The 108444-nt window shown below is 37.1% G+C and overlaps 3 protein-coding genes, 1 long non-coding RNA gene and 1 other non-coding gene across 11 annotated transcripts; 3 read left to right on the top strand and 2 right to left on the bottom strand.

Moving 5' to 3' along the window:
* Nucleotides 1-3550: 3550 nt before the first annotated feature.
* FASTKD1 (FAST kinase domains 1) lies at nucleotides 3551-39950 on the top strand. Of its 6 annotated transcripts, XM_070241176.1 has the most exons (16): nucleotides 3596-4133; nucleotides 4817-4886; nucleotides 5896-6412; nucleotides 8978-9046; nucleotides 12642-12767; nucleotides 15465-15863; nucleotides 17616-17726; nucleotides 18689-18820; nucleotides 22440-22926; nucleotides 24020-24134; nucleotides 28715-28843; nucleotides 29658-29789; nucleotides 30161-30274; nucleotides 35062-35200; nucleotides 35773-35887; nucleotides 36709-39950. In XM_070241176.1, the coding sequence occupies exons 3-16, from the start codon at nucleotides 6078-6080 to the stop codon at nucleotides 36802-36804; spliced, it is 2499 nt and encodes an 832-aa protein (XP_070097277.1). In that variant the 5' UTR covers nucleotides 3596-4133; nucleotides 4817-4886; nucleotides 5896-6077; the 3' UTR covers nucleotides 36805-39950. The 6 variants fall into 6 exon arrangements, with proteins under 6 accessions (XP_001494398.4, XP_070097280.1, XP_070097277.1 ...); XM_001494348.6 differs by lacking the exon at nucleotides 4817-4886 and having other exon boundaries at nucleotides 3551-3678; XM_070241179.1 differs by lacking the exon at nucleotides 4817-4886 and having other exon boundaries at nucleotides 3562-3678; nucleotides 22440-22833.
* LOC111768962 (small nucleolar RNA U13) lies at nucleotides 21113-21215 on the top strand. Its single transcript, XR_002801641.1, has one exon. It is a non-coding gene; the product is annotated as a small nucleolar RNA U13 (small nucleolar RNA).
* A 799-nt stretch (nucleotides 39951-40749) lies between the features above and the next one.
* Nucleotides 40750-58857, bottom strand: KLHL41 (kelch like family member 41). The gene is made up of 6 exons (XM_001497740.6): nucleotides 54807-58857; nucleotides 51264-51421; nucleotides 51033-51140; nucleotides 47177-47362; nucleotides 45146-45292; nucleotides 40750-41389 (listed from the first exon to the last, which is right to left on the bottom strand). The coding sequence occupies exons 1-6, from the start codon at nucleotides 55914-55916 to the stop codon at nucleotides 41278-41280; spliced, it is 1821 nt and encodes a 606-aa protein (XP_001497790.1). The 5' UTR covers nucleotides 55917-58857; the 3' UTR covers nucleotides 40750-41277.
* On the bottom strand, nucleotides 58477-85571 carry BBS5 (Bardet-Biedl syndrome 5). 2 transcript variants are annotated; one of them, XM_001497722.6, is made up of 12 exons: nucleotides 85357-85571; nucleotides 83133-83215; nucleotides 80685-80750; nucleotides 79941-79990; nucleotides 72065-72192; nucleotides 69686-69821; nucleotides 66600-66695; nucleotides 63732-63794; nucleotides 61853-61987; nucleotides 60002-60085; nucleotides 59039-59062; nucleotides 58477-58888 (listed from the first exon to the last, which is right to left on the bottom strand). In XM_001497722.6, the coding sequence occupies exons 1-12, from the start codon at nucleotides 85569-85571 to the stop codon at nucleotides 58787-58789; spliced, it is 1182 nt and encodes a 393-aa protein (XP_001497772.2). In that variant the 3' UTR covers nucleotides 58477-58786. The 2 variants fall into 2 exon arrangements, with proteins under 2 accessions (XP_001497772.2, XP_070097283.1); XM_070241182.1 differs by lacking the exon at nucleotides 63732-63794 and having other exon boundaries at nucleotides 85357-85513.
* On the top strand, nucleotides 85536-89499 carry LOC111768839 (uncharacterized). Its single transcript, XR_002801426.2, has 3 exons — nucleotides 85536-86029; nucleotides 86164-86364; nucleotides 86869-89499. It is a non-coding gene; the product is annotated as an uncharacterized lncRNA (long non-coding RNA).
* The last annotated feature ends 18945 nt before the right edge of the window (nucleotides 89500-108444 follow it).

Here is a 108444-nt window from a genome sequence, read left to right as displayed (position 1 = left end):
CTGGGTACCTCATATAAGTGGAATCATGCAGTATTTATTCTTTTGCGTCTGCCTTATTTCACTAAGTGTAGTATCTTCAAGGTTCATCCATGTTGTAGCATGTGTCAGAATTTCTTTCCTTTTTAAGGCTGAATAAAATTCCATTGTATCTATAGATGACATTTTCCTTATCCATTCATCTATTGATGGACACTTGGGTTGCTTCCACCTTTTGGCTATTGAAAATAATGCTGCTATAAGCATTGCTGTACAACTATCTATTCAAGTTACTCCTTTCAATTCTTTTGTGTATATACCCAGAAGTAGAATTGCTAGATTACATGATAATTCTCTAATTTTGGGGGGAATGACCACTGTTTTCCACAGTGGCTGCACCATTTTGCATTCCATCAGCAATACAGAAAGCTTCCAATTTCTCCACATCCTTGCCAACACATATTATTTTCTGATATTTTGATAATAGCCATTCTATTGGGTTTGAAGTGGCATCTCATTGTAGTTTTGATTTGCATTTCCCTAATGATTAGTGATGTTGAGCATTTTTTCATGTTCCCAGCACCATGGAGAAATGTCTATTCAAGTCCTTTGCCCATTAAAAATTTTTTTTCGTCATTGAGTTGTAGGAGTTCTTTATACAGTCTGGGTATTAATCCATTATCAGATATATCATTTGGAAATATTTTCTCCCATTCTGTGGGGTGCCTTTTCACTCTGTTGGTAGTGTCCTTTGATGCACAAAAGTTTTTAATTTTGATGAAGTCTAATTTACCTACTTTTTCTTTTGTTGCCTGTGCTTTTGGTATAATATTCAACAAACACATTTTTTTACTGGTAGAATTACTCCAGGAGAAAAAGCATTCAAGTTAATTTGTGAGGGGAAAAAAAAAAGCAGTCCTTCATGTTGGGAAAACTGATCTGATGCTCATAGCTAAGCCTCAATTATTTCAAACTAATCTGACACAACATGAAGCATACTTTCCTCCTGTTGGACATAAGCTATCTCCCAGAACATCAGGATCAGATAAGGTCACTGTGAAACACAAAATAGTAAAGATTCCCCTTTCACTAATTGAGTGAATGCTACTAATTTACCAATTTCAGCTTTATCCCACTGTAGGCTGCCTTCCCTATAGTTAAGATTTATTAAGATTGCTGTGCTTCCTGACAGCACCCAAGGTAGAGCAAACCTCTTCCTTAGACCCTCCCCCAAAATTACCCAATCAAAGCCCAAATCCTGTACTGTTGGCCTTCAGTGTCCACAGGTTCCCCATCTACGGATTCAACTAACCTTGGATTGAAAGGCCTACAATGGCTGCGCATGTACTGAACATGTGCAGACTTTCTTTCTTGTAATTATTCCCTAAACAATGCAATATAGCAACTATTTACATAGTGTTTACATTGTATTATTATAAGTAATCTAGAGGTGATTTAAAGTATAGGGGAGGATGTGTGTAGGTTATATGCAAATCCTATGCCATTTTATATAAGGGACTTGAGCATCCTGGGATTTTGGTATCTTTGGGGGTCCTGGAACCAATCCCCTGTGGATACTGAGGGATGACAGTAATAGGTTCTTTCTAGTACTCTTTCACTGAGCTGCCCAGTGGTTCCCTACGGTGTTCAGTTTCTGAGCTGCAACAAATAGTAAACCTCAACTGCAGGTTTCTTGTGGTTTTGGGCTGAAATTGCATTGACATTTGCTAAAAGGAAATTAAGAGCCACCCTTTGTTAACCACTTGTTAGCCCTTCTAAAAGATGCTTCCTTATGATTGACATCATTAGCTAAAATACAATTTTATGGCTGTGGATGTAAATTATTACCTTAATTTTGTTCTCAGGTGTGATTTGTATATAAATATATATCTTATGAATGCTCTAGACCGCAAGTAAAGAAAAAAGTCTCTAATAGTGACTAAACAAAAAGGGTTTCCTTTTCTTACACAAACGACGATCCCAGAGGAAGGCAAGCTGCTGGCATTTGTTACTCAGGCCAGCCTCCTTATAATTCCACAAAAGGGTGAGAAGGAAACAAACAGCCCCCAGCAGTGAAGAAACTGTCCTGGCAGTATCATTTAGGACTTATTGTTGCCAGGAGCTGGTCTGGCACACGTAGCTCAGCCTTAGTATTCTGTTGAACATAACAATTGCTCAGAACACTGACATGAGAAAAGGCCAGTCTCTGACTGTGATAGATCAAGACAAAAACAAGACCATTCCATAATCATATCTGAACTCAGACAAAAACAGAACATTGTCCAAATCACAAAAAATGACCAAATGTCCACCTATCCTGGTAATCGGAGTGACTTCTGCTTCTTTACCAATTACAGCTTTAACCTCACTTCATTCCTTCTGCATCCTAGATAAGGTTTAAGATACCCAATGATGGAATTACCTCTGCTTCCTGACAGCATCCAATCTAGAGAAAAGTCCCTCTTCAACCTCCCCCAAATCACTTAACTCAAGGCTGAATGCTATAAATTCTTTCTAACACCTTCTTAATTTGACACTCCTCAGGGTGTGTTCTGCTTCATTCCTACCAGTTAGTAATCCCAATTTTGTTTAACTATAGATGTATTCCTGGTGGTCTTTGACTGAAGGGCATTGACACAAGTCATGCTCAGTTTTATCCCTACGCTTTTTCTCACATTTGTTCTGAAACTCCTTCTATTGTGTGCATTCAGATGAACCTCAATGTTCAAATTTATTATGAGTTGATCTAGTTCCAAACAACCTAAATCAGTGCTCCTCAAAGTTGCTTTCCGATAATTGGTTGCCTAAGGTGTTGAGGGTGGAAGATGGGGAGTGACTGCTGATGGTTACAGGATTTCTTTTTGGAGTTATAAAAAATATTCTAAAGTTGATTGTGGTGATGTTCCACAACTCTGAATTAAGAAAAGCCATTGAATTATACACTGTAAATGGGTGAATTGTATGGTGTGTAAATTATTTCTTAATAAAGCTGTTAAAAAAAAAAAGTGTTGTCGAGGGCCGGCCGGTGGCCGGGTGGTTAAGTTCCTGAGCTCTGCTCCTGCGGCCCAGGGTTTCGCCAGTTCGAATCTGGGCGCAGACAGGGCACCGCTCATCAAGCCATGCTGAGGCGGCATCCCGCATGCCACAACTAGGACCCACAACTAAGTACACAACTATGTACTGGGGGGCTTTGGGAGAAAAAAAGGAAAAATAAAATCTTAAAAAAAAAAAAAGTGTGGTCTAAGTGCTGTTACCTGCCCGCCATGGCGCAAGTGCAGAAATTGAAGGTAAGAGTTTAGATACTTTTATAGCCATTTGACAGGTATTTCCTATATGTTGAATATCGTAAGTAACAGAAACCTGCCTTTTTCGTGTTTACATTTTCAAATTTAATTTTTCTAAATATTCATTATTATTGTATTTTATAAAAGTATCTGTCTTCCATGGACTGGGAGAAAACCTCAGGTAGTTGAGAAACACTGACCTAAAGGACCTGTAACTTAGTTTAATACGTGCTGCTCCAGAGTATGCCTCACTGAAGAACTACAATGCCCAGAATTCCCTTCAAATGCGTATGCGACGTCTATTCCGCAGAGCTGGCCGCGACGTCTTCTGGACCATGTAGTGCGTGTCTTCCGCCGTGCATGCTGCGCTTGTCCCTCCTTTTTTCCTGCTTTGGGGCCGGACAGCACCAGAGGAAAGGTGATGTCTCTCGAGGAAAGGCTAAAAACTCTGGGATATGAGGGAGGGGTGAGCGATAATACCGAGCCAGGTGCGTCCCTTCTTGGGGACCAGGAATACCCTTGACTTCTGAGCCCTGGTAACCGGCCTTCCTAGGATCTTCCTGAAAAGTTGCCGGGCGTTGAGGGAAGAACCTGCCCGCAAGGCAGGGCCTCGTGCCGGCGGCAGGTTTTCTTTTTCCACCCAGCACATCTTCGGGCCCGGGATACAGGGTTCGGCTGACGAACAGAGGCTCCTTCCGGGCGTTGGATTGTCTGGAGAGCGGAAGACGAGGGAAGGGCTGAGCTCACTCCTAGCCGGGACCGGGAGACCACGTTCATTCCTTCAGCGCGACTGTGTCCCCGGCGCGGAGGATGCCTGACATTTGCAAAGGATGTCTCTGTTTACTGTGCATTACCGTGCACTGTTCACGGCTGGTACACGTTTTTCATTTAAAGTCTCAAGGCCCCTCTTTTGGTTGGACTTCCCCCAAGGTCACTTAGCTGGGGCAGAGTTGGGGACTTGACACTTTAGTATTCTAACCAGTGAACTGCTTCCACTTTCAACTGTGGATAGACAGAAGGATCTTGAAGATGCCTTTGCTTTGTGCGGGGTTTTTTGAGTATGCGTGTGATCCAGGTCTGCTTGGGTCAGAATGCTGTTTTCTTTGCCACATAGTAGCCAATACTGTCTCATCGCTTTTTCTTGTAAACAGACACCTTGGCATAGCCGTAGAGAGGAGTCTGAGATGTGCTTTCGGTGTTAATTTGTTGATGTCATGAGGCTGTGCAAGTTGAAAGAGTGGAAAGAACTGGATGGTTGTCCCAGCTTCACTAATACTAGAGTAGTGTTTTAACCTTTTTGAAATTAGTTTTTCTTATCTGTAAAGTGCAAATGATAATGTCTACCTGGCAGGTTAGTTGAGAGAATGTAACGAGATAATATATTTTAAAAGTGCTTTGTAGAATGTTGCAAAAGTGTTAGAGGATATGATTTTAGCCCCAGCTTTTCTAACCATTGTTTCTCAACTATAAATATAAAATAATATATTTTTAAAACAAATTATTCTTTTTTGTAATTATCTTTGGTTCTTATATTGCCTCATTATGTCTTAATACAGTATTTGATTTCTTCCTCTTTCCTGCTTGGAGCTTTAAATCATCTCGCTTATTGGTTAAAACCTATCTAAGGTCAGTAGTGGCTAAGTTATTTGAGTTCTTTTAGAGTACAAGGAGAAAGGAGCAAGAAATTATCTTGAAAACAAATATACCAGAGACTATCCTTCTGAAAAAGAAATGTTATTTTTATTACGGCTCTGAATTAATGGCTACTCTTTGTAGAAATTTTATTTTATTTTATTATTTTTTTTCTGAGGAAGATTAGCCCTGAGCTAATCTGCCAATCCTCCTCTTTTTGCTGAGGAGAACTGGCCCTGAGCTAACATCGCGTGTCCATCTTCCTCTACTTTATATGTGAGACACCTACCACAGCATGGCTTGCAACGTGGTGCTGTGTCCACACCTGGGATCCAAACCTGTGAACCCTGGGCTGATGAAGCGGAACATGCACACTTAACTGCTGTGCCACTGGGCTAGCCCCTGTAGAAATTTTAAACGCAATATATTTATTTATTGCAAACAGTTATACTCTTTTGTTTGAAAAGACGCTTCTGAGTTTGGGATATTTTTCCTTTCTGCTTTTGTGGTCAAATTTGAAAACTTTATGTAAATGTCAGATTTAACAAACTTTTTTTTTTAGTGAGGAAGATTGGCCCTGAGCTGACGTCTGTTGCCAATCTTCCTCTTTTTTTCTTTTCTTTTTTTTTTCCTCCCCGAAGCTCCAGTACATAGTTGTATATCTTAGTTGTAAGTCCTTCTAGTTCTTCTGTGTGGTATGCCTCCACAGCATGGCTTGAGGAGTGGTACGTAGGTTTGTGCCCAGGATCTGAACCAGCAATCCCTGGGCCGCTGAAGCGGAGCGGGCAAACTTAACCATTCGGCCACAGGGCTGGCCCCAACAAACATTTTTTAAGTGGAGTCAGAAAGAAACATTTAGTTTTAGATCAAATCCTGCTATCTGGTTCAAAACTAAGAACAAAGTCTTTAGTTAATGCAGAAAAAACTTACTTTAATTTGAATTTTTGAATTAATTTGATATTAATAATATAAGCATAACCATGTTAAACCAATTGTTTTACAGAAGCTGAATATTGGAATGGGATTTGGAGTCATCAGAATGGAAGCAAAGTACATGAAGGAAAAACAGTTTTTTTTATACCAGCATATTGCCCCTGACTGCTAGTTGCAAATGGTTTTCTTTACCTAAGAACATTTGTGATGTAAATGAAAAGATAGCTTTTTTCTAGACTCATTGTTACAAATATGCTTCGCCTAAGGGCTGTTTGTCCATTCTCCTGGAGAATGTTTCAATTTCGACCCTACAGTTGCGAACCATTAATTAGCCAAATGAATAAGTGTACAGATGAAGAGCAATTATTTGATCTTATTGAAAAAAATAAAGCCATCCTTTCAGAAAAGCAATTGGGATGTGGATTTAATATACTTTGGCAGTTTCAAAAGCAGAAGACCAGCTCATTGAAAAATGTTGAATGTATCAGAAACCATCCCCAATTTCTTACTCTTCTTAATTTAACTACAAGTAAAATGGAATTCTTGAAAGATTCTACCCTGGTAAATGTGTTGTACATCACACAAAAGTAAGTAATGTATGTTTAGGTTTTATAGAAATGATTGTAGTTTATTTTTATATTTTAATTTTCTAAAAATCTCTTTAAAATGAAAAACTGTGGGTTTTTTCCCTGTAAATAATAATTTTCTTGATCGTCTCATATCTTTAAGATGTTTAGAGGATATTCTTTGATTATGGTAATCATTTCACATTGTATATGAATATCAAGACATCATGGTGTACAACTTAAATATATACAGTTTTTATTTGTTAATCATAATAAAGCTGGGAAAAAATTTAAAAGGAAAGAAATTTTGCATTGTTTGCAAGGGAATCCAGCCTTCAGAAGAACTCGATTCCCTAAATAGAAGATTTGACAGGTATATAAAGGAAAAAAGCACATAAAAGTTACAATTAGTCTGTTTACTAGTCTAATTGTGGGAAAAACAGCAGTTTTCTCACGCAATTATCCAACCTGAGAGGGCTGTTTAAGTAGCTGTAGATGTCAGCATTGCACAAAGGTGGGAGACAGTTGTTTTTATTAGGGAGTCAGCATATTCAGGAATGGGGCTTAAGGCTTATTTTGGGGATGATGTTAGACCAAAAAAGAGTGGCTCCATTTGCAACAACATGGATGGACCTTGAGGGTATTATGCTAAGTGAAACAAGTCAAAGACAAATACTGGATGATTTCACTCATATGTGGAAGATAAACAAATACACACATGGATAAGGAAAACAGATTAGGGTTAATAGAGGGAAAGGGGATGGGGGAAGGTGAAAGGGGTGAAGGGGCACATATGTATGGTGATGGATAGACTGTTGGTGGTGAACACGATGCAGTCTACAGAAACTGATATATAATATACACCTGAAATTACACAATGTTATAAGCCAGTATGACCTCAGTAAAATAATTTTAAAAAATAATTATATAAAAGAGAGTGGCTCCCCCTTTTTGGTGGTCTTTCTCAGATTGCAGTTTTTTCTCTGGGGTGCATGAAGAGAATACGTAATGATGACAGGCAAGATAGGAGGTTTGCTTTCTCAGTGGTCGTGTTTGGAAAATGCTGAATTAGACAAAATTAAACAGATCCATATTGCAGAACTCTTCAGAGCCTTTTAATATGCCAATATATATTGTGAATCTCTAAGTGGGGGCATTTTCCAAACTTATTTGACAACAAGATATTGTGTTATCTGATATGTGTCAGGCACAGATGGAGAAAGGCTGCTTGGTAATGATTTGCTTAAAAACTGCATTTCTGTGTTGCCCTTCTAAATCGTATTTTAATAAGGAAAGGATTTCAAGAGTAGAATGTAATTTTGTTTTCAAGTTTTTTTTTTTTTTAAGATTTTATTTTTTCCTCTTTCTCCCCAAAGCCCCCCGGTACATAGTTGTATATTCTTCTTTGTGGGTCCTTCTGGTTGTGGTATGTGGGATGCTGCCTCAGCGTGGTTTGATCCCCAGTGCCATGTCCGCACCCAGGATTCAAACCAACGAAACAGTGGGCCGCCTGCAGCGGAGCGCGCAAACTTAACCACTCGGCCACGGGGCCAGCTCCTGTTTTCAAGTTTTTTAAACAGAATGTAGTTTGATGTTGCTTCATGATTCAACCTGAAAGTCTTTGACTTTTAGGAGATGAAACAGTATAGCCTGAATCTTATAAAGATGATGAAATCGGTTAAAAAGAGAGATTTTTATACATACAGTATGCAATATATGTGGCTTAATTATATATATAAATATCCATTGTTAGTGAAGGTATACCAGAACAGGAACTCTTCTTATATGCTGATGGTGGTACAGTATGTATTAAGAAATTTAAAAATATCCTTGGACCCAATAATTTTGCCAAGATTTATCCCAAGAGAGTAATCTGAGATACATGTAAAGATTCTTGTACATGGATACATGGATATTCATCCCAGCAATGTTTATAATATTGAAAAACTAAAATTTGAATAGTAGGTGAATGTTTAACTAAATGATACCATGTTCACTTAATAGAATAATATACAATCATTAAAAATCATGTTTTGAAGAATATATAATGACTTGGGCAAATGCCCACAATGTAATGTTAACTTACTGAAAAAGGCAGGATATAGAAATGTAAAAGAAATATGCATATTTCATATGTGTGTAGAAAAAATAACTGGAAAGAAATGCTCTAAATTAATGATGGTGGCTGTTTATGAGTAGCAGAGCTATAAATGATTTTTATTACCATATTAAAATTTTTTATTTTACAAACTTTCTCTTACGAAAATATTTTTATAATCAGAGCAAAGTAATACATGTTATGTGTATGTTTAACATGAAATATATCTTTAAACATTTTAATTGTTCAGTGGAGGGCATTGAATGAACAGATAAAAGGATGAGAGGGGTGTGAGATAGCATATGGGTGTTTATTAGATTGTACTGAGAAATCAATACTGAAATGGAAGTGGACCAGAAATGAGGACTGACTGTGTAATAGTATGTTAACTGAAGGTTCACTTTTGCATTATAATTCTTACTACAAATGTTTTCCACACACATACATTTTTTAATTATTAAAAATTATTTTCTCTTGTTTTTATTGAGGTTTGCAGTTGAGGCCCATGACCCGCTAGTTGAAGCACTAGTTACAGAAGCATGGAGAAGGATGGAAAGGCAAGTACTCTGGATCTTCATCTGAGATTGGGGTTGTCTTTTTCACGGTTAGCACAGTGAAATCTTATAGGGAAAGAATGGGGAGTGTGCTTTTTCCTTAAGAGAGAAAGAACAACATTTCAAATGTTCCTTCTTTAAGAGCAGGGAACGTAGTATGTTTTTCCACATATATAATTAATCAAAATATAAATAAGGTAGAGTCACAGCTATTCATGGACCAGAGTTTTTGAGTCTTCTTTTCTGGAAGACTTCTGCTTCAGAAAGAAAAGATTCTTGGAGGAAAAGGCTGTCAGTTAAAACCTAGAAGTTCAGGAGCCATAAAGAGAGGAAAAAGACGATACCAGTTTAGTAGAAAGGAAAGCTGTGTAACACTGTTTAGCAGCATCTGTAGGTACTTACCTTTCACTCCATCTATATGGAGAGGCAATGAACAGAGCTCATAGGTGACTTAGAAACTTTCAGGTCCACTGCTGTGAATAGTATCAATGCATATCTATTTCCTACACTATACACACCTATATTTTCAGCATGTTGTGATAATCCATAATCATCTAGGAAAATGTGAAATTTGTTGAGGGGATGGATTCTTCTTATGAGTATTGAGAAGTCTAGTCTGTGCTACAATATACTATTTATACTTATAACAATATGTGAGAAGCTCTTCTTTTAGAAAAGAGCTGAGATAATAACAGAGCTCATTTTGGCGAATCTCCAGCTATTTCTGAAAATGTTAAATTTTTTTTTTTTTTAAAGATTTTATTTTTTCCTTTTTCTCCCCAAAGCCCCCCGGTACATAGTTGTGTATTCTTTGTTGTGGGTCCTTCTAGTTGTGGCATGTGGGACGCTGCCTCAGCGTGGTTTGATGAGCGGTGTCATGAGGATTCGAACCAACGAAACACTGGGCCGCCTGCAACGGAGCGCACGAACTTAAACGCTCGGCCACGGGGCCAGCCCCTGGAAATGTTAAATTTTTAAACCTAGGGATTCTGGATAGCCAGGGTCCATTCTTAGTGGAATAAAGCAAATGGTAGTGAGGAAAGGGAAAATCAAGGTGGGAAAGAAACAGGGGTATTTAAAAAACCGTAGAACAACTCTCCCTCTAAACCAAATAGCTTTTTTTAAAAGATTGGCACCTGAGCTAACATCTGTTGCCAATCTTTTTTTGTCCTTCTTCTTCTTTCCCCCAAGCCCCCCAGTACATAGTTGTATATTCTAGTTCTAGGTCCTTCTGGCTGTGTAATGTGGGACGCCGCTTCAGCATGGCTTGACAAGCGATGCCATGTCTTCTCTCAGGATCCAAACTGGCAAAACCCTGGGCCACTGAAGCGGAGTGCACGAACTTAACCACTCGGCCACGGTGCGGGTCCCCTCTAAATCACATAGTGACCTAGCGCAGAAAGGAAAGGATTGACTAACATAAAGAAGAAACAACAGGCTATTTATTTGTAGATAGAGAGAAGCAGGCATTCCCATGTTAAGCTTTCTTAGCATATTGCTTCTTAAACATAAACCATAATAAATTCCTAGAATTGTAGTCATATATGGGTGAGCTCTGTAGACCTTTGTTATGTGTGCTGGATTAAATTAAACTGGGAACCCAACAGTTCTCTGGGCTTGGAAATTCTACATTCATTTACTAAATTGTAATTTTAGTTCATCTCATTATCTAAACCCATTTGTCTTTTCATCCTTTCTGTTTTTGCACTCTCTCTACCTTTTGGATCTCTACCTGATCCAAACTACTGGATCTTTGGGGTTAAATTTGGTCATTGTTGATAATAGCTGAAAACTTTTTATTTTTCTTCAAAGCAGCATTAAGTATTATGTGCATTGAATGGCTTGAACAAATTAGTTGTAAAATACATGCTTTTTTAAAATTTTGGCTTTACTGTATACTAGTTAAGCTACTAAATTACAAATGTACAGTTGTACTTCCCAGTGAATCAGACATTTCATTTTAATTTTTCTTCATTTCAAAATAGCTCAGAAGATAATGACTTTGTTCTGTGTGATGGTTTTTATTTGTAGCAGTACTTTTATTTTTTTATAATACCAAATTATAAAAAATTTTAAAAACCTAATTTGTATTCCATATGTAGTATTTCTAATAAAGTCATGGAATAAGCATTAATTTCTGATTTTTTTTATAGTTGTGGCCTCTGATGTTAATTTTTTGTTCAATAGCTGTTAATCAATGATTTTGCTAAAATATCTATGAATTTATGTCATATAATATGTAATGATTCAAATAGGATAGATTATTATGGATTAGCACTATACCATGGATCTTGGCAAGGATAATTAACATATATTTGAAATTCAAATAGAGTATTTTAGAAAAGTAGAGAGATTAGTATAATGAATTCTCGTGTACCCATCATCCAGCTTCAACAATTACCATTATATAGCAGTCTTGTTTTATCTAAATCACCTCCATTCCCTTCTTCTACCGCTCAATATGTTTTAATTTGTTATATAATCTCATCTGTAAATATCTCAGTATGTATTTCTGAGAGATATCCACTCTTTTAAAAATATATAATCACAATGCCATTATTATACCTATGAAAGTGAAAAGTAATTCTTTAATATCACCTAATACCCAGTCTGTGTTCAAATTTCCTTGATTACTCTCTAAATGTCTTTTTATAGGCAGTTTGTCAGTATCCAAACAATGTTTATGTTACATTGGTAGCTATGTCTCAAGGTTCTCTCTCTCTTTTTGTAAGTAAACATTTGATTGAAGAAAAGGATACAAAATTACACTAATCATAGGTGTACAGCTTGATGGATTTTCACATGCTGATCACCTCTGCGTATTAGCGCCAAGATCAAGAAGCAGAGCATCATTGATTCCCAGAAGTTCCCTTCATGCTCTCTTCCAGTCACAGCCCCTCACCCTGAGAGTAACCACTATCTTGACTTCTCATCTATTAGTTTTGTTTTCATAGAAATGGAATCCTGTAGTATATACTCTTATGTCTAGTTTAGTTTGTTGAATATGTTTTGAAGTTTGATCTACGATGATTACTGGGTGGTAATCTGTGAATATGTGCGAGTTACCCATTGTAGTCTTGATGGACATGTAGATTGTTTGCAGTTTTTTGCTTTTATATATTTTGCTGCTGTGAACTTCCTTATGCTTGTCTTTTAATGAATTCAAAGCCTTTTAAAATCTATGACAATTCTCCTTCCCTCTCTTTTTTCTTGCCGTTTACTTATTGAAGAAATTGGTCATTTTTCCTATAGAATTCTAAAGTTTTTTCACGGCTTGATTGTAGTAGTGGTTATTTTATTTGTATATTTTATTAATGTATAACCTTGAATTGAAATTGTTCTGTCACCTCAAAAAATAAGTAAATGATTCAGATAATTTTGAGTGGTTTTTCATTTTTAAAAATCTTCCAATAGTATCTGACTTTTTCACTGTTAGCATGAGTTACTTTTATGATAATAAATATCAATATTTTAGAAAAATTCCTTTTATGTTAGTGATATTTTAGTATTTTTGATTGCTTTTTATTTTATAACTGTGTATTACCCATTTCAAGTGAAATAAATACTAATGATCTCCTTTGTATATTTCCTTTAACAGGTTTGATATCGATGTACTGTCAAAATTTTCGTCTTGCCTAGCAGATCAACACTTATATTTTAGTCCATTAATGGGAAAAATAGCTGATATTGTAAATAGGAACTTGGAAGCCATACAGGACTTAAGGTAAATTTATCTAGGGGCCTTGCGTTGTGGTGGGAAGATTCTGGGCTTTGGATGCACATCACTTCCCAGCTATGTGACTTTAAACTTTTGGAAGTTCACTATCCTCATCTATAAAATAGGGATAGTAGTAGCTATTTTGCAATGTTACTGTGGAAATTAGAGGTAAAGTATATGGTGTCTAACACAGAATTGTTGAGACCCGTGAAAGGTTTGAGATTTTACCTTACTTGCAAGCTAACAAGTTTGCCTGCCACCCTTATGACCTCATTTAACCTTAATTACTTCCCTGAAGGCCCTGTCTCCACATGTAGTCACGCTGGGGACTAGGGCTTTAACATATGAGTTTTGAGGGGCCAGCCCCATGGCTGAGTGGTTAAGTTTGTGCATTCTGCTTTGGTGGCCTGGGGTTCATGGGTTCAGATCCTGGGCGTGGACCTACACACTGCTCATCAAGCCATGCTGTGGCAGCATCCCACGTAGAAGAACTAGAATGACTTAAAACTAGGATATACAACTATGTACTGGAGCTTTGGGGAGGAGGAAAAAAAAAAGAGGAAGATTGGTAACGGATGTTAGCTCAGGACCAATCTTCAAAAAAAAAAAGTATGAATTTTGAGGGAACACAATTCACTTTATAACATATACCGGTGTTCATAGCAGCAGTAGTCACAATAGCCCAAAGGTGGAAACAACCTAAATGTCCATCGACAGATGAATGGATGGTCAAAATGTGGTGTGTACCTACAATGGAATATTATTCAACCTTAAAAAGGAAAGCTTTTGACACATGCTGCAGCATAGATGAACCTTGAAGACAGTATACTAAGTGGGAAGCCAGACACAAAAGGACAAATACTGTATGATTACACTTATATGAGGTACCTAGAGCAGTCAAATTCATAGAAACCGAAAGTAGAATGGTCGTTGCTAGGGGCTGGGAGGAGGGGAGAATGGGGAGTTATTGTTTAATGGGTAAGGAGTTTTAGTTTGAGAAGATGAAAAAGTTCTGCAGATGGTTGCACAACAATGTGAATGTACTTAATACCACTGAACTGTACACTTAAAAATGTTTAGAATAGCAAATTTTACATTGTGTATATTTTTTCACACATACATGAAAGTAGCTTGTAAAAGGAGAGACAATAAAAATCACTCAAGTAAATTTTTTTAACTTTTAAAAGTTCTTATAGACCCCTTTGAGAATCTAATGAAATCTTTGAACATTTCCCCACTCTGCACTGCAGTTACAAATATATACATATGTGTGTGTATATTAATATAATTTTTTTTTTTTGCTGAGGAAGATTCGACCTGAGCTAACATCTGTTGCCCATCTTCTTCTTTTGCCTGAGAAAGATTCCCCCTGAGCTAACACCCATGCCAGTCTTCCTCCATTCTGTATGTGGGTCACTGCCACAGCACAGCCACTGATGAATGGTGCACATCCATGCCCAGGAACCAAACCTGGGTCCCCAAAGCAGAGCACCCTGAGGTTAACCGCTTGGCAACAGGGCCGGCCCATGTACAATTTTTAAAAATCATTTCGGGGGTTTATGGTTAAACTAAGTAGCAATGTTAGATTACTAATTAATGTTAATTAATATTAACACTAAACATTTTGATTAGAGAAGCCAAAGTCTTGTATAGCTGGGTTTTTTAAAAAATATTTTTTAAGGGGCCAGCCCTGCGGCTGAGTGTTTTAAGTTAGTGCGCTCTGCTTTGGTGGCCTAGGGTTTTTGCCAGTTCGGATCCTGGGCGCAGACCTAGCATCGCTCATCAGGCCATGCTGAGGTGGCGTCCCATGGAGCACAACTAGAAGGACCCACAACCAAAATATGCAACTATGTACTAGGGGACTTTGGGGAGAAGAAGGAAAAATAAAAAATAAAATCTTTAAAACATATATATATGTTTTTTGAAAAGACTAAAGAAATTTGGGAACAAAAGAATGCAAACAGTCCCACTATCCTAATGGTTGAGATAGTTTTATATTTTTATTTTTATTTTGTAGATTGTTTGCATTCTTTATTCATTATAGATGCATTCTTGTGTTTGTGGTTTTCTAAATTTTATATAAGAACTGTCTTTTGAAAGCAAGACCCTCACCTTTGTAATGTTAATGTCCTCCACAGTGCCTATAAAAGTGATTTTTCTTCCTTAAAAGTGTTTATTGAGTGAAGAAATATTAAATGCTACCTCATGTTTATTATCATCTTACTGTCATATATTAATATCAATCTAGCACAAAGCATTAAAATATATGAAATTATTCACTAGTGGGAAATATTTTGCTAAGATTTTTATTCGTAAATTATAGATATACAGAGAAAGGAGTAACAAAGTGAAGTCTACTTCCAAAAATATAAAATGAGGCTTCTAATGTTGCATTAATGGGCTGTTGGTCCAAATTGATTTCTGAGTAAACATCACTAAAATATTTTCCTCCAAAGCAGTTATCTATAAAATGAGATATTATAAACACTCAATAAAAGGTATTATTTCAAAGCTTTTTTTGTCTAAAGGAGATCAATTACTAGGAGATCTGAGTTCAAGTCCCGCTAGTGTTAACAAGAAAAATTTAGTGCTATAAAACCTATAATATTTTTACCAGTTCCTTTCCATATCTAACCCTTTAGTGTTAGAATTGTTCATTATTCTTAAATAATGTAAAAATGTTTGCATCTTTTCTCTTTTCAGGTCCTTGTCTGTTTTGATGGTCAGCATATCTTCTTTAATATCACAGCGTTTTCAAGAACAATTAGTGAACAAAACAGAACTTCTTTTTGACAGCATAGATTCTTCCCAGGTCATCATTGCAAGAAGAATAGTGCAATTTCTTCGAAATATTAAATATAGTTATTACCCACTATTAGAAAGGTGCAATAAAGTGTTTTTAAGCAATGCGAACCACCTTGATTTGGAGTCCATCAGTAAAATACTTACGCTATACCACTCTCTACAGTTTCATAGTTTTGAATTTATTATAATGGCTAAAAAGAGGCTAACTGAAATGATTCCTCTGTTTAGCCAGCCTGCTAGCTTTGTAAAATTGTTTGTAGCTTTGGGACCCTTGGCAGGACCTGAAGAAAAGAAACAGTAAGTTTAGCTAAAAACGCTTTACTTTTCTTGTTGAGCATATATGGTACGTTCAAGCTTAGATCTCCTTGCAGTTCTGGAAGGCACAAAAATCACCCCATTCACCCATGGAAGAGGAAGTAATCTCCTGGTCTGCTCCTTGACTTTTTCTATGACTATTCTAATTTACATCTCAAACTCTTACTCTACTGCTGTGTTCCTAAAGGGGCCAGTAATCCCCTGGTGGTGACCAGCACAGCAGTGGATGAAGGAGAACACCACTGGAGTGCTGTTATTCTCCCTTCCTAGGCCATGTGACTGGTTTTACACAGGGTGAAGATCCCCGACCCGGGAATGGGGTGTGGAATATTCAGAATTATAGTAGTCCTAACAGTGGACCATTTTATGCCCTGTTGTCTTCATATTCATCATCAAAAGCGTTTATTATGCACATTGGTATGTGTTCTCAGTATATATATTCCCAATGGTATATATCAGGTTTGAGTGAATTTGATTTGTCTCCTATCTTTTAAGAATTTCTAGTTTTGCCAGTATTGAGGTGGACAGAAATATCTGGGACATTGAAGATGAGCAAATATTAAATTAATACATGATTCCTAAGTATGAGGAAACAGATAAGTAGGATTAGTAGGTTCAGTTAAGCAAGCGTTCCTGGAGTTGCATAGTAGAGGTATCTCTGACATTACTCTATTGATAAAAACTTCATGGAGAGTTTTATTTTTGAGTCCTTTGAATTATATGAAGAAATTTAAGGGTACATTTTAAGAGACTGTATCAAGGTGGGAACCAGATGATTATTAAGAAAACTTTTATTGGAATCTTTCTCTTTTTTTTGTCACTAAGTACTGTTAAAATCTCGTATGCTAAAGCAGTACAAAAGTTGGATTTAACTGGATATCTGCCTTCAGGAAATTTATATTCCAATTGGGAAGATAGAAATATATAAATGAAATATGTAGATACCGTGACATTGCAGTATAGTTTAGGAATAAGTAGTCAAATTACTGATGTAGGTAGTGAATTCTGTGCGCAGACCAGAAAGTGAGAGAAAAATTTGGAAGTAAGAGGTTGGGAAAAAGAGAAGCTGGGTTTGAAATGTTTGATAAGGCTGGTGAAAAAGATGGTGTGGAACTGTCTAGTATGAATAGAAAATTAGTTTATGCTGCTATCTCCAGATTTCATGTTATGGTCTTGCCTTCTAAATTATTCTAAAAGACACACGTATTTAGATACTTTTATTGCTGCACTACTTTGGATGGTTTCAAAATGTAGATTTTCAGTTTATAGTGTTAGAGCAAGTACTTGGTATATAAAATTTCTGTTAATATGAAGGTATATTGACTTCCTGATCAGATCTTACTCAATTTTTAAAAATTGGGATATTGTTAGAATGTCAGTTATTAGTTCTTTAGCTCTCTAGTACTGAATAATTTTACTGAGTCATTGTATTTTATAACCATTGTAACCTTATCTTATTTGGAAATGAATTAAAAAACCTTTTGTCTATATTTTTTGAGACAGTTTAAGATTAGATTATACTAATATCTTAATTGCTTTGAAGAAGACAATGTATTTTTCTTAATTCAGTATTTTATACCTAATTATGTGGGGAGGAAATTGGAATTATATATTGAATTCAGTTTTTGTTTATATTATTTATTTTCTATTTGCTACCTAAGAACTATTCTTAAAAATATTTTTATAAGCTAATCATCAGTTTTTTGACGTAAGATTATTTTTCTTTGCTTTTAGACTTAAGTCAACTATATTATTGATGTCAGAGGAGCTGACCAGCCAGCAAGCCCTGGCAGTGATGGGAGCAATGGAGGAGATGGAAAGCCGAAATTCACATCTGATTAAAAGGTAGTTTTCCTGAAACTTATGGTTGTCTAGTTGTCATTCATAAGTAGTTATGTTTTTGAGGAAAAATTGTTTTTTTCTATAATCTAGCTGTTGGTTTTGAAGAAATAAAGAATTAACACTTAAGGTATTATTTTCTAAATAGTTTGCTTTTCAAATAGAAATTTAAAAATTGTTTACAGCAGTTTTCATTTGCTGCTGCTCTTGTTCTCGAGCAGAGCATCATAGTCTAGGAAAGTGGAGAGTGTAGAGCAGGACCCTGTTTTTCAAAAAGCAGATTTTCTGCAGAACAGTTAACATCTATGTGAATTTGAATTGTTTCACACCACAGTTGTTACCTTGAAGTCATACTACCATGGATTGGCTTTTTTGTTAACTGGAGATTTAAGAAGCAAAAAATACATGGTTCAGATTATTACATACTTTATTTTTCATTATCTGTTATATATATCTATTATATATATTTTTAGTATTCCTTCTGCCCTAATTCTTCCAACTTCTGCCTCTTAGTATTTCCCATTGCTTTTAAGCATCTCCAGTGGAAGGCCAGTGGATTTAAGGAAGGAAATTAAATCAACAATTTAATCAAAAAACTAACAATTAGTTTTGCTAATTGTTAGTAATTCTTGGGAAAGATTTTTTGAGGGGGAGGATATGGAATTTGATGGCTGTTCTGTGAGATTTTTCTATTTAGAAAGTAAAACTATATGCTTCTCTCTCCTCTTACTATTGATAATTAAATATTATTTCATTCACACTTCATTGATAGCTCTTGCCTCATTCTATTTTAATTGTTTACATTTCTATCACCATCTTGAGACAGTTCTTCAAGAAAAGAAAACCTTTTCTCATTCATCGCTGTTTCTGCAGCACAGAGCGTGTCTGGCATGAAAGAGCTCCTGAGTAAATGTTTAATAAATAATTGAATGAACTGGTTATAATATATGTTTTGTCATTCTTTTTAGAATTGCTTCAATTCTCCATAAAAATTTGGATAACTATAAACCAGTAGAGTTACTGAAGATAACTCAAGCATTGATTTTTCTACATTTTCGAAGTAAAGAGCTTTTTGTGAAACTCCAAGAATTACTGCTTAGGTAAGATTAAAATAGAAGTTCGGTTTAGTCTTTCATTTTATAATCTAGCCTCAATATTTGTTTTGTTTAATTATGTATAGAGTTGTTGAAACTTTTGGAGGCAGAATTGGGTAGCTTCTTATTGAAAATATCAAGAGGGTTATCCCTCCCCATACCCATTCTGCCAATGCTTATACTTGGTATATTTTGAAATGGAAATGAGGCAGTGGGGTGGTGAGTTCCCTAGGGCATGAGTAACAGTAAAAGCCAAGCCATTCTCCTTTTCTACAGGAATAGAATAACCAGGAAGTGATTGGAGCTGCTGAAGCAGGCAAAACTCCATTTGGGAGTGCTCATATTAAGGGATCTTCAGTCTACTTACTTGCCTGTTTTAAGGCATATTAAATTTTTTAATTTGTAATTTTTAAAATAAAATATATGACGATAAGAGTGAAAAAGTCTTTTCATATAAAATTTCCCCTTTATATGTTAAAATTCTCTGCTTTTCTGTGGATATACCATTCATATTTCAGCTAAGAAGTTATTCAGTTTCCCATTGATTTTCATTACCCTAACATGGAGTTTTCCATTAGAAATTTTTATTTTAAAGGTCAGAATAATGACTTGATGAAATTAAAGCCAGATTAATTTTTTTACCCTCCATTTTTTCATGCTAGTTTGATTTCTTATTTTGATTTCTGAAAGACCAGGCATGGGGCTCTATGCTGTAATCAAAAGATTGGCACATAGTTAAAAATGACTTTTATTATAATAAAGTGATATACTGTTATAATTAAGGAAGGATGTGAAGAGAAGAATAAGAGGTGGCACTTTATCAGATGACGATTTAGCATGTGAGGTATGGTATAAGAAAGTTCACCCTTTTCTTGACAAAAGAACTTCCTTCTTATCAAGGTGCTTATATGTAGGATTATTGTTTCTTTACCCTTTCCATATTTAGTGTAGACTTTCACATAGCCTCTGAATTAAAAATTTTATATTCTAAATTAGATATTATAAACCGACCCAGTGTAATGATTTATTTGGTCTGCACAGTGTTTTTTAAAAAATTAAGCTGTGCAATACTGTTTACCTATAGTTATGCTAATGGAAAAATAAAACCCAAGTGAGAGCATCAAAGGGGATTTCACTTCACCTGTAATGTTTTACTTCCTTTATAGAAAGACTTGAAGCAAACGTGACAATGTTGAAGTTTAGTAATTCTGAGTAGCAACAGCCCTTACATGTCTCTGTGGCTTAAAATTTTATCAAAATTAGTTGAGAAATGTTATATAAAATCATAGGTGCTTATGCTTCAGAGTACTCACTTTCCCCTGCTTTAGTGCAGATTGTGTGAAGGAACAGGATCTAGTTAAACTAGTTCACATAAGTGTTGATATAAATAGCTACTGAAACCATTTGGGAAACCCAGCAAGTTCATGTACTGGATTAATATGGTTTGGTTTTTTTTTAACATATTGAAATATAATCTGTGTAAAGTATATACATCCCCTCCTCATTACCCTGTTCCCCTCTCCGTCCCCCGCCTAGGTTAATTACTATTCCTATTTCTGACTGCGTGGATTAGTGTTGGCTGTTTTGTGTCTGGCTTCTTTTGTTCAATATTATGTTTATGAGATTTACCCATGTTTTTGCTGTATAGTATTCTTTTGTAAGAATACAACAAAGTTTTTTTTATCCATTCTACTATTGAGGGATATTTGATTTATTTCCAATTTTTGGCTATTATGAATATCCTTGTGCATATCTTTTAGGGAAAATATGTATGCATTCCTGTGGGTATTTACCAAGGAGTATGATTGTTGGTTCATAGGTTATACATATATTCATCTTCAGTAGATCCACAAAACAGTTTTCTAAAGTGGCTGTACCAGTTTATATTCCCACGAGCAGAATGTGAACAATCCTGTTGTCCACGTCCTTGCCAACACTTGGTATTTTTTTATTTTCTAATTTTAGCCATGATAGTGGTATTGTAAATAAACACACATGCATATGTAAGTTTTGGAATTTTAGGAAGCGTCAGATGGGAAAACATCAAGTGGAGACTGGAGAAATTGTGTGGTTGGGGGTTTATTTTTAGACAAGTATCACAAGATTGGCAAATTTTGAGAGTTCTATCCCTTGGGTCAGTTCTGCAAACAGATACAGCTTTGAGGGGCTTTCTTTTCTTTGTATAAAATAGTGTATTAATTTTTTGTTTTTATCAGAATAAAATATTCATTTAGTACTTATTGAGTACCTGCTTTGTGTCAGACAATGGGCCAAATGTTATATAAAAACAATTTTGAGATCCTTCTGTGGTGCATAAGCATGATGATTGGGTGTTCACACTATTGTGTGAGCTGTGCCTCCCTCAGACCTGTTATGACGTTGGCACATTACTGATCTGACATGGAAAAAAAAATCATTTTGAAAACAGAAAAAAGTATAAAGAAGAAAATAAACCCATTCATCTACTGTCAACAATTTGGTTTATTTCCTTTTGGTACATACTTACGTATGTATATATGTAGATATATATGTATATTTTTATTTCATAATTGAGAATCATGAACAAGCAGTTTTGGTTTTCTTTTTCCCCACTTACCTGTATCAGCATTTTCCCACATCATTTAGAACTATTTGTAAATGTTTTTAATGACTGGATATCACCCATCATATGACTGTACCGTAATTCACTTAATTATTTCCCATCATTGGGTATTTAGATTTTTTTTCAGATTTTAGCCACATTAAAATTCTAATGAATAACTAACACAAATCTTTGCAGGCACTTTAGATTATTTTCTTGGGCTAGTTTTCTAGACAGGGATTGATCATATCAAATGATATAATTACTTGTGAAGTTCTTGAGCCATACTGCTAAATTACTTTCCACAAAGGTTACACCAACTTTTTAGGTTTACTATTAATGAGTGAGAATGCCTGTATCAATGCACCCTTGCTAATGTCGAATATTATGATTATTTTAGTATGCTAATTTAATATTTTAGAAAGTAACTCAATTTTGTTTTAGTTTTCATTTGATTATCTCTTCCAGTGCTTGTAAACCTGAAGCTTCTTTCAAAGCTCCCAGTTTTTTATTTGTATTTTCACAATTGCTGCCCTGGTGGTGTGACTCTTACCACAGAGGTTTGGGAAAGGAGGAGTAGAGAATGGAGTCAATTGTATGTGCTGTGTTTTTTGGGTTTTTTTAAAGGTTAGACTTTTTAAATAGCAGAAGTAAGAAGGGAACCAATATTATTGAGTGATCACTGTCTGCCGGGGCCTGTACTGGGTCAAAGCAGCTCCTGACAGGTCGTATCAGAAATTTAGTTCAAATTCTGTCTCCAGCAACAGCACTGCAAACATTGTTCTGACACTGACCTTTTGTTTGCCAGGGACTATACTTTTATTTTTGCATAAAAAAATTTAGGATGTGCTTAAGGCTTCCCTTAGTAACTCTTTATGGACCTGTCATCTTTGAATTTATCTAACCCTTCTTAAATAACATATATTTTAAGCCTATCACACCTGTTAAGTGTAATAATAATTATATATTCATATTTTAATACATCTATTTTGGGTTTTGTTGCTGATTTATTAATTTTGTTCTTTTTTCCCTCTTTCTTTATAGTTATTTGAAAATTAGTGTCATACCTAGTGAGATTTGCATCCTGGTTTGTGCCATTTCGATGCTTCCTTCTCCTCACCTAGATGAAGCAGGGATATCTCGAATCGAAGCAGTTTTGCCGCAGTGTGACCTAAGTGACCTGAACAGTTTTGCCACATCTGTTTTAAGATGGATTGAGTATGATCACATGTATCTGGATAGTAATACTGGGAAACAGCTGAAATTGCTTCAAAAATTAGATCACTATGCTCATCAGAGACTGCAAAATTGCAGCGATTTGAATCTGTTATGGGAAGAGCTTAGATCTTTAAAAGGAGACTGGTTTGCGGATTCACTCCTTGAAGAAACAGTTGCTACTTTACAGCGTTTGATGGATGAAATTAATTACATAAATGTGGCAAGGATTGCATCTTTTATTTCTAGAACTAACTACCTCAGTACTTTGCTACTTGATAGGATAGCCTCAGTGGTCATTCAGCAGATTGAAAAGGTGAAATGAAAATGTCACCCATTAGTTTTATATAGTTGTCAACATCTAGAAGCATCAGTGTTTATCATAAGTCCTTTGAGAACTTGATTGGGATATGAAGTTTAAAAACGAAACTCTAGTTTCTGATTCAGCAATTTGTTCTTCCTCCCCTTAAAGCCTCTCCCTCCAGCGGTGCGGATTTGGGGAGATAAGCAGTCATCCTTTGGTTCATTACAATATTGTTAAGATCAGTAGTCAAAATTCATTGACTAGAAGGAAATACTTAATACTAAACAATACTAGTTGTATTAGGATAGTAGAGTGTGAATGATTTTTGTTTTTCTTTTTTCTTGTTTTCTATAATCCTGTGATAGTACTTTTACTATTTAAAAACAACTATATTCAAAAGTGTGAGGTAAGTGTGAAAACTGAGAAAATTATGAGTATTTTAGTATTTTTAAATTATTAGTGTGTATTTTTATGTATTTATTTCTGGAACTTGTAAAATGCTGCTTTTGCATTATGTGAGAAGATGCTCACTTACAAAATCTATTATATGTGTCAGGATAAGGCTTTTAGTTAGAAGACAATATTTCTCACAAATGAAAATAAACGTCTGTCTTCTTTGCTTAGCATAGTGCCCGACAGTTAAGTTTTAGGTGAATGAATGAATAATAAAATAAGAAAATGAATGAATGAAAGAAAAATGAATTCTAATCCTTGTAAACAAAGAAACTTCCTTGATTTTATTGTATCATGAATCTATAAAATGCACTGATATCTTGGAAATCAGTGATACTAATTCCTAGTGATTTTAGTGACTAATGAATTCTGGAACAGAATTTTATGCCTAAAAAAATAAATTTGGAGATTTTATGATTTATTTTTTCTGCATTAACACTTCGAGTTACTAGAAATTAGTGGTGGGATTAGATAGATTATAGCAGGGTGGAAAACTTAATAAACAGAGTGATAGATTTATCATTTAACTATGTGCATGTTTGTTTGTCTATAGGCGTATTAGATAAAGACTTCTACCTAAAATAATAATTAGGTTAAGTTGTGTTTTGTTTTACTGCTGTTTAAACAGTAACATTTTTGTTCTGGTATACAGATCCATCCTTTTGCAGTTCTTGCTGTTATTCTTCCATTCAGCATCTTGAACTATGATCCGCCTCAAAGAGATGAATTTTTCGGAACTTGCATTCAACACCTTAATTCTTACTTAGGTAGGTATATTGTTTGGTATTATGTCGAATGAGTTGGTTGGAGGATACCGTTGCTGCTACTCTGAGCGATATCCCTCATTTAAAGGGTAACCACGATAGCCATGAGTTCTATACCTTAAAAAACCGTTTTCGATACATTTTTGAAACTTTTTTCTGACAAAAAATGTCAAACTTGCAGAAAAAATTGAAAGAATCCAACAGGTAGCACCTATATACTCACTGGATAGATTCAGTAATTGTTGCCATTTTATCATATTTGCTTTACTCTTTGTCTCTTTTGCTCTCTTATTTTTCTCTAAGCCATTTCACAGTAAGTTGCAGGCATTGTGATCCTTGACCCGTAATTGCTTAGGCAGACGCCTCCTAAGAGTTACGACCTTCTCCTGTACCACCGCAATACTATTATCACACCTAAGAAAATTCATAGCCCCCGAATATCTAACACACCATCCATGTTTACATCTCCCTCGTTATTCCCACAGTGCCTTTCAGAGTGGTTATTTTGGACTCAGGATCCAATCAAGGTTCACTCACTGCATTAGGTTGTTACTTCTTACAAGTTAGTTTCTTGTAGTCTAGAATAGTCTCTGTTTTTTGTTTTTTTTGCTTGGCATTGACTTAGGGGAACGATTTTTGTTTTTTTCTAACTTTTTGTTATCTAAGTTATCAAATACACAGGAAAATTGAAAGAACAATATAACAAACATCTGTGTAGTGGATACTCAAAGTCTAGCTTTGGAGTCATGATTAATGTTTGTCAGTTTGCTGTGTGTGTATGTATGATGAACCGTTTGAAGTGTCAGCCCTAAATACTTCAGGTTATAAGGACATTCTCCTAGATTAGCACAATACCAGTATCACACTTAAGAAAATGAACAGTGCCATCTACTGCCTACTCAGTCCATAATCAGATTTGTCAATTGTCACCAAAGTGTCTTATAATTTTTTTTAGGCAACCAATGTTGATTTATTATGTCCCTTTCTCCCTATCTTCTTTTTCTTGATATCTATTTTTTATACAAGAAATTGGCCATTTATTGTTAATTGTGCAACATTCTAGATTTGTCTGAGTGCTTTCTTTTAACTTTCTTCTCCATCTCCTGTATTTCTAGTACGTTAGAAGTTAGGTATAGGGGCTGGCTCCGTGGCTGAGTGGTCAAGTTCGTGTGCTCCGCTTCAGTGACCCGAGGGTTTTCCCGGTTTGGATCCTGGGCGCGGACATGGCACCGCTCATTAGGCTATGTTGAGGCGGCGTCCCACATACCACAACTAGAAGGACCCACAACTAAAATACACAACTATGTACTGGGGGGATTTGGGGAGAAGAAGCAGGAAAAAAAAAGTTAGGTATAGACGCTTGATTAGATTCAGATAAAATATTTTCAGCAAAAATGCCTTGTATGCGGTGCAGTGTACTTCAAATTTGTGTCACATCTGGAGACATATAGCATCTGATTGCTTCTGTCAATTTTAATAGTTTGAGTTTTTCTAAAATAGAAAACAAATATTTCTTAAGGGCCTTAGTAGATATTTCTTGTCAGAAAGATTGCTGCTCTGGTGCTGATTATTATGTGTCTCCTAAAAAAGTCTTTAAATAGTGTTTCAGTCCTGGAAAAAAGTACGACAGAAATAATCCTTCTTACTGTTGGCCTTAGCAGAAGCAGTATGTGAGGGTAGCAGAGGTAGGAAAGTACTTTTTTTGCTTTTCATTGTTTATTTTGGGTCCTGAATTGTGTTTGGGACTGTTTGGCCTTCAAGGAGTAGGGATTTATGGGGTCTCTCTTCTCAGACTCACACCTCTTACTTGTCAATGTGATGTGGAAGTTTTAGAAGTGAAATATCTAGCCCAGTAGTTACTGCTTTTCAGTCAACATTCACCAAGTACTTATTGTCAGGCAGTCTTCTAGTCACTGGAGATGTGGAGACAATAAAAACGGACTCTACCATCACTGAGTTTACTTTCTGGTGGGAGGAGACAAACATAAACAGTAAATAAATATATAACATCAGGTGGTGAAAAGTGTTCAAGAACACTGGAGCAGAGTAAGTGTGTAGGATGGAGCATAGAGGGGTAGGGGAGATGAAGTGCCATTTTAGATAGGGGTGTGAGGGACTGCCTCTGAGGAGATGTCATTTGACCATGGATTGAATGAAGTGAGAGTGATCCATGGCAATGGATGGGGAAGAGGATCCCAGGACAAAGAAAAGCAAGTGCAAAGGCACTGAGGTGACAACATGCTTGATTTCTTCCAGGAACAGCAGATTCATTGTGGCAGGAGTGGCAGGAGACTGAGTAGGTCAGAGAAGAGGTTAGAGAGACAGCCAGAGACTAGTTTCCTCAGAGCTTTTTTCTGTGTCTGGAGAGTAAGAAATACCATCTGCTATCCACCAAGATACTTAACTGAGAGCTTCCACATCCGGCAGAAGGTGTTAGGCTCTATATTAGGGTATGTTTCTCTAGACCTATTGACCTCTAGTTAGGCTGGTGAGAGACCGGTATAAATACATTAATTATGTCACTATTATGTTCATGGACTTTGCTACATTTTTTGGGATCTATGGGCCAGATGGTATCTGACCATGTCTATTACTCTAATAGACATGTCTCTAATTGTCTCTAATAGACAAGTAAAATGGGACTGTGATATGTATATGTTTATTTATTTATGGGCGTATGCATGTGTGGCATTCCTATATAAATAAATATACACGTATTCATATAACATGTATGTTTATTTGTGTATGGGTGCATGCATGTGTGGCATTCCTATGTAAATAAACATACACATATTCATATAACATATGTATATTTATTTATGTATGAGTGTATGGCATTCATATATACTCCTTGTTAGTAACACAAGTATATGTAGAATGATGAGACTTAGAGTATGCTCTCCTGGTGGTTCAGTTGTGTCAGCCACCAGAAGGAAATGAAAGTACATTCTTTTTTTGGTAAGAAAAGAAAGGTTAAGAAGTACAGCTTTGATTTTCTTTTTTTTCCCCTCTCCCCAAAGCCCCAGTACATGGTTGTATATCCCATTGTAAGTCCTTCTAGTCCTTCTATATGAGCTGCTGCCACAGCATGGCTACTGACAGATAGGTGGTGTGGTTCCACGCCTGGGAACCAAACCTGGGCTGCCTAAGCAGTGAGGGTACCGAACTTTAACCACTAGGCCATCAGGGCTGGCTCACAGCTTTGATTTTGTAAGACTTACTGAGAGATTATTTGGAAAATTCTTGGAGACCTTTATAAGTAAAATTTTAAATAACTAATGGAATAATAATTTTATTTTGAATAAGTATTAGTTTTGATAGAACAGTTTTGCTGGGAGAGACCGTCACTATTAACCTTGTTTATGACTTAATCTTGCTTTACTAAATAAGCACAGCAAAAAATCCAAAAGAAAAGATTTATTGTCTTTTTTTGTCCTTTGTAAGAATATTGCTGCCAATCAGGCATTTCAGATGACCACTTCCCTCTCATAGAAATGTCTCTTGGATGAGGCAAATCAGGTAGATAACCTTAAGCCTTATACTCTGGGACGTGCGCCATGCTGCTGAGTGACAGGTGAGGGGGGAGGTGCCAGGGGAGACCTGAGCTTCATGCATATCTCCACTCAGCCTGCTAATCTGAGATCCTTAGAGGCAGCACGGTATAGTGGTCCAGGCTCCGGAGCTAGAATCTGTGGGTTAAGTCTCACCCTCCACTTGCTCACATGAGACTTTGGGCAAGTCATTTAACTTCTCTGTGCCTCAGTACACTGATTTATAAAGAAGAGATAATAATTGTTACTACTGTATATTGAAGTGAGGTTTAAATGAGTTAATATTTGTAAAGTGCATAGCATGATACCTAACAAATTTTGAGCACTATTATTATCATCAGTACATAGAGACTGGGATCACTTCTCCTTTTTACATACACAACTGACCTTTGTTTTAAATTCTTTTCTCTTTTGAAGGCAAGTTAAACAACTTCTAATGGAAGTGTAATAATAATAATATAGAAACATCCATATATTCTTAGTATATAGTATGAATTTATACAGATATAATCACCCAAAGAATCTGTACCATGATCAGGAAACAGAATGTTACCAAGGACTCTTCTCCCCTGTCCCTCTTTCCTCTTCACCCCCACCCAAAGGTAACCACTTTACTACTATCCTGACTTATAATGGTATAGATACATTTTGTCAAGGCTGTGTTTATACTTTTTTTTTTTTTTTTTGTGAGGAAGATTGGCTCTGAGCTAACATCTGTTGCCAATCTTCCTCTTTTTGCTTGAGGAAGACTGTCCCTGAGCTAATGTCTGTGTTAATCTTCCTCTGTTTTGTATGTGGGATGTTGCCACAGCATGGCTTGGTGAATGGTATGTAGGGTCATGCCCAGGATCTGAACCTGCAAACCCCAGCCCACTGAGGCAGAGCATGCAGACTTAACCACTATGCCACTGGGCAGGCCCCTGTACTGTTTTTTAAAAACCTGGGTTTACCTGAACTAAGTGTGAGCTATGTATATGTGAGATGGCTGTGCATTATAATTTTTTTTTAAAAAAAATCTTAATTTTGTTTTAGGTTTATTGGATCCTCTCAAATTAGTGTTTCTTGGTTTCTCTTTGGCCACTCTTCAGTATTTTCCAGAAGATCTGCTAAAAGCAATTTTTAACATCAAATTCTTAGCCAGATTAGATTCTCAACTTGAACGTATGTATCTACATTTTAATTTAAGAAATTATCACTTGTACTTTATGTTCAAGTTTTAGCTCTACCTATATTGAAGCATTTAAATGATAATAATGTGTTTTTTTCTGTTTATAAAACTATTTCCTGCTTATCGTAGAAAATTTGGACAACACAGAACAGTATAAAATAGAAAATAAAAGATTACTCATAATCTTACCACCAAGTAAAACTACCACTTTTAATGTTTTGGAGTATTTCTTTCTTTTCTGTCTCTCTCTTGCTCTTATGTTTATATTACTACATATATTTTAAAACAAATTTTGGATTATTTATATATTTGCTTTTATATGTTGCCTTTTGTCATTGAATTATATTTTTAACGATTTTCCATGCCGTTAAATATTTTTTGATGTCACGATTCTTTTAGTGTCTACATAACCTGTCATTATACGGATGTAATAAAATTTATCTTTTAGGTCATTTCCAATTCTTCTTTTGTAGAACTAATGATTATTATCCATGAATCATTGATCTCATCTTTGTTTCCTTAGGATAGATTCCTAAATGTGGACTACTAAGTGAATGAAAATTCTTTGGTAGTGTTTTTAAAAATGTAGTTGTAACATTCATAATTAGTGAAAACAACATTGGTGTTGGTCCTAATCATGCCACTGAATGTAATAATTTAAAAATACAAAGCATGTGTGTGCAAATGAAATGATTTTATGAGAATAAAAGTATCAACCAGCAGTGGGGATAAATGAATGTGAACAAAATGGATCATCTCTGCTAGGTCCAAGTTATCAAAATCCATTATTTTTCTTTTTAATTCCAGTTTTATGTTCATCTCTAAACATGAGGGTCCAGTTTCGTCTTATGGAATTAAATAGAGCAGTCTGCTTGGAATGCCCTGAGTATCAGATTCCATGGTTTCATGACCGCTTCTGTCAACAACAGTATAATAAAGGTGTGAGTTTTCTTTGGGTCAGTCAGATAGTGAAGTTTAATTCTAAAGTAAATTACTAGGTCGTACATTGTTATTATTGGTAAACCTAATCATGATGCCAGAGTTCACAAGAGCGCCATAACCTGTTTAATGGAACTACTTTTTAGATGACATTTGTGTTATAAGAATTTCTTAATATTTAAGACACCAAACTTCTTTTGGTAGAGAGCAAAGAACTTGTACCGAATTTAATGTCATTGCATATAGTATTACATTGGAGCTCTTGTTGGAAACATTAATCTTTATTTTTCAGTTTGTAGGCTTGGGATGATTTTCATTCAAAAACTGATTAACTTATTTTAAGTGAACTAATTATTTTTATTTTCCTAAAGATATCAGCAGCATGAATGGAGCACAACAGCAGATTTATAAAATGTTAGCAGAGGTACTAGGAGGAATCAATTTTGTAAAAGCCTCGGTTCTCACACCTTATTACCACACAATAGGTAAGTCTTTGCTAGGTTCTTAGCTACTTCCAGAAGGCTAGGCTAATTTAAATGGAATCATCTCATCACCTGGAATTTAAAAAAGAAATTTTTTTGAATTTTTTCAAGTTATCTTGAAAATTTTCAGACAAAAGTAGAAAGAACGGTACAATGAATCCTCAAGTTCCCAGGGCCAGCTTTGATAACTATCAGCAGTTTGCTGTTCTTCAAAAAATTTTTTTAAGTTTAGCCTTTCACTGATTCTGAGTAAAACCCAGATTCAAATTCATTGAACGTTTCTGGATCTTCAAAAGTTTCCACTCCACTCCGTGCACTAAAGTCAGGGAAATGACTTCTTATTTCAGTTTCATCGTTTTAAGTTAAGTTGGATTATCAACCTGGACAAAGATTTCCATAGGTGTATGCTCAACCCAAATCTAGTTAACCTTGTTTCTCAGTGGTCTAGTTGGAGAAGGCATTCTGATTTAGTTGTTGATGATATAAAGCTGGTGAGCTAGCTGATATGTTGGATGGCAGTATAAAATTTTTTAAAAATTGCTAAATTCAACTTAAATGAAGAGATGAAATATTAAGAGGATTAACATAAACTTTCTAAATTTAGATTTAGAAAACATCTGCATACATACAGGACGTTTTAAAGGATTATAAGCTTGATATAAATAATGTTAAGTGGGTGCCAAAAGTCAAATACTAACATAAACTATATTATTATTAATAACAAGAAAGTTGGTAGTCCCACAGCATTCTGTCCTTCAGACACATCTTAGTATTGTATTCTCTTTTTTCTTTCCTGAGGAAGATTAGCCATGAGCTAACATCTGTGCCAGTCTTCCTCTATTTTATATGTGGGTTTCCACCACAGCATGGCTGATGAGTGGTATAGGTCTGCACCCGGGATCTGAACCCGTGAACCCGTGCTGCTGAAGAAGAGCATCTTGAACTTAACCACTAGGCCACGGGGCCAGCCCTTGTATTCTTTTTTTGAGTGTTGCATTTTATGAGAGACCATGACAAATAGGGCCTAGAAAGAAAGGATCTAGAAATCATGTCTTAGAAAGAACTAGAGAGGACTGGGACTGCATGGATTTCAATCCTTGAGTAAATTCCTAAACCTCTGAACCTTATTAGTTTCTTTATCTGTAAAATAGGGATAATAATGCCTGCTCAATGGGATTAACTGACATGTTGCATGAAAAGCATTTAGCACTATCTTTGGACGTAGTAAGTGCTTGATAAATTTTATTAAAAAAAAAAAAGCTAGGAATGTTTATTCTGAAAACTAGAAGTCTTATGGGTAGCATAACTTTAAAAATGTTTGAAGGATTGTTACGTGAAAGAAGATTGGCTGTCTCTATCAGAGATAAAAAAATGGTAAAAATTTAAGCAGATTTTAACTCAGTATAAGGAGAATTTTATGAAAGACTTGTTGAAAAATGATATAATAGGCTGCCTTGTGAAGAAGAAACGTTCAGGCAGAGGCTGGATGATCAGATGATGTTGGTGTGTGTGTGTTTGTGCGTGTGCGCGAGTGAGTGATTTTGGCAGGAGGCTGAACCAGATAGTCATGAATACTCTCCTCTAGCACTACAGAACACATACTGTCAGTGGTTTGATTGTTTTAGTCAGGATTAGGTTTGGCTCTGAGTGACAAAAATCCACAAATAACAGGAACTTAACCAAGTTTGTTTCCTTCTCCCATACACACGAGGTATCCAGGGCTGGGATGCCAGTTCCACCAATATTAAAGATCCAGGATCTATCTTATTATGATCTGCCATCCTCTACATGTAGCTTCCACTTCATGGTCCAAGATGGCTGCTCCTGCTCTAGCCAGCACATCTACAAACCAAGCAGGAGGAGGAGGGAAGGAAAAGGAAGGGTGTCCCTTTAAGTGCAGTTCCCTGAAGTTGCACATAACTGTTTTTAATTATATGTCATGGCCACACTTGGCTGCAAGTGAGTTTAGACAATGTGGTTTTTATTCTGGGTGGCCATGTACCCAGCTAGAATTTAGGGACTCATATTATTAAAAATGAAGGGAAGTGTTAGGTATTGGGGGACAACTTGCAGTCTCTGCCAGAGGGTTGTTTTAAAAGATAGATACACTCCTGTTTACCTTTACTGTTTAAAAAATAGATATACTCCTGTAAAAGTAATGCTCACAGAAGGAAATGCGCTAAAATGTGAATGTGAAAATGATCTGTAATCTCATCTCATATAATTCAATATTATTGAGCACCAACTTTGTGACGGGCGCTATGGCTGGTTCTTTATTCCTGCTACCGAATTTTTTCTTTTTGTTTGTTTTATTAACATTTCTTTCAAAGTAGAAATAGTACTTATCCATAGTAAAACAGTTGGAAGACACAAAAAAATAAAAAGAAGAAAAAAAAATTACGCATAACACATAATTAGCATTGAAACTAGGATTATTATATCCCAAGCCCATTGTATTTCCAATTCATATTTGTACCTCCAATTGTTGAGACTTATTTATGTGTGAAAATGTATATAAATCATTAAAATAAGATTTAATTGGTAATATTTGTATATAAGGATATGGTATAATTAAGAGAATATAATAATATGATTAAGAACTGTGGATTGGAAGCATTGCTTAAGGCAATTAAAAAACACTTAAAAAGTCAGGATTCATGCTTATAGAAAAACCAGAAAAGATAGATAATAAAAAAGAAAAATCACCCATGATACAGCCACTGTTTACTTTTGGAGTCTGTTTTTCTATTTCTAACTGACTTTTTAAAAACCAAAAATGGCTTATTTTATAGTGTTTGTAACTTAGTTTATATATTATGAACATTTTTCTATGTCAACAAATATAATTATACATTATTTTTAGTGAGTGTAATATTTCATTGAATGAATGTGCTATGGTTTATTTAATCAGTCCTTAAGATTTTTTGCTGGTATGTGCATCTGTCAAACAATGCTGCAATTTCATATAACTATTAATTTATACACTTATATATTGCTATTATGTGTTAGACACTGTTTTAAGGGTTTTATATATAATACATTTATTTATTTTGCCCCTACAAGGTACGTAAATTATTGTATTTTACAGATAAGGAAACTGAGGCCCAGAGACATTGTTTGCCCAAGGTTTTGTAGTTGGCAAATGTAGAGCCAGGATTTGACCTAGGCATTCTCGCTCCAGAATTCATTCTCTTAATGAGAACTATATTTCACATTTGATAATTAACTTGAAAATGCTTCAGTGCCCCAGTTTCCCTCATATGTAAAAAGGAGATAATTAAATCTACTCTTTTTTTATTCATTGTTTCTTTTTTCATTTCTTTTCTTTTTTCTTGGTTTAAATACTGTTATGATTATTTTATTATGAAAGAATTTCAACCATACACAAAGATAGAATAGTATAATGAACCCCCCCATCCTGTATCGATAGTTATCAATACTCACTCACCAGAGTCCTACCTGATCCTTTTCAAGCAAATCACAGATAATATATCATTTCAGAATGTATATCTAAAAGGATACATAACCACATTACCATCATCACCCCTACAACCAGTCGTAATAATTTCTTAAGATCACATAGCTCGTCAATGTTCAGATCCCAATTGTCTTTTATATGTTTTATTTTACTGTTTGTTAAAATTGGGTTCCAAATATTACATTTGTTTGATTTGTCTTTTTAATTTTCACCTTTCTCTCTTTTTCCCCCTTACAATTTGTTTATTGAAAAAAAATTGTTTTTTCATTCTGGTCTTTTCCAATTGCAACCCTGTGGTGTCATTTAACAGTTCCTGCATCCCTTGTTTATCCTGTAAACCAGGAGTTAAATCTAGAGGCTTGATTAGATTCAGGTTAGTGTTTTTTTTGGCCAGACTATTTCATAGGTGGTGTCTACTTCTTATTGCATCGTATCAGAAGACACACAATGCTGGTTGTCTTCTTTTTATTATATTAAGATTCATCAGTAGGTTTGTGTATCATTAGCTCATGCATTAGAAAGTTCTCCCATCAGCTCTTCACCTACTGATTTTAGCCATTAAAATTATTGCCCGGGGGCCAGCCCTGTGGCTGAGTGGTTAAGTCCATGCGCTCTGCTTCAGCGGCCCAGGGTTTCCCTGGTTTGGATCCTGGGCGCGGACATGGCACCACTCGTCAGGCCACGTTGAGGCGGCATCCCACATGCCACAACTAGAAGGACCCACAACTAAAAATACACAACTATGTACTGGGGGGATTTGGGGAGAAAAAGCAGAAAAAAAAAATTTATTGCCCAAATCCATCATTCATTAGGAGTGGCAAAGTAGTGATCTACATTTATCATTCCTCTTGCATTCATTTGCTGGAATTTATCTAAAAAGAACTTTCCCAGATCAACTAGTTACCCTTATGTACACTTCATACAGGAAAGACAGAATATATGCTTCAATCTTTGTCTTTACTGGGTTTCAGATGAGTTGGTTTAGAGTCCTCCAAATGTGACCAAGAGATTTAAGGAAATTAAAGTAAAACTAATGTGATCTGGCCTACTGGCAGTGCTAAATATAGCTCCATGTTAAGTACTATAGTGATACTTGCTGGTTGGTTTCTATTGATCGATTTTCAAAGAGAGGTGCCATTGGGCCAGATCATATAAAATTAGTTGGATAATTAGGGAGGTACATCATTCTTTTCTGTAGGTGTGTGTATGTATATGTCTGCATATTTATGTATATATATTTAAAATATATCTTAAACTTTTGCCTGTAAGAATTTATCTAATTCATACTGTTGATTGATATACTTCCTTATAGGTTTTGAGTGTATCTTGGATAAAAGAAAAAAACCTCTTCCTTATGAAAGCCATAATATAACTTTGGGAAAACTGCCAGAAATGCACTGGGAATCAAATACCCAAATAGTTGGATCAAGGCTGCCACCAGGGGCTGAAAGGTAATGTATTTCTTAGTTTCAGATTTTGTTATGTAAACATTGTTTGGCATAATGAACTCAGTTATCAAGGATTGATTGTAGTAGAATCTGCTCCTCATGTATCTCATGCATTCTACCTTGGTACCTTTGCTTTTCTTGTTTCTTCTGCCTTAATGTTCATGCTAATCTTCCTCTATTTTATGTGGGCTGCCACTACAGTGTAGCTTGATGAGCAGTGCTAGGTCCATGCCTGGGATCCAAACCTGTGAACCCCGGGCTCCTGAAGCAGAGTACACAAACTTCACCACTATGACACCGGGCCAGCCCATATATATATATATATATATTGAAGAAAGAAACAAATGGATGAAAGCATGAAGATATTTACTATAATTTGGTATAAATTCTAATGAGTAGGCTTATTTGTCTACTCATTATAATTACTAGTTTAAGTAGAAAAATGACTTGTATACTCATTTATTCATTTGGCCTTTTTTAGTTTATAAAGATGCAACCTTGTTCTTGAAAGGCTTGTAATTATTTAGTTTCTCATTTTAATTTCAGAAGTAAATATCTATTTTTATCTTATGTAGGATTGCTTTGGAGTTTTTAGATCCAAGAGCTTTTTGTAGAAACATCCCTCACTTAAAAGGAAAATCTGCTATGAAAAAACGACATTTGGAAATTTTGGGCTATCGTGTAATTCAGGTATGAAATACTCATGTAATTCAGGCTCTAAAAAAACCCAGTGACACTGGCTGAACATGTTTCTTTTTAATTTGAAAGTTCTAGAATTATCTTTTTGTTTTTTTGTGTTTTTTTTTTGAGGAAGATGACCCTGAGCTAACTGCTGCCAGTCCTCCTCTCTTTGCTGAGGAAGACTGGCCCTGAGCTAACATCCGTCCCCATCTTCCTCCACTTTATATGTGGGACGCCTACCACAGCATGGTGTGCGAAGTGCTGCCATGTCCGCACCTGGGATCTGAACCAGTGAACCCCGGGCCGCTGAAGTGGAATGTGCACACCTGACCGCTGCGCCACTGGGCCAGCCCATCTTTTTGTTTTAACATTAAAAAAAGGTTGGATTAAAATATCTCTGAAACAGGACATCTTCCTTGTTTTTCTTTTTGAAGAATAGTAAATAAAAATCGTCATTTTTTTATTGTCTCTAGAAGATCTGTTGATTTTTCTATTTATCTTATGAGAGAGGCACTGTGGAGATGGATAGAGTTGTAAGAGAAAAAGGTGGGGCATGCATGTAGGGTGGGCACATAGGAAAAAGTGTCCATTGTTGGTACTGTGTGAACAGAAGAATGAAAGGAGCTGAGAGGAGCTCAGAGGCAAAGGTCTTTTAGGCCTTGTCATGAAGAAGGACCCACTTGGCTCCCAAAAAGGGTTCAAAGGCTGTGCTTATGTAAACTAATTTCATAGTGTTCTTACAGCTCTGCTCAGTATGCTCGGAAGTCTGCCCTGATGATTTTTGCTGTTGCTTTAAAACTTTCATTCAGACTGCATTACTTGTTTTCCAGATCCCTCTCTTTGAGTGGAACTCTATGGCACTGTCGACAAAGGATGCTCGGATGGACTACCTGAGAGAACACATATTTGGAGAAGGCAAATCATGATCGTAGTTTTTATTTAAAACTATTTATCATGGTGTGTCCTATTTGAACTTATTTCACTTGTGGCCCACCTCGATTAAAAAATAATAGTGTAGAATTGATTGATTTTAAGGTCTATTGAATACCTATTAAACTAAACAGACATTTTACAATTGAATACTTTCTCTACTATCTACTTGGGAAATTGTTTAAAATTCTTAAAAGACATGTAGCTTTTAAGAAAATTAAATAGTTTACAGTTCATTGTTTGAGTGCATACTATGTGTCAGCAGCTGTTTTAGATGCTGGGGATACATCCATGAGTGGAGTCAAACAAAATAAATGAATAAAATGTATTATACCTTAGATGATATTAAGTGCTATGGGGAAAAATTTGGAGGAAGGTGGAATAGGAATATTGTGGGAGGGTGTAATTTTACGTAGGGTGATCTGGGAGTGGCTGACTGAGGTGATAGTTGAGTAAAGACTTAAGGAGCTATCTGGGGGTAGAATACTCCAGGCAGAAGGACCAATAGGTGCAAAGGTCCTGAGGTGGGAATAGTCCTGGCATGTTGAAAATAACTAGGAATCCAGTGTGGCTGGAGCAGAACAAGTGGGACGTGGGGGTGGAAGTATAATAAAAAGTAAGACAGATAACAGAGTCAGATATATATGACCTCATGGCTATCCTGAGTGAAATGAGAGGCTGTTGGGGAGTTTCTAGCAAAGGCATAAGAACTCTTGGTTTAACAGGATCACTTTTGCTGCTCTATCAAGATGAGAAAAGACTGCAGGGGGCAGGTGTTTAAGCAGGGAAACCCATTAGAAGGTCATTGCAATAATCCAGACAAGAAATGGATGGTGGATTGGAGAGTAGTGGCAGTGGAGGTAATGAGAACTGGTCAGATTTTTTTATGTATTTCGAAGGCAGAGGCAATAGGATTTGTTCACTGATTGGATATGAAGTATGAGAGAAAGAAAGGAATCAAAGATACTCCTAAGTTTTGTCCTGAGCAACTAAAAGGATGTCACCGGCATTGACTGAAACGGGGAAGTCCATGGGAAGAGGGAGGTGGGGGTGGGGGAGAGGATCACGAGTTTGGTTTGAGACATGTTGAGATTGTGATGCCTTTTAAACATCTAAGTGGAGACATCAAACAGGCAATTCAATAAATGAGTTTGGATGTCAGGGGAGAGGTCCAGGCCGTAGATATAAATTTGGAAGTTATTAGCTGTATTTAATGTGATGAGAGTAGATGAAATCACTAAAATGTGATTAGAGGAGAGTGTGAATGGAGGAGAGGTCTGAAGACTGAGCTCCAGGTGCCCCAACATGAGGTCTAGAAAAAGAGAAGGAACCAAAAAGGAGACTGGGCAGGGCTGGCCAATGAGGTGGGAGGAATAGTCATAGGCAGTAACCCTTCCTAGAAGCCAAGTGGGGAAAGCATTTCGAGGAGGAGGAGGTAAGCAGTTGGAGCAGATGCTGCTGATGGGTCAGGTGGGACGAGGCCTGGGAAATGTCCATTAAATTTAGTAATGTGAAAATCATTTGTAACCTTGAAAAGAGTAGTTTTGTGCAGTGGTGGGTGTGAAAACCTGACTGGTTCAAGAGAAAGTGTGGGGAGATAGGAGTTTTCTTATAAATGGAAGCAAAGAAATGCTAACTAAGGGGGCAGTGGACCAATCTTGACCTGGTCTGATCCTACACATGCTGAGGGAATAATGATTTTCTCTCTGTCCTACAATATATTTATTCAATAAAATAGTTACTGAGGGCCTACTATGTGATATAATCCCCAGCCCTTCTTCCAAGAATGATATATTTGTGCTCAGCAGATAGCCATATTGTGACTACCGTCAGGCATCTGTTGGGTGCAGCTAATTGGCCATCTGAAACTTGCTGTCTTCTGACTTCATGACTCTCAGTTCACTCTGTTCCAAAATAAGCTGTTAGCCAGAGTGCCTTGAATCTTAAGAATAGCTTTAAAATGTGTGTCCTGCATGTATTTGGGTCCATTGATATCTGATTTAGGCTTAGTTGAAGTACTTGTTTAATATATCAAATTATTTTGCATGACTTGAGCTCCAAAATGTGAACTTCACAGAAGCTTTTGTGAAAAACAGAATCCTAACAGTAAGCAAATGAAAGATGTCTCCTTGTAACCAGTCTCCCTCATTCTGAATTTCCTCATGATATTCATTTGTATTGGCTGAAATGCCAAATTCCAAGTGTTTATCTATTTTCATGAATGTGTTCTACTTCCCAAGCAAATGATTCCAAGAATTAAACCCCTGAATAGGGTAAAATATTTTATTATGCAACTTTTAGAATAAAACGATTAGGCTGATGATTAGGGTTATAAAATTGTTTCCTTTGTATATAAATGAAAAAACCCAGTTATTGTATACTTTAGATACATGGAAATCTTGATTAAATGACCCTGATGTACCTTTCACTTATTGTTACACATAATCTGACTTCTCATGTACCACATCTCTTTCTCTCCTTTTTCTAGGCTGTCTGATTCAAATGGTTTTCTTTATATATATTCTTGTATTTTTGTTTGATGATTTTTCTAAATAACTCGGGTTGTTATAAACAAAAGTGTTTTTTTTCATTGAGATTTAACTTACATGCCATAAAATCCACCCTTTTAAAATATACAATTCAGTGGTTTTTAGTATATTCATGAGGCTGTGCAACCATCACCACTATCTAATACCAGAACCTTTTTATCATCCCAAAGAATTATTTTTACAACTTAATTTCATGTCTGCATAGTTCAGCACTCTATTCCCCAAAGCAACCACTCTCTTGCTCTTATAGTAAGCGCTTCCTTTTTTACAATTTTATTACCTTTTACAGTTTACAGATCATGCAGTGCATTTTCAGACAATATAATTTGTCCCCCCTCACCCTTTTAAGTCTGTGTTAGTCTAGAAGTGTCCCCCCATCCCTTTCTCTTTCTAACAATTTATGTGCTGAACAACCTGTAGAGTTTCCCACCTTCTTGATCTGTTGATTGTGTCCTCCTGGTATAGTTCAGAGCGGTATTTCTCGATATAGAAAAGTACTCAGGATTCTACTTCAAAGATCCAAGGTAAAACGGAATTTAGTTGAGTATGTTTCCATATTTATGGTAGAGAAAATAAAGTTGTATCAACATTCATCTGTTCTTTATGTAACTGCTTGACAAGTAATAATAGAATATTTCAAATTAGTTCCAAGTCAGGTTTCTCAGAAAATAACATGTGTAAGGATAGATGCCAAACATGTCTGTGAAAGCACATGACACTTCTAAGGAAGTGATGATTAGTTGATGTCTTGCAGTGAGCTGAATGTGATGGCTGTGGACAGACTGAAGCCTCAACTTACTGTGTACACTAAGAACAAAGAGCTTGAATGCAGGGTTTCACATCCCAGAAAATGGAATAGTATAGTCACCTATCAGGAATTTGCAAATAGGTACCTCTTTCATGGAAAGTATAGATTAAAAAAACAATGAATACACACCCTCACCATACCACCCACTGGCCCCAACTTCTGCCCCAGCAGTTTAAACAATTAGTCCGTTTCCTATGGACGTTCCCCCACTCTCCTACCACAGACACTGTAGTTAATGGCTTGAAGACTGTGATTTACTGGTTTTAAATTTTAAAAATTTTCAATTTGATTTAAATCACAACATACCAGTGTTGCAAAAAGAATGGAGAAAAAAGAAAGACCACTTGTGGGGCCAGCCCCGTGGCCGAGTGCTTAAGTTCATGTGCTCCGCTTCGGAGGCCTAGCATTTCGCCGGTTTGGATCCTGGGCGTGGACATGGCACCCCTCATCAGGCCATGCTGAGGTGGCATCCCACATAGCACAGCCAGAAGGACCTATAACTATACAACTATGTACTGGGGGGCTCTGGGGAGAAGAAGAAGAAGAAAAAAAGCAGGACCACTTGAATTTGACTACTTAGAGACTTTCCCCTTTAAATGAGACCCATTTATTCAACTTCTTAAATAGCATTTCCAAAATTTTCTCAAGGCATGAAATCTTTAACATAATGCACAGGATTATTGACATATCTTGAAGCACGAGGGAAGGTTTTTGATATTTTAAACATTTAAAAATAGACATACATATTTCATGCTCCAATTTCATTTGTAATAGAAAACAAGTCTAAAGTACCCTGACAATGCAAATAAAACGATAAGTAAACAACTCAAATTAGGAACCTCCCTTACAATCAATTGAGACATTAACAAAAGAAGTTATCTATTCAACTTAATATTTAATTTCTTATTAGAAAATGGTTTTCAGCTCTGATCATTACACTGAAGATTCCATGATTTTGAGATTTTGATACCCACTGCTAATCTCTTGGACAATAACTTAGTGAATAATTTCTACATGAATTTCTGTATATGCTTTTAAAAAACAGGATAAATTAAAGCCCTGTTGTCCAAACAAATTACCTCCCAATCTATTACATTTTTTCACCTTCTTGTTTATAATTTAGACAGTTTGAAGAGATTTAAACGTGTTGCTAGGCAACTAGCTCCTGAAGCATAACGTATTTCCTTCAACATCCCAGCCCATTCTTTTTTATCATCTTCATACCTGATGGAGAAAAAAAAGTAATCAATAAGCAGTTTTTAAATAGATTTCCCTGTGTTAAATATTCAAATGGGGAGCTTTAAGAAAACCCTACTAGCTCTTACACAGATGAGGATGCATCTGACTAGTAGAATAACGCTTGAATTCCTCCCAAAATATGCATTCTCTGAATGAGCAGATGTCCAAACTACTGCCATGGTATTTAATCTGGATGCTTAGGCAGTTAAGCCTTCTCTAGGAATCAAAGGCTGTCCAGAGATGAGGAATAATAGACAGTTGAGCAATTAATCATTCAGCTTTGGACTGATAAAGATGGCTGGTCTCTATGAGCCAAGGTCAGCAGACTCTTACCTTAAGAGTAAGAACTGGGAAGAGCAGGGACTAGTTGCCTTGAATATGCTTTCAGTTGTTCCCAGCATGGCGCCTGACACTAGTGGTCATTCCATAAGAATATATTTTCCTTCCCTTTATCGTCCTGTATGAGTACGACTCGTAGACTCTGCACTTGATGTTAGGTAAGAACTGGTCACCCTCTCTCAATATTCAAGGTTATAAAGATAAAGACAACCTGAATTCCTTTGAAACGTGCGCCTCTCCTCTGCTTGGTGCCTGGAATGCCCTCTCTGCATGAGAAACTCCTAAATGCTGCCTTCTCTCTGAAGCCTTTCTCGTCTTCCTCAAGCATAGTTCGTTACTTTTTCTTCATTTCTCACATTGTTCTTTATATAGTATCTATTGTAGCAATTATTCTGATTTTTTCCCTATATTTATGTCTTCAACAAACTCAAAGGTATTTGAGGGCAAATAATATATCTTATTCACCTTAGCATCTTCCCTCCTCTGGAAGCTATCAATACTTGGCACATAGGAAATATGCCAAACCATTCTACAATGAATGAATGAGATTTAAAATAATAATTTTTAAAATTAGCTGATACTTATATAATATCTGACTTAATTTCATTAATGGGTCTTAAGAGTTGTACTGTGCACTGAGTGATTTTTATGTAGAGAAAAAATATTTTACCACTCATAAAGGGAAAGACCTTAATTATCTATACAAAACTTGAGGCAACAAATTAAAAGATAAAGAAGGGTTTTAAATGAGCTAATGAAAAAGTGACCACATTTAAGCATTAGGAGGTTGAGGTTAAATGAGGCTTAAATTAAAAGCATTTGCTTCCTGGCAGTTGTATTTTTACTTTCAGCTTGGCCAATCCAAATAATGGAATGATTTCAAGAAAAAATACAAGAATGGAAATTTTTTTTACACATCATGGTAAGAGGGTCTATAGGTTTAGAATGTGGTACACTGATAATTTTCATCTTATTTTCATCTCTGCATGTGTGAATAGAGATTCACTAGGAAGTTGAAGGCAAGTAGGCAGCCACCTTTCTATGGACCAGTGGCTTTCAGCTCTGTGGCACACCTGAGTTACCTGGAGGGCTTATCAGAACACAGATTGGTGGGCCCCAACCGCAGAGTTTCAGTAGGTCTGAGGTGAGGCCTGAGAATTTGCATATCTAACAACTCCCCAGGTGCTGCTGATGCTGCCTTGGGAACCACTGTGGATCATTGGTTCTCAAATTTGACTTGCACATTGGAACCACCTGGAGACATTAAAAATATTGATGCCTGGGTCCCTCCCCCAGAGATTGACTTAATTGGTATGGAGTATGGCCTGAGCATGAGGATTTTTTAAAGTTCTCAAAGTGATTCTAATACGCAGCAAGGTTTGTGAATTACTGCTCCAGATTTTATTACCCAAATGGAAAACAGAACCTAAATTTAAAATCTTACAGCCAAGCAGATAGTGATGAATGCCCCCTCTGGCCTTTTCCCAGTCCAGTGGTTCCCAAACTTGTCTGCACATTAGAATCATCTGGAGCTCTTTTGAAAGTTCCAAAGCCCAAAGCATACCTCAGGCCAATTAAACACAATCAATAGAGGTGGGATAGAGGTGTCAGTACTTTCTGAAGTTCCCTAGTGATGCCAATGAGCAAGCAAGCCTGGGAGCCACTGCCCTAATTGCAAAAGAAACCATGATCAGAGAGGATCATATAAGGGCTATTTTTAGCAGGAGATGCTATACTTTTCCTCCTGCTGAAGCAACTTAGCTTTTGACCACCATTAGGAACAAGAGTGGCTCGTGTGGGCTTTAGCTGATTGACAGCACCATTCCTTAATATCAGTGTTTCTCAGCCCTGGCTGCAAAGTAGAATCACCTGGGAAGGTTTTAGGACCTAGTGATGCCTAGGCCCTGCCTCCAGAAATTCTGATTTAATTGGTCTGTATTAAGGCCCAGGCACTGGTATATTTTAAGCATCCCAGGCAATTTTAATGTGCAGCCAGGGATGAGAATCACTGCCTATTCACTCCTGGTACCTATCCCTGTTTTCCAAAAACTGTAACCTTCCCAGCCCTCCATTACTTCATCCTTTTTTTCCTACTGCTTCCAGCCTTTCCCCATCTCACCCTCTTGCTAAGCCTGTCCTCTTTCCTCCCTGGAAATCTCCAGTTTGTTTCCCTTCCTTCTTCTTTTTTGAGGGGGAGAGGGGTAATATTAACTACATTTTATAGCCACTTTTTTCTTGCCTTTTACACAGCTAATTACTATTACAACAACCTAAGGAAATGATGTCTGATGCACAAAATAATTGTTTGGTCAAGCTGCTAGCCTTTCAGCCTTCCAGTTCACCAGCTGGGAATAAGGCATGTGCTGGTTCAGGTATAGGACAAATACTATTCCCTTTTCACTGTGAGGCTTAGTGATATGCCTTCGCTGATCACTCTTCCAATGCTGTACCTGTAAACTTAAATGTACAAGCAAATCCCCTGGGAATCTTGTTAAAATGAAGATTCTAATTGAGTAGGTCTGGGGTGGGGCCTAGGATTTTGAATTTCTAAGGTGCTCCCGGGAGATGCCAGCACTGCTGGTCCACACACCGCACTTTGAGTACCAAGGTTCTGGATAATCTGGTGACAGGCCAGGTAAGGGCATCCAGCCTTGGGAGTGGAGGCTGCCTCGACCGTGTGACTCTCTATGACACAACTTACACTTCTGTTCTCAGACTTCCTGGATACACCTTGGTCTCCATATGGCATTCACTGCTTTAGGAACTATGGTAAAATCCACCCCCACTTCTTTTTAAATACATTCATTTTAAGCCTAACTAAAATAGTTCAATTGAGTAATAACTGCAAGTATCATACTTGGGAGACCTATTTGGCACCTATCTGGGAGGTAAAAGGAACTGCTACCTTTCAGTTTTTTCTTTTTTAAAAACCTTTTGTAACTGAATCCTCAAAATATTGGAAAACTATTTAAATTAGATTCAAAATAGAATTAACGAATTCATAGAAAACTCAAGAGGTTAAATGTTTCTTCAGAACTCTGTTTTCTTAGGAACTAAAGCACTCTTTGGTAGAAAGGTAAGTAAGTAGCCTTTCCCTCCTGGATGCCTACAGCATTACACTTTTAGAGCTGAAATGGAGCTTAAAGGATCAACAGTCCAACTCTCATTTTATTGATTAAGAAACAGGCCCAGATAAGTTCTTTCCCAAGCTCACAGCTAAATTAGAAGTAGTACTTGATCAAGTAAGTGGCATGCACAAAAGTTCAATTAGGTTCAAAGAGTGTTTACTACCAAGAAGTAGCATACGTGTTGGGAAAGTCTGGCTTACTGTTCACTTCAAACTTGTTTATCAGTTATTTGATTTAATATTTGGTTCAGAAAATTGGAGTGAAGAAAACTTACTTCCATATGTCATTGACTTCAGTTGGTGCAAATTCTTTAGACTCTAGTTGAATCATGGCAAAACCACCGATGGCATACAGGGATCCAGCCAGGCTGACCAAACTAATGGAACTTCTTTCTTGGGGAAATTCGGTCATGACTTCCCATCTAGGAATTATTGAAAATATAGTCAATGTAAAACTTAAAGAAATGCCAAATGTATTTACTGAAACAATTATAGGAAATTATAATTTAAAAAGTCAAGTAGCATAGGCATCCAAAATTAGAAGATTAAGTTTGCTTCTGAAAAATATCTAAATATTCCTTTATTTGAAAGATGTAACCAGATTAGAGATACAGCCTTCAATATGTCCATCCTGGAATCCTTCATCTTCATCAGCACCTTCAGCAGTGGTTATCAAAGTGCCATAAACAGTGGGGTTTTTGCAGTTCTAGGGCTCCTAGGCCCTACTGTGTTGGATTTCATTTGAATGCTAATACAAATTTTCAAAAACTCTGTTCTCCATCATTTCTCAAGAAGTCTCCAAATCCTCTGCGATGAAGGCATGTAATAAGGATGGTTTAGAAACTAGGGTTGGAAATTTTCTTTTTAATGATTTACATTTCATCTTTTTTAATAAAGGATTTAAGGGGACTTTATAATGTTAACAGCCATATGAAATAGAACAACTAAAGATAAAATCAATTAAATTCGTTGGAAACATCAAGAGTCTAGAATGAGTCATTTTGGTAGCTCTCTATTCCATTACTCTGGCATTAAAAGTGGACCTCATAATTTGTCTCTAAATATATTATCTGATTTTCTAATTATAAAAATAATATATGTACAGTGTAGAAAATCTGGAAAATAAAGAAAGGTATAGAAGAAAACATATCACCCATGATCATACCGTCCAGACATAATCATAAGCAATATTTTGGTGTAATTTTGTCATTTTTAAAAAAGCATATAAATTTAAATATAAACATTTACTCCATCTCTACATATGAACAAAACTAAAAACAGAGTATTTATAATTTTGTGTGCTGCTGCTTTAACTTCTTATAAGTGTTTACCCATATTATATGGTCTTCAAAAACATGATTTTTAATGATCATTTAAATCCTATTCCATAAAAGTTCCTTGTGATTTTCAGATATTAAAGACTATTTGGTAATCAGGCATTCATGGTTCCTTAAAAAAGTAATAACAGTGCTCTGATTTTTTCTTCATTGCTAAACTAGGAGTATAAAAATAATATTCTCATTCAGATGTGTGAGCTAAAAAATTTGAAGAAGACTAATTTTATATAAATAATAGCTATAAAATATCTTTTCACATTAACTTTAAGCCAATAAAAGCTTAAAAGTGGAAATTTTAAGAAAATTATAAAGAGCATAGAAGAATTAATCTTCTGAAGCATTCATGCCTTACAAATATCAAGCTAAGTGGAGGTCTTTTCATCCTTAAAGAAACTGATAGACTTGGGTCACTTAATGATGGGAATACATCATGAGAAATATGTCATTGTGTGATCTTGTTGCTGTGTGAACATCATAAAGTGTACTTATACAAACCTACATAGTATAGTCTACTACACACCTAGGCTATATGGTACTAATCATCTGGGACCACCATTGTATTTGTGGTCCATTCTTGACTGAAATGTTGTTATTGCAGTGCATGACTGTATTTCAGATTAAGTAAGATTATAGAGACGTATACCCATCTATGTGTATACAATTATTCATAAGTATTACCTTTGTATGACTAAATTCACAAAGTTAATAACAAATAAGGACAAATTGGGCACTCCAACATTAACTTGAGGGTCATGTATTCCAAATTACAAACACATGTAATGCATCAAAATGTTTGTCATTTCACTCCTAATAACAACAAAAGAAACCTTGATGAAGATATTTCCTCTTTAATCCTTACCTCGCTGCCTTCCTTTCCCCATGTCCTAATTAGAAAGCTTAATTTTTATCCAAAGTTGAAAATGAAAAAGTATAGTGATTCATATGCTGTAGTAAGATATAGCAACTCACTTGTTGGTTATGAGGTCAAAAGCTTCAACTGAAGCTGAAAGACCGTCTTCAGTGACACCTCCAGCAATCACAATCCTGCCTTTATGGATTGCCACTCCAAACATCGACCGAGGGGTTTTCATTGGAGCTAGATCTTTCCAGTCTCCTTTTTTGGGGTTGTAGACAAACACTCTGTTTGTACACTTTCTGTAAACATTAAAAGAACAAAATCGTCCTTTTAGAACCTTCCTTCTTTAAAAGAAGCAACTTCACTGATCATTTAGCTTTGCTTCTCAGATGAAATATGTAGTATAGCAGAGGATCAGAAAAACTCCGAAGTATTCTTAATCTGAACATATGCCACCAAGCAAAGGACAATTCCAAATGTGAGGACCAAAACTATTTTATAACTTAATTATACTACTGGAAGGTAGAGTACCTTTACTTTTGCCAACTGCCTAGAAGCCCAGGAAGAGAAGATTTTATTCTTATCTGCCACTAAATTCAATGGAAGATATGAATAGAGTAAAAGAAAAATATATTGTGCTTCAGTAACAAAAGTGTTAAGTTCATTTATTTCATTATCTGAAAATCCTAGGAATGAGTCAGTTAACTTAAAAAATAATTAGGTGTGAATGTACCTATTTTAAATTTACCTATGTAACATGATGGCTCATTTCATTTTAATCTACCACTAATAAACCAATGCATTTTAAGAAATCTGGGGACTTATACCTCAACATAATAAAGGCGATATATGATGAACCCACAGTTAATATCATTCTCAATGGAGAAAAACTGAAAGCTATCCCTTTAAGAATAGGAACCAGACAAGGATACCCACTTTCACCACTCTTATTTAACATAGTATTGGAAGTCTTAGCCAGAGCAATCAGGCAAGAGAAAGAAATAAAAAGGATCCAAATTGGAAAGGAAGAAGTGAAACAGTCACTATTTGCAGATGACACGATTTTGTATATAGAAAACCCTAAAGAATCCATCAAAAAACTTTTAGAAATAATAAATGAATATGGTAAAGTTGCAGGATACAAAATCAACATACAAAAATCAGTTGCATTTCTATACACTAACAATGAAGTAGCAGGAAGAATTTAAGAATACAATCCCATTTACAATTGCAACAAAAGAATAAAATACCTAGGAATAAATTTAACCTGTACATTGAAAACCATAAAACTTTGTTGAAAGAAATCGAAGCAGACACAAAGAAATGGAAATATATTCCATGCTCCTGGATTGGAAGAATTAACATAGTTAGAATGTCTATACTTCCTAAAGCAGCCTACAGATTCAATGCAATCCCTATCAAAGATGTATACCTGAAATTTATATGTTATAAACCAATGTCACTGCAATAAAAAACAAACAAGAAATCTGGGACTATAGATTAGACAACTAGTCATCTGAGCTGATTAGTAATGAGAACAGTCTTATATGCTAAATGCTACCAGAAAAACCTGGACTCATCTGAATTATTCTCCTTAGTATGTTCCTTCTCCTTAAAGTTGTCCATAATTTACTGATGGGAGTTCAGAATTCCAAATATTGATTAACTGGGTATATTTGGTAAAGCTAAAAAGCAAACAAACCAAAACCCAAGTTTTTGTGAGGGCAATTGTTTTAATTCTATAAAAGCCTCCAGATATCTAGAGTAGAAGCATTTCCTTTAATTTGACTATGAGTATTACTTTAAAACTTCCTGATAAGGGCATGATACAAAATCATGTTCTGCAAATTCAGTGGTGATAACTAGTGAAATTCAGTGTTAAGTTTTACAGAATGACATCTCACAAAAAAATAAAAAAGAACAAAGAAAGAAAAGAAAACAACAAAAAAAGAAAAAATAGATAATGACTCATTTCAAAGTCCCTGACTTTGGCATTTGTCAAGCAGTGTGGTCTTGGTTATTCGTGTTCAAGAAGATTAATATTTTCTTACTGACAGACCTGTATGCTTCTTACGGACATATCAATTTCCTAGTCACTAATACTACTTGAAGGAAACAATTTAAATCATTTGGCAGGGTCACTGTGTTCCCAAAGTCAGAAACCGCTTAATAGATTTTCCATTCCATTTACTCGGGAAAAATGCTCAAAATAAGATTTTGCACTGTGTGGGTTTATAATATAGCTTTCCTTTAAATATTCATTTGACAGTAATAGCTTGGATTAAGGAGGATATCAAAATGTCAGAGTATGTTATCTTTGAATACAGATAAGATTGCATAAAAAATTATTGCTAGGGCTGGCCCTGTGGCATAGTGCTTAAGTTTGGCATGCTTCGGCAGCCCGGGTTCGGGGGTTTGGATCCTGGGCCCAGACCTACACCACTTGATAGCCATGCTGTGGTAGAGACCCAAATACCAAAATAGAGGAAGACTGGCAGAGATGTTAGCTCAGGGCTAATCTTCCTCAAGCAAAGAAGGAGGAAGATTGGTGGCAGATGTGGGCTCAGGGCGAATCTTCCTAGGCAAAAAAAACCACCCAAAACCCCAAAACTTGTTGATTTTATTTTATTTTTTAAGATTTTATTTTTCCGTTTCCCCCAAAGTTCCCCAGTACATAGTTGTGTATTTTTAGTTGTGGGTCCTTCTAGTTGTGGCATGTGGGACACCGCCTCAACATGGCCTGATGAGCAGTGCCATGTCTGCGTCCAGGATCCAAATTGATGAAACCCTGGGCCGCCAAAGTGGAGCACATGAACTTAACCACTTGGCCGTGGGGCTGGCCCCTACTCATTGCTTTTAAAACCGCATTTTCTGTGCTATATTAGTCATTTTAATTGAATAATAACCATTAATTATCAACTCCAGAACATAAAGTTCTTTACTTCTAGCACATTTCCACATTTTACTCTGCTTTCCTACTTTGCCCTTGAAGTTAATTCTGACTCCCTTTCCAGGACTGGACATCTCTATAAACTAAACAACCTGGGCAAATGATGATCAGCCAAATTAGGTAGAGTTTTCAGGAGCAGGAAATTAGTTCTCACTATTTAACCTGAAAATCTTCATTTTACCAGACAGGCTACTGGCTTAACTGACTGATTTCTGGAGTATTCTGAACTCATTTCTCCCTTTGAATTATAAGATCTCTTTCCTAATTACCTATCCTTTGAGAAATGCCTAGAAATCAAGTTAGCTTTATATATGAAACTTTATCCTGTTTTTTCTCACAAGAGATTGGATGCTAGTGGGTATACCAGGGTATATCTCTTCTGTCTGATCAGTGCCCATTCATGACCACTTGTTAAATATTTGGAATACCACACCCCTGTCCAGGAGTAAATAAGTGAGACATTACTGAGGAAATAACTGCCCCATTTTCACTGACCGTACTTTTCAGTTTCAAACTCACCTATCTAAATTCTCTCTTGTGAACCTAAAGTACAAATCCATGTGATTTTTTGTGCGCTATTGTTAGTAGTTATATTTTAAATAGTATTTTATTAAAGAGATACACTTAATTTTTATCTACTTACGGCTAAATGAATAAGAAAGCACATTGGTTTTAATGTAGTAAAATATAAATTAGCTAAATAAAATACTTGATTTTGCTCCAAAGTGCTGCTTTTCCACTGTAAGAATACCTATGTTGGAGGTATTTTCATTCCTAGCAGTATGCTGGGCATCTACAAATTTATTTTAGCAACTTTTAAATTGTATTTAGTTTTCCTTCAGAAATCATTCATAATATCCTCCAATAGCTTTTTAAATTTTTATTTTAAAACTTTACTTCCAAAATATGGGTGAGAACTAAGTCCCATTTCAATATGTAGATTCAAATGAAAGAGGAAAGAAACTTTGTAATAACCAATCATTTGGATATAAACCACAAGGATATTTCAGGGTACTTACTTGTCATCTGTCTTTCCTCCTAGACAATATATCATCCCCTTATGTGAAATCACATTATGGCCATAGACTTTGATAGGAAGTTTTTTAACTTCATTCCATTTTGCAGCCCTAAAATCAGAAGATGATAGAATTTATATGCTGTCAGTAAATTCCAGGTTCTAAAAATATGAACATTTTATAGGCATTCATATCCCCGAATGCTTAGGAAATGGGAATGTCATGCCAACTTACACAGGATCATAGCATAACACTGAATCCAGCGAAGCCTCTGTTTGAAGGTCTTTGCCTGCAACTACATAGATTTTGTCATCTACCTCTCCTAGACCAAACAGACACCTGGCTGAAGGCAGAGGTGGAAGTCCAACCCACTCAGATGCTACATTATCAAGCTGAAAGAAAAAATATATGAATTGTGGAGGTTGTCAGGAAAAAGTTACAGGTGTACCAGAAAATATGCTATACTTTATTTTTTGAAGTATAGTTGACATATAATATATACTTTATGTGTTGTTTAGAATTCATTGAAATAGTCAAAGATCTTGCAAGTAAAATAAAACTACCATCCAAAAGTATATTTTACCTGTGAATTAACAAGAAAAATGAGAGAATCTACTTGGCTTACCAAAATAGCTAACGTACCAAAATCTGCAGGACTTCAACAAAGGAAAGAGAGAATAAAATAGAGTCAGCAAAGCTTAGTGAGTGAGGTTTCCTGCCAAATTTTCTTCCTATGTTGCCTTGTTCATGTTTAACAAGAACTCTTAATACTTTCAGGACACTGTGGAAAGAGAAGTTGTCACTGCAGGGAGGGTTACAGCATGTGAGTGACCCCCGCATGCTATATTTAACACTCTCCCCAAGCCGGCACTGGGACAGCTGGACCTGTCGCTCAGGCCACAGACAACTGGGAGGTTAGGCAATATCTTTTTTCTTTCCTTCAAAAATTTCTAGGTTCTCTATGGTTTGCTTTATTACCTGATATAGGCTGGTGTTAATGTGAATTTCCCAGATTTTTGTTTGGAGTCATTTGAAATATCCTTCTTACTTCTTCTTTTTAAAATTTATATTAGGAAGTAACTTTGCTTGTTTTTGCTACTGCTTCTTCTGCAAGCCTAGGACAGCCCTCCTAGTGCCCGTGCTCTGGGGTAGGGGATTCTGGCAGCACTGGCATCAGTTTCAGCACTTACTACTGGTAATTTTAAGATTTTCCACTTCACATTTTAGGACACCAAGGCACAAGAAAGCTGCTTTCTGAGGGAGTGCAGTGACAGATTTGTTGTTGTCTCTAGTGCTACTTCTATGTAGCCACAAAAAAAGGGAATAAAACTCAAGACTATTTGGATACCAAGAACAGATGCAGACATTAAAGGCTGTGGTCTGGGGAGGGGCCTCTCTGGAAGCCTATCTGTATCTGTAACCTTGATTAAAACAAAGCACTAGTTAAGACTAACCGAGATGAGTGGTTTAATACCCACATGTGCTTTGCATTCACTAATTTCAATAGCTAGATTGTGATCACTAATGTTTTCATTTTTGAAAAAAAAGTCCTTTGATCAAGAAAGTAGTGTGTAGTACAGTAAAGATAATAATGAACATTTATGGAGTCTTGACTTTGTGATAGGCTTTACTGAACGTTTTACACAGGCCATCTCTTTTAGTCCTCCAGGATAGGCACTATTATCATCTCCATTTTGCAGATGAGGAAACTGAGGCACAGAAGGGTTAAATAATTTGCCCAAGCTCACAGAGCTTTTAAGTGATATTCAAATGCAAGCTATAAATCCACAATTTCTTTTTTAAAATGGGAACAGTGGCTGTCATAATCCCAAGCCCGAGGGCTAACTGCCCACACTGCACAGTACTGTCTACATCCCCCCACCAGCCCCAGCAGGGCACTTCCTACAGCAGATGAAATAGAAACCTGCCTGCCGGCTCTTTTATAGATGAGCTGTCAAGCTGTTTAACCTCTCTGGCTCCAGTTTCCTCATCCTTAAAATTAAGGTTTGGACTTAGATTACATTAAGATGCTGTGCTGTTCAAAGATTTGATGAATCTATTAATTCTATGAAAAAACCCTCTCTTACCTAGGTAAAAAATTCTCATAATCTATAGTATACAATCAAAGGTCATATTACTCCTAACTTTATACATTTTAAACAGATGTGACCAAGCAGAAAATACAAAACCTGAAATTCTCATACATATATTTTCTCGTGAGTCCTAACCCTCTCTTACAGTCAGGTGTTTTCATCCTGGCATCTTGTTCCGCTATTTGTGCCTTTTAAAAGGAGCAAGGGCAATGACAGAGAGTTGACCCTTTTAACTTTATATAACTGTTTTTGTAGCTATAAAGAACATCAAGCAGGTTTCTTGAACCAGAAATAAGAGGCCATGTCAATAAAAGTAAGGGTAGTACCTCTGCAGAATAAAGATAAGACTGTAAATATTCCTTGGATCTATGATTTCTAGGTATCTGTCTGTCTGTGATTTAATGTCATTTTTACTTCCTAGATATAATTATTGCCTTTTTAATTGAATTCGCCCTTTCTGAAATTTATCTGAATTTAAAATTAGGGCTTAGGAAATTTTCTGGCCCACATTCAAATACTTGTGATTACAGCTATTTTATTTTTATATTTCATAGTTAACATTCTTCAATGGAACTTTGAAAACTGAGATGCATGATTCACATGTATTATTACATTTTTCAAGATTGGAAAAACTGGTTAAAGGTAGTATTTTGTAAATGCACACTATGTCACACTTTGAGAGAACACAGTGACTGTGGTATGACATGCAACACTTACTTATCTTTGGCCTTTCCAACTCGAGTGCCCATAAACCCCAGGCCATGAGCAGCTATGACCTAAACAAACTCTTCTGAGCTAACTGTAAGCTACAAGTCTGGTATTGGCTTTATTAAAGACAAAGGTTAATTCCTTCATAAACTGATAGAGTATAATGTGTTGATAATATGAAATAAACTCCCTTCAAACAGAATCGATTAGGGGGATTCATTTTCTTGAAAACTTCTATGGTTTCACAAAACAGATTAAGTTGTGACAATGTCGAAGTACAACTCTGATCCAAATAAATGTGTTTATTTATCATAAGTAAAAAATTTATCACAAACATTTCTAAATATAATGAATCAACTCAAATTAGTGACACGTGTGTACATAGTTTTTCCTAGAAGTTAATCCAAAGTGTGTAAAATATGTACACAAGTTCTTCCATTTTCAACAAAATTATATTGTAGGCAGTAGCCATAAATAAGAGATGAAATGCTACCTCCAAGAACTTCAAATCAGTTCAAGGAAACTTGGAAAAAGGTAGAAAGTCTGATCAATCATAACTTTTTTGTAATGTGTAAAGTACTTTGATTTAGGGAGCTATATTAAGGCTATTTTTCCAGAAAGAGGAGACAAGATTTAGTTTTTACTAAAATACTGGGCTTTGAAGGATTACAGTCATCATCAACTATAAACATGACATTTTGGGTAAAAGAGTGTAAAGAAAATCTTGAGTCATCAGTGAAACATTAATTAGAACCTCATTCTTCACCAAACCTTTTATTAAATATTAATAAACAGTTAAATTAACCGATCTAAGTATTTCTGTCAGCCCTCTAAGGAGTGAAAGTGCAAAGGACTGGAACAGGACATCAGTTAGGAGAAAATGCAAGCAGCCTGAATAATTCACAAATAGCTAACTGGATAGTGAGTGCCAGCCTTCGCTTTATGCCTGTACTTATATAAAAATAGCCTTCCTTACCTGGAAGAAGTACGACTGTAGAGGTTGATCCTTATTTTCTTCATCCACATACAGTCCTCCAACCACGTACACCTGATTTTGTTGGGTAACGATGCTGGAATGATTTCTGGGAATCTGCTCAGCCAGTGCAGTAAGGTAGCATTCATTTTCTGTGGGATCATAAGCCACGGCAGCTGTGTCATTAACCAAGAGGATGAGGTCTTTGACAAACATTCCGTGCCTGGGAATGTCATTCAGGTAACCAGGAAGTAAATCTTCATCACCAACATCACCATTCACCTCACCAGCCCCAGCCTTCTCTGCATTTTTGCTAGGTTCTGGGAGTTTGCCTGCGAAGGCATCTTTGAGAACTTTGATTTTTTTCTGGAGTTCTGGGTTGCTTTTAATTATATCATCTTTCTCAACGTGATCTTTAAAATATTTTTCTGTCATAAGGCGAAAACGGATACAATCAAACACTTCGCTAAGGTTTTTAACCCTGTTTTCTTTGTCTGTTCGCACCCATTTCATCACTGCCTCAAATACTGCTTCTTCCTTTTCCACGTTGAGGCTGTCATTTGAAATGACTGAGATCAGTTCCTGTGGAGACAGTTGCATAAAGTCCTCTTCCTTACAAATCTGTACAAAGCGATCAGACACAAATTCACGGGCAGAGATGGCGAGTCTCGGGCAGTCAAGAAGAAGTCCTAATCTTAGGATGGCTAGACAGTTACCAGGAGCAAGTCTCTTCTGAAGATAAGAAACGCAGACAGTGAACACTGAGGGGATCTGAAAGCGGCTGGCCAACGCAAAAATATCTTGCACGTTTGCATCGTTGAGATCAATAGTGGCAGAGTACAGGTACTTGATGATTAAATCCAGGACAGCAGGATCCACATTATCTAGTACTACCTCCTTTTTTTTCGCTTCATCAATTTCAGATAAAAAATACTCACGGAAGTAAGGACTACAAGCTGACAAAATCAATCTGTGGCAAGGAAGACTTTTGTCACCTGCTTTTAGTGTGCAATCGATGAATTTTTTCTCATCCAGGAGATCTTTTAAACCATCCTGAAGAAGGGTGGATTGGTAAAGCCGCAGTTCCTCTGCGAGTTCCCGCTGGGAATCCATTTTGTGAGCAACCTGGGTAAGGAAGGGGACACTGAAGGCCTTAGCTCCTCGCAGCACACAGGTCTAGCTGTAAAAAGGCAGATCAGCGTGCTTTGCCCAGCTTGAAGCCTTTGCAATTTAATCCCACCAGCTATATATAGATACCAACTCTAACAACGGGAATTTAGGAGAGCCAGTTTGGAAAGAGTTGTTCTTGCAGCTGTTACAGATTGAAAGGAACAACTGGAACTTTTAATCACTAAGGAAACAGCTAAGAAACAAGAGATTTAAATGAAGTGGAAAGCCTTAACATACATAAAGCATTAGAAGATACGCTAATAAAGGCTACCGCAAGAAAATGTTTATCAAACAGAAAACTGAATCATAAAAATGAATCAGTCCGCTAAAAATGGTCTAGTGGCAAGCTACTTGACTGTCTGAATTAATGATTCAAAGGTCAAGAATATGAGGTGAGTTCATTTAAATACTCCTAAGATCCCCTTTCTGGTAACTGTTACACATAAATTTTTATTTTCTACTTAAAACAGTGGGATATATAATTTTCTCTTAGAAGTAGGACACTTAAAGACTTTTACTTATGGACTATAATTATAGTTTTTTTAAAGAAACCTTTATAATAATAATACCCCCATCATAATTGAAATAATAAATGCAAAGAAACTGCTAATTTTCTAAGACATTCTAAATTATCTTTATTCTTGGTGGAAAAACTGTACTTAGTATTAAATTATAAAATTATTTAATTTATTCACTCCCTCTCTTGCTCTACAAAGGACTGGATGTGGCAAACGATAATAAAACAAGCAAAATAAAGGCAAAAGATTAAAAGGAATCATCAAGACCAGAAAAAAACAGTTAAAAGTCAACACTAGGGAAAGGAAAAAACCCACACGTATACAATATGATCACTAAAGATATTCTGTGATTTTAAGTGTTGAAGATGATCTTTATTAAATAAAAAGTTAAAAATAGAACAGATGCAACCTCATGAGAACAATATTACCAACAGAATATAGCAAAATCAGGATGAAATGCTATATCACCTGTAGAATTTGGAAAACAGGCCTTATATATACAAAAAAAGAATATATAACTGGAATCATAATTTAAGTTGATTATACTAGAACACCATATTAATTATGGAATGTAGAAGGCATGATTTGAAAGAAAATCGATCCTTTGTTTATATACAGATGGCATTGTATACCTCTTCATGAAATATTTTATTACAAAATTATATTGTCACATTTTCTGAATGCAGCACGGCTGTGGGAATACTGTCAGTTTAAAGGTTGGTATTCTTAAACATGCCTCAAAGAACATACGCTACATGAAGACAGGGATTGCTTTTTTGGTTTTGTTCAGTGTTATAGTCTCGTGGGTGCTCCATAAATATTTGTCGAATGAATGAATGCCCCTAGATCAGGGAATTATGTACTTTTAAACTTCAAGGTCTCTATCCATGAGTAAAGTTTTTCCTCTTAATTTACCTCACGGTGAAGTCAATGGTACTGTCAGCTGCTGAAACAACAGCTGAAAGAAGAGCTCATTGACTCTTTTTCCATTTATAGATGCCACTAAAGGTTTAACACACTAGAAAAAACCACCAGCTGCTCCCTTGTTTAAACAATAAATGACTCATTTCTCTCTCACGTAACACCTAACATTTGAAAAGATTAATGAGTCAGATGCAATACCGTGAAATGACATTTGAGATTATTCTTACTAGTCATCAATTTTATAAAGTTTCTTTTGCTTGGAAATCTATTTAGACAATATTCTTGGCAGCATTTTATGACCTGTATAAATTTTTCAAATAACCTTTTCTTCTTCTAATATAAGTTATTATAACCTCATCCCTTAGAAATGTAGAAATCCTTTCCTATTTAAATGAAGAAACCAATGTATAGCTTTTGTTCTTTGATTTTTATTAAATTCAGGTTAGCGCTTGGTTGTACTATGTGTCTCTGGTTATACAGACAGTTGTATCCTACTTTAAGTGTTTTTACACACTCACTCCCTTCCCTCTGGAGAAAGAGGGCTCCTTTGGCTAATTTCAGTGCCTTGACACAGGTTCCTTACAATGCTTCTTTATACTGAACCAGTGGCAAAAAACACAGATGCCAGAGATGTCACCAAATCTTATTTAACCAAGAAATGAGAAAATATATCCTACTTTTGAAAACTTCAAAGAAGTCTCAATGAATTCAAACAAGGAGAAGGTCAATAAGCAAACTATTTATTTACAAACTACATAAAACTATTTCCTTACAAAATAAATGTATTCTTGCCAAAACTATATTGAAATTATTTTTAAAATAGTGCTTAAAACTTCACATAGTGGTTGATATACTCCAGAGTTAGCTATAATTTTTAGTTTTCACAGAAATGATCACCCGAAAATGACAAATTTAAGGATTGTAATTTTTTTAGAGTTGGCTTACATTTGGAGTGATGTGATAATATATTTAAACCAGATTTTTACAATTAAAAAAGCAGGATTTCAATTACTCCATAAGAATAGTCTTATTCTTTTAAATAATACTTTCAAAACGTTAAATGGTGCTGCATAAATTCTTTATTAAACCCAACATGATACAGTCATGTAATATCTGCAGACTAATAATTTACAAGTATTAGGTACAAAATAAAAATATTTACAAACTGGATACATTTCAATTACAATTTTAAATATAATTTTTAGAAAACTGGCAGTAAATCTTAGATAAATGAGGTTTTCCTTAATCATTAAAAAATTCTTTCTTAAAAGCTTTTTCTGTAAATGTAAAAACTATTCCACGCCTTATAGCAGGCGACTAGTATCTTTAATCTTGACGTATCTTTAAAAAGAAATCCAGCTCAACTCAAGATCAACTCATTACTTCCCAAAGTCCCTGTAGGGTGAATCCATCCTTCAATTTCTCTATTGCAAGCCCCAGTTCTTCTGAAAATACAGGTTCACGATCCTGTTGCTTTTTGGGAGATAAGCAGATGAGATGGGAATAGAGAAGGTGGGCAAGGAAGAAGAAAAAAACAAAAAATATGTTTCACATAAGTTTGTGAATACTAAATGTTGGAATACAGAAAGTTTTTTTCATATAATATAAGCAAAATGTCCTTACCTTATTGCCATCAGCAAAATAAGCCTATAAAACAAAAAAAATTACATTTCACATACTCAACATATAATATTATAATAGGTCAGCAGGCTAAGGAACAGGTAATTAATTTACAGAACAATTCTGTAACTAAATGAATTTGACATTCTGTTACTGTGTGTCTAAGGGTTTTCTCACCTATCTTTACAACGTTGGTAGAATTCACTTCTTCTGACAATCATTATTAATGTCTACAAGAGTTATGCTTTAAGCTCTAAAAAATGTACTTTGTAATTAGTGTATAACTAGCATTGTTTACTTGAAAGGAGATAAAAAGAATGACTTAGAAGCTATAAAATTTCATCCCTACTTTTGGTTTAGAAGATGCTGGCAAAACAAAACAAAGCAATGTAATTTGAGGCAGTAGCAGTTTAGAATGAAATATTTCAAACTAACTTCACACTTATGTTTAAAAATATTTGTTCCTGAGAGGTATTCTGGTCAGACTCATAGACTACAGCATACAGAAAGCATTATTATTATTTCGGCTATTAACTAAATAATACAAATTTGGAAAAACAAGAAAGTTTATTGTTCAAATAGATATCCTTTTAAAGGTAATACACCTATAAATTGAAGGGTGGCCCATCTCATAAAGATTAAACATGTAAAGTATAGATTTTAAATTAATTTAATTAACTATAATATTTAACATGTCCTATTTTTCATGTCTGAAATCCTCTGAATAATTGTGTTCTCAAACTATTTCCCAATTTGTTAATTTAAAAGTATTTTCTCACACACACAAAAATTCCTAACTTAAAAAAAAATTACTCTCCAACAATGTTTAAAATACTCAAAAGTCTCAACTTCTATGATGTTTTACACTTAAATCATTACTTAATTAAACTTGACTCACAAGATAATTAAATCACAAGATAAAAAAAAATCACAAGAAATTTAGTAGCTCTTCTTTGTGATGCTCACCACAAAAGCGTCTGTGTGATCATCAGAGTCTATTTCTACGTCATCTTGAATTTGTTCAACCGTCAGAGCTTCAAGGGACTGTGGCTGAAAATCAGTAGATGTTAAAATGCATCAAAGAGACCATATTAATTAAACAAATAATTTTAGTAAAATATGTTGCGAGAATTGTAAATACTTATTGTGATCACACAATTACAAACTAAAGTCTTATAAAAATCACTGCATAATTTATACACTATTAAAACTAACTTGACTAATAAAGTGAGTCATTTAAACCTAAGCTTTTAAATCTGAAGTCACTATCATGAAAAGAACTAAAATGACCAATTAACACATACTTAACATGATACTTAGATATATCTTTAAAGAAAAAACTCTTATTGGATTTTGTCTTTCTGTCACATAGTTAAAAAAAAACTAGGTCTTGCATAATAGCAAATTTTCAATTTTCCTCAAAATAGTCATTAAATACAATTTGTGAAAAGTAAAAAACTAAGATTTCTATGGAATATTCTAAAGGTAAAGCAGAATAAAATATAGTGCTGATATTTATTAATTCATTTTTCAAATATTTGAATATCTTGGGTGTATTAGGTATTAGGCACAGGGTATAAAGACCTTGCCCTTACCCACACAAAGTTTATAATCTAGGGGATATATATGGAATTTGACAGAGAAAAAAAAATTAAGTACAAGGAGCACTACCATGCAACAAGGACCTCGCTGAAGTCAGAAAGTGTGAATTTGCACTTAGCTGCCCAGCTCTACTTCCTGATCGTCTCTAGTCACATGCTGTAGTCCAAGAGCAGGAGGAGAGATATACATAATCTCTGTGAGATGTGATGTGGCTCAACATGCTGAGTAACAGCAGGGACACTGATGAGAAAGTGGATGGCAAGGGCACCAGCAAAAGAGTGTCCAGAGAGGGCCCCAGCAAAAGAACAGACAGCAAGAGAACATGTGATAAGAGTGGTCAGTGAGGGCACCAGAGAGAGAGACTCTGGCAAGGTACCGCTGATAGAGCAGAGAATGAGGACATCTCTAATGGAGTGGCTAGTAGGGACACCAGTGATAGACCAGATGACAAGGGTCCCAGCTGGAGAGGCTGAAGAGTAAAGCTAAAAGAGAGCTGATGGGGGCCAGCCCTGTGGCCAAGTGGTTAAGTTCGCGCCCTCTGCTTTGGCGGCCCAGGGTTTCGCCAGCTCTGATCCTGGGCGCGGACATGGCACTGCTCATCAGGCCATGCTGAGGTGGCATCCCACATGCCACAACTAGAAGGACCCATAACTAAAAACACACAACTATGTACGGGGGGCTTTGGGGAGAAAAAGGAAAAATAAAATCTTAAAAAAAAAAAAAAAAAAGCTGATGTACCTGGAGAGCATGGACTGGGGCAGGAACCAGAAGTCAAGAGCAAGGCAAAGAGCACACATGTGGGTGTGATATTCAAAATATTCCATAAGTGGTATTGCAGAGGCACAGGTGAATAGGAATGGACACAGGACATACTGACGGAGCAGACTCCTGGAGTTGCTATATTGGGGGCACTGGAGGAAGAGAGTGGTTTCCATGAGGCCTGTAAGGTTTTCCAAAATGCCAGTGGGAGGGTGAAGTAGAATAAAAATAAAGCTGACAGAGTGAGAGATTAAAGTCTGTCTACATCAGAGGAGCCTTGCATATGGAGGCTTGTCTGGACAGGCTGCTCACCTAGGAAGGCAGGAATGAATGATTAAGCAGCCAGTGAGAAGATAGTTTAAAATTAAATGGTACACAATGTGTTTATATCTGAATTTGATAGATTGTGTAAAAGCAATTCAGCAAACTCTGTATTTCACATACTGAACAAATTACCTTTTCTTCCATCTCATAATCCACTCCAAATATAGGATTGGCAGAATAGACTTTGTGAAGTGAATTGATTTCCTTAACTGATTCTTGTAGTTTTTCCAAAGGATCTATTTTAAAGCCAAGAACATATCCGCCACTCTGCAAGAAAAAACGAAAAAACAAAAAACAAGCCTGAGGAATAGTATTTACAGTACATGATAATCCATAGCTCTGTCCTTATTTCAGAGTGTAACATGTACGATGATTTTTTAATTAAAATTTTTGTTATGAAAAACTTCAAGCGTCTGCAAAAATAGAAAGAAAAGTGCAATAAGTGTCCGCATAGCCATCATCCAGCTTGGACAGATAACAGTACATGCCAACTCTGTTCCATCTGTAACTTCCCCCTCCCTCAAATCTCCTCCCCTCACCCACTCAGAATTATTTTGAAGCATATCCAGATATCATACCATTTCATCTGTTAATGTCAAACCTGATATTTTAAAATTAAAAAAGAAATACACTGTAGATTGTGAAGGCCAAGGGAACTAAGTTTTTCGTGAGCTAGACCTTGAAACGGGACACAGGCATGCCTCATTTTATTGCGTTTTGCTTTACTGCACTTTGCAGGTACTGCGTTTTTTATAAGACCCTCCACCAGCAAAAAGATGACGACTTGCTCAAGGCTCAGATGATGGTTACCATTTTTGAGCAATAAAGTAGTTTTTTAATTAAGGTACATACACGGTTTTTTTAGACATGATACTATTGCACGTGTAATAGACTACAGTATAGTGTAAACATAACTTTTATATGCACTGGGAAACCAAAAAATTCATGTGACTTGCTTTATTGTGATGTTCACTTTACTGCAGTGGTCTGGAACTGAAACTGCAATATCTCTGAGGTAGACTATATATTAAAAGAAGAAAAGGAATGGTCTACCTGAAGTTATCTCCTTGAAGAATTAGGAAAGAAACTTGACCATGACAGATGGTTGGAGAAGAGTGTTAAATATTAAGTAGCATGCTGTAATAAGTGAGAGCATATGCTTTCAGTTGAGAGCAGACACTTTTGAGTTCAAATTCTGGCTTTACAACAAATTTACTAGCTGTATGATGCTGGGAAACAAACTTTCTTTATCTTTCTAAGCCTCAATTTTCTCACCATAAAATGACTGTCAAGTTGTATTAAATAAAATACATAAGACATCTGGTACAGTTCCTGCAATGTAATAAGTACTCAATAAATGGCAGCTACTAATCTATAGGCCAGGGGAAAGGAGTAAGTAGATACTCATGTTTAAATTTAGAATTTAGAAGAGAAGTGATTTTGTACATAAGTAAATTTTTTATTTAAACATATTTCTACAAAAACTTGGCATAATGGGACATAGCAGTTTATAATTAGATGAGAGAGTATAAAGTCTCAAATAGAGGATGTGTGTGTATCTGTATATATCTGTGTTTCTCAAAGACAGTCTTCTGCACCAGTCAGATGTGGAATAAGAACCTAGCCCCAACACTTACTAGTTGTGAGACCACGGGCAAGGTTCCTAACTTCTAAAAGTCTGTTTCTTTCACTGTGAAATGGGGAAGAAATAGTAACTGTATCATAGGGTTGTGTAAAGATTGAGATAATGCATGAAAAGTACAGTGGCTTGATTCTGTCATTAAAAATGATAATCATAATGATAATAATGATTACATCTGTCCAACAAAGAAACATAAGCAGGATTCTTCCTATGGGGACAATTTCTATATGACTCCAAACTCAATATAACTTCACGTAATGGCTAATATTCTTCTTGGATGTAAGCTGGTTACTATATAAATTAAAAACATAGACTGTCACATAGTTTTAAAAATCTATTAAGGATTAATAAAAATATAAGGTGTCTTACCTGCTGAGAGCTTTCTATGACAAGAGCTAAACCAAATTTTGAATCTCTAATCTTTATTGAACGCTAGATATAAAATGAAAAAGAAAAAAAATTCATGATTTTATTATCTGATAGTAGTGACTCTTTAACAAAGGTTTTTCAACTTTTACACAGAAACTGCCTTTCATAGTCTAAAGGACGGAATTCTCTCTTTCCTTTATTTTACTCCCACAGAGATCAAGTAAATGAAAATTTTCATACTGGATATAGGTAGCAAAGTTCTAAGGCAGTAGGAAGAAGACATCTCTGAAATATGTACAAAATTCTCTGACTCAAATATACCCTAGCCCCAGGGAGTCCAGAACTTCTCTGAATATTTTAAACCAATAACTAGTAATCTTCTGGTTACTGGAGAGCCAGTGTCTTTTGTAGCACTTAAGGCTGGGTTAGTTTGAAAAAGTCATGTGTGCCTTCTGTTTCTTACATCATAGGGGGCTAAATTATTAAAGAACCTCTATTCCATTTATTAAAAAAAAAAGTTATGAGCATTCCTCACTGGCTATCAAGGAAGTCTGGGATAGGTCAAATGTAATTAACAACAGGTAAGTGTGACATGAGAATTAAGCTTGGCTAGCAGGAGATGAGCAGCGATACCAGTAGCGTTGGAGAAGGGAAGAAGGGTTGAAGCACAATGACAGGTAGTACCTGTAGAAAGTGACACAAAATATGTTTGCTGGTGGCATTAGAGAGAACCATGGAGGATCTAATGTTATGACCAGCAGACAGAAGCCCAAGAAGGGTAATCTGTGGGTGATGGCATATCACACTTTCAGATAGGCACTGGAAGTTGAGAAAGAGAATGAGGAGAGAGAGAGGAAAGAAGACAGAGAGAGACTAAATGGTAATTGTTATGAAAACCTGGCCTTCCATCTGAACTACTTCACACCTCACCAGGATTACACACAGTCCTGGTTAAGAACCATAGAACACTGGCATCCTGGTTGTCAACAGGTAATCTAGCCAGGTGACTGTGGGTGACACAGGCTGGTAAGATAGAAACTGGCAAGAAGAAACATACAGATATATATCTATAGGAGTAGGGTCAGGGCGATGGCTGAGGTGGAGAGCTGAAGTTAGAATATGACTACACAGTGACAGACTGTGATGATATCAGATTGCAAGTGGTTTGGGCCAGGCTGAATTCATTCCAGAGGCCATATATGGCAACTGTATTCTTAAATAACAAAAAGTATCCTATTTGAAGAACAGAAAGCACAAGGCTGTTTACTATTCAGTAATTATTCAGCATAATAGAGGTTAAGTTAGGCAAGCTATAACATATGCAAATGCAGTATAAAACAACAATGAACAATACAAACACTAATTTATCAAATACTTGTGTAAACTGTGCCACATACATCTTACCACCCATGATTATAAATTATTTTTTTGAGGAAGATTAGCCCTGAGCTAACTATTGCCAATCCTCCTCTTTTTGCTTAGGAAACCTGGCCCTGAGCTAACATCCGTGCCCATCTTCCTCTACTTTATACGTAGGATGCCTACCACAACCTGGCTTTTGCCAAGCGGTGCCATGTCCACACCCGGGATCTGAACCAGTGAACCCCAGGCTGCCGAGAAGTGGAACGTGCGACCTTAACCACTGCACCACTGGGCCGGCCCCATGATTATAAATTCTTATGTTTCTTTAGTCAGCCAGAAAGAATTTTCTTCTTATCAGAGTCTATGATTTTCTGTTTAATGTGTTGCTTTTCTCCACCAGACAAAGCTCCCTGATGGCAGGAACTGTGTACTGGTTCGTGATTTTCCTGATGTATCTCTAGCACCTAACATAGAGTAGGTGCTCAACATTTGGTAAATGAATGATCAGATATTTTAAAGCAATTCAGAAATCAAACAATTCGGTAAAAGATAGGCTTGGGAATATTGTGCAAAGAATTATCCTTCCCATAGGCCAGGAAGTCTCTTGAAGAAATGACATTTTCCAGATATCATATACATTGTATCCACTCAATAAATATTTATTAATGAAACTGCTTAGTCTTAAGACTACTATCCTAAGTGATTATCATAGAATAATCTCACAGAATTTTCATTAATATTTTTATGTTACATCTAATTTGCACTAGAGCCCTCTAAGTAGTTTCTTTTAATACAAAATGAAATTCCTTAGTTTATTGGAGTTTACTATTTGTTTCACTGAATCACATTCTTATCATAGCAGCAGCAGACAGTAAAAAGAACCACCTTTATCTACTCCCAAAACAAATCTGTCTCTTATTCTGAATTTTAACAGCTTTAATTTAACTTAAACTAAAACCATTATCACTAAAAATCATCTTAATTTCTTTTGCCAAACCTATAACAATAAAGCAATTACATGCTTTATCTGAATACAATGAAAACAGTTAATTCACAGAATTGGTGAGTTAATTCTGGCTCTAAAAGGGTTTGAGGAGAAAGTGGCAGGAGAACTAAGATAAAGTGTGTGGATCAGTGTGCTAAAAGCCATGCCAGGGAACCGCCTAGTGGAAAGGTTATGGAAAACTAGTAGCTAAAGTCCACTGAATAGAATCTAAGAAAGACACATCTTAATCTGTATGATAACCATTTAAATTTTTAGAACCCAGTATATTTCTGTCTTAATAGCAGGTTGATAATGGTGCTGTTTCCCTTGAGTGCAAGTATATTTGGGGCTTTTCTATATTGAAATAGTACATTACCAACACTTTAAAAGTATGCTCTCAGGTAAACTGCTGCCACTTAAAAAGGGAGAAAGAGCATTCCTCTAAACCCAAAAGTCTTAACCCTTGAACAGAAATGATTTATTCCACATTAAAATAAGGTCACCAAAATGCATGCACTTACAATTTGCAGATATGGTATACTGACATTAAAACTGTCATTCATATTTGCATGCCACACAATTCTCACATTGGTAATAAAAAAGGTTCCTAAATTTCCCTGTGAAAGAGAGTAGTGAGAGAGACATCAATGATCATTTGTTTTAATCCTTATTCTTTATTTTGTAAACACAGAATAATTCTGATTACCACAGCAGCAGCAAATACCAGAATTGAGTATTATGGAGTTATTGATGACTTCATCATTCACTGGAGGCAGTACAAGTAGATGATGGAGAGCCTGGACTCTGGGGTTGGACGCTAATCATTACACCATAAGTACTTACCAGTTGTCTGACCAGGGGCAAATTTCTTCTTGGTGCGTTGTATTAAACATAAAATGGAGATTTGATTACGTAACCCATGTAAATAAAGCCCTTAGCACAGTATCTAGCACATAGGAAGAAGTCTACAAGTGTTAGATCTTATTATGACTATTATTCAAAACCTGGGATAAGTCAAGGCAACGGAGTTGTGGTAAGAGCATGACAAAACACATGTGATAAGTCCCACTGGTCCACAAGAGAGATTTTATGGCTCTTCAAAACTAACTACAGATCAAAACTGTTCTCCAGTCACATGGCTCCACAACATCTACTCAAAATTACCCAGAAGGGCCCTGCCCTGTGGCCGAGTGGTTAAAGTTCTGTGTGTTCCACTTTGGCGGCCCAGGTTTGTGAGTTCAGATTGCAAGCACAGATCTGTTCCACTCACCAGCCATGCTGTGGTGGTGTCCCACATGCAAAAAAATAGAGGAAGATTGGCAATGGATATTAGCTCAGGGCGAATCTTCCTCAAGCAAAAAAAAGAGGAGGATTGACAATGCATGTTAGCTCAGGGTGAATCTTCCTCAGCAAAAAAAAAAAGAAGAAGAAGAAGAAGAAGAAGAAGAAGAAAGAAATTCTCCCAGATGATAGCTAAGTGGTCTAAAAATATCTTCAAGACCTAATAAGATGGCACCAAAATTATCTGCCTCTACCATTTATCTGTCATTCTCCACCTCCTCTCCACCTCTTCCCCACCACTTGTACTCAGAGGAATTTATTTTATACTTTGAGGTTGTGGAAAAACATTAACTTGCAAACCCAAAACCGAAAAAGCCCTCTTCTGGGATGACCAGGTTTGAAACATCAGAAAAGATCACCTATTTCCCAATTAATAATTAAACTAATAAATATATGTCTAAGTATATATATTTCTCCCCTCCACTCTCATCTTGCAAGAAATTGTTATACAAAAAATTTTACCCCCATTATTTCTAGCCTAAGTCCAATTAAACAATACTAATTTTATAAGAAATAATTCTTTACGTCATTGTTCTTCTTATTTTAGAAAAAGAAAACAACTTGCAAAACTCCTAAAGACTTTTAAAAATAAGAGGGCATATTTTATTTGTTTTATTATTTTTCAATAAACATAAATTAGGTTGACAATAACATCCCTATTTTCAATAAAATAATTTATCAGATGATCCTGGAACATCTTAATTAATTAATTAAAAATGCCAGGTGTCATGCTACGTGGTAAGGATCTAACTATGAAAACCCCTATCCTTATAAAGCCTGCAATCTAATGTGGGTGTACAGACAAGCTCTATATTTTAGAGTAGGAATAGAGTGCTAATTAAGTTCAGGCTACATAAGGAATACACAGAAGGAAGCTTTTAAAGCAGGAGTTGGTAAACTATGTTCCATGAGCCAAATCTGGCCTGCCACCTCATTTTGTATGCCCTACAAGCTCAGGAAAATTGTTTTTTTTCTTTCTTTTTTTTTTTTTGGTGAGGAGGATTGGCCCTGAGCAAACATCTGCTGCCAATCTTCCTCTTTTTGCTTGAGGAAGATTGTCCCTGAGCTAACACCTGTACCACTCTCCCTCCATTTTGTATGTGGGACACCGCCACAGCATGGCTTGATGAGTGGCGTGTAGATCGGTACCGGGGATCCGAACCTGCAAACTCTGGTCTCCCGAAGTGGAGTGCACAAACTTAACCACTACACCACCAGGCCAGCTCCAGGAAAATTTTTATATTTTTAAATAGTTGGAGAAAAGTCAAAGGAACAATATTTCATGACACATGAATACTGTATGAAATTCAAACTTCAGTATTCATAATAAAGTTTTATTTAAATAGAGCCATGCTCACTTGCTTATTGTCTATGGCTGGTTTCAAACTATATGGCAGGACTGAGAAGTTAGGACAGAAACTATATTGCCTGCAAAGTATAAAATATTTACCATCTGGCCCTTTACAGGAAAGAGTTTGCTGACTCCTGATGAGAAGTCATTCAGATGGGGAGCCATCTATATCCTATAGAAGCTTTATCATAATTTAGAACTTTTCAAATAAGCAAAGTTTATTTACAATTTATGATTTAATGTTTAGCAAGCAGCTCTTCATTCAAATGCTATAGCTTTACCACAGTGATTATCACTCTAATCTCGGTTGTAACACACAGAAAGGCTGGAAACTATTCTTAGTTAGACACAAATTTTTCTCTAGAAATTGATGTGTTACTTGTTCCAACTATTAGTTGCTTACATGTGTGAACTGGTCATAATTTCAAGGGCAAATAGAAAGTTACAATAATGAATACAGGAGTCACCAAATGAAGTATATGTTTAATTCCATAAAAACCAGTTTAAAAGGCTTCCATGACTGTCCACCCCATGGCTCTCCCCCCTGAGCATAAATTATCAAGATGGAGGTACTGTAGTCCAGGCAGAAGAGCATGGCTCTGGGATGAATTAGACGCGCGAGGCCACTAAATTCTTTGGGGCTTGAGTTTCTCATCTGTAAGTGAATAGGGACTGAACTAGATGATAACTAAAGTCCATGCCGGCTCTAAATTCTATGTAGAAGAAATGTTGCTAAAAGAGCAGAAAACTATACAAATGAAAATATTATTTTATATCAAGAGCTATAATGCTAAATTTATCAAGAGGTATAATGCTAATTTTAACAGAGTTAAATAACTATACAAACCCAATGATAACTGGAAAAATGATTACCAAAGCACTGCCCCCAAAGGTTCATTGTTTTCTGCACCATACCTGATCACTGGATAAATTCCACACTCCACTGATTTTATCATATACATGTTCTTGTGGTAATAATCTTAGTTGCTTATTTTGAATTAGTGCACTTCTCAATTTAAAATCACGATACATTTTAGAAGTTTCATATGCTCTATAAAAAAGAATAAACAAAACATTAAGCCAAACTGAAAATGCAGTTTTCTTAGGTTATGTTTACTTATCTACTAAAATATACAGTTGTTAGCACTTATGTACATTGCTCAAATAATTATTACAGTAAATTAAAAAATTTTGCTTTTCAATAAGTTTTGGTGATTAGTCTTTTGTAGACTTTGTTTGTCATTTTAGTGTAATATTTACACAGTTTGTCTCACTAATCTATTTTTTAGATGTCTAATTTTTAAGGCAATATATATCATCTAGCACAAATGAGAGGAAAACAGATTTTCTCTCTAAGCTGACAAATAATGCTTGCATATAATAGACATGGAAATCATTTTTTCTATCAAAATGCTTCCCTTCATTTCTCTGTTTTGTCAAACAGGAGTTCAATTACTTTTCTCACTGCAACCTGAAAACATTATGCTCACATCTACATGGAAAATAAGAATGAATCTGTACCAACTCCAAAAGGGACCCCAGGACAGTGTGTGTATCTGTGTGTGTGTACATACACAAAATCCCTATAACTTTTTCTTTCCAGGTCTCCCTATTGATAAGTAATAAATACAAAGAAAATTCTTAACTTTTGTTAGTTAATTCTAATTTTACTCCACAAAAATATAGGCTAATTTACCCACTTAATGAAACTAAAGGGTTTTCTTAGCCTGAGTAACATCAGAAGTCATTTACAGAAATTACAATGTTCATTGCTAAATTTCTGATTTTTACTCTAATTAATCTTCTAATATATAAATTGTGAGAGAGCAGGATTCAAGTATTTGCCAATAAATGTTAATTTCCTTTTGTGCTATAATCATTAATATTTAACCAGTGGAAAAAATGGAAACCATTTATGCTGTAAATTATTTTGGGGGGAAGACTTAAAACATTTTTATACTGTTAAAGAAAAGCAGCTTCCATCCTCCCTTCACACTCCATTTCATGTTACTTCTCTAAGTAAAGTGAAATAAAGAGCTAAGGTTTAGGTATATGCCCAAGAGAATGGAAAAATGTTTTCACAAAAAACTTGTACATAAATATACATAGAAGCATTATTCATAACAGCTAAAAACTGGAAACGACTCAAATGTCTATCAACTAACTAGTGTATAAACAAAATATGTATCTATACAATGGAATATTATTCACCCGTAAAGGGGAATGAAGTTCTGATACATACTACAACATGGATGGACCTTGAAAACACTATGTAAGTGAAAGAAGCCAGACATAAAAGGCCACTGTATTGTATAATTCCATGTATATGAAATGTTCAGAACAGGCAAATCCATAGAGACAGAAAGTAAATCAGGGGTTGCAGAGGCTATGGGGAGGAGGAAATGGGGAGTGACTGTTGTGGGAGTTTCTTTTTGGGGTGATGGAAATATTCCGGAATCGGCTAGTGGCAATAGTTGCACAACCTTGTGAATGTCCTAAAACTACCAAACTGTAAACTTTAAAATGGTAAATTTTATGTTATATGAATTATATCTTAAAAAAATCAAACCATTATGTAGATTAAAAAATCACCAACAAAATAAAAAATCAACAAACTAGGAAACTAAAATACATTTGCAACATATATTACAGGTGGGGACATAATTAAGAAATTTACAGTAGAAAACCATAAATAGCCAAAAAAATATGAAATATTTCAACATCATTAGTAATAAAATAAATGCAGATGAAAACAATGGTATATGTATTATATATATCTCTCTCTGTGCGTATAAATTTGTGTATATATATATTTTGCCTGTCATCTTAGCCAAGGTTTTAAAAAAATCATAGTACTTAGGGATGGTTAAAAAAATGAGCTGAAGTAGTGAAAAGAGAAGAATTTAGCAAACAAAAAACAAAACCACCACAAAACTCTGGAGTAAACACCCAAATATACCTTCTACTGTTAGAAAAATAATCTTTTAAATTCATTAATTTAATTATCCAACTTGGTTACTACACTGAATGAATTCTCTATTTCACTGTAACCATCTTGGTAGCTAATTTAATGGAATCAGTAGAAATTTTTATGAATCTTTAGTAGACTTGTGTGTTTTATAATTACCTTCAAAGTGTCTATTAAATGATAATGCAGTGTGTCAATACAGCTTCAGGATATTTGCAATACAGCTTTGAGGAAGATAGCACCACATTTCTAAACTTTATCCTCTAAATCTTTATATCATGGAATTACCTTAAAAATAGTCAATAATCTATAAAGTATTACCATACCTGTGTACTGCAATCACAGAAGTAAAAAGTCTAGGACTTCCAGGAACCAAATTTGTAAATATAAACTCAAAACGAGTATTGTTACATTTTGTTAGTATATAAAGAGCTTCAGTTTGGCCTCGTAATTTCTGTAAGAACAAATTTATTTAAAAGTTCAGATTTTAAGGAGTGATGTCAGTATCATGGTGGAGTGAGTCGTTCCTTTTGTCTCTCCCCTCTAAGTTACAACCAGTCATACATCCAGTGACCAACAAAGGATTTCCTGCACAGCACACCAGAACACCTGAGTGACCCAAGATGCATCTATCTATCTGAAGCTGAGGGGACTAGATCTCCAGGAAGCAGTGGAACTAGGGGAGCAGCCCTCTCTCCCCCACAGTGGTGGTGATCTAAAACATGGATCCTCACACCGGCATGCATGCCGGTGATCACAGGCTGCAAGGACAAACAGGACTTGTGGCTTGGCCCCTGTCCCCTGCCCCCAGCAATGGTGGGTGGCACACATGTCCTGAGGCTTCAGGACACAGAGTGGAATTGGGGACCCGAATCCCACCCCCTCCCCCACCCCCTACAGCGGCACCAGTCTTTCCAGCAGTGGGAACTACACTCAAGGCGTGAATTTGCCTGACACGGGCAGGGTGCCCTCATCCGAGGTTTCAGGGCAGACATCAGTGTGAGCACCAGCACTAGTGACCAGAGGCTGTGGCTCCTGCCCCTCCCAACTGTGGCAGATGGCACACATGTCCTGAGGCTTCAGGACACAGAGAAGCCAGAGACTCAGCCCCCTCCCCTTCCCCTGGCAATGGCACTGGTCCCTCCAGCAGTGGGGACAGTAAGCAAAATGTGGATTTCATCAGCAGAAGCAGGCTGCCCTGACCCGAGGTCTCAAAAAGCATACTGGTGGGCACCCGTGACCAGACTGCAGAGCCAGCAACAACACTTGCGGTTTAGCCCCTACACCTCCACCCGCAGTAGCAGGTGGCACCTGAAACCTGAGGCTTCAGGAAACACAGCAGAACCTGAGATCCAGCCCCTAGTGGTGGGGCACCTGACACTGGCTCTACCACCAGCAGGGGCTGCATACAAGAACCCAGGCCCCTGATAGCAACAGCAACACCTGTGAATCCAGCACCCCTGGCAGTGGTGCTGCCAACACCCACAGATAATCCTGGAGCAGTAGTGCAGGAGGTGCATGGGGCAGCAGCACCCAGAAACTGTGGAGACTCTGCAGACAGCCAGTGTGGGAACTTGAGACCCAGGCGACCCCAAAAGCAGCAGAAGTGCTCACAGTCTGGTGACCCCAGAGGCAACACCTGAGACTGTGGTGACATCGAAAGCAGCAAGGCACCAGCAACCTCAGAGGCACAAGCAGCATAATAAGGGCAATGACAATGCCTCTGGCAGAGGCAGTGGAGGGTCAAAAGTACAGTCTCTGAAATACAACCAGAAGCAGCTCAGAACCAAAGTAATCAAAGCTGTACTCAACTAAGAAAGATGTTTATTACCACAAATGCAGGGGCAGAGGATCAATTCATCAAACACCATGAAGAACTACAGTAACACAGCAGAAGAGAAGGAGAATGACAGCTCTCCAGAAACCCAACTAGAAGTCACAGAAGATTACAATCTGACTGACAGAGAATTCAAAATAGCAGTCATAAAGAAACTCAACGAGTTACAAGAAAACTCAGAAAGACAGTTCAATGAGCTCAGGGTTAAAATTAATGAACAGAAGGTATACTGCACCAAAGAGATTGAAGTCCCAAAAAAAACTGAACAGAAATGCTGGATATGAAGAACACAATTAATGAGGTAAAAAATAATGGAGAAAGCATAAAAAATAGAGCAGACCTTATGGAGAAGAGAATCAGTGAGCCTGAAGACAGAAACCTAGAAATGATCCAGGTGGAAGAGGAGACAGAACTAGGATTAAAAAAAAAAAAATGAAGAAATTCTTCGAGAAATATCTGACTCAATTGGGAAAAGTAACATAAGGATTACAGGTATCCCAGAGCGAGAAGTGAGGGATAAAGGAGCAGACTGCTTATTCAAAGAAGTAATAGCTGAGAACTTCCCAAACCTGGGGCTAGAGCTGGACATGAAGGTATATGAAGCTAAGAGAATTCCTAATTACATCAATGTAAAAAAATACCTTCTCCAAGGCATATAAAATTAAAACTGTCAAAAGTCAATGACAAAGAAAAAATATTAAGGGCAGCAAGACAGAAGAAAATAACCTACAAAGGAACCCCTATCAGGCTTTAAGGAGATTTCTCAGCAGAAACCTTACAGGCTAGGAGAGAGTGGAATGATATATCCAACATACTGAAAGACAAAAACTATCAGCCAGGGATATTCTATCCAGCAAAATTATCCATCAGATATGACAGAGAAATAAAAGCTTTCCCAGACAAACAAAAGTTGAGGGAGTTCATCACCACCAGACCTGCCTTACAAGAAACGATGAAGGGAGCTCTCCTACTTGAACAAAAAGACAAAAGTATATGAAGCTTTGACCAGGGAGATAAATAGATGGACAAAATCAGAAAATTTCAGCTCTATATCAGAACAGGTTAGCAAACAATTATAAAAAAGGATAAGGGGAATGAAAGCATCAAAAATAACTATAACCACTTCAATTTAGTCACAACCTCACAAACAAATATTTAGTCACAACCTCACACACAAATAAAAAAATTAAAATTCCCAAAATACTCTGTCTCCCAGAGACCCATCTCAGCTCTAAAGACACAGGCTCAGAATGAAGGGATGGAAGATGATACTCCAGGCAAATGGCAAGCAAAAGAAAGTGGGTGCAGCCACACTTATGGCAGACAAAGCAGACTTCAAGATAAAAAAAATAATGAGAAACAAAGAAGACTATTATATAATGATAAAGGGGACATTCCACCAAGAACACATAACACTTATGAATATATATGCACCTAACATAGGAACACCAAAGTATATAAAGCAACTATTAACAGACCTTAAGGGGGGTAATTTACAGCAACATGATAACAGTAGGGGACCTTAACACCCCACTTACATCAATGGATAGACCATCCAGACAGAAAGTCAACAAGGAAACAGTGGCCTTAAATGAAACACTAGACTAGATGGACTCAGCAGACATATATAGAACATTCCATCCAAAAAGAGCAGAATACACATTCTCCTCAAGTGCATATGGAACATTCTCAAAGATAGACCATATGTTGGGAAACAAAGCAAGCCTCAATAAGTCTAAGAAGACTGAAATCATATCAAGCATCTTTTCTGACCACAATGCTATGAAACTAGAAATCGACTACAAGAAAAAAGCTGGGAAAGTCACAGATATCTGGAGACTAAGCAATCTGCTACTGAACACCTACTGGATGAATGAAGAAATCAAAGGAGAAATTAAAAAATACCTAGTGACAAATGAAAATGAAAACACAACATACCAAAACTTATGGGATGCAGCAAATGTGGTACTAAGAGGAAAATATATAGCAATATAGGCCTACTTCAAGAAACAAGAAAATTATCAAATAAACATATACCTAAAAGAATTAGAAAAAGAAGACCAAACAAAGCCCAAAGTCACTAGAAGGAAGGGAGCAATAAAAAAGCAGAGCAGAAATAAATGAAATAGAGACTAAAAAAACAACAGAAGGGATCAATGAAACTAAGAGCTGGTTCTTGGAGAAGATAAACAAAATTGACAAACTTAGCCAGACTCACTAACAAACAAAGAGAGAAGACAGGGGCTGGCCCCATGGCTGAGTGGTTAAGTTTGTCTGCTCTGCTTTGGCGGCCCAGAGTTTCCTGGTTTGGATCCTGGGTGCAGACATGGCACCGCTCGTCGGGCCACACTGAGGCAGCATCCCATACGCCACAACTAGAAGGACCCACAACTAAAATATATACAACTATGTACTGGGGGCTTTGGGGAGAAAAAAAAATTACCTAAAAAAAAAAAGAGAGAGAGAGAGAAGAAAAATAAAATCAGAAATGAGGGCCCAGCCCCATGGCTGAGTGGTTAAGGTTCACATGGCGGCCCAGGTTCAGATCCTGGGCACAGACCTACTCCACTCACCAGCCATACTGTGGTGGTGTCCCACATACAAAAAAACAGAGAATTGGCACAGATATTAGTGCATGGCTAATCTTCCTCAAGTGGAAAAAAAAAAGAGGAGGATGGGCAATGGATGTTAGCTCAGGGCTAATCTTCCTCAGGAAAAAAAAAAAAAGAGGAAATGAAAGAGGAGAAATGACAATGGACACCACAGAAATACAAAGGATTATAAGAGAGTGCTATGAAAAGCTGAATGCAAACAAACTCAATAACCTAGAAGAAATGGATAAATTCTTAGAATGCTACAATCTCCCCAAACTGAATCAGGAATAATTAGAGAATCTGAATAGATCAATCACAATTAAAGAGATTGAAACAGTAATCAAAAACCTCCCCTAAAACAAAAGTCCATGATCAGACAGCTTCTCTGGTGAATTCTACCAAGCATTCAAAGAAGATCTAATTCTTATCCTTCTCAAATTACTCTGAAAAACTGAAGAGGATGAGATACTTCCTAACCCATTTTATGAGGCCAATGTTACCCTGATACTAAAACCAGACAAGGACAACACAAAAAAGGAAAATTACAGGCCAATATCGTTGGTGAACATAGATGTAAAAATCCTCAACAAAATATTAGATAATTGAATACAACAATACATTAAAAGAATCATTCACCATGATCAAGTGGGATTTATTCCAGGGATGAAGAGATGGTCCAACATTCACAAATCAATCAATGTGATATACCACATTAACAAAATGAAGGATAAAAATCACATGATAATCACAGTAGATGCAAAGAAAGCATCTGACAAGATCCAACATCCATGTATCACAAAAACTCTAAACAAAATAGGTATAGAGAGAAAGTAACTCAACATAATGAAGTCCATATATGACAAACCCACAGCCAACATCATACTCAACGGAGAAAAGTGAAAGCCATTCCTCTGAGAACAGGAACAAGACAAAGGTGCCCACTCTCATCACTCTTATTCAACCTAGTACTGGAAGTTTTAGCCAAAGTAATTAGGCAAGAAAAAAAATAAAAGGGATCCAAATCGGAAGGAAGAAGTGAAACTCTCACTACATGAGGATGATCTGATTCTATATATAGAAAACCCTAAAGAATCCACTAAAAAATTATTAGAAATAATCAACAAATACAGTAAAGTTGTAGGATACAAAATCAACACACAAAAATCAGTTGCATTTTGTTTTTCCTGTGAGGAAGAATGGCCCTAAGTTAACATCTGTTACCTACCTTCCTCTTTTTGCTAGAGGAAGGTTGTTGCTAAGCTAATATCCATGCCAATCTTCCTCTATTTTTGTATGCGGGATGCCACCACAGCATGGCTTGATGAGCAGTGTGTAGGTCCGCACCCGGGATTCGAAGCCATGAACCCTGGGCTGCAGAAGTGGAGCTTGCGAACTTAACCACTATGCCACTGTGCTAGCCCCTCAGTTGCATTTCTATACACTAATAACAAACTAGCAGAAAGAGAAGTCCAGAATACAATCCCATCTACAATTGCGACAAAAACAATAAAATATCTGGGAATAAATTTAACCACGGAGGTGAAAGACCTATACACTGAAAACTATAACACATTAATTGAAAGAAATCAAAGACATAAAGAAATAGAAAAATATTTCATGCTCATGGATTGGAAGAATTAATATAGTTAAAATATCCATATTACCTAAAGCAATCTACAGATTCAATGCAATCCCAACCAGAATCTCAATGACATTCTTCATGGAAACAGAACAAAGAATCCTAAAATTTATATGGAACAACAAAAGATTCTGAATAGCAAAAGCAATCCTGGCAAAAAAGAACAAAAGCCATCATAATATCTGATTTCAAAATATACTACAAAGCTATAGTAATCAAAACAGCATGGTACTGGCACAAAAAGAGACACAGAGATCAATGGAAGAGAATTGAGAGCCCAGAAATAAAACCACACATCTACAGATAGTTAATCTTGGACAAAGGAACTAAGAACATAACAATGGAGAAAGGAAAGTCTCTTCAATAAATGGTGTTGGGGAAACTAGACAGTCACATAGAAAAGAATGAAAGTAGACCACCCACAAAAATTAACTCAAAGTGGTTTAAAGACTGGATGTAAAACCTGAAATCATAAAACTCTTAGAAGAAAATATAAACAGTACACTCTTTGATATTGATCTTAGCAGTATCTTTTTTTTTTTTAAAGATTTTATTTTTTCCTTTTCCTCCCCAAAGCCCCCCAGTACATAGTTGTATGTTCTTCGTTGTGGGTCCTTCTAGTTGTGGCATGTGGGATGCTGCCTCAGCATGGTTTGATGAGCAGTGCCATGTCCGTGCCCAGGATTCAAACCAACGAAACACTGGGCCGCCTGCAGCAGAGTGCGAGAACTTAACCACTCAGCCACTGGGCCAGCCCCAGCAGTATCTTTTTAAATACCATGTCTACTCAGGCACGGGAAACAAAAGAAAAAACAAACAAATGGGACTATATCAGATTAAAAGGCATCTGCAAAGCAAAGGAAACCATCAACAAAATGAAAAGAAAATCCATCAACTGGGAGAAAATATTTGCAAATCATATATCCAACAAGGGGTTAATCTCCAAAATATATAAAGAATTCACACAACTTAACAACAAAAAAATGAACAATCTGATCAAAAAATGGGCAGAGGATATGGACAGACATTTTTCCAAAGACATTTTTCCAAAGAAGATATACAGATGCCCAATAGGCAGATGAAAAGATGTTCAACATCACTAACCGTCAGAGAAATACAAATCAAGACTACAATGAGATATCACCTCACACACTGTCACACCTGGCTATAATTAATGAGACAAAAAATAACAAGTGTTGGAGAGGATGTGGAGAAAAGGGAACCCTCATACACTGCTGGTGGGAATGCCAACTGGTGCAGTCACTACGGAAAACAGTATGGAGATTTCTCAAAAAACTAAAAATAGAAATATCATATGACCCAGGTCTTCCACTGCTGGATATTTATTCAAAGAATATGAAATCAACAAGTGAAAAAGATTTATGCACCCATGTGTTTACTGCAACACTATTCACAACAGCCAAGACTTGGAAGCAACCCAAGTGCCCATCAATGGACGAAGCGATAAAGATGTGGTATATATATATATATATATATATATATATATATACACACACATTGATATACCACTCAGCCATAAAAAAAGACAAAATTGTGTCATTCACAACAACATGGATGGACCTTGAGGGTATTATGCTAAGCCAAATAAGTCAGACAGAGAAAGACAAATACACTATGATTTCACTCATACGGAGAAGATAAACAAACTCATAGATAAGGAGAACAGATTAATGGTTACCAGAGGAAAAGGGAGTGGGGGAGGGTGAAAGGGGTAAAGGGGCACATGTGTATGTGACAGATAAAAACTGGACTGTTGGTGGTGAACACAGATACAGTCTATAGTGACACAGTCTACAGTGAAATATAACAATGTACACCTGAAATTCACACAATGTTACAAGCTAATATGACCTCAATAAATAGATTTTTTAAAAAATCGGGAAAAAAAATCTCAAACATGAGATATTTTGAATTCTAAGCCATGTGAGTGTCCCTTTCTATGATTCTGTATCCATACAATATTTTAACTAAATAAAAAACATGTCATGCTTTGAGGGGAAAAAAAAGGTAAAATTTTAAGAGCAATTTCTCATTTACAGTGAAAACAAACATCAATCTCAAATATCTGTTTCTTCATTATATACATATTTGATAAGATTTTTCAGACTCACAGAGTTGGCAGTCCTTGTTGTGATATTTAGTATGCAGTTGTAACCGACAGCTAAAATTCAAAAGCAAAGAATTTAAAGAACATGATACAATGAACTGAGAAAAAAAACTCTATATACAGAACTTTTAACAATTTAAAAAATTAAATATATATAAAAATACAACTTTTAAAAATTTTTATGAAATAACTACAAATTTAAGTTAAATAATTAGAAGAACTAGAAAGTCAATTCTGTTTCTTTGAACAAACAAAAACATTCATAACATGGGAAAAGGAAGTTTACTTCTCTAAAACCTATTACTTACTGAAAATCTTAGCACCATTACATCAAGAGAAAAAGTCTAACTGGATAATCTAAATAGTTTTAAAAAATAAGTCAAACAGAATTTAACACAATGAAAGGCTGTACGTTCATTAGAATTGAGATCTCCCTTCTTTGGGAGTACTTGAAACAGGTTATAGCAAGTTGTCAAAAATAAGCAAAAAACAAAAACAAATATCATTCAATGTAAAAGCACTAATCTTATATATGTCTTTCTCTTATGAGAGACAAAATGGACAGACAGAAAAACATTTTTTTTGCATTATGATGCAGTCTGTGGTTAGTCTAGGATTTCTGAAGTTTTTATCAATTTAAGTTTTCCACATATTTCATGGTATAGCTTGTTTGGTATCAAAAGCCACTGTGTAAGTTCACTTGACAAAGGGTTTCTTTTCTTTAGTGTTATCTAATAAAGATACTTACAAAGATTGATTCTGGATATTGCCAAAGAGTGCCAAATAATTCTTAAATTTGTTACTAAGAGTCTACCTGAAAGCAAACCAACAAAATAGGTTACCTTAAGTAAGGACTCATTTTTGCAGTAAAGAAAGAGGTCGACATGGAACTTCTGTCCAGTATCAGCAGCGACATCCATAGATATTTTTCATACATTTATTAATTGAAAATATTCATTGCACATAACTATCCTGTGTAAGGTATACAACGTATGATTCACAATCTCAGAGAAACAAAATCTGACAGGTATAGAAGGGAGAAGGTATTCACTGTCAACAGCTTAGTTTGACTCAAACTGACAGAAGAGAGCTGTTCTAGGGACCCAGCAGGTCATATGCATACAATGAGAATGAGTATGGGACGGCATTTACAAAGCCAATCAATGAAATCAAACTTCTCAAACAACTCTCATATATAAGCTAATCTCTGCCATAATAAGTGCTTTCTTAAGCAGTTCTCATTTAAATGAGCCAGATACACTTATATACCCAATTTTTTTGCTGTGAGCACTTTTTTACTTATATGAAGTTATGGCCAGGCTGAAGTCTGTTTAAGGCTTTATGCTTTTCATTCTTAGCCTCAGATTGATGTTCTTACACTGAAATACAAAGTTAGATAAACTTCATTTCTCAAAGCATGTGTTGTGGAATAAGTGGTTCCTAGAGATGCTCCAAGAAAAAAAAAGTCAAGTAAATCTGAGCATGGTAAACTGAGTCTTAGAGATTTATAACACAATTACCATATTAGGATATCTTTGAGATATCCTTAAACAATAAAACTTGCTTAACTTTGCTTTACACAACTTTTCTTCAAAAAAATTATAACCATAGAATTCTTTTGATGAGTAATCCACAGCCAGGTCATACTCCTTCCTCCCCGAAAATCCCTGCAGTATCTAAAATCAGAGAAACTAAGCCTGTATGAATGCCAGAGTGAGATGGGATAGGAGGTTCCAAAAATAAAGAAAGGCATTCTCAAGGGAAACTGAGGAACATTACATGGTATGTTTGACTAAAATAAGTTACCCAGCATGGCTAGAGTGGAAGGTTCACACAAGATCGGAGAAGAGCAGACATCACATCTCTCAGCTCAGGAATTGTTTCTGAGGTGTCTGCGCACACAGCTATTTTTATTAATAGTAAGATTTCAGGCAACGTGATGGAGATTTCTGGCCAGGGAGGTGTTTTGTCCTCCCTACTCCGAAGTGCTGGTATAGGATTCTGCACTCAGTGAGTACTTAATGAATTGAAAAATGTTCTCTTACCCACAGTCTTTGTTTGGACTGGTGGACGGACTGTCACACAAGAGTTCCTGCCAATCCATATGAGAACCAAACTTTGTCCCGGCTTCCTCAAGTTAACTCAGGTTTCGTCAAGATGTGGCTACTGAGAGATTATTATTCCACCCTCACAGGCACAAACTAAGACTTCTTGTTTGCTGCTAGATCTTCATACCTCACTGTCACCTGGGCCTGGCTGACACTAGGAAGCATTTCAGAAATGTGATCTAAGCAAGTGGCTACTTAAAAGGCTGCATGAGTATGTTCTGCCAATAACGGTTACTGTTCCTTCTCCAGGATTTACTGATCCTGGTACTTGAATGAAGTCTGCTCCTTTTCCCCACTTACTCCTCTCTTCAATAAGAGGTTTATGTCCCACCCTCCTAAACCTCCTCTCTCCTAAAAAACCTTTTTAGATACACTAAGCTACCCACTCATCCCCAATTTTTTACTTGAATAACAGCAGTGATGCTCTCAAGACCTGCTGATCACTGGACACTGGCTCCAAGGACAGCTGCAGTATGCAGCCTGGACTTTTTAAAGTTCCAGCCTTGGGAAATTTGGTTTGGGAGGGACTCTAGAGTCCAGCCCTGGCTGCTCCTCAGTGACATTCAGAGACATCTCACAGGATTTTCCAATACTTAACCTACAAATAGACTTCACAAAACGGCACTAAATTTGCTCTCCACATATCCATCTCTAGGTGTCAGTCTTACGGGATTGTGCATTACTCTTGGATTTCTTAAAAGGAAGCATGGCCCCAGGTATGACCTACTTATGTTCCACTACCCCACATTCTTTTTGTGGGGAGGCAGATCCTAAAGTCTGAACTATGTCATGCCACTTGCAAACAGGGCTCCTGGAGTTTTAACAGTTACAATGCGTAAAGCTGATGTCAGAACCAGGACTTAGTGAAGGACCAAAGTTCTGAGGGAGAACCTGTATTCTCTGGCTACTGGTTTATACTGAGCCTTTCTTCCGTTTAAATCTGAGAAAAGTCTTACGTAGATTTAACTCTCCCACTCTCACAACTACATTTACATATAATGCTATTCCATATCTTATTCTCTAGCTAATATGATTTAACATTTGTAAGTTAAACCAGAAATATAAAATATATTAGAAAATGTACTCACCTCTATCCCCATTATTTCCTTTGGTGTCTTCAATTGAATCTAAACAATCAATAAGAACTTCTCCAGGTCTTGTTTTCATTTGTCTAAAATAAATATAAAAGCTTTAATTTTATAGCTACAACTACACCTGCTTACAATCTAGTTAGGGAGAGAAGAGACATAAGCATACAAAACAGCCAACAGTATAAATGATACAGCACCAAATGCTCATGCATTTGAAAATAAGGTCTTCAAGAACTTCAAGAACTGGAGATCAGTGGGACCTGTAGTGATCAGAGACGTGAAGAGAAGCCAGAACTAGAAGGAGAGGTAGGATTTGGAAAAGTAAAAGAGCGAGAGAGGAGTCCATGATTAAAGGTCATAAATGAGAAATGATAAGGGAATGTGGGAAGACTGGCGTGGTTGGAGAAGAAGGTGGGTATTGAGAGGTAGAGGGAAATATAGTTGGATATGTAAGAAGGAACCAGATTATGAAGAACCTTGAATGCCAGTCGGATAGGTACAGGCCTTATTCTGTGGACAGTGGAGAATCCCCAGAGGTATCTGAGTAGAGAAGAGGAGGTCAGGCAGTTATGGGAGGAACAGGTTAAAGCAAAGCATCATCAGGACCTAGTGAACTGATAGACAAAGGAGACTACAGAAGGAAGAATAGTTTGCTGATAGAATGTATTCTAGAGTGTCAAAAAAGCCTTAGCAGAATATGTGGTAGAGCCTTCTAACACATTTTCCATAGAGCCAACTCAATTACCCACTGAAAATACAGATGTGATCATATCACTTCCCTGCTTAAAAGTCTTCCATTTAATCTCCCTGTCCAGAAAATGAAGTCCACAATCCTCAGCTGAACATCTCAAAATCTGGCTAATCTACCTTTCTATTTGTATCTCCATCCTCTACTTGCCAGACTCTGCCTTCCAGCCAATGAGGTTTATATTTCCGAGAGTCTGCTTCTAACATATTTCTTCTTTTTTCTGGAATAATCTCCTCCTGCTTACCCTGACAAGGCCCTGCCCATTCTTCAGGGCTCAAATCAAGGGCAGAATGAACTATTCTGTTTATATAGTCCCTCAGCTTTTATTTTATTCAGGATGGTATTAACTACATTTTTTATAGTTACTTGTCTATGTGTATCTCCTGTACTACAAGGGGGGGGGGATCATTTCCTATTATTTCCGTATCTCTAGCTATCAACACAGTAATCAGCACACAGTGAGCATTGGATAAATGTTTAATAAACTGAAAATGTTCATGAAATGGACTTTTGCTTGGATTAAGAACCCTCCAAGGGTAATAGAAAGTTACAGAATATGTGCAATATGTAAATATGGTTTATAATTTTATAAATCCCCTTCCCTCACAACTTCTTAAAGGATCTAAGGCCATGTTGGTATTAGATACCTAGCCGCAACTAAACCTGGGAAATTAATATTTCATTTTCTACCTAAGAAGGTTCTGTTCATGATAAGGAATCATAAGAGTGGCTAAGAAGCTGCATACCATTAACCCAAGAACCTTAGCTTTACTGTTTTCCAACACTTAACATCCCAATGGGCATTTTTTTCCTGGACTTTTGGGTAGGAGGATTCTAATTATTCTCTCTTTAAAGCATGAAATTTTCCAAAAGCAGGGTTTCTGTTTGAGAGGCTCCAAAAGGCAGCTCCTTCTTCCTATTGGTGATTTAGATGAATAACTAGATGGAAGCTTATCATGGAAATAAAGCTTGTGTAGTCAGGAATTCTGGAGAATGCTTACTCCCACCTCCCTCATTTTACAGACATCCAAGCTTAGAATGGTGAAGTCTAGGGGCCTACAATGTCTGTCGCTATTGCAGAGCTAGTTTTAAAACTCCGGTTTCCTGAGTCCCTGCTCTGTGTTCCTTCCACCGCAAACTGGCGCCCCAGTCTCACTTGGGTGTACTAGATGCCCAAGCCCTGGGTGGTCCTCGCCGTGTCTGGGCTCAGCTTCCTCTTGGTCCCCAGGGCCAGGAAACGAACGGGACGAAAACCGCGTAATCTAGCCGCGTTCGGGCTGTGGCGCCGGCCTCAGAAGGGCCGCAGCCCCGGCGCCAGTCTGGGGTCCCCCAAATTGTGGACCACAGGCGCAAACCGCCTCCCACCCTCGCGAGGGCCCTGAGCTGTGGGGCGCAGGCTCGGCCCGCGGGCCGCGAAATCGCGCTGCGGCGCCCTCTACAGGCACCAGGCCCCTCGGGATCCCGGCGACTCACTGCGATGACACGTCGAAGCGGATATCCCGGTCCTCCCAAAGCGCGTCCAGCACAGACATGATAACCAGGGCCCGCGGGCCGCGCGCTTCCCAGAGGCAGAGGCCGAGCGGCGTCTCGCCGGCTCCAAGGCAACGGGCCTCCTCTGTCACGACGTCTACGGCGCGCGCCGAGATCCAAGCTTCCTCGAGGTAGGGCGCGCGCTTCCCCGGCCCCATCGCGTCGTTAAGCGGATTTGAGGCTCAAGGGGAAGCCTCGCTGGCCCCGCCCCAGGAGCGTGTCCTTGACCTCTGAGTGACCTTTCTGACCTCCAAACACACATCCTTAAGCAGTTCCACACCCTGTCCCCGTTTTTCTACGTTGACAAGAAATTGAGACTTAAAACTCTGAATTCCATGTCTGGCCCCGCCTGATCTGGCCCTGCCCTCCTCTCCAGCCTCGTGCTGCCCTCTCCTTCTGCCTACATTGTAGCCGGGCAGGGCTCAGAGCCTTTGGAGCGCCCCCTTTCTCTGGAATGCTGTTTTCCCAGGTCTCTTGCATGGCCCGCGCTTTGTCACTTAAGTCCTAGCTCAAATGTCAACTGAGGCGGTCCCCGATCTTTCTGTCGCTGTCCTGTGGGCACTCTGAGGACAGGGCCTCATCTACCTAGTTCGCTTTGAATGGTGCCTACCACAGAGTGGGTACTCAGTAAATACCTTTTTTTTCAGGAAGATTAGCCCTGAGCTAACATCTGCTGCCAATCCTCTTTTTGCTGAGGAAGACTGGCCCTGAGCTCACATCCGTGCCCATCTTCCTCTACTTTATATGCAGGATGCCTACCACAGCGCGGCTGGCCAAGAAGTGCCATGTCCACACCCGGGATCCGAACCAGCAAACCCCGGGCCCTCCGAGCAGAACATGCGAACTTAACTGCTGCGCCACCGGCCCGCCCTCACCAAAACTTCTGATGAGCCCTTAGCCCCAGGAAATATCTGAATTGCAGACTGGTGTGATCCTAAGCAGAAAACCCAGGTAAGCCATGCTTGGACTTCTGATCTACAGAAACGGGGAGATAGTAAATGTCTGTTTTTAAGCTGCTAAATTTGTGGTAATTTGTCATATGCAGCAATTGAAAACTAATAAAGATTTTGGTATCGGGGTGGTGTGCTACTCTTAACAAATAGCCGAGGCTATTAGACCCAGCAAAATTCTGCTGTCAGGAAGCAGGCTGATAAAATTACTCACCTGCAAACATGTGCTACCTTTCATGAAAAAGCAAGGATGACTCTGAGGGTAGAACCAAGAGCCCCAAGGGCAGAGCTGAGAGCCATAGAACATTATTCTCAGATCTTAAAACTTAAGAAAAATCCAACATTTGCCCAGATGGATATCAGAATTGTTTTATGCCAGTGACTCATTTTTTTTTCCATTTCTCCCTTTTTGAATTGCAATGTCTCTAACTATTCTCCTATGCCTATCCCGCCATTGTATGATGGGAGTGTTGGGAACAGACAACTGGTCTTTGTCGTTTCATAGGTCTGCCAAGAGGAATTGTACTTCAAGGAACTGTGTTTAATGAATTGCGGTAATCTCCCCTTATCCATGGTTTTGCTTTCTGCGATTTCAGTTACCCACTGTCAACTGTGATTGAAAATATTAAATGGCAAATTACATGGGCTGGCCCCGGTGGTGTAGTGGTTAAGTTTGTGTACTCCACTTCAGTGGCCCCAGGGTTTGCAGGTTCAGATCCTGGGTGCAGACCTACCCACTGCTCATCGGGCCATGCTGTGGTGGCATCCCACATATAAGACGGAGGAAGATTGACACAGATGTTAGCTCAGCGACAATCTTCTTCAAGCAAAAAGAGGAAGATTGGCAACAGATGTTAACTCAGGGCCAATCTTCCTCATGCACACACACAAAATAATAAAATAATATAAATGGACAGATCCAGAAATAAACAATTCATAAGATTTAAATTGTGCACCATTCTGAGCAGTGTGATGAAATCTTGTGTCGTCCTGTTCTGTCCCACCTGGGGTCATGAACCATCCCTTTGTCCAGCATATCCACACTGTATACACTACCAGCCTGTTAGTCAGTAGCCATCTTGATTGTCAGATGGACTGTCGAGTTACTGCAGTGCTTGTGTTCAAGTAACCCTTATTTTACTTAATAAGGGCCCCAAAGTGCAAGAGTAGTGAGGCTGTCAATTTATTACAGTATGTTGTTATAAAAATTGTTCTATTTTATTGTTAGTTGTTGCTAATCTCTTACCGTGTGTAATTTATAAATTAAACTTTATCATAGGTATGTATAGTAAAAAACAGTATATATTAAGTTCAGTACTATCTGTGGTTTCAGACATCCACTGGGGGTCTTGGAACTTATCCCCCATGGATAAGGGGGGACTATACATTCAGAAGCCTCGTTTGCACTGGATATGGATGATTTAAATGATGAGGTCTTGGATTTTGAGCTGATGCTGTAATGGGAGGAGCAGGGAACCTTGGGAGGGAGTGAATTTTTTTTTCTTCTGGAAGGGGCATAAATTGTTGAGGGCAGACTGTGGTAAGCAGAATTTTAAATGGCCTCTAAGGTTCCCCCATCCTTTACATAATTGCATCTTTTATGTAATTCTGTACATACTTTACATAATTCTCTCCCCTTAAGTGTGGAAGAATCTGAATATGATAGGATGTCAGTCCTGTGATTAGATTATGTTATGTGGCAAAGATGGCATTTTGCAGATGTGATTAATGTCCTTTGAATTAATCAAAAGGGAGACTATCCTTGGTGGGCCTGACCTTATCAGGTGAGCCCTTAAAAGAGATTTTCCTGCTGACTTTGGTGAAATAATAGCCAAGTTGTGAGAGAGTCACATGGCTAGAAACTGAGGCCAGCCTCTAGGAGCTGAGAGCCAGCAAGAAAACAGGAACTCCAGTCATCCAATCACAAGGAACCAAATTCTGTCAACAACCTGAATGAGCCTGGGAGAGGACCCCAAGCCTCAGATGAGATCACATCCTGGCTGACGCCTTGATTTCAGGTGAGACCCTGAGGAAAGAACTCACCCTATGGGACCGGCCCCGTGGCCGAGTGGTTAAGTTCGTGCATTCTGCTTCAGTGGCCCAGGGTTTCTCTGGTTTGGATCCTGGGTGCAGACATGGCACCGCTCATCAAGCCATGCTGAGGTGTCATCCCACATGCCACAAGTAGAAGGACCCACAACTAAAAATATACAACTGTGTACCAGAGGGCTTTGGGGAGAAAAAGGAAAAATAAAATCTTTAAAAAAAAAAAGAACTCAGCCCAGACTTGTGACCCACAGAAACTGTGAGACAATAAATGTGTTGTTTTTAAACTTCTAATGTTGTGATCTTTTATTGTGTAGCAATATTAAATTAATACACTGATATCACAGTAGGACCTTTCAAATGAAGACCTATTTTTCTTTTTAAGTTTGGCACCTGAGCTAACATCTGTTGCCAATCTTTTTTTTTCTTTTTTTTTCCTTCTTCTTCTCCCCAAAGCTCCCCCAGTACATGGTTGTATTTTCTAGTTGTGAGTGCCTCTGGCTGTGCTAGGCGGGACGCCACCTCAGTGTGGCTTGATGAGTGGTGCCATGTCCACCTCCAGGATCTGAACTGGTGAAACCCTGGGCCACCAAAGTGGAGCGCAAGAACTCAACCACTCGGCCATGGGGCCAGCCACTTCAAGACCTATTTTTCAATGTGTGTATAAGTGGGCCTTCATATGCTGTTTCCCAGACGTTTTTTTCCTCCTGCCTTCACAAGAGTTTGTGTGTGTTTGTGTTTTTACTTTTTAAATCAATTTTATTGAGGTATAATTTACAAACAATAAAATGTACCTATTTTAGGTGTACTCTTCGATGAATTTTGACAAGGATATGCATCCATGTAATCACTACCATAGGGAAGCTATAGAACATTTCTGTCACCCCAAGAAGTTTCCTTGTGTCCCTTTGCAGTCAACTCTAGGTCCCAGGAAACCACTTATTTGCTCTCTATCACTGTAGATTGTTTTTCTTTTTCATTATTTTATTGTGGTAAAATATTTATAACATAAAATTTGCCATACTGTAAATTATTTTTGAGTGTTCTAGAATTTCATATAAATTGTGTAATAAATTAAGTACTATATATACTCTTTTGTATCTGGTGTCTTTCATTTGGCACAATGTTTTGAGGTTCCTCCATATCGTTACGTGTATCAGTAGTTCATGCCTTTTTATTGCTGTCTTGTATTGCATTCTGTGGATGTATTGCAGGTTGTTTCACCTGTTGGACATTTAGGTTGTTTCCAGTTTTTTGTTTTGTTTTGCTTTGTTTTTTTACTGAGAAAGATTCACCCTGAGCTAACATCCATTGCCAATCCTCCTCTTTTTTTTTTTGCTTGAGGAAGATTAGCCCTGAGCTAACATCTGTGCCAATCCTCCTCTGTTATTTTGCATGCAGTACAATGCCACAGCACAGCTGGTGAGTGGAGTAGGTCTGCACCTGGGATCTGAATCTGCAAACCTGGCCTGCTGAAGCAGAGCATGCCGAACCACTAGGCCATGGGGCCAGGCCCCATTTCCAGTTTTTATCATTAATAAAGTTGCCAAGAACATTCATGCACAAGTTTTTTGTGCATGTAAATTTTCATTTATTTTGGGTAAGTACCTAGGAGTGGACTTGCTGGGTCATATGGTGGGTGTATGTTTAACTTTTTAAAAAACTGCTAACTGTTTTCCATAATAGTTGTACCAGTTTACATTTTACATTCCTACCAGCAATGTATCTCCATCATTTGTCAATCTTTTTTTTTTTTTTAAATATTGGCACCTGAGCTAACAACTGTTGCCAATCTTCTTTTTTTTTTTCCTGCTTTTTCTCCCCAAGTTCCCCCAGTACTTAGCTGTATACTCTAGTTGTGGATCCTTCTAGTTGTGGCATGTGGGATGCCACCTCAGCATAGCCTGACAAGCAGTGCCATGTCTGCGCCCAGGATCCGAACCAGCGAAACCCTGGGCCACCAAAGTGGAGCATGTGAACTTAACCACTTGGCCATGGGGCTGGCCCCGCCCCACCCCATCAATCTTTTTAACTTTAGCGGTTCTGGTGGGTGTGTAATATCTCATTGTGGTTTTAACTTGTATTTCTCTAATGACTAATGCTGTTGAGCATCTTTTCATGTGCTCATTGCCATTTGTAAATCTCTTTTGTAAAGTATCTGTTTATGTCATTTCACATTTTTAATGGAGTTGTTTTCTTGAATTTTGTAAGAGTAAAGTCCTTTGTTAGATATATGTATTGTGAATATTTGCTCTCAGTCTCTGGCTTGCCTTTTCATTTCTTAATTTTTGTCTTTCAAAGAGCAGAAGTTTTAAATTTTTAATGTTAATGAAGTTTAATTTATCACTTTTTTCTTTTCTATTTAATATGTGTTTTTTTTTTTGTGTGTGTCCTGTTTAAGAAATCTTTCCCAACCCAAGATCACAAAGATTTTCTTCTAGAAGTTTTACAGTTATAGATTTTCACTTAAGTTTATGATCTGTTTCAGGTTAATTTTTATAGATGGTGTGAGGGAAGGTTGAGGTTCATTTTTGTCCTCTGTGAGGTTCCTGTATTTTCTATATGAATATTTAGTTGTTCTAGCACCATTTGTTGGTGGTGTTCTCACTTGCTTGCTTCTTTCAAGAGCACCTATTTTAATATAATGTTATATGTCAATTACACCTCAATAAAAAAAAAAAAGAACACCTATTTATACTTATCCCTAAAAGCAAAGTTAAGGGCTTGAGGAGGGAAATGTGTGATGACCTTAGAGCCCAGTGAAAGGCAGTGCGTGGGCTGGATTGCAAAGAAGCGCAGTAAAGTCAAAACAAGAATACAAACTGGCTATCATTATATCACTGAGTCATTTCTTCTTCTCCCTACTCTATCCATCTCCTTTTTAAAATGATCACCTTCTTTATTAATGTTGAGCATTCACAGGTAAGAATGAGAATCTTTCCTCCAAGATGTCAGCTTTCGCCTTTCATTGAGTGTCCACAATATGATGGATGTCCCTCTGGTTGCTATTCTTTCTGCCAAGAAGATACATCTTACTAAGAAGACATTCAGGAAGCCAAAATGCATTTTATAACCTTAAGATTAAAAAAAAAAAATCTAAAATCTAGATTTACATAAGAAAATATGCTTCAGTGCAAATATTTTACTCTTTGTCCAATTTGGCAGTCAATGTTGATTGAAATATATTTGTATCTTAAAACAAAATTATTGTACTTAGAAACAACTTTCCAAGTCAAACTATTAGAAAACTGATACTAAGCAAAAAGCCTTTAAGGGGAGAAGTAATTATATGTGTACTATTCCAAGTATTTGATCTATTCCTTAACTTCTATGTGAAGACAATCATTAAATGTCAAAAGTTCCTGAGTAGGGTTTATTGCAAACTATTTTAAAATATAAAAGAGCTGCTAGAGGGTTTTAATGTTATTATAAAAATTTTATTTTATAATACTTAACCTGTGTTCTGAAATGTTGAATTTATAGAACTCTTTGGTATTTTGTTGAACAGAGATTTTCTTACTATAAGGAAGTTGTAGAATCCATTTAAGATTTCAAGTTTATGCAAAATAAAATGAAACTTTATGGTTTATGTGCAAGATGTTCTATGGGATGTTTTCTTTGACATCCTTGAAAAACATGATGTTTTCTTATATCGCTGCAAAGGAACATGCTGCTTATGCAACTAGGTGAAACACAAGAATTCTCAATTTGGACTAAACTTGTCAGCAATTAAGATATGCTGTTAAGAACAGTATACCGTGCTTAAGAACATGTTCATTTTCTTAATGTACCACATCCAAAGTCAATGTGTTCTCACTTAGGTAGATTCAGTTGACATTTTAGTGTATATGGTAGGCAGTGAATTGTGCGGAGGAGGCGAATCCCAGCTTTGATGGGAACAGTGAAGTGTCGGGTGGGGAAGAGAAGAAGGCTGTGTACCCATCACCTCAGATCTTCCTACCAAGATACATGGTTCTCTTTGTAATAGCTGCAGCCCCTGTGTTTTGGTGCTACTAGTAATGATAGGAATCAGGCCTCTTCTCTTCCCAGTGTTAACAGCCCTATTGACCTGCAATCTGGTCCACTTGGAAACAAACCAATGACTCCTAGCTGAATCACCTAGTTCCATTTGCCATACTTCGGTGTCTCTTCTCTAACCTTTAAAAGGCTGAATCCTCTGTCATTATCATTATCAAACCAGATTACCCCAAAATTCTAGCGTTACGTCTCACTATTTACCAATGGCTAGGAATTCTGAACTATTGAACTCCTGATTCAGCCCAGTATGTGCCTGTGCTGCTTTTTTTTTTATACTGTTCTCTGCCTGGATACATCCTCTTCCCTAATCTAAACCTATCACACTGTCAAGTTATACTCCTAAATTAATATTTGTGTTACCCTAACCTCCACTAAAAAATGGGCAAGCCTTTATATATTAACCATCATTGACAAAATGATAGACATTTCTGTGGCAGCCACCCTACCAAAACTAAGTTCAGTCATTTATATCCATATTGTAGTACAATTGTAGTATTACACACATTACATGGCCTTGATCTAAGTTGAACTATGTCATAGCTCCTGTGTATCTTCTGTATAAAAAAGAACAAGGGAAATATAATTATTTATATTTCATTATCAATAACTTTTATAAAACATTTTCAACTCATACCTCCAAAGTATATTACGATGGTGCCCAAAGTTATTTTAATAGTATGCTGTTAATAGTACATAGTAACACGTTTAGAAAGTTATTATTTTGCTTTACAAATGTGATTTTTACACTCAAATTGAGCTTCAATGTTCAATGGGCTGATAAAATTGCACCTCCTCACAGCATTAAACATAAACATTATCAATGGACTGGGTTTAATCGTTGTTATTCTTTCATGCAAATCCAAAACACAAAAACAATCTGATGATGTTGGAACTATTTACGGTACGTTACCCATCAGGTTAAATTTTAAAGATTAAAGAGATTATAGAAAGAAGAAAAAAATTGTCTATTTCTTAGAATTTCTATTATCTACTCGTAACATAACTAGTAAATCTTAGAAAATCCATTTTGTAAGCTATAATATTATCTGTACTAAAAAGTAAACAGTGTGAAAAATGCTTTCCAGAAGGCTCTCAGCTTATATACTTCAGGATACTCATAATGTGAAGGGAGGGGAGAAACAAGGGAGAGGAGAGGCAAGGAGTCTAGAGGGAACCTGAAGTAGAAATTGCAATGTCAACATAATGGTGGAAGGTCATTTGAATGGCATGGATTTCTAACTCTGGATTTTACGTTATCCATAGAATTGTGCTGTAAAACCCATTTATCTCACAAAACTTTAAGCAAAATCTGTTAAAACACAAGGTTTTGTGTGAGTATTTTCCCCTCTATAGAAATCAGAAAGAGGTGCTAAATTTCATGGCTCAGAACAGGGATGGGGGTTTGCGAAGATGGAGCCATCCATAATCAGAACTAGTTAATTCAGAGGAAGTCAAAGCTTGGGGCTGTAGGTAACTATGAGAAGATAAATCCCCTGGGATATCACTGACATCTTGGGGACATTATTGGATGTTGCGTAGAATGTGGAATGGATGTTTTAGCCAATCTTATCTTATTGTTAGAGGCAACGTGATACTGCTGACATCTGAGGTTCCTATCCATTAATACCTATTTTCACATACGAAAATAATGATATCTTGGAGATTCAATGAGAATATAGAATGTTCTTTCTTCTTGTAGTCATTCTCATCAGCTTCATATTCTAACTCCAGTGATTCTTTGGTCTGTAAAACATGTATTCTCTTATTCACACACTTGCCACTTGCCTCAGCTGGAGATGGGCAAAGATTAGGACTTGGACTCCTTCCTAGAGCCATGGGAGCTACTCTTTATCTTTTCCAATTGCGTTTGCCACATAACACTATCTTGCACTCAGTGTGGTATCATTCTTCAATTAATTAACAAATATTTATTCAGCTTTGTGAAGAAAGTCAAAGATTATATCTGCATGACATCAGGGGAAAACATTAATTTACACTTAACCATCTCCACATTGATAGAATTTGGTGTTATATAATCACACGTGCCAGTGTTACATTTATATTTCACTTTTCTTTCATCTGACATCATTTAGATCTTACATACACTCCAACATCTGATATATGTCAATACTTCATCCTGGATTTGCCTGTGGAGTAGTTGAGACATATAGGCACTCGCCACCCAGCTAAGTCTTAACAGTCCTGCTGGAAAAGATGCTAAAGTTTAGAGATGAGAAATGAGAATTCAAATTTAAGAGTAGCATTAAATTATATTGGTGTGAATCAAGTATTTTGAAAATAAGTGAAAGTAGACAATGACTAATCAGAAAAGGTCTTCAAAAGATGCCTTTTGAGAAGACTTCTTCATATTTGGGAGGAGACCAGAGCTTTGGAGTGGAAAGTTGCAAATCTTCCCCAGAATTCTCTCTCTCTCTTGTTTAGATTATTTACGTTTTTTTAATTAATAAAAATTACAAAAGTGATTGCCACAAAATTTTAAAACAGCAAAGAAATACATAGAATCAAGAATGAAAGTCCTCCGTCATCTGCCTCCTTTCTTCAATAGCACTTTTCTCCCCACAAGTTAAGTATTGCTAATAGTTTGGTCTATTTCCTCCCAAACCTCTTGTATATATTCCTGAACATACTCACACATGCATACACATCCCTAAACTGAGGCAAGTGTATAAAGGAAGTAAAGGGATCATATTATATATATTGTGCAATTTGGTATCCAATCAGGGGGTACATGGTATGAACATGACTTATTACTGATAATGTCAACCTGATCACTTGGTTAAGGTGGTGTCTGCCCCAGGTTTCTCCACAACAAAGTTGCTATTTTCTCTTTCCATGCTCTATTCTTTGGAAGTGAGTTACTAAGTCCAACCCAAACTTAAAGGGAGGAGAATTAAGTTCCATATCCTGGAGGGAGAAATATCTACATATATTATTTGGAATTCTGTCAGAAAGATTTTCCCTTCTCTTCCATTATTTATTCAATCATTTATTTATGTCAGTATGGACTCATGGATATTTAATTTATTCTTTGGGTTATAATCTAATACTATAGTTATTTATTTTGTCGTTCAAACTCAAATGCTTTTTAACTTGCTCACTTACTCACTCACTCCAAAGCACATGTGAAAGAGGAGCAGGCATAATAGGATTCTATTTATGTGTTCAGCTCCTTACTCATTCCTCTTTCACTGAGTCACTGGTTTTTAACATCTGCCTTCTGATGGAATGAGAGTCAGGTGGAGCTGTGTATCAGGCACAATCTAAGCACTCTGGAGATGGGTTTGGGGCAAGCGGTTGGAGCTCTATATGCTCCTCACCAGCCCACGCCAAACACCTATTATTGACAATATCAGTGACTTTTTGACCCTTCAATATTCTCCAATCCTGATAGAAAGTCCCAGAAATAACTTAACCAGGTTCCCATAATAAACTGGGACTCGTTTATGAAACCTTCCTCTCTCAAGCGCTGGACCCAAGTAACCAGTGAGCTATATGTTTTTACTGGTTTGGATGAAAGTGAAAAATTGCCTAAAAAATAATTGGCTAAAAAAGAATCTACAACTTTTGTCAAAAATTACCATGTTTCTTTAATTAGACTAATTATACTTTCTGTTTTAAAAGCATTTTTTTAAAGAAACAAATTTTATCATTTGATGACCCCTGGCCATGTTTAATCTTTACATGATCAAATGATTATAATTTTTTTTCAGCTACAAAGGTACAAGTTTATCTTAGATAAGAAAAGCCTTTTTCAGTATCTTCTTTTTTTTTTTTTGAGGAAGATTAGCACTGAGCTGACTACTGCCAATCCTCCTCTTTTTGCTGAGGAAGACTGGCCCTGAGCTCACATCCATGCCCATCTTCCTCTGCTTTATATGTGGGACACCTACCACAGCATTGCCATGTGGTGCTACATCCACACCTGGGATCCGAACCGGCGAACCCCGGGCCACCGAGAAGTGGAATGTGTGAACTTAACTGCTGCGCCACTGGGCTGGCCCCAGTATCTCATTTTTTTAAATGAAATTTTTTCATTGCTTTTCAAAACTATATTTGTAACTGAATCTACATGCAGGAATGTATTTCAGACAACTATTGAATTCACAGTAAGGAGCTTTAAATATAGTAGCTATAGCAGTTGTTATTTCACCATGCCAATGAGCAATGTTAATATTAAAATTAAAAATTAAATTAGTGGACATTTTATCAATTAAGTGAATCAAAATTAATTTTGTGGGGAATCAGAATTTGCCACTCCAAAATGTGTCTCTTTGGCTTTATTATTTTTAAGAACAAAAGATTCAGAAAGAAACTTTGCTCTTCCCTCTAACTGCCTGAAAGAATTTAAAATAGACCTGTCCCAGGAAGGAGCTATCACTGCAGATAACTCTAGGTGTGGCAGATAAGAAGGCACCTAGCAAGGCCCGTTTTTATCAAAATTCTCTCTGGGTCCCATTGTCTGTAGATGACCCAACAAACATTTGTTTACCAAACATTTGTTTTTCCATCTCCATGTGAATTGCCTTCCTCCCCTTTGAAATCTCAAACCATTAACCCCCAACATCCTTCTTTGTCTTTAGCTGGAGATAGTATTTAAGGTGGTGGCTTTAGCCACTTTGACAAGTCACTTAATTTTCCTGGGTTTCTCCCATGTATACATGTTATTAAATTTGTTTGATTTTCTCCTGTTATTCTGTTTCATGTCAATTTAATTGTTAGAGCAGCCAGAAGAACCTAGAGGGTAGAGGAGTATTCTTCCTCCCCTGCAATTTCTACAAAATTGAATTGCTATAGTTTTCAAAAATTAAATGAAAGTTTTCCAAATATTAAGCAGTGCTATATTTTATATATCTTTAGTGTAATTTTAGGATTAGCGGACAACCATAAAATTTAACCTAGGGAAGATGGAAATAAAGTAGAAGAAAAAAAGGATAGGAAGGATGAAAAGCACAAGCCAAAAAATTAGAATTCCTCAACATCTCACATAATTTTACCTACTCCAGTAGAGGTGGTTTTATTGTGACTTTGATCACTTTGGGTCTAATTTTGCTCTATGCACACGCACACACACATGCACGCACACATATACAAATTAAAAAAAAATGCTGCAGCAATAGTTCTTAAAATTTTATTGCAGGGGTGGCCACTCGGCCAAGTGGTTGAGTTCATGCACTTCCCTTCAGCAGCCTGGGGTTTTGCCGGTTTGGATCCTGGGCACAGACATGGCACCGCTCATCAGGCCATGCTGGGGTGGCATCCCACATAGCACAACCAGAAAGACTCACAACTAAAAGAAGAAGAAGAAGGAGAAGAAGGAGGAGGAGGAAGAGGAGGAGGAGGAAGAGAAGAAGAAGATTGGCTACAGTTGTTAGCTCAGGTACCAATCTTAAAAAAAAATTTATTATGCAGTTGTGTGGCCTCTGGGCTCTACAAGAAGCTAGTCTTGATTTTTCGCATTTAGTTTTTAGGATCAAGTGTGATAATAAATAATGAATGTCCATAAATGAGCATGTGCCAAGTAGACTGTACAGTTTAGAATTGACTCTGGAATGAGTTCAAATAAAAACAAAAAAGATTTGTTTTTCTTCAATTACTATTTGTGATAAAAAAAATATGTTCTCCTCATAGGTCTTTAAGAATGCTGATGAAGTTGCTTTGCTTAGTGAATGATAAGGAATAATTTGAACATATTTAACAAACTGCCCTGTTTATATAACCATAGATTCTGGGCAATATGACTAGAAACCACACTGTGTAAGGGGCTGAAAATCATAGGATTCCTTTTATTGCTGTTTCCTACTCTCTCTCTGGCAAAGTCATGGTTGTTCTTAGAGTAATGCAAAGTAGCAGTGATAAAGCCAGGATTTCATCTGTAGTTGACTTATGGGTCAATTTCTCAGTTGGTTCAGAACCCAGGGGGAGCTGGAATATGATTGAGTGAGGCCCTACCCCTCAACCCAAATACTTCGCTTCACTTGGATAACACTTATCTTTTGAAACTTAGCTAAGGCATCACCTCTGCCAGGTTTCCTTACCCCACCCCCATTCTCCTCTTTGACTTCAGGGCTCCTTCTCTGTTTTTCCTTTCTAGGGGAGCATTGACCACAGTCTACTGACGTTATCTGTTCCCTCACTAGATGGTCAGCCTCACAAGGGGAATTTTAAAATCCTGAGTACCTAGCACAGTGCCAGCCATTTATATAAGCTTTATATATGTTTGTTGTGGAAGGAAATAATTCAATACTCAACTCAGTATTCATTCTCCTTGGCCCAATCATCTCATGAGATGTTCTGGTTTTTCTCAGTAGTTTCCATTTGATTTCCATCTTCCTATGACAGCAAAAAAGGAAACACACTGCTTTACAGTTAAATTACAAATTTTAATCATGCTACATATTTATAGTGCACCCTATACTGAAGTACTATAATTCTAGCTTATAAAGAAGAAAAGCAACAGAATTGAACTTATGAATATAATTTTTAAACAATCCACACTCATTATCAGAACTAAGGTTCTTTTCCAAAGTTTATAGTCAACCTCTCCCCTCAGCTTATCTCTGGACTTGGGTAACTATCAGGTTCATTTCAGTGGAGATTGTAAGAAAGTTAATTCTCACTAATTCATGCCCACTTAGGAGACGTGCCCTGAAGGCTTGGGTTGGGATGGTCTGACATAATATATGGATCATGGTGCATATAGAAAATTAAAATTCACTTGGTAGTGGGAGAATCTCTAGGGAGACTTGAAAATATAGGTAGCTCCAGAACAGCTGAAGCTGAGACAGAACTAGAGGCTGTGTGATTACCAACCGAGCACTGGTTCTAAAACTTGGCTCTCCATGACTTGGAAGCCTTTGAAATTCCTGATGCCCAGGCTGCACCCTGGACCAATGGAATCAGAATCTCTGAGCGCACAGCATCATCAGTGGTTTCTAAGCTCTTCGTGTGATTCCAATATATAACCAAGGTTGAGAATTCCTCTGATAGAAAGATGCCCTAGGTATTTACAGAATACCTAGGTATTTAGAGAATAATGAAACGGGTTTCAAATGCACAGTTGCAGTGGCAGGTGGTCCAAATTGTGGGTATTGGATTGTTAATGAGCTTCTACTTAGATTCTGATTCTTCTACTGATCAACCCTGTGCAGCAGCATCAAGGTTGCAAACAGCAGGGATTTATTTATTTCCTGACTACTAATTCTTCTCCAGAATGATTCCAGAGAGGCAAGCAGGCAATTTTACAGATAAAGAGAGAATACATTTTATTAAGAAAACTTAAGATTCAAGTTTACCCTCTTTACTTATGTCTTGGGGAACAGCTTTTCTTCTTGGAGTTCCTTCTCCTGCAAATCTAAGCAGACTTGTAGGACTAAAGGACCTAGTCCTCTTAAAATAAAGACACCTGCTGACAAAGCCAGTAATGGTAACCCATTTTTTTTGCCGTAAATCCGCTTATTTGCCTCTTTCCTTTGGGACACGGGCAGGAAAATACATTCCCGGTCATTAGTTCTTGTTATCACTTCATTGGCCTGGTTTTGCTTCCCTTTTCTGGAAAATGTCAGTGAAGCTTTATTCGTCTGCTTCTCCAGTGATGTAAAGAGCTGTTGCAGGAGGCAGCAGCCTTTTACAACCTTCGCCTGCATCCTTATAATGCATAGTATTGCAATGCAGGCAAGAGCTGTGGTATTTGTGTATAATGGGTGGAGGGAATAAGAGGCAGCAGACATTGTCTGGAGTGTGAACGGGACGGCGCTACCCAGCATTCACTGTCCCAGGCTCGCATACTGACTGAGAGGCCGCATCATGCAGCACTGCCAGTTCAGCTCAGGCCACAGGCCTCCCAAGCCACCATTTTTTGTTTGTTTGTTTGCAGGGAAGTTTCGCCCTAAGCTAACACCTGTTGCCAATCTTCCTCATTTTCCCTTCCTTTCCCCTCTCCAAAGCCCGAGTACATAGTTGTGTATAGTTGTGAATTCTTCTAGTTCTTCAAAGTGAGCCCTGCCACCACAGCATGGCTACTGAGAGGCGAGTGGTGGGGGTCCATCGGGGAACCTGCCTGGGGCTGCCTAGCGTGAACTTTAGCCACTAGGCCATCAGGGCTGGCTCCCAGGCCACCATTTTTAACCTGCAAGAATATAAGCTGAGTGTGGAGAGGCATGTTTTTTCATCAAGGTCAAGGACTTTAAATCCAGCTAAATGTGGATTCTAATGATAGTAATACTTAATACTTATGTAGGGCTTTCCATATGCCAGCCCTGTTCCAAGTGCTTTAGGTATTAACTCATTGAACCTTATAACCTCCTGTAAGGTAGGTGTTTTTAGCGTCCCTTCATTACAGAGGCCACCTGAACAGAGGGAGGTTAAGGAACTTGCCCAAGGTCACACTTATAATGTGCTCAGGATTTGAACCCAGAAAGCTTGGCTCCTGATTTGGTGATTCATCCATAACTCAACCCTTCCACATACCAGGGATGCAACCTCCTTTTGTATGTTATTGAAGCTCACTGAGTATCATTTTCTCCTTTTGGTAGTACTTATCTTGCAGGATTGGTGGGAGGAAAATGGCTAGGACAACGCCCCGGCACGATTTTCTTACTGTGGATGATATTCTCCACCACCAGGCAAGTTGTGGTCAGCTCATTCTCTCCTAGGGGCCTGCGTGGAGGACTTGGATGTTTATTTAATGATTAATTAAGAGAGACTAGCAGAGCCTTGTAGTTAATTTTTCTTGTCTCCTCTTTCAGAATATAAGATAATAAATACAAGTCTTGTGTCCAAACAGATTTCACATTCTCGCAGACCATACTTAGAAAGTAATGACTTCAGAAGATGATTCATTTCAGCCACTTTTATCTTGAGTAAAACCAACTTCACTTCAATTTGGCTGTATTGTTTAGCGACGTTAAGAAATTCCCCCAAGGGAGTTTATAATGTATGTTATAAAGATTCATAAATTTATACATTGGGCACTGCTCTGAAGCACTCTTCTGGAAGCAGACACCCACCCAATCAAGCCATAGTGAGTGGAGTAGGGATGGAAGAATTGCTTTCCTTTGCCATTTAAAAGCAGTTCTTGTGTTATGACTCCATTTATATGAAATGTCCAAAATAAGTGAATCCACAGAGACAGAAAGTAGATTAGTGGGTGCCAGGGCCTGAGGAAAAGGTGAGAATAGGGAGTGACTGCTATGCTCTGGAATTAGATAGTTGTGATGATTGCACAATTCTGAATATGCCAAAAATCACTGACTTGTACACTTTAAATGAATGAATTTTATAGTACATGTGTATCTCAAACATGCTGTTATAACACAAAACCACTCATGTGAATGTTGTTGACTTTGCCTCTTGTGCCTTCAATGGTGCCCAGGAGGAAGGCAAGGGCCAGGTGGATATTTTACAGATGATTGTTCGCTGCTCACCTTAGGAGTGATGGATGAATATTACACCAGACAGCACTAGAGGATGCAGGATGATTATGACATTTTCTGGGTTGAGTAACTATGAGAGGCCGTTTGGGGTGACCAAGTTCTCTATAGGGATCCTGAACCAAGTCTCTATTTTATTGCTATCCTAAGCAGGGGGCTAATTACCCAGAGCTATTGTGAGAGTGATCAGATATGCCTAAACCTTTGGCACACCGTGATAGGCTTCGTGCAAATCGTGGTTTACATGATGCCTATCACATAGCAGATACTTAATAAATCTTTGATGACTTGGTAACTGAGTGATTGAGACTCCCCATAGATCCTCTGGGTTGGAGTAAAGTCTCTGAACCCAAATAACACTTTTTCATTTTTTTATACCTGGGACAACTGTACAGTACTCTAAAATATGATGTTGATGCAATATTTTTATAACATTCAAATGCAATGGGTTATGTTAATATTACATTTATTAAAAAAAAAAAAATTGACATACAAAAAGTAATGCCCTCCCCTGCCCCCTCCTTACCACAAAGGCGTTACTTAGTTTTTCTAAATTAAGCAGCCGGGGGTGGGGGGGGTGGGGGGGGCCGGTTGGGGGTGGGGTGGGAATGGGAGTGGGGGTGTAGGTGGATTCTGTTTAAGCTTTTCTCTAGAACAATAGTGACACCCTGTGGCAAATTCTTATAATAGACTATATTAAACTGTGAATTCCCTACTTGAAGGCCAAAAGTCCTGTTAACCAAATTAGTCAGACTTCAGATTAAAAGAGAATTTATTGAGTGCCTACTATGCACAGGAGCTATGCTAGTGCTTTCATAGATATTATTTCTTTGTATTATTTTATATTTCTCCCAGATGACTAGGGGCTCAACTAATGCTGCATATATCTATGTTGTAGAGCAGCTATGGCATCAAAACCCCTAAAACTGCATGCACGATGTGTGTATGTGTGTTTCTAGGGAAATGGGCTCTTAACCTTCATAATATGCTCCCATGGGTTCCGTGCTCCCACAACACTTGACATTGCTGCCTTAGAGCATGTTTCTAACAATGCCATTATGATATACTTAGGACTAACTTCATCAATCTCTTTTTCTCTGGAAGTTGCCATTTCTTCTGGCAAACTATGTTCACTCTAAGTTAAAAAAAAAAGAACAAACTTCAAAAGACTTCAAAAGAAAGGCAAAGAAAACAAAAAGGCAAGAAGAATAGGGTTAGATAGCACTGCGACACCGTGTGGTGGAAAGAGCATTGGAATATGTCAGTCCCAAAATCCATTCCTTCTGCCCGTCTGAGCTTAGTCAAGTTAATCTCTGAATCTTCATTTCCTCGTCTGCAAAATGGAGATAATAATATCAGAGAATTATTATAAGAACAACTGATGGGGATCCGTTTTCAGGTACAACCAAAAGTACAATCCATGAAAGAAAAAAAGTGATGTTGGACTTTATTAAAATTAAAAACTCCTGCTATGCAAAAGAGACTGTTAAGAGAATGAAAAGACAAGCCACAGACCTAGAGAAAATATTTGCAAAGCACATGTCTGATAAAAGACTTATATTCAAAATACACAGAGAATCCACTGAGAAAACTTATGCTTATAAACTCAAAAGTGATAATGCACTATACAAACAAATTTTTATTTATAGTACGTTTTTTCTTGATTGGAAAGTAGTACACAATCAACATAGAAAACTTAGAAATGGGAGAAAAGGATAAAGAAAAAAATCCAACTCATCCCATAGGTCATCAATAATAATTGTTAACATTTTGATCTATTTCCTTTTGTGCTAAACATACATAAATATACGCATATGGTGTCATTATTTAACTGAGGTTTAAAGTTATCCTATTTCTTCCACCTCAGGGGGTCTGGATTTCTGCTGAGCGAAGGAGGACCCCTTTTCCAACACTGAGGTGTAGAATGTCAAACCCTGGTGTGCAGAGTAAGAGCAGCCAAGCCCTGGAGCCACACCTGGGTCAGGGTTGGGGAGGTAAGGTCAATGCATTCCTCTGGAGTGTGCTTGCTGCCTCTGAACAGATCTTGTTTGTTTGGGTGTGTGCACATGTATGAGTGAGCTTATGCTAGCAGGCACACACACAGGGAAAGAAAGAAAGAGGGCTGAGAGTCCAGACTTAGTCCTGAGGCTTAGTGATTGCGTTGCCGGCTGCCCACTAGCCAGAATGGCCTCAGGAAGCCACTGCCCAGGGTTTTCTCCTAAATTTTGGAACATTTTTATTGAAGTATAGCATAAATACAGAAAAGTATGCAAATCGTAAGTATACAACTAGAATTTTCAAGCTGAACGCACCTACATCAAGAACTATTACCTGGGGCTGGTCCCTTGGCCGAGTGGTTAAGTTTGGGCACTCTGCTTCGCCAGCCCAGGGTTTCACCGGTTCGGATCCCGGGTGCGGACATGGCACCACTCATCAGGCCATGCTGAGGTGGCGTCCCACATGCCATAACTAGAAGGACCCACAACTAGAATATACAACTGTGGACTAAGGGGATTTGGGGAGAAGAAGAAGGAAAAAAGAGGAAGAAGATTGGCAACAGATGTTAGCTCAGGTGCCAATCTTTAAAAAAGATAAAAAAAGAACTATTACCAGCACTTCAGAACCCCCCACTATGCTCCCTTCCAGTGATTACTTGCTCCATTGAGTGACCTGATTTCTAATACCATAGATTATTGTCTGCCGAACAGACTTTTTAATTCTATAATGGACTTGTAAAGGGAACTATTGTACCTTCATGAGCACTCTGAAAAGAGTAAAGCTGTTATAAGGAATTTGCAACCAGGGTTTCAGGAAGGGGATGAGGCCAACCAGGTAGGCTTGTGGACTCTGATGTGGGAAGGCATCATTACGGCTTTGGACCTGGGCAGCACAACTGGCTTTCCTGGAGTCATTGGGGTGGCACCTGACCTCTGATTGAAGTCCTGTCTAACTTGTGCCTGATCTCTGCCTTAAATCTTATGCTTCCAAACACAGATATACCAATACTGATCAGTTGCCTCGACTCATGTCCTGTGACAAAAGTAATCTCTATAGCCTTCTCCTTGTTCCAATCCTTGTCAGCTTGATGTCTGCTACTCCTGCTGCCTGTGACCTTAACTAGGCACTCTTGCTCCTAATTTGTAGGTAGACTTCTTTTTTTAAAAAAATTCAACTTTTTTCTTTCTTTTTGAAGATTGGCCCTGAGCTAACATCTGTTACCAATCTTCCTCTTTTTTTCCTCTCCTGAAAGCCACCCAGTACATAGTTATATATTTTAATTGTAGGTTCTTCTAGCTCCTCTGTGTGGGACTCTGCCTCAGCATGGCCTGATGAGTAGTGCTAGGTCCATGCCCAAGATCCAACCCCAGGCCGCCAAAGTGGAACACGTGAACTTAACCACTCAGCCATGGGACCAGCCCCTAGCCAGACTTTGGAAAGGTGTAGGCCTAGATAATTCAGACTGAGAAAACCAGAGAGTAAAATGTAAAGAGTAAGATTAAAAGAATTGAAAAGGACAGGAAAGAATAGAGGTATTTCTTTTTGCCTTTTGGTAAATTTTAAGACGTGGAACTTTCCAGTTTCCTTTTCTAAACTAGAGCAAAGAACAGATCAGGGAAGTCAAAATAGGTCTCAAACCTCATTTTAGTCCATTTTTAGAATGGTACAAGAACTTATCAAACATACATAGAGCAGGGTCAGACATTCTCTATACATTCTTGTTAGAAGTTATCTATCTAGGTGCTGGCCCTGTGGCCGAGTGGTTAAGTTCTCGCACTCTGCTGCAGGCGGCCCAGTGTTTCATTGGTTCGAATCCTGGGCACGGACATGGCACTGCTCATCAAACCACGCTGAGGCAGCGTCCCACATGAAGAATATACAACTATGCACCTGGGGAGCTTTGGGAGAAAAAGGAAAAAAACAAAAACAAAGAGCAAAAGTTGAGATTTAAAAACTAAAAAAGAAGAAGTTATCTATCCATTCTCTGCACAAGTTTAATTTTTCCCTTGTTCTTCTGCACATCTTCTCTGTTGCTGGTTGGAAATCATTAAAACAGCCTGGAAGTCTGACTTGGAGGCGTCAGTGTTAGAAGGAGTCCGTGGGGATTTTGTGAGCCTCTGTATATAATGTACAAGCTAATGAGTTGTAGGGAGTTGGAGAGACACACAGTGAGGGTGATTTACAACATCCTATATAATTTAGACTACAGGAAGTGGAGGTAGAAGAGACCTTAGAGGTTAAAGAGATCAGTCTCCTACTCAGTGATGTAATCCCTTTGACAATAACCTTGATAGATGGTTATTTAACATCTGCTTAAACATTTTCAATGATTCCCAATGATGAGGAGCTCATTGCTTATCTAGGCAGGTCATTTTATTTATTCCCAACTCGGATTATCAGAAAGCTTTTCTTTAGAGTGATTTGAGGTCTGCCTTCTTGCAACTACTTCCCAGGAACTCAATTCTCCTCAGGAGCAATATAGAATAAGACCTAGAAAACTATTGGGCCATTTTCTAGTATGGTATGAGAGTTAGCATGTCATTCCTTCTCTTTTCCAGGCTAAATATCTCAATTATTTCTACCATCCTCTAACCATTCTGGTCTCCTTCCTCTAGATAGTTGATTTTATCAATGTCCGAATAGAACAGAATACTATAAATGTGGTCTGATCGGTTTAGGTTCCAATGGGTCTATAACTTCATTTGATTTGAATTTAATTCTTCTGATATTGCAGCCCAAGCTGGGGTTTTTTTTGGTAATTAAGTCAAACTTTTGGCATATATTGAGCTGTGTTCACCAAAAAGTATCATATCTTACTATAAAAATTTATATAGTTTTAAAAAATTAACATACAGTAAAATTAGCACTTTTTAGTGTACAGTCCTACGCGTCTCAACACATGTATAGATTTGTGTAACCACCACCACAATCGGGGTACAGAACAGGTCGTCACCCCTGCAAAGTTCCCTCCTATTACACCTTTGTAATCACACATTCCTCTGACTCCTAAACTGTGGAAATTACTAGTCTGTTTTCCATCACTATAGTGTTGTCTTTTCAAGAACGTTGTATAAGTGGAATCATTCAGTATATAACTTTTTCGAGACTGGCTTTTTCACTCAGCATAGTGCCTTTGTGATTCATTCAAGCTGTTGCATGTATTAATAGTTAATTCCTGGGGCCGGCCCCGTGGCCATGTGGTTAAGTTGGTGTGATCTGCTGTGGTGGCCTGGGGTTTGCTGGTTTGGATCCTAGGTGCAGACCTACACACTACTCATCAAGCCATGCTGTGGCAGCGTCCCACATAGAAGAACTAGAATGACTTAAAAATTATGTACTGGGACTTTGGGGAGGGAAAAAAAAAAAGAGGAAGATTGGCAACAGATGTTAGTTCAGGGCCAATCTTCCTCACCAAAAAAAAAAAAGGTAATTACTTTTTATTGCTGAGAAGTATTCCATTGTATGGATGTCCCATAGTTTGTTTATCCATTCACCAGTTTAAGAGCATTTGGTTGCTTCAGTTTTTGGCAATTTTGCTAGAGCTACTGTAACCAGTCATGTACCAGTTTTTGTGTGAACATAGTCTTCGTTTCTCCTAAGTACTTAGGATGGAATTGTTGAGATGCATCTAACTTTGTAAAAAACTTCCAAATGGCTTTCCAGAGTAGCTGTACCATTTTGCATTTGCACCATCAACACTTGAGAGTTATAGTTGTTCTGCATCCTTGTTGGCAGCTGGTATTGTCAATATTTTTTATTTTAGCCATTCTAATAGGTATTTAGTGATATTTCATCCTGGTTTTAATGTTTACGTTTTCCTAATGGCTAACGATGTTGGACCACACTAATTTGCCTTCCATATATCCTCTTTGTTGAAATGTCTGCTTGAGTTTTTTTTCTCATTTTTTCATTAAATAGTTTTCTTATTAATGAGTTTTGAGAATTAAAAAAAATATATTCTGGATACAAGTCTTTTATCAGACATGTGATTTGCAAATAATTTCTCCCAGTCGGTAGCTTGTCTTTTAGTCTCTTAACAGCGAATATCTTTTATAGAGTAAAAGTTTTACTGGGATGAAGTCCAATTTATCAATTTTTTCTTTTGTTGATTGTGTTTTTGGTGTTATGTCCAAGAACTTTGCTTAACCCCAGGCCATAAATCTCTTTTTGTATTTCTTCTTCTAAACATTGTATAGTTTTATGTTTTTCATTTACAGCTATAACCTGTTTTGAGGTAATTTTTTTTTTTAAAGATTTTATTTTTTTCCTTTTTCTCCCCAAAGCCCCGTGGTACATAGTTGTATATTCTTTGTTGTGGGTCCTTCTAGTTGTGGCACGTGGGACGCTGCCTCAGCGTGGTTTGATGAGCAGTGCCATGTCCGCGCCCAGGATTCGAACCAACGAAACACTGGGCCGCCTGCAGCGGAGCGAGCGAACTCAACCACTCGGCCACGGGGCAGCCCCTTGAGGTAATTTTTGTATATGGTTCAGGATATGGGTGAAATGCATTTTTTTTGCAAATGTAACCCAATTGGTCCAACACCATTTGT

This window comes from Equus caballus, chromosome 18 (genome assembly GCF_041296265.1).
Source record: "Equus caballus isolate H_3958 breed thoroughbred chromosome 18, TB-T2T, whole genome shotgun sequence".
Lineage (NCBI taxonomy): Eukaryota > Metazoa > Chordata > Mammalia > Perissodactyla > Equidae > Equus > Equus caballus.
This window is presented reverse-complemented; position numbering and strand designations above follow the sequence as displayed.

Coding starts and splice junctions, on each gene's coding strand:
- FASTKD1 (XM_001494348.6), top strand. CDS start 6,078: ATGCTTCGCCTAAGGGCTGTTTGTCCATTCTCCTGGAGAATGTTTCAA. Junction 12,768..15,464: donor GAAGCCATACAGGACTTAAG/GTAAATTTATCT, acceptor TTCTCTTTTCAG/GTCCTTGTCTGTTTTGATGG. Junction 24,135..28,714: donor ACACCTTAATTCTTACTTAG/GTAGGTATATTG, acceptor ATTTTGTTTTAG/GTTTATTGGATCCTCTCAAA.
- KLHL41 (XM_001497740.6), bottom strand. CDS start 55,916: ATGGATTCCCAGCGGGAACTCGCAGAGGAACTGCGGCTTTACCAATCC. Junction 47,363..51,032: donor GGAGGAAAGACAGATGACAA/GTAAGTACCCTG, acceptor TAATGTTTACAG/AAAGTGTACAAACAGAGTGT. Junction 45,293..47,176: donor TTTGACCTCATAACCAACAA/GTGAGTTGCTAT, acceptor AATAATTCCTAG/ATGGGAAGTCATGACCGAAT.
- BBS5 (XM_001497722.6), bottom strand. CDS start 85,571: ATGGGGCCGGGGAAGCGCGCGCCCTACCTCGAGGAAGCTTGGATCTCG. Junction 83,216..85,356: donor CGCTTCGACGTGTCATCGCA/GTGAGTCGCCGG, acceptor TATTTATTTTAG/ACAAATGAAAACAAGACCTG. Junction 59,063..60,001: donor ATCACACAGACGCTTTTGTG/GTGAGCATCACA, acceptor TTTGTTTTATAG/GCTTATTTTGCTGATGGCAA.